The sequence below is a fragment of the Aphelocoma coerulescens genome, chromosome 5 (genome assembly GCF_041296385.1).
Source record: "Aphelocoma coerulescens isolate FSJ_1873_10779 chromosome 5, UR_Acoe_1.0, whole genome shotgun sequence".
NCBI classification, from domain to species: domain Eukaryota; kingdom Metazoa; phylum Chordata; class Aves; order Passeriformes; family Corvidae; genus Aphelocoma; species Aphelocoma coerulescens.
Window position 1 is genome coordinate 11,379,466 of NC_091019.1, and position 144,179 is coordinate 11,523,644.

At 41.4% G+C, this 144,179-nt stretch overlaps 2 protein-coding genes and 1 long non-coding RNA gene across 4 annotated transcripts; 2 read left to right on the forward strand and 1 right to left on the reverse strand.

Moving 5' to 3' along the window:
• Positions 1 to 19,108: 19,108 nt before the first annotated feature.
• KIAA1549L (KIAA1549 like) lies at positions 19,109 to 106,347 on the forward strand. 2 transcript variants are annotated; one of them, XM_069016533.1, is made up of 21 exons: positions 19,109 to 19,224; positions 38,078 to 38,410; positions 41,691 to 41,837; positions 43,174 to 43,286; positions 44,771 to 44,990; positions 45,964 to 46,097; positions 48,407 to 48,569; positions 51,285 to 51,344; positions 52,828 to 52,979; positions 54,355 to 54,526; positions 57,578 to 57,741; positions 63,403 to 63,593; positions 67,333 to 67,460; positions 76,117 to 76,295; positions 77,866 to 78,083; positions 82,696 to 82,825; positions 87,856 to 88,203; positions 95,219 to 95,316; positions 96,468 to 96,613; positions 100,392 to 100,540; positions 104,206 to 106,347. In XM_069016533.1, exons 1-21 carry the CDS (start codon positions 19,116 to 19,118, stop codon positions 104,485 to 104,487), a joined length of 3,636 nt encoding a protein of 1,211 aa, XP_068872634.1. In that variant the 5' UTR covers positions 19,109 to 19,115; the 3' UTR covers positions 104,488 to 106,347. The 2 variants fall into 2 exon arrangements, with proteins under 2 accessions (XP_068872634.1, XP_068872633.1); XM_069016532.1 differs by lacking the exons at positions 19,109 to 19,224; positions 38,078 to 38,410 and having other exon boundaries at positions 40,808 to 41,837.
• Positions 106,348 to 116,001: 9,654 nt separating this feature from the next.
• C5H11orf91 (chromosome 5 C11orf91 homolog) lies at positions 116,002 to 117,521 on the reverse strand. The gene is made up of 2 exons (XM_069016024.1): positions 117,167 to 117,521; positions 116,002 to 116,069 (listed from the first exon to the last, which is right to left on the reverse strand). Exons 1-2 carry the CDS (start codon positions 117,519 to 117,521, stop codon positions 116,002 to 116,004), a joined length of 423 nt encoding a protein of 140 aa, XP_068872125.1.
• Positions 117,522 to 125,600: 8,079 nt separating this feature from the next.
• On the forward strand, positions 125,601 to 140,152 carry LOC138110726 (uncharacterized). Its single transcript, XR_011151029.1, has 3 exons — positions 125,601 to 125,764; positions 138,280 to 138,397; positions 139,725 to 140,152. It is a non-coding gene; the product is annotated as an uncharacterized lncRNA (long non-coding RNA).
• The last annotated feature ends 4,027 nt before the right edge of the window (positions 140,153 to 144,179 follow it).

The following is a 144,179-nucleotide window of genomic DNA, read 5'->3' on the forward strand; positions in this document are numbered from 1 at the left end:
CACTCCAATTTGGTCCTAGCACTCAAATGGTGCATCGTGATTTACTAACTATTATCTTTACAGATTTAGCAGAATTCCCTGTTAGAGCAATTAAGTAAGTGAACTGTTATTGAACTATATATGTTGATAATTAAGTGATGAGGTGACTAGATTTCGAGTTGCAAGTGTAACCAGTAAAATTTACAGCTCCCACTAAACCTCACTAGTTATAGCCAAGGTAAGGAATTTTTAAGAGTTGCTTGGATAAGTCATCTTTTTTCTTGCTTGGGCAGTATTACCAGACAGCATTTCAGATTGTGGAGTAAAATCATTTAATGACCTGCCCCTTTATGGTCATATACTCGGAAAGAATCTTCACTTAATGAGCAGCACTCAGACCTGGGAAGCATTTGGTGGTGAGGGGAAGCTGTTGTTGCTGTTGGTTTTTATCAGTGTATAGCCAAAGTAAATGTACTGACACAGCAATGATGCTGCAAGGAGGGTGCAGAAGCCTGGAAACAGGGTAAGGTTGCTTTTGAATACTTACAGAATAGTCTTTCATTTCATAGTCTCTTTTCTCACTTATTTTTTAAGCCCTTGAAAGTTTTTATCTATTTCAGTAAATAACGGATCAAGAATTAGGAATGAACCAGGGCTGTGAAGCAAGGGCTGTTATCAGTGAGAGCACTGGCTCAGCTGTAGGATTTGGAAGATGATTTTTGCTGTGGAGAACAAATGCAGAAAGGGAAAGGTCTCTTGGGACAAGGCAGCTGCCATGGGCTCAGTGCTTTTGAATGCAAAGAGTGAGCACAAGAGGGTTTGTTCATGATGTTAATGCAAAATGTTTCAAATCAAATTTGAGTTTACCCTTTTTCTGAGTGTCTAGTTTGAGAAATCCAAGGCCCGATTTAGAATATGTGTTGAGAAGAGGGAGTTTTGACAATGCTGCCAAATTCTAACAGGTCTTTAGAATGAGTGAATTGTCATTTTTCAGAGGCTTGTAATGAGTAGATTTGGCTGGATAATCATAGGGACAGTAAATGACACATTTCTGCATTTCACGCTCCTGCTCAGAAGAATTTGTATGCTTGTATTTCTCAAAGAAAGAGCTGCAGTAATTTCTGAGAAGACAGAATAGCAAATTTCATCCTGAAATTTCTTTTCTAAAAAAACCCCCCGTAATCTCTTTTATTGAAAACCCACACCCCTTTATCTCCAGGTTTGATTTAAGGATCACCTCTGCATAAAACCTCCTCTTGAATATTCCAGTTTAGAAAACAGAAAAAAGTGAAAATAGGGCATTATGGAAAGAATTCAGCAGCCTCAGCTACAGGAGTCCCTGCCAGGGCTGCCTCTGATATGGCACCGCCTGTCGCATCGAGAGTGCCACGATCAAAGCTGCAGATGAGATCTGCGAACTGAACTCCTATGTACCAGTCCAGTACATCAGCACTGGGGGATTTCTTGCCTTTCCTTCTTTTTAAGTCTTCAGTGGGTTGTGATTCATGATGCTTTATTAAGAGGATTTCACAGCGTTAGCTCTCGTTTCAGAGAGAAATGTTCATTCCCCTCTAAAGGAGCTGCCAAGGCAGTTACCTGGTGGGATGCAGCGTGGCAAAAGTACTTCAATCTTGAAATGGTAATAAATATTTACAGCTATTTCTCCAGAGCTCCTTAGTATTGATAAAATGAACAAGTCTAATTAAGGAATATTTGTTGAGGCTGTGATGACTCAGCCACTGGTGCAATAAACAGAGGAACAGAGACATTGTCCTTCCCTGCTTGGAAGGTGCTCCTCCTGTGGTTTTGAGGCATGAGTTACTAGGCTTGGCACCGTTTGGGCTGCTCCTCACCTATGGACCTCCTGTTGCATCAAAAGCTTGCATCAGCCCTTTTTGAATGTTATTGATATGCAGCCAGAGTTAAGTAGCAGGTACTTTGATGAGTATTTTGAAAATATCTAGCTCATAGCGAACAATTCTCCAGTGGCAGTTTGCTAGCTCAGATTAGATCATTTTGGTTCATTATTGAAAGAAAAATGTGAATATCACTTGAATATCATGGCTTACAGGGGTGGCACTGAGGCTGATGGAGGCATCTGCCCACTGCAGAACATGCTGTGCAGTCCCTACCTCAGCTAGTCTGAGTTGTGGAGTGATGGTAGGTGAACACTGCCCTTGGCCTGGATTTCTGGGATAATGAACCCCAAGAGAATAGGCCTGTAGAATTTTAGATGGGTGTAATTGGTGGGTTTTATAGAAATGAAACTTCCTTTAAAAATCTCTACAGCAGCAGAGAGCACTCTGTGAATTCCTATAGGGTCATTCAAGACTTCCATAAAAAAAGAGATCATTCTTTGTTGAATTTCACAGTATTTCATCATTAAAAAAATAGTTTACAACCTCAGCTTACTCATTGTGTCATTCTCATTGGCAGAAAAACCTCTTCTACTGTGAGGGTGATCAAATGCTCCAGCTTTGCCCATAGAAGCTGTGGAGTCACCACACTTGGAGATGTTTGGAGCCTCAGTGGACATGGCCATGAGCCACCTGCTTTGATTGACCCTGCTGGTGTGGGTGATGCTGGATTTGGTGATCTCCAGAGGTTTCTGCCAGCCTCATCTATTCTGTGTGACCTTCCCTCAGGTGTTCCCTTCCAGTTAGCACACAGGAACACAACCAGAACCACAGCAAGGGAATAAAGTTCCAGGGTCTGTTCTATAGGGTCTGCAGAGACCTGTGGTCACTTTCAGACCCCAATGCCTTCATAATGCTTCTTTGAAAAGGCACCAAACCAAAACTGAGCTGTACTCTTTCCTTTTTCAATCCTATTGCCGTGGATGACAACCCAGCACTACAGCTCTGTGTGCAGCATTGCACAGAGGCTGAGGCAATAATTTACAAAAGCCCTTCAGGAAAGAGAAATTCTGTCATGCAAACAGTGGTGGTCTCAGCTGTGAACACCCTGCGTGGTACCAGGATCTCAGCCACAACAGCCTGGCTTCTGCTGCCTTGCTTGGAAGAAGGCAATAATGAAGAAACACCTCCAAAAGGGCTCAGCAAAACAGCAGATAGCAGAAGGTGGAGGTAGGAGGAGTAGGTAGCACATTGATAACAGAAATTTTTGTCTAAGATAGTGCCCTCTACAGAGGGTTGCTTCTGCCAGCAAGAAAGAATTGAACTAATTGTTCAGAAACATGGACCACCTACTCATTTTTCCTTGCCCTGCAAGGAGCTTGCCCCCTGTGTGACACAGGTGAACACTGTGCCTTCTCCAGCTGATGCATCAGCCACCACAGGTGCTGCTCTGCAGCAAAACCAAGTCCACCATTTTGTGAAGACTTGAAATTATCTAATACATTTTTCCCCCAAAGCAGGGGAAGATTCTCCAGGAAGATATGAGTCAAATAAAAAAACCAAGGTTTGCATTAAATGGATACAACTGTGGGAAATAGGCTTTGAAGATGTGACCAGATTGTGCAGAATTTTTTATAAAGAGCATTATAAATTACAGTTTGAGTTTAGATGTCTCTGTTGTAGCTGTGAGAAATCAGGAGCCTTTGGCACGAAAAAACTGAAGGACTAAGTTGTTCCATTAAACTCTATGGGCATCCTAAATTAAGCAGGTCAGCTCATTTCAGACTTAAATTTATAACAACACACCTGAAAGCCTTTGCAGAATTGGAGGTCACCCACAAAACGAAATGACACAATGTGTGGAACTTAAAAATCACAGAATTGCTGCAAAGGCAGAAATCCTTCCTTAGCAGTTTGTGAAATTAATGCCAAAATTATATTTGACATGTCTGTTTATGGTTTGCTTCATTCCCAGATGGCACTGTCCAGGCCCTACACCAGAGCAGAGAATTTAAGTTGTGCTGCTGTGGTGTACTTGTGCTGCACTGTGAGTTGTCATCAGTGCTGCCCCTGTGAGTGTTTGACCCCACCCTGCCACCACCCCCTTCCCCATGTGTGGGACAAAGGGAACAGTACAGGACCTGAGCTTCAAACCCAGGGTTCCATGATAGGAATTTTGAATATGGAGCAGGTTGGAGGTATGTTTTTAGAACTGCTAGAGTGGAACAGAGATCTGAAACCAGGCATATCTGATTTTGTTATTATAGACTCAGCTTTTATATGTGATTGGACCAAAGAAAGGCAGAGTGTTAGAGTGCAGCTCCAAACATAATCAGTGTTTGCATTCAAATTCATCCCTCCAACACCCCTCCTAATGGTTTAATTCAACTTACCTTGCATCCTATGCAGTTCCATGGAGGTAAAATTCGGCCTTGCAGCTTCATTTTCACCATCCATACACATATAGGAATTATTCCACAGGGTTTCTAATTTACACTGGAAGTATCCCTGTGTGATTTGGCTAAGACCATTAGAAAGAAATGTAGTGAAAAATTTAGTCTGAAATGAGCTGACCTGCTTAACTCTGAAAAGTTATATTTATAAGCTCTGACAATGGAACAGTTAAATAAGACACAGTTTATTGTGTCACTCATTAATGAACTGTTTCCTAATGACTTCAGCATGGGTCATTACATAGAGTGATCCAGCAGCACATAAAAACTACTATCAGCAAAACTGAGAGGGGAGGGAAGTAGATGTTACTGCTGCCTTGCAGCAAAATGCTTTGCAGCAAATTGGCTCAGCTCAGCTCAGGCATTTTGTGATGCTGCTCACAGGATTCTGCCCACAGCTCCTTCCAGCCCACTCTGAAAGGGCTCCAAAGTTTCAGTTTTAAGTACGATGCAGAATGCAGTGCTAATGTGATGGATTTTACTGGCAGCTAAAGCACCTGTATTTAGTGGTTTTTGTTGTACTGCAGTTTCCTGAAGCCAATATTTCCAGTGGTGGCAGCAAGTTTATGAGGTTTGTCAGTGGCCCAGACTCTGTCCTGCTCTGGTTGCTCTCCTCCACACAGAAGTGGTCTGCTTAATCAAAGTCTAGTCTTTACTGATACAGCACACTTGACCTGATTGAAGGTCTGCATTTTCATTGCCATTTTTCTTGGCTTCCATATCTCTTTCTGTCCCACTGTTGTCCTTTGGATGTCAAGTGGTATCAAGGATTTTTCACCCTGCAGGTCTCCCAGCCCCAGGGGCAGTGAAGTAACCTGCCTCTGGTATCTTGCTTCCCGGTTTGACTTTCTTCAAGAGCCAAATGCTCTTTGACAAGATAAAATATGTCAGTTGTAATTCTTAAATCAACTGAAACATTGAATCAGTTGGTATGCAGGAGCAAAATTATATCAATGGGCAGAAGAACTCCAGCAGATGACAGAGAAAATGTGAGATAATGTTGACCATCACATGCAATCTTGCAGCCTAATCAGGATGTCCTTTTCAAGCTGCACCAAGAACTTTTCCAGCTAGCCTTATTTTGAAAAGGCCTCATAATTCTGTGGTGGATAAGGCAACATAATACCTAGGATCCCTCAGGGTTTTTCACTGCGTACGTCTGAAAGGTTGCAATCTCACATTAGAAATAAAATTCAGCTGTTTGCCAGTGAGAGGTGATGGCATTATTACTGGCCAGGACTGATTACCCTGCAGCCAGGCACAGTGTGCATATCTTGCCACAGCCTTGTCATTCTCTATCTGTTGTAAACACATTCCTTGGCTGCCACAGCCCCACTGTGAATTAGACCTGGCTGTACCGGTCAGTCTGCTGACTGTGTCAATATCCCTTGGACTCCTAAGCTGAGACCATCACCATAACTCTCATTTCTTCCCATTTTTTCACCTGAATCTGTCAATAGTTACTGTGCTGCTTCAGTTTTAGTTAGAACTGGCTGAGTCACACCTGTCACTTGTTATTTACTTGTTCCAAACCGGAGTGTTCTCAGATGAACTGTGAGCAGCAGGAAAACTCGACTGGCACGGCTGTGGGAAGAAGCATCGAAACTTTCAGTACACTCAACAAATTGTTCTCTGAAAAGACTGGTCTAACTTGTTAACTGTTTCATGCAGCCCAAAATTACATTTTCCCCAGGTGATTTACACATTATTTCACAGTATTTGCTGACTTCAGTATGAGTGTGGAGATGAGGGACAATCACTTTATAGTTTATGTAGAGCTTAAGAAATCCTTGACTGTACTTGTCTGTCTTTCCCTAGTGGAGGAAAATCTTTTTAAACCAAGTTAAAATCTTTTTAACTCAAGTTGCATTTGAGTTGATATCTTCTGGGAGTAAATCAGTACAGAACATCAAACTTCCTTCTCCAGGGTATGAAAAGTGGTGATTGTTTCCAACTTTGTTTTTGTGAAATGTCCTATAGACTCTGTAGTCTGATTCAGTCTCAGTTACTCTCAGAGCTTTGTAGAGGATGTAGCAGATACTCCTTCCTGAAAAATGGAACCATTTGATATCACTCATAACACCCCTTCCTATTAGTAGATACCCTTACACACCGATGTCAACTGTTTTTAGATTTTATTATAAATAAAAAAAATTGCAAGGAAATCTGATGCATTTGAGTGAGAAATGGAAAAATATGGCATGAAAATTATAGTGTAGTTGTGGAAGAGCAAGGAACTACTAAGAAATTCTGTGCTGCAAATGCTTTATGTGAAACCTAAAAAATCCGGTGCTGGAAATGGGACAGGAAAAATGGATAAAACTTGGACTTTCAAAATGAAGCTGAATTGTGTTTAGTAATCCCACAAAACCAGACTATAAGAGCGTGTTATAATTTCCCCTTAGGCTATTGCTTCTATTTAAATACTTGTTGTACCATGGAATAGTTTAGCTGTTAAGTTTCTTGGCCTCATTTTGTATCTTATTTTATACATGTATGTATTTGTTTTCAGTGTGATCTTGCAAAGTGTGTCCCAGTGATTTGAGACACTTGCTGCATGCATACACAGCACTTTCTGAGTCCTAAGCTTTGTCTAGGTATGAAAAAAAAATTGCTGTGTCGTGTCTACTGCTTTTTATTTGGGAATTAGTCTTACTAAAAATCCTTGGCCATTGGAAGAATCTCCAACACTTGCTGTCCTCATACCTCACAAGCTGACAGGAGGAGTGCATCTTCTGGAGGTTAACTCAGAAGTTATTGGGAAACAGCATCTGATTGGGATAGGCACAGGCTGCTAAATCAGCCCTGAAAACACTCCACAGCATGACAAAAGTAGTGTGTGTGGAGAAAAAAATACAAAATAAATTTGGATGTGATAGAGAGGGAGCCAACAGAACTGGTGTAAGATCTGGGCTGTAAAGAAAAACATGGAGCTGCAGATACATTTCTGTTTGGATAGCCTGACAAATTCACTGGATTCTCTGGACAAAAACCCCAGAGCTTCTCCTGCTGCCAACACATGATGAGAAAGATGCATTATTATAATGTCTGAGAGGGTATTACCTAATGCTGCTTCTGCATTTGTTGCCTGTAATAGTAATTTTGATAATGTAGAGAGCTTAGAAGAATGAATCAGTGTTTGGTAACAGAACAAGCATTTTATTTATTGCTCCTAACTCTCGAGCCCTTTCACAGCTTGCTTTCATCTTACAGATGCATTTTCTGTGGTGTGACTAACAGGCTTCTCCATCCCACTGTGGATACATGCCAGTGCACCACAGAATGCAGATTTCTGACTGGATGGTGATTATGTGCTAGCCTGGGGACAGAAACGGAGCCATAAGTCCCTTGGGGAAGACTGACAAAATGTAACCAATATCTAATCTTTGCATTACACAGCTGCTGATGGAGCTCTAGTGACACATCTACCAACTCACTCCTGTTGCCTATTAGGCACTTCCCACTCACCAGCTGCCCTAGGTGTTAATCTGTGCTCCTGGGAAGCAGTAAGTCTATGTTAGCACAATTTTTTGCCTTTAATGCCTTCTAATGCCGTAGAATTTTTTTTTTCCTGCATAGAATAGATAAATACAAACTTAATCTACCTATTACTGTGGTATTGTTCCATGATGTACATACAGTTGGCAATTTTCAGGCAATATTTGCCAACAGGGAGGCCTTATGAGTAGAAGGGCAGCCAAAACCAGCTCAGTGGTGTCATAAAACTTCCATTAATTCATGGACTAGGATTCACTGGCTTTGCTTCCTTACTTAGCACTTTGAAATAATGCCTTGCTAGTGTTGTGGCAGAATGGCTGAAACTACAGGTGAATTAGGGTTCCTTCTCTGTCTGAACAGGAGAATCCTGCTGCACAACTGATCTTAGGGTTGTGGGGTCCAGACTCATTTCTTCTCATTGCCATCTGCAAAGCTGGCTTTTGCTGGAAGGGGTGCAAATTCAAAGCTCTTCCCCCAGAGTGGCTTACTCCATAAAAACATTTCCTTAGCCATGGGAAACAAACATGAAGATCTGCATCTTCTTGACAGGGATGTTGACTCCATCTCTGGGTAGTAGCAACTCTCATTCAGTAACAATTACATTACAACAACCCCCCCAAAATGGCCATTTAATGGTTGCTTTGAAAAGGAAATTTAAAAAGGGTTTGTTTCTTTACTTGCTCAATATTTATTTGTTTTAGGCCATAAAATAAATCGTTGCAGTGCTGCTTAGGTCCTGCATGCTGCAAAATGAATCCTTTTGTGTCTTCCAATACTAAATTATTACTCTCTTTTGTCCAGAGCAAGGAATATTGTTGCCTCAGTCACAGCATCATGGGTTCAACTAAAAACTGATTTTTACAATTTTGGTGTGTTGCAGTTTCTATACCCTTTGGTTAAAAACCAGTGAGGTTCATTATAGGAAGACCACTTCAAAGGCAAAATTTACATTTTTTGATGATAGAAATGTTCTGAGCACAGAGCTAGGCTGTTAATCCCATCAGGACAGACCTCCTATAACCTCCTGCAAATTTTAGATGCTTTGGGCAGATTCCTTTTTTGGCTGGTGGAAGCTTTGACTGTTTGCAGTGGATTTATAACAGCAGCTCTAAAACTTTGTGTGATGAGAGTGAATTTCCTATAAGATATGTTTACTTTGTGCCTTATTCATTACCATGAGCTATTTTCCAGGGAGCTGCATGGAAGTGTTTGCTATACTAACTGATCATCTGGGTCATTCTGGTAAATAGAAACCTTCTGGAATAAACAGATCACAAGCTGAGTTTTGTGCTGCTGAATTTTTACGCATCAGTGTTTCTACAGTAACTTTGAAAACTAATTATTTTACAGATTTAGGATTTTCTTTTTCTGCCTCTTTCTTGTTTGGTGTGTCTCCCTATCACAGCCCTGGTGGGTGAGGTCTCTAATCCACCAGGCAGTTAGCCTAGTTGGCAGATCCCTCTCCTAATAAACCCCCACTCCTCTCAGATTTGAAATACTTCACTCTTCTACCTGCTCAGGTAAAGGTTTGCTATGAGGATGTATGCCCAACCCCTTTATTCATCCCTGTAGTCAAGAATTTCATTGAACTTCTGTAAATATTAAAATAATTTGAATGAGACCACTGCCTCTCAAATGATCACTTTTTACACCTACTGCAAGTGGGGCACAAAAACATGAAGAGATTAAATACTGTCCAGAGGCTCACACAAGGAATTATTGTCCAAAGATGAGCCCTGGAGTCCAAAATCCATTTCAGATTTGCAGGAATCTCTCACGCTATTCCCTTGGGTGCTGAGTATACAGGATACACAGAATGAAAGTACCTTTGATCTCTGATTTAACTACTACATGCTTAATTAAAGCCTGTTTGTATTTTGTAGAAAAGGTATCAGAGTTTTGATTTATGAGTCTCAGATTTGTAGGAGCTGATATAACAGCAGGGCAAGGTTTTATGTTTGCAGAGGCTGTTGCAGTACTGAAGCCTTCTGTGACTTTGATGCACAAAAGTGAATTTCCAAGCCAGTGATTTCAAAACCAGCTTTTTAAGTGGAAAATAATTGCAGCACGTGCACTTTTAGCTGGTAACATACAGGTGAATATCTGCTTGCTCTGACTATCAGAATGCAAGCCAAGCTGCTGCCCTGAAAATCTTCTCACAGCCTGAGAGGAAAATCTGTCTCTTCACATTCTGATTTAGCTAGTATTTCTCTAATGAATATTTTAATAGCTTTATTATTATTATTTTTTTTTTGTATTATGTCTATGCATTTTGTGAAAATATCTTCTTCTCTCTGAGAAAGACAAGGAGTTTTTTTTAAGACTTTCTCATGTGCTCTGTCACCTGCTTTTTTAAGGTGCATTCATTCAATCCTCTCAGTTAATAATAAATCTATCATCCAGTGTCAGGGAGCACTCTAGTTCTTTTTCAGCTTGCCAATTTAAGTCTAAACCTTTCTTCTTACTTCACTGTTGTCCACCCAGTGAGATTGGTTTTAGGGCTTTACTGTCACAGTGCACACATGAAGCGTTACTTCAGCTTGTGCTCAGAAATGATTTGTATAAAATGTGTGGATGCATAATTTCTGATCCCACCACATCAGTTCTTTTCTCATGCTTTCCCTGCCTGCACACACCACCTACGAGCTCCCCATCTCCTTCTGGCCTGCCTGTCCCACCTGCTTTCCCCCCGCCCTGGCTCAGGAAAGCTCTCTTTGCCTGGGCACAGCCTCCTTCCCCAGGAATAGAAAAGGGAGCACAACCTCACTGGCCATGACATCAGTGCTGCTCAAGTGCTACAGTCAGGACTTACTCTTTGCTCTTTTTTAAGCATTTAAATAAATTCCAAAGAGAAATCACAAATCCTCTCTTAAAATTAGTACTTTCCAAGCAAGGTGATCGCAAGTAACAGCATCATTAAAGTGCTAAATAATCGCAACGGAGCTCAATGCACTTGCTGCCATGAAGAGTATGTACTTCTTTAAGTGATTATGAAACAATATTGAAGTGGACAGATCTTTCCTTGGCATGCTTTGACCATCAGTGGATTTACACTGATTTATGACAGATAAAGTCTGGCCACTTTTACCTAATGGAAGTCACTAACACAGCAGCTTTGACCCTGCTTTGATCCTTCCTCTCTTGATTTCAGTGTGCGGAGCAGAGGTAGCTCTGCATTTAAGTTAACAGTTCCAAATACACTCTTGGCTTGCATTATAAGCAAACTACATCACAAACACTTTGTGGTGATATTGAAATGAAAGCATTGCTTGGACATGTGAAAGTCTTTTGAAGAGAAGGATGCCAATCTTGCTTCCTGGTTTAGGGCTGACTGGTACGAGAAATGAAGCACACACATCAAGTCAAACTCCTCTAGGAAAGCACGGATTTCTGTAACTGGGGGCAAGCCAGAAATATGGCTATTTGGAGGCACATGAAAACCCACTCTGGAAATTAATAGCATTTCCTAAAAATACGCCATTTGTCTCACTTTCTTCTGCAAAGAAATAATCTCTTAGCCATGAATATTTCTGCTAAATGAGATATTTGTTGCATTCAACAGGAACAAAAGAAAATACAAATACTAATGATTTTTTAATCACTTGACTTAGCTATTTTTAACCCCTTGCAATCAATAGCTGACTTTTCCTTAATTCAGCAGAAATGTTTACACCTTCCCATGTAGCACCAGCTTCACTGGAAATAGCTGTGGAGCATATTGCTCTCCATATTTACAATTTTAAGGCTTTTTTTTAAAGGATGCAAAGCCTAGGGTCATTTGCAATGAGACTTTGATGTTTTGTAATTCACCGACCAAGTGTGACAATTATTTTCTTTGCCGTCTGTACAGATCTGGATAAGTGTGAGTTTTTACACCCCTCCCTGTGCCTTTGGCTTGTTAGGGGTTAGGGTTTGTGCATGTTCTGCTGATACTTTTGTCCATAAAACGTATGCAAGACCTCAGATGGGGATAAAAGGATGGAGGAAAAAAGATCATCTCACAGACTTTTCTTCTGTGTGATGATCTTTGAGCTTTTTAAACTGCCCTTGTTCGTGGCACTGCTGCAACTGGGATGGTGTAGGGTTGTAAGCTGGACAATGTTTACAGAGGAGGAGTTTTTTTAGGAACAACTTTCAGAGTTGACAGAATTCATGTTTTAGATGCACAAGCCTTTCTGCATCTTTCAGATCTGAAGGAAGAGCAGCAGCTTGCAAAGCTAAATGCATGGATACAGGTGCTCAGAGTATAGTTAGAGAGGTATGAATTAGAATACCTTTGAGGACTTTAACAGAGTGAGAAAGAGGTGGATTGCTTTGTAAGGACATGAGAAATGTACAGGGTTTGAGTCCTTTCAGTTTCCTGATACCATGTACTTACAGATATGTCAGTGATGTTTCTATTTACATTTTCCTGTCTTGCTTTTCTTTAAAAAACAGTATGGAAAATGAATAATTAGTGTCTGTTTGGGACTCTGACACCCCAAGAGCAACAGACCTGGAAAAATCAGATTCTTGGGATTCCAACTTTATATCCGAAAGCAGCAAGGATTGGATGAATATTGGCATTAATTTTCCTGTAGCTCAGATTCTTGTTGTGAAAATGCTTTTTATTATTATTATTATTATTATTATTATTATTATTATTATTATTATTATTATTTTATTTAGGGAATGGCTGAGACAAGTTTGTTAGGGACAGCATTCTCAGTGATAAACAGGAAACAGGAACTCATGACTGAAACATGGTGCATGCAGCAAATATGGCAAGTGTACGGTATGAAGGGATGATTAAAAAAACCATGAACTGACATCTTAATTCCTAATTGCTATCCAGTCCCTCTGCTGAACGAGGCAAGGATTTGGAGGAAAGGGTCTGCAATCAAAGGCTGTTGTAAGAGGAACATTTTCTAATTTTGGAACACTTGACTTTCCAATTTGAGTAACATTTATAACATCAGGTTCAGTTTTTGATTAAATGGGATATTCAGCACTGTTGTACAAAATCTTTATGTTATGTCAGTAGAAATTACAGAAAGCGAGAACGTGGAGTTGAGCTGCTCAGACTCAGGGCTCTGAGTGCAGACTCTGCCTTTGGTGTTGCATGTGTTGTCCTCTGACTTGTTGTGAGACCCTTGAGAAGTCACCCTGCCAGCTGTGTCAGATACGGCGTCTCAAATAACAGAACTTTGTAATGGTAGTTTATATTTTAAAATATCACTTTATGAAAGGATCAGCTTTGTCTTGCATGTAGAGGAATACTTTACTAGATTAACCTCTGCTTCATTTTGCACACAACATGATTATTGAATTCACCACTCCATGATTTTCTTTGTGAGTTATCATTACAGGATGTGTAAAAAATAAAGGAACTTTTACGTATGAATTATGGAACCATTTCTATTAGGATAGTGAAGCTTCATTCATTTTTTTACATACCTTAAATGTCACTGTTTTTATTTTTTATGAGGATCACAATATATTTTCACTGTATTTGTCAGTGAATTTTTTTTTAAATGTTGAAACTAAGTCTGTTGCTGCTGTGTTCTAAAGCTGGGATTACAAGTGTGGTGTTTGACTGGAGAGGTTGCTTTGCCACTGAGTGGTTTGCTCTCCTTCAGGCTTGTTATATTAAAATTATTACCAGATAACACCAGATGTATCTTTGTGAGAAACTATTCGGACTTGCTAATACTTTATATTTCCATTAATTTCACTTTAATCAAAGTACCCGTTTTCTTTGTTTATAATTGTCTTGAAGCCACCAGATGAGATTTAAAATCCTATTTTTATCAGTGAGGGGAATGCTGTTGTTGGCAATCCGTTGTGTCTCAGAGTCTCGGGAGGACAGCAGGACAGCAGCTGCCCCACTCTGTCCAGGAGTGCTCCAAGGCCATTCCCCAAGGCAGCATCCTTCCACAGAAAACCTGCCTTTGTGTGGCCTCTGACTCTGGCAGGCCATTAAATAAGTGATAATCGATGAAAATCTCTAAAGTTCATTTTGTTTTGACCTAATTGGCAGTCCATTTATAAGATTATTATCACGCCATCCTTCCCCAAATAGTTACTCACTTGACTTGCTCACTCATCATCAGTCTTCATGCTGATCCCACGGACTGTTGTAGGTGAAACACCTACTAGAAAGCTCCCGCTCGTTTGGCATTTCCTTGCCTTTTCAGGATTTGTGTTGGAAAAAGCATCGAGTGACCTCAAAGCAAAATGTGTCATGGAATATTGTGTAGTGGCTATCACAGTTAAAACTGTGGATCTGGAGAACATGTGTTCATGGTACTCTGTACAGGGAGGTCTGGTGAGATTGCTGTGAGAGTGAGGGTGTCTGGCTGCAGAAGGAATGGAAGGGATGGCAGAAAAAAGGTGCCAGAATGAAACACACCTCAGGACACGGCCAGGAGGAGGGACTTGCCCAGACTGAAACAAAGGACACAGTGCAAACAGGGAGTCCCTGCACTCTTCATCAAAAGGTAATTGCAGGAAGGTGAAGAGCAAGGCTGGAGTAGACGGAGAGGCAGAAATCTTAGCCCAGTGTCTGGTCCAAAAAGCACACCCGAGGCCTGGAAACGCTCCAGGGATGTGGTGGGGCTTTCCCCCAGTGCTGCTGTGGTGCAGGCAATGTGGCCATGGCTACGCACCTCGGTGCCTGGTGGCAGAGCAGAATTCCTGGGCACGCTCCTCTGGGAATGTGTGGGAGCGTGGGTCAGAGGAGGTGGGTGAGTGAAATGAGTTTTGTTTGGAAACAAAATCACCTTAAAGCCAGGCTACCCTGCAGCCTCGTGTCCAGCTGTGTCAGGCTGTGGTGGCTGCAGCGTGGTCCCTGTGTTGGCTGTGCTGCGACCTTGCAGCGTCCCCAAGGTGCAGGCGTAGCGCGGCTGGGAGAGCACAGCATTTGTCACACCTGGGGCTGCGTCCTGGAGAAAGAATTATTGGGTCAGATGTGTGAGGGAGTATTCCAAAGGTTTGGCAGGGGTTCAGCAGGGGGTGTGAGTCCCTGCTCCAGCATGGGGTGTATTTTTAGTGTTTACTCCTTATCTTTCCTTATTCTACAACAAAGAAATGCTCCTCGGTAGCGCCAGTTTTCCCTTTTGCCTTCAGCAGAGCTGTTGTGGAGAGGTGGGGTCTTGGGAATGGGACCTGTCTGATCTCTGTGTTTGGGAGAGGAGGGCAGGGATCACTTCTCAGCCCCACAGTTCCTCAGTTTCTCTGTCCTACTCAGAAAGCCCTTTGACATCTTTCCCACCTCTGCAACCATTACATGGAATCGGGAGATGCAACTGCTAAGGGACCAAGCTGTGATTCCTCCAGAATTCTTGGGAGTCAGGCCGGAGGAACGAGCTGATGTGCCTGAAAAGAGCTGGTGTGATCCATATGTGGCTCTTTTGAAGGAAGGAGAATCGGGGCAAACTCCAGGATCACAGAGTTTTTATGACTTCTAATCCTGTCCTCTCCAGATGGAGGGGAGAAGACCTGCTCTGGTGACGTGTAGTCCAGGAATAAAAGGGTTATAATAACTACCCAGGCTTATCCTGAAGTCAAATCACCATTCCACTTCACCTTACTTCTGAAGTTTTTGTATATTGATATAAGTACAAATTAAAAAAGGTAAAGAAATATTATTTAAAAGAATAAGCCATGTTTTTATATATTTAGCTCAATCAAGCATTAAATAGACCATTCCTGCCCACAAGGTGTGGTGTTTAATGCCATGACTGAGAGCTTCAGGCTGTCTGCCTGAAATGTGGGTGATACTGCTACACTTCAAACTTTCAGTGACATTTGAGCACCTCTGGGGTCGTTGGTCTAAGCACAGAAAATATTTGAATTTTCCATTTTTGTTTGAATTAGTAGCACAGTGAAAACTCTTCCTGGCATCATAAAAAACACCTGTGCCCTGCTGCAGAGTTGCTCCAGAGGCAAAAGGCAGAGGGGCTGCTCTTCTAATGCTGACAGTTCAGATTTGTATAACCCCTTCACCTCATGGTTTTCTGGGTTAGTTTGGCCTTAAGTTGCTGAGAAAAATGTAAAACATGGCCAAGATGCATTTGGGCTTCAGAGAGGAATGTTCTTAGGCCTTTGTGTGTGCACAACAGTCACTCACTGTGTCCAAAATGAAATCACTTCTCTCCAGAAAAGCAGTTTCTGAAGTATTTCCTACTTTCCTGTATTGTTTTGCCAATACAAGTAGCAGATGATTTTTTAAATTGCTTTTAATTTGCTAAAGAATTATGAAGATGTATTAATGATGATGGGAAAACAAGCTTACCTCTGCCTAATGAGTTGATGTGCATTATTCCTGGTAAACTGAAAAGAAAGAACAGAGTTTTAAAAATTTTCTTTTTAATTTTTCATATGCTTTACTTACTTTCCTCTTTGTTTTTGAGGAATTTGAGGTGTTTTTCTCAGGACCTATCAAAAAGTTGTCTGTGGATCCGCAGTAATGATATGTGCAAGAAATGTGTGCATTACAAATGCTTTTAAATAAGTTACAAAATTTTGTACTGCCAGTTAGGAGAAAATAAAGTATTGTAATTTGTATCACTTTGCTCTTTGACTGATACAAGCAACACCCAGTTTTTGGTGAGCAAGCAAGGAATGGGAGGTGATAAACATAAATGTACTTTACCTTCTCAGTACCTAGAGATTTGACCTGTGAATTTTCTTTGTCTTGGATTAGAGCAAAATTGGACTCCTGACTCTTACAGTTCCCTTTGATGTCATTTTGGTGTGCTTGTTCTGTAGCACTCTGCTGTGGGATGTTCTGCAGAGGCAGGTGTGTGAGCATAAATGAGTCATTTAATGCAGATTTTTATCATCCTGTGGCTACTTACGCAGTTTGAAAAATAAAATAATGGTTATTAACTAATTGGAAAAGTGTGTTTTCTCTGTGCTCTGGGACCGTGGATTATAAAGAAAATCCCTCACACAGAGAATCTTTTTAATAATAACCTACTAAACCTATTAGTGAGCTTCATGGAGGCAGGAAGGTGAGTTGCCCCCTGAGAAGGATTCACCTCCAGCTTATGCACTCCCATAACTAGCTGCCTTGTTGTAAATGTTTGCCATGGAAGAGTTGAGGGCAGGGCTGTTAATCAGGAGCAGCAGGCGCTGTGGATGCTCTTCCAAGGTTACAGCAGCGCTCCTCAGGGCTGCTGGGCTGGGAATGTCGCAGCCACAGTCGGGAAAGAAACTCCTCCCTGGGCCACAGTCCCCACTTCTGCCCCCAAAAGAAATGACCTATTTTTAGTAAGGGCTGAATTTTCTGCTAGATTGAAGACATCAGGTTGTGTAGACCAGATCTGAAATAAAGGTGAGGGTTTATTGGTGTGACCTGATTTTCCTCGCTTTTTTCACTCCAGGCTCCAGGCTGATTTACACCTGCTGAGGGTGTGGGACCCATAGCTTTTGGCCAGTCTGACAGCTCGCTGAAGGGCTTCTGCTGGTGCTTTAGGAACATATGTAGCATTTCGGGCTGGAAAAGTGTCTGTCCTAGAGGAGAAATTTGTTTTGCAGCATGAACTAGCAGGGAAAAATGGCCATTGCAGTGTGAAGCAGATGCTGTGGAGAGGCTGGGCTGCATTGCTGGGGACGGGGGAAAAGAACTCCAAAACGTTTCTCTCCAGAGCCATGTGAATTATCCAGCTGTGACTTCACTCATGACACAGTATTGGTTTTAATGTTAATCAAAACCTTCACTGGAGAACAGACAGATGAGAACACACACAGAAAACAAGCATAAACTCTCTTAAACCTGGCAGAATTAACAGAGCCAACTGCTGGAGGGATGCAGTGGTGTGTAAAGGTGTGTTTGGGCTCCTCTGGGTCTTTCAGGGGAACATTCCAGAGGACTGGACGTGCGTGCAGGGCTCTTTCCTTGTCATGTAAAGAAGACGGTATTTTTTTCCCATGTGGTCCTGGGTAAAATAATTATCTCATTAAGTTAGAAAACAAATTATTGTTTGGATAGGTAGGCAGGGAAATGGTCCCCCTTCCCCTGCCGAATGGTCAGCAAGCTTGGCCATGGCCACTTCAACCAGCTCAGGACCTGGCACAGGCTCCAAATTCAAGCTAAGGATCCAGGATGATGCAAGGTCATATGGGGTCAGCAGGGTGAAATAAAGCCTGTCCTGTTTGTGTTCCCATTGTAACTCCTTTTCTCTTGAGTGAGATCCTGCAAGGCATTTCTTCATCTGCTGGCATTTGAAGAATTTAGGAAAATGCGTATTTTATGCCCTCTCTGTTAGTGCTATGATATTTTAATGAGCAGCCCCTGGGAACTGGTACTGTGACATTAGTTCTGGGTGAACACTTTGTAAAATCTTGCCCCACTGTGTGTGGAAAAGGTTGCTCTTGGTCTCACTGGAAATGCAGCAAATTTTTTACAAAAGAAAATATTTATTTTCTCTCAACCTTTTTGAAGAATGATCTGCTTTTATTTCTGGTGTACAAACACGCCTGTTTTCATAGTTTGTGGTTTTTTAATAAAAGTGTATCTAGAATGAGCATCCCAGTCAGAGAATTTAGATATGTAAAGAAGTATTTGCCCTTCTGTGAGTGTATCCAGGTGTCAACAAGCTGCCTACAAACCCCATTTATAGCAGTGAGGTGATCTGCATTTATAGCAGTAAGGTTGTTTGGCAGATGCTGTTGCTGTGAGAGGCTCAAAGGTTGGGCTTGTTTGTGTTGTTAATTGTGGTTAATAAGCAGGGCCAGGACGGTGAGGACCTCTCAGAAGGAGGGCTGGGAGAGCACTTTGCATCAGTGCTTTCACCACCCCGGGGCTGGGGGGTCAGCAGTGGCTGCTGGGGAGGGCTTGGCTGTGGGGACCGCACTGCTGCTGGCAGGTGTGGGGGCTGGAAGTGGCTGGTCCCAAAACAGCTGCATTGAGTTTGCATGGCCTGGTTTTGGTAGTGGGGGGGCTGCAGGGGTGGGTTCTGTGAGGAGCTTCCTCCATGTCCAGCAGAGCTGGTTCCTGGCAGCTCCAGAGACAGATGTGCTGCTGGCCAAGGCCGGGCTGACTAGAAATGGTGGTAACACCTCTGTGGTAACAGATCTAAGGAGAAGGAAAAAAAGCCATTTTGCAGATGTAATTGCAGCCAGAGAAGAATGGGGTGAGAACATGTGAGAGGAACAGCCCTGCAGACACCCAGGTCGGTGCAGAAGGAGGGGCAGGAGGTGCTCCAGGTGCTGAAGCTGGGATTCCTCTGCAGCCCATGGTGCAGCCCATGGTGAGCCAGCTGCACCCCTGAGTGCAGGGAGGGCCACAGGGCTGCAGAGATCCACCTGCAGCCCCTGGAGGAGCCCACACCTGAGCAGGGGGATGCCTGAGAAGAGGCTAGGAAGCTGTGGGAGGCCCGTGCTGGAACAGGCTCCTGGCAGGGACCTGCAGACCCACGGAGAGAGGAGCCCATGCTGGAGCAGGTTTCCTGGTAGGACTTGTGATCCCCTGGGGGACTTACATGGGAGCAGGCTGTTCCTGAAGGACTGCACCCCGTGGAAGAGTGACCCACATTGCAGCAATTTGTGGGGAACCATTGCCCATGGGATGGACTCACACTGGAGAAGTTCATGGAGAACTGTCTCCTGTGGGAGGGACCCCTCGCCCTGGGCAGTGGCTGAAACAATGTGTGATGAACTGACCATTCCCATCTCCCTGCACTGCTCAGGGAGGAGGAAGATCTGGGAAGGAGGGAGAGGTGAAGGGAAGGTGTTTTTAAGATTTATTTTACCTCTCATTATCCCGCTCTGATTTCGTTACCTCTAATTTGAGCTTGTTTTGCCTGTGATGATATTTTGTGAGGGATCTCTCTCAGACCGTATCTCAACCCTTTGTTATAGTTTCTCTCCCCTATCCAGCTGCGGTAGAGAGGCTTTAGTGGGAGCCTGGCCACATGGCAGTCCCACAGCAGGAGGTTTGTCACCTCCCTTGGTGTCTGGGAATTTAATGGTGACCCCTGTGGTGGAAGCAGCTCTAGGCAGTGGTTTAAGCTGGGCCGAGGCATGTGGCTGTGCTTGGAAGAATAGTGCTCAAAGCCTTCCCATTTAACAGGGAGATAACCTAATGGTCTATTAGCTGCACATCCGGCCCCATTAGTGATGCTCAGCGCTTCTGCTTATCCCTGTTTCCAATTCACTGCCGTGCTGGGCATCTGGCGCTGCAACTTAAATTTACATGGAACGGGGATTTTTTTCTCCTGTGGGTTGACTTAAAACACCAATCTCAAGCCCTTATCTTCCCTCACACATCTTCTGGAGAAGCAGAACTACTTTGTAAGGCGTTGGAGGATAGAGAGTGCTTTAGGGGCCGGGCTCTCAGGGGAGTGGTGAATCCCCTCACTCCTGTCCTCAGCTGAGTTTTTTGGTTTTACTCCAGTCAAACAAAAAAGTATTCTGTTTCAGATCAATTTCATCCACATCTCCATTTTGAATCAATCAGCCTTCTCACAAGTGTTTCAGATCGGTGTGCAACTAAATATTTAACTTAATCTTCATTTTATTTACATTCAGATTACTTATTCTCTAAGCAGGTCTAAAAAGGAATGTTTTATTCGAAAATGAAAATTTGAAATACTCTATTTTCAGCAATCCTTCCTTGTAAGGTTTTTTTTTTTTTTTAATCAAAATGCTTTAATAGCTTAGATAATTTGCCTGCCTTTTATTTAATTTTAAATAGTTCCATTAAAAATTCTTTCCCATTGTTTTCACCTGAGCTGGAATAATTCTCTAGGGTTTTTTTCTGCTCTTATTTTAATTTTAGTACCATTTAGAGCAGCATATGCTTGGAAATCAAGTGTATTTATTCCCACAAACTGGCACTCAGTGTTAAATTTTACCTTTCTTAAAAATACTCAGTTATCTACTCAAAGTAGCAATGTACCCAGGACTTCTCTTGGCTTTTTTTTTCTTAAGGGTAAAAAACCCCATAAAACCACCTCGAAAAGAAGAGCACAATAGATAATTTTTTATTCCTACAATTTATTTTTAATTTACTTTTAATTTTTGAAAGGGCAGATCACAGAGGGCAGATGTCCAGGCTCTGCATGAAAATGTTGATTGCTGTGTGCCTGGCAGCTTGTAAATGCCAAGTGCTTATTAGATGTTTATGAAATTATTTTCAGGCACTTCAGCTGATGAGTAGCTTGCAAACTGAGCCTCTTTTTTGAGAAATATATATATATATGTGTATGTGCACGTAATTGCTCTTCCTACACTGTCAAAATCAATGAGCCAGGTTTCAAGACATCAAGATTGACTTGAGTGAGTTGGGGTAATCTAAAACCCAAATCTAAAATCTAAAATCTAAATTTTGGGGTAGCAAAACTTCAAAACTTTGTAGATGGTTTTTCTTTTTTTTTTTTTTCGTGGTGGTTTTGTGTTTTTCTCTTTTTAAAATGCTGTTCTCATTCTGCCAGGCACTGCCCTGGGCAGTTTGCCCTTCCTGTTGCTCATGGATGTGTGTTGCCTGATGTGCCCCATCCCCTGCTCACACCACTGGGTGCTCTCTTCCCTGTGCCATCTTGGTGCCTTCCGGCTGTTGTTTCCACAGACTCAGGAATATTTCAATATTTCTCACCTCTAATTGTGGTGTTTTTCATGGGAGTTTGGTTTCTCTCTCCCTCAGAAGTGCCAGAGGGTTTCAGCCCCCTTGTTAACAAGTGGGATTTGCAGCTCTTCATCTGGACTTTGTGGAGCTGGTAGGCGGAGGAAAAAAACCCAAAAAGAACTTCCAGAGCTCCTAGAACTGTGACAAATCTCTGAGGATCCTTCATATTGTGTTCAAGAGTTTATGTATTTCAGAAGCTGGAGACCAAACTACCATATAAATCTTTAATGCATAGAATTTTAAATTACTGTTTAGTGAACTCATTGTAGAGGGATGGTGAGAAGAAACCCCACAGGAATGCAATATTGTTAATTCTAGCCTCCTCTCTTCATATTTTCATTTTCTTAGAAATTAATGTGTCTCTGCTCAGCAAAAAATATACTTTTAGGCCAAATAGCTGAACTGCATGTATTTGGGGGTCTTAATTTGGGGACAGGATTCGCAAATTTAGCTATCTTTGTAAAAAAGGATTAAACTCTTTGGTCACTGCATAATAAACAGATGTTCATGGGGTATACAGCTCTGGAAAATAGGTTGCTCTGTTTTGGTGACTGAGTCTGGAATTTAGTCCACCAAGTTTGTAAATGTTGCTATAAATAACTAAATAAAACTGCTGATGGGGCGGGCTTTGGGCAGTTTCCCTTTGACATGTCACACAGCACTGTCCCTCTGTTTCCCAGCTTGGTCCCTACATGCCTTGGGAATATGGAAGGAAGGAAGGAAGGCTGTTTGGGCACAGAATTCAGTAAAGTTTTTGTATCACCTCCTCCTTCCCACGGAGAGAATAAATATCTTCATGGAAAATACTGCACAGACCTACACATCCTTTCTAGGGGAAGGTGTCCATGAGTCAGTAATTGTGGGTGAACATGGAGATGGAATTTGCCCCAGCAGGGGAATGATTTGCAGCAAGAGCATATTTGGTAAAGCGGTCCAAACCACCGCTCCAAACTTGTGCCTGGGTGAGGTTTGTGGTTCAGGGCAGGTTTCCTTGGATGCCTGGCAGGCAAAGCTGGATCTGAAACCCTTCTAAAGAGAGCAGAAAAGGTAAAAAGGGAAAATCTGGCCACAGAAGGTAATGTTTGGGTGCTGAGTTAAAGAAGATACTCGATATTTGGATAGGAGGTTCCGTGATGGTGCTTTCACTCACCTGGATGTTGATGAGGTTGCACTGCAGTTTACCTAAGCAACTATATCTATATTATTCAATCTATAATAAAACATCAAAAGAATCATTATTAATTATCTGCCTAAAAATGCAGTGGGGTTTTTTTCCCCAGTTTTTTGTAAAGAAATGGCTTGTCTGCAGAGAAGCCTGGTTGTTGAATTGAGAGGTAGTTTGTAGCCAAGCAGCAGGTCACTGATCACTGAACAGAGATTCCTTCTCTGCCTGTTTTTCCAAGGGTATTATATCAAGGATACTTGTATAAATGGTGTGCTTTTTTTTGGCATTATATCTTGCAACATTATTCTCAGCGTTGGTGCAAACCTTACCCCAAGATTTATTTGTCTCTGCTTAAAAAGACCACATTTTCCTGAAGAAACAGTGGGCCAGCAAAGACTAATTTTGTAGTTAAATCACTGGTGACTCTTCCTCGAAATCCCTCAGCAAACATGGTTTGGCTCAGGTCAGATCAGAGGCTGAATCAGTGCAGAATGCCTGAACTCTTACAGAAGACTAAATATATCGATTTGTTTTTAACCTTGGAGCCCTTTGCCACACTGAGGGAAACCACTGGAAGATATTTTTTTGCCTCCCAGGTGTTGTTTTCACTTAGCTGGCTGTGGTATTTCTTGGGTAACTGGAATGCAATACCTCGAGGCACGTTGTGTGATATCAAGTGCAGTGTGACAGCATGACTAATGTGCATCCACAATTAAATAAAGTTCCTGAAGATTTATTTTTTCATATGATAGTGCCAAGAGATTTCAGAGACTTTGATGTTGACAGTTACTGTAATTGCACTGCATCCATTCTGGTGTTCCTGGTAAATTCGATTTCCTGAATTTGCCTTAGCAGAGGTGCAGTCTCCCATTTTAACCTGTTGTCTGTAATCTACCCAGTTTTGATCTACTGACTATCAAATTTAAATTGGGGATTTTTTCCTAAGTAGATTACTTGCAAATACATAGTACACTTCATTACTGGTTCTTCACATATTTCATATGTACCTGAGAATGAAGGTGATTAACAGAATAGCTTACAAAAAAGGAAAGAAAAAAGCTACAGACAGGAATTTAAATGAAAATTAATGTATTTCTCATTGGAATTCAGAAAGTAAGACTTGCCTGTAGGAGTATCCATGTACTATTTCTGTTGCTTTTACACCTGTCCTGACTGGGCATGCTGCTGGGTGATTTCCCAGAAGTCTCATTTGTGCTTTCCTTTCCTCAATAGCCTTGAGTCCCTGGGAAAGATGGGGACCAAAAATAAGAATAAAAAAAAGAAAAAAAATGTAAATATAATGAAACAAAAAGAATTGATGATTTCTGGCATATTTTTGTGGGTTTTAAAAAATACCCCAAATTTTCCTGAGCTCACTGGATCTGACATCAGTGGAGTGCTGAAGCAGCAAGTGTGATCCATGCCTGCCCTGCTGCTCTTGCAGCTGTTTGCAGCTGTGAAAATCAGGATCAAAATGCTGCCAGGTCAACAGATGAGTCTTTATTCTTAGAAGGGATGTGTTTTAAAAACAGGAGCCAAGATATTTTAGCACTTCCAGTCCCTTCCTGACATGAGATGGTATTAAGTGACCAGAGTTAAGATGAGCTTTACTAAAACTCAAGTGGTAACAGTAGGTTCAGGGCAGTGGGGATTAGATTTACTATGTTTGCAGTAGGTTGGAATGTATTTATGTAAATAACTAAAGAAAAAAAAGTTGACTGAGAAGAAAGCAGGCTGTATTTCCATTTAAAGAGTTCTCCTAAGCAAATGGAACTGATGCTTGTGCAAATGCTGCTGTGCAAGGCCTTACTGAGAGGATAAGAGAGTAGTGCTTTCATGGTAGAACACAACAAGCTGCACACAGGGAGGCAGAGTTTAATCCCATCCTGGCTCACCCTGTAGTGTAGGCTCCCTTTCTAATCCACTGCTGTGCTCTAGCATTGTTTCTTTATGATGGGGATAAACGTGTGGTATTAATTTTTTAGCTTCCAGCTAAATTTTGCACCGCCAATGAACCATCTTATTTCATAACTGTGCAGCCTCATGGTGATAGCTGCAAACTGAGGTCCTGTGATTGATGCTATTAAGTTGTGTGATATACTGCCTTCTGTTGTCAAAATTTATTTTTGTTATTGTCAGCATTTTAATATTTCTAGGCAGAGTTTTAAATAACTGATGCAATAAAAGAAGCTTTTGGTTGAACAATATGGTGCCTCGTGGTTTGCAGGAAGGTGATGTGACTGAGACGTAATTATCACTTTGAAATTACAATATCTGAGATGAGAAATCTTTGCAGAAAATAGTTGTTATTTAGTTTTTTAATTGGAATTCTGGGAGCATTCCTCATACTCTTTTGAGCATCACCTGTTAATGAAAAAACAGTATCCAGTGAAGAATGAAATTAATTGTTAGGCTTAAGATTCAGATGGCTTTTGGTAAAACCATGAAAAAGGAATTAATGGGAAAGCCAACAAGACAAATCTCTAGACTATGACCAGAATTTACAATCTCATTTCTGCCCTTTCCTGCTAATAAAGCATTTGGCTTCAGCTTAAGGTAACTCAGAATAGCACCTGTCTTTGAGCCCAGACATTCGGGTAGGGGGTCTTGTGTGTCCCTCTCCTTAGGGGCCAGAGAAGTCTCCAGCAGGTGGAGGTTCAGTCACCAGCAGGGTGTTCACCGTGCTACATAGGTGCAAAGGTGCATTTTGGGCTTTCCTTCTGCTGCCTAGCTCTGATCTGTCATTGGTCATGGATAATTGTGAAACCAGAAGCTGTCTTGATTTTTCAGCGTTTTTTCCCCCCCACCCCTCAGCTGCTTTTCTTTGCTCTTTCAAGGCAGCCCCGTGGGCACTGTGCAAACAGACTTTGCCCCGGGGAATTCTCTATAAACTCTCCACCTCTGCAGGTGATCCACCCTCCTGCCTGGGACCCTTGGAGTGTTACAGGAGGATGGGAAAGCAGAGAGAGCTGCAATGGGTCTGGTATGAGAGCTGTTGGGGAGCAGGGCAGGTCCCACAGCTCAACTTGGTGTTCCTCTTGGGGCTTGCAGGGAAGGAAAGACCCTGGAGGAAAAGGTGGCAAAGAAGCACCCTCCACTGAGAGAATTTTAAAAATCATGACTTAGATGCACCCGAGGCAAAGAAATATTTGGAAAAAAAATTGAGACTTTTTTTCCTGCTTGTGAAATTGTCACAAGCATCTTCTGATCTTTCCACGTTCCTCATCCACACTGTAACTCTTTACTGTGCTCACAGCTTTAGTTCACCACTCACCCATGAAGTCACCAGCCTACTGTACCATTCTCCTGACTGATGAAAGGAAGGCAGCAACCTTGGAATGAAAATTACTTCTCATGAGTGTCGTGTGTCACCTCTGTGTTTGCACTCACAGTTCCTGAGATGTTTTCCTGACATCCAGGCCAGTAAATCTTGACAGTGAGGAAGAGCATGTGTTGAAAGAGTACCTGAAGTGGCATAAATCTGACTTAAGAAATTTGCTGATGTGCTGCCCTGGTTTGTGCAATATGTCACCTGTCAGGAAGGTTATGGGAAGAAGCTTTCACCTTCTGCTTCTGATCTTACCTGGAGCAAAGCCTTGGATGGTCAGGGTTTCTTTTTTGTAGCATCAGGTACTTGGATCTTAATGCTGATACTTTGACACCTGAGAAACTCTTAACTGAGTAAAAAGAGTAATAAATGACTGCATGACCTGAAAGTTTTAGCACCTTCTTCCTTCATGCTTTTTCTCTTCATATATCTTTATTTTATTTTTAAGAAAGATCCTGTATTCCTTAGTTTCCCCTGGTTATCCCTACCTCATTTGAATGATCTCATTTAAATAACAATACTAGCATAGAGAAGATTAATGGAAAACCTTCTTAAATACTATCTAGTCCATGTGTTTGACAGTGTAGCAGTAAAGCTCCTAAAATCCTGGTTAGGCTGAGGACTTTCAAATCCAGATATTCAGTTATACTGACATGAATGCAAAATGTTTCCACAGTGTGTGTACAAAGGAAAAGCCTGTCTGAGTATGGCATCGTCTTTCTCTTTTTGTTGGAAGTGACTACGCATGTCCCTAAAGATTAACTGAGTGGTTGGAAAGAAATTAGGGTCTGTCTTTGTTTGAGGCTGTTTTTAGAAATAGCTTCCAGAAATTTTTGGAGAACAGAATCTTATGAAACTTTAGCAAAAAGAGCAATCAAGTGACAAGAAATGTCGTGGCAGTACCCAATGTGGGTCACAGAGATGGGCTTTTTGGGAGATTTAGTTCTGAGTTCAATTAGAGGTTAGAAAGATGGGGTTCAGCTGGGGATCCAAGGGGGAAAATTTTCAGTTTCCGTCCTACCAGAGCAATGTTTGCCATTCTGTTAGGTGCAATGTGATGGAGCATGTGAGTTCCATCAGCAAACACAGCAGAAGGCAGCCAAGGAAATCATACTACTGTAGAGGAAAAAAATTCATCTTATTTGGCTTGTTTTAAACTTTTCAGAGGAAATCTTTTACTTACTATCAATTCAAGATAGTAAGTAAAATCCAAATCTTTCTCCTGTACCTTGGAGATTTAAATTAGGAGAACCACTGATTTGAGCAGTGCTGTCACCATCATCTTTTCTTTCTAATAATGCCCCTTCTTCCAGGCAGTGTCTTATTTTCCAGAAACCAGCTGCTCACTTGGTAATCGTTAACCATTTACAATTAAAAGTGACTTCAGCTATTACTAAAATATTATTGGCCCTGTAGCAGTGATCCTGCTTTTGGAAATGATTTTTTTTAGGACTCCTGTCATTTCACAGGGAAGATGCTGTCTCATGATTTGACAGAAAATGCTAATGCCTTTATCTTAGGGAAAACAATCAACTTTTTCACACCACATCACTGATTAGTAGTGACATTTTTTGTGTTTAGGCACTCAATGCAAACACAGAGCTACAGCCTTTGGGTGCATCTACCTGCTTTATCCCTATGTTTGGGTCTTCCTGAGCTTTGGGTTTGCTGCTTTGATACCTGGAGATTAAATTCCTGGATGATTCAGACAGATCCATCACTTTTGCAGGGGAATAGGTGAGGAGCAGTTGCAGGCACCTTGTCTTGGTGGTGGTTTGAGTGTATGTTGCTCCCAGGGAAGGCTGGAGCTGGGCTGGGAGCTAAGGTAATTCTCCAGCATTTTTGGGAACCCTACAGTTTGCCAATATTACTATTGATTTTTCGGGTTTAGAAGCAATTCTCATATATTTGCATCTGTATGACGTTTCTTCTGGATTTTAATTATGGACTGAAAAGTGAGATTTGACTGGGCAGTCTTTTAACCTTTTTGCTACCAGTACTGGGCTCCCCCTTGCTGCTTTTAGCCTCTTGTCTTCTGTCCATGAGTGTGGCTGATTTTTTGTTCTGGACAGTACAGATAAATATTTTCATTGGTTTCCAAGAGGTGAGAAAGGGAAATGAGACAACATATTGTTATAAACTCGAGCTATTGGCACTTCTATGCAGCAAAGACAAGACCCTGAAAATAAAGACCGGTGGGCTGTGCACAGGGAAGGTCACAGAAAATGGAAATAACTTTTAAACAGTTTCATGATACTTTCTCGCCTGAGCCAAGTCTTCATTTACTGTAGAACAGACAAAGAACTTAAGAATTAATTACCTAGTTGATATGCATAGTTCATTAATATGTAATGGATATTGCTCTTCATGTTGGATAGCCACAGCAGGTCATAGCAAAGTTGCAGGTTGGTTTGCTGTTCAGGAGAATTTAATTGCTGCCTGTCATCCTGACTTGATCTCAGGATGTTCTCTGATGGCTTCCTGGAAGCTGAATGTTTCCTCCAAAGGAAAGTGATTTTCCCCTCTTGGAGGCTGGGCCTTTGCTACATTTGTAAAAGGCAGGAATCAAAGGGCAATATTGAAGTAAAAAAGAAAACATCAGATTTTTTTTTTAAAAAGGATTGCCTTTAATTGATAATGCCTTCAGAAATTGATAATTTCTGAAGAGTCAATATGTAAGAAAGAACAAGGTGTTTTATAAAAGGCTTTTTCCCTAGTTTCTGTCCTTTTTAAGTGGGGAGAGAGGAAAATCCCAAAGCCTTGTAAAGAAGCTTTCTGTGCTGTTCCTTACCTTCAGTGCTGTCAATCCTGCTCCAGAATATAGTTTTTCGAATCTCAGAAAAACCATGCATTTTATGTGGACTCTTTCTTAGCAACACTTTATGTTTGTAGTGTCATTCATGGACATAAGGAGGATTCCCCTCCAAAGAAGAATGTCCCAAAATTGCAACTCAATATTTTTCTATTGGCTCATTCATGTACTCAGTATTTTAACGTTTTTGCATTCTGGGGCCGGCCATGTAATAGACTTCACTTTTTTGGGTTCAGAAATTGCATTGTATACCAGCATGGATATACTAGTTATTTGAGGCAAATCTTGAAGAGAGAGTAGAATTTGGATTTGATTATTTTGCTGCATTTAAAAAAAAGGTACGTTATTTTCTCTTTTCACACCCTCTCTTCAGTGTGACCTGAAACCTTTCTAATCTAAAAATCAATATAATTTTTATTTTTTTAAGAGCAGACCCTTTTGTACTTTGAAAGCATTATGAGTGGGGCAATATTGAACACTGTGCAGACAGAGAAGCAGGATACTTCCGTGTGTGACCTACATTTCTTTCCTGGTCTTCACCTCTTTATCCTTCATCACAGGCAGTGGAAAGAGCTTGAAAGCAGCAACAGACATAGTGGAAACCTTGGTCCTTGTATTGATCCTCTGCACTTGGCACCTCTGAGATCATATCTCTCCTTAACCAGGAGGGAAGTTAATCCTCCCTATCTTGCTGGAACAGACCCCAAATAGGATCTGCCTCCATGTCCTCCAGGACAAGCACAGGGGTGCCCAGGGCACAGCCTCCCCATCTGCTCTTTGTGTCTTGGCCCGAAAAAGTCACTGAAAAGCAGAGAGAGCTTGTCCTCTCCCAGCTTTCTGTGTGTGTGTGTGTGTGTTATCTCCAGAAAATGAAACTCCAAAGCTCTGACATAAGTTGAAATTAATAAGTATTAGGGTGGTAACATCTGAGCTCAATTACCAGCAGCAGTGGCTGAAGATGCTGGTGCTGCCAGCCTGTTGGTTACCTCCTCTCTGCTGAGGTGTGGCACCCCAGGCACATGAGGAACATCCTTGTTTGGGTGTCCTGCTTTAGCCTTCTGCTGCAGCCCCAATTTGGGTCTCCCCTCTGGAGGGGAGTGGGTTCTGAGCTGCCTTCCCAGCACATGGTCCAGAGGGTCTTCTCTGCTCGTGGGCTGTGGCCTCAAATGTTCCCTTGAAGATGTGCTTGGGTTGGTGAGCAGAAAGCTTTTTGGCTCAAGGGAACATTCACAATTGCTCGACAAGCATGTCAGAATATATTGCATTATGTAATTTGGCCCACAGTTCAACCTTTTGAAAGCACTATTGCTTCTTTAGGAAAGTTTTGCAAACAATAGGTTTTTTGCTTTGCAGAATAATGTAAATGGCTTTTAGCAGGAGCTCTCTGCAGTCTCCTCTTGTGTTTGATTTTGCTGGGGAGTTTAAACTCTGAAAGCTTTATTAAAGGAATAGCTTCTAGTTAAGAAAATACATATTTTGTTGCATATATAATAATAAAGCTGTACTACTATTACTATTATTGACTGCTTAGTTACTGACAATAGCAAAACTGCTACATTTTCCCCTCTACTTTGCTGCCTAACTCCAGAGTCTAAGAAGACCAGAGTTTGCAACCCAAACTCTTCTCATGCTTTTTGAGAATTTGGTGCCACCCTTACAGTCTGTCCTAGCTCTGCAAATTTAAAATAAATAAATAAATGAATTTAACCAGTCCTGTAAAAATGTGATACGCTTAAAACCCATGTCATTTAAAAATAGTTTTCTTTTCCCCCCCCACAACCTCAAGAATTCAGAATTTTCATGTAAAGAATGAAAATCCAAGTAGTAATACAGTCTGTTTTACTTAAGATTTTTTTTGGGGGGCTGTTCCTTTTGTTTGTCCCATAAAAAAGCTTCTTAAATATTGTAAAACTCAAGGTTAAAGCAGGAGAACTGGCAGCTTTGCTGTTGTATGTTCCCAAATGACCTTGAAATTTTTTGCTACATTGTTCATTAAATCATTTATGCTGATGCTAGAAGTGTCTACAGAAACTTTCCTGAATAAACACAATTCCTTTGCAAAGGTTTGTGTAAATGTCTGCTTACAAATAAATAGACAAGCAGCGTGCTAAAGCAGGCACAGGTATTGATCCTAAGAGTGTTGCTGAAAAAGCCCTAAAAATTAATTAAAATAATAACAAATAAATAAATATAGATGTAATTTATTCACTTAAATTCTGTGAATAGCCAGATGGACTCAAGCAGAAATGGTAACGGGGACATTCAGCAGGCTCAAGGGCAGGAGCCCCCGGAGCAGGTTCTGGTTGCTGTGTGATTATGTGCAATTATCCCGCGGCACGGCGTGGTGATGAATCCTCCTCTGCCGCGCTCTTCCCTGCATTTCCTAATGATCCAGCCGAGCATCTGCTCTCTGAATACAGCATGCAGATGATGCAGCTGGAATCGCCGCTGGCAGATTGTTTCCCCCGCCACCGGAGCGCGGCTTTCTCGCCCCGGCTGCTCCATTGTCTCTTGCACTGCTCCTCACCTCCCTCGCCGCTGCTGGACCCGATTAAAGCCTCCCAGCAGCGCCGCTTGGGTGGCAGAGGAGACACTTTGGAGCCCCAGGCAAGGCTGGCACTGGGTACAAGTCACACCAGCCTGTCGCTCCCCGGAGCAGGATGGGTGACAGCGCGAAGCCGCTGCAGCCTGGGCTCCGCTCTCCCGAATCCCGGCCAGCTGACATTTGGGCAGGGCAAGCAAGGAGGGCAGGCCGTGCCAAAAGCGGGACAGAAGTGCATTTGCACTGCAGCCCTGTGTTTTAATTGGTAACCAAAAGGTTATCCCTGATGCAAAACTCTGCTGGAGCATTGGGACCCAAAGGGAGAAGGAAAATTCACCAGCATTCCAAAGAGGAGAGATTGCTGCTTTGATTTTCATGTGAGAAAACTCATGGCAGTGCCTTTGAAATTACCAAATATTGTGTCCAAACGTTTTTCTGTTATTTATTATAAAGGCCAAACTCTTGTTTGTTGAGAAGGAAACCTTATGCAGAGCGGTATCTCATACAGATTTTCCCTCACTGTAAAACTGTTTAATTTCAACAGAATTCTGATGGTATCAGGACAAGATATTTTTCCTGGTTGTCAAAAATAGTAATAGTTTTCAGCTATAATTTTTGAAGATGATTGATAGAAGAGCTTTTTTTGGATGGTAATGGTGTTTTTTTATAACTGGCTCTTGTAGACACAGGTAAATAGAGGCTAGCATGTAAACAACCTCAGGTGCTGGTAAAATAATCTGAGTTAAAATCCACCAGGACAGAATTTGGGGTTTGAAAGGTCAAGATCTAGTCTGGAAAAGTTACAGCTGAAACAAGTGTGAGAAGCTGTCTGTTGAACCACTTAATTTTTCCTAGAATCTGCCTGAAAAAATGGATATTAATGAGATATCTGTGAAGAAGAGGATTTAGTTTTCTGCTTTCTTTACCTTCACTCTTTTGCAGTTTTCTCTGGCTTTCCACCATCCATCCCTGTTGTAGTAGCTGTGGGTTTGGCAGCTGCCAAAAATCCCTGTGTTCTCCCTTCCAGTGCGTTGCTGAGCCTGGTAATCCCTCCAGACAGGTTCCTCTGAAGGTGAACACAAAGCACACTGACCTGAAAACCAGGCGTGGCTCAGGGTGTGTGAACCAGGGTTTAGGGCAGGTGTCTATAGGCTGGCTTTTGTCAGGGCTAGAAAACACTTACAGGTTAGCTGTTTTGCAAAAGGTGTGTAATTAAGCTGCAGATGCCTGTGGAATGATACCAAAAGTGAGATGTGTGGGGTACATAGGTGGTGATGTAGTGATCTCATCAATGTATGATTGGGATAACATATGATGAAGGCGTAATTTTTCCCATTCTGTGTGAGTGAGCAAAATTTTGATATGCTACACAGCTATTTTTATAAATGTTTGCTGAGTATTTGTATTTTCATTCGTAGTGTGTTTCACATCCTTTGACTCACGAGATCTGTATTTTTGTGCCATTTCTCCAACTGTAAACTCTTAATGAATAATGAAAAAAAAAATGATAGTATTACGAAAACTCTGAAGTGGTGCTATCACCATACAGTGTAGGCTTAATGCTCTTCAATGGAAGTAAATTGCATAACCCTGTGATTAGGATGTACATTTTCTCACTGGTGTAACAGAGATTCTTTTTCTGTTAGTTTTCTTACTGTATCCCCTACCAGTCATATCTGACCTTTGGTCACTCAGTCTCTAGTGGCATAACAATAGTAAGTGGGAAGTATCATACTTTTGAGAAGGAAAAAGCATTTTTTGCTATGTTAGTGGCATTGCTTTAGAGAGGAGATGCAGCCCTAGGATAGCCCTGTCTAGTACTGGACAGAGTGGGGTAAAGTGCTTAAAGGTCTCTCAGCAATACTTGTAAGCAGGTTGTTGCTTTTCTAGAATCCCAGAATCATTAAGGTTGGAAAAGACCTCCAAGGTCATCGAGTCCAGCCTTTGGCCAAACATCACCATGCCAACTAAACCACAGCACTAAGTGCCACATCTAGTCACTTCTTGAACACTTTCAGGGATGGTGACTCTGCCCTTTAGACCCTTTCCCAGCTCTGCTGCCCTTCTCTGGACACGCTCCAGCCCCTCAATGCCCTTCCTGAACTGAGGGGCCCAGAACTGGACACAGCACTCGAGGTGTGGCCTCACCAGTGCTGAGTGCAGGGGGACAGTCACTGCCCTGCTCCTGCTGGCCACACTGTTCCTGATACAGGCCAGGTGCCCTTGGCCTTCTTGCCCACCTGGGCTCACTGGTGGCTCATATTCAGTTGCTGTTGACCCACACCCCCAGGTCCTTTTTCCTGGGCCACTTTCCAGCCACTCCTCCCCCAGCCTGTAGCGCTGCATGGGGTTGTTGTGACCCAAGGGCAGGAGCCAGCACTCCACCTTTTTGAACCTCATCCTGTTGGCCTTATCTCATCCCTCCAGCCTGTTCAGATCCCTCTGCAGTGGCCTCCTACCCTCCAGCAGTTCAATACTCCAGCCCAACTTAGTGCTGCCTGTGAACTTCTTGAGGATACCCTGGATCCCCTCATCCAGATCATCAATAAAGATATTAAACAGCGTTGGCCTTCACACTGGTCCCTAATGACTGTCCCCAGCTGGATGTGGCACCATCCCCACCACTCTCTGGGCCCAGCCATCCAGCCATCTTAAGCAGCAGAGAGTGTACATGTCCAAGCCATGGGCTGCCAGCTTTTCCAGGAGAAAGCTTGGGAGATGTTACCAAAGCTTTGCTGAAGTGTATGTTTGCAAGCAATTGTATTTCTCACAATCTGATTTTTTTGTATGGTATCTTTGAAGTTACTCTCCCTTAGGACTGATTGGTTTAGACGTGTATAAAATCCAGATTGCTTATGTAATATAGTGTTTGGATTTCTGCTGTGCTTTATATGGCTACAACTACTCTTATATAGGTATTATTGTATTCTTAAAATGTAGCCTTTACAGTACGTAATAGCAACTGGGGATTTTTTTGGTCATAGTTTTTCATCTCAGAAATGAATAATTAAAACAACTTGATTGGAAAATTGAAATTCTGTCTTCAATATGCTGAAGATTATGAAAAGATACATACTTGACTTATAATGGGGAAGGTGTCTTTGTCAGTCATGCAATAAAATTTCTGAATGTCCTTTTTCTCAGCTTCACTTTTAAATGTTATTAATCCAGGTGATTTGTAAATAATGCAACCGAAGTCAAGACAGCAAAAATCTTCTATTGTTGAAGATGCCTTTGAGTTGATATTTTGTATTGGCTCAGAAGTTGCAGAAGGATATTATTAGTGTGTCTGGGGTAGAGTGATTGAAGGTGATGAAAGACCTTGAGGGCAGGATGTGGAAGAAGTGACTGAGGTCACTTGGAGAAGAGAAGGTGAGGGGTGCCCTCATGGTAGCCTACACCTTCCTCATGGGGACCCTCCCTTTATTAAAGAAGAGGAGTGAGGGCCCTTATCACTCCTTTGGGTGTGCACAAAAGTGCCCAGATGTGTAAAAACCCGTGGTTCTCTCCAAACTGGACTAATTTTTAACTTCCTCCTGTGGCATATTGGAAATGTTTCTCATTATTGCTAGTGGAAAGGTCCCTCCTCAGTGATGGCTGTTGTAATGAGGTTACTGCTAAATGGATTTTAGGATTGTTGGAGGTGGTGGTTTGTCAATAGGCTGAAGCATGAAAAAATAACAGGTAATCTAGAGGCAGGAGGAGCAGCTCCTGGTGTGTGCAAGCAGTGACTCAGTGCACAATACACGCTGTGGGGAGTTCTCATTGTGGCTTTCCTGTTGATTTGAATTGGTTGTCTCCTCCTTCATCAAGTGTGTTCAGCTGTTGATAGATGTAGAAGTGAAATGTTTTCCTGCCGGCCCTTTTTTGCATGATACAGTCTTGGTTTGCACCTATCCCACTTGATAGGGAGCTGTAGTGGCTGATACCATCCTAACAATTCCCAAGCAAAGAGTATGTCCTTCAGTTTAAACTCCATGTATTGTGTCTGGCTGGGTACTACTAACAGGATGTTGAATTTATGGCAGTTTGCAACAGATACTGATAGTCAGTATCTTTGCATAGGCATAGAAGAAAAGAAAACCTGCTGCAGTGGAATGCTAACATCATACATAGGTTGCAGAATATTGTATAATTTTCTTAAAGCTTCAATAACTCAGGAGCTTTCCTTCATCAATGGGCATAAACAGAGAAATTTGCAGTTGGTAGGAATGGAAGGAACAAGAACTGAAGGACTGGAATTAAGCAGTGGTTAGAGGATATTTTTATTCAGTGTTTTATCTTCTTTGGAATATTTGAACTTTTCTTCCCTTCTTGTCAATATGCAGTAACATCAATGCTTTTTCCAGGTTTATGTTGTCTCTCTGCTCATAATCATTCTCATTAAACCAAGGTGTGAAGAAATGTATGGAGAATGGTGCGGTCTGTGAGAGGCTTGATGCTGACAGGTTTTGCTGTTTTAGAAAACAAGAAAACATTGGCTTGCTTAATTCCCCTTTAGGACTTGTGCTAGACTAGTTCTAGGACTAAGTGCTGGCAGAAATCCCACACAAAGGCTTTGCAGTCACTTTTCAGTTCTGAGGTGAAACAAGACAGTTAGAGGTATAACAGGTTGGGTAATGATGACTTCACCAGCAGAGATATTTAAGCTGCAGGTTGCCTAAATCTTGATTTTACAAAGCACATCAGCTACTTCTTAATTTCAAGCACATGTTTGGATCCATTCTAGTGGAGCAAAATTCATGTTGTCTTCTTTCCTACCTTCTGTTAAAAGGCTGCCAGATTCACAAGGAGGGAAAAGCCACCAAAACACAGTCTAGAGCACAATGTGCCTTCCAGCATAGGGTGGAGCAGGTAGAATATTGGAAACCAGGCCACACCAGTCTCCAATTCCCCGACGACACATCTGCAGCCATGCCCCAAATACAAAAGCGTCTCTTCTGTGCTGCAAACCTCTCCTGCTGGGTCAAGTTCCCTGGTGGACTCTACAGCCTCCTGTTCAGCCTGCTGACCTTCCGGAGCAGATCCATAAAAGTGGGCTGGGCTCTCCCTTCACCTGCTTGTCTCTTATTGCCATAGGTAGCCCTGTGTCTGCCTCCCTTTGCTTTTCTCCAGATCACTAGTGTGCAAGCTAGCCTGTGTCAGGTGAAAGGTCTGGGGACTTCTTTGGTTGCTTGGAGGGCAGAGCTCTGTTCTGTTGCCCATCCTGGAGCTGCTTCCTTAAACCAAATTGCTTCTGGAGACTATATCTATTCTTGCATTTCAGTGAAGAAGATAATAATGGCCATTTTTCACCATGGCTTAGTAAAGGTCTTAAGTACAGGGATAAAATGGAAGATCTCTCATTGGTTTGTGTTTTCTTTTTTGGTTTTCTTGTTTTTCGTTTTGTTTTTTTGTTTGTGTGTTTTTGGTTTTTTTTGTGTGTGTGTTTGTGTATTTATTTTTTTTTTTTTAGAGAGAGAGAATGCTGAACATAATTCCAGCACATTCCCACTGAATGCACATGGGAGCCCGAAAGGAGCTGGTCTAATCATCTCCTTTGGCCTGTTCATATAGATGACAGGTGGTGTAGAAACTTAGGAGCAAAGAAAATTGTAGAAAGAGAGAAACTTAGCTTTACATAGGTGCAACGTGAGCCATTTCCCTGCCTTGTGCTGTAAGGTCTCCTGCTGCTGGCTCCTGTCCGTGTGGGCTGATCCCAGTTGGTGCTGTTGGCTCCGCTGACCCTTGGGTTCGTGGGTGGCTGGAGCCAATGTCCAGCCCATTATATGTCTCAAGATCTGCTCTGCTTGCTCGTCCACACCGTTATGCTGAGTTATTCACAGGGTTATGGAGGAGGTTAGCATCCTCTGTGTCTGATCCAGATGTGCTGCAGCTGGAGGGCAGGATTTAGCTCCATGTTTTTCCTCTGCTTAGCTGTGTAAGGGGACGCAGCTTGGCATGGTACCAAGTGCCGGGGCTGAGTTTTGATCTATTGTCTTGACATGGGGAAGGGAAAAAACCAAAAAAATCCCACCACCTTAAATTTTACTCTTGAGTGAATCTTAATCTTCAAATTAGTACAAATGTGAGAGTTCCAATGCTGTGATTTTAGAATAACTGTAATCATTTCCAGAAAACAAAGCCTAGGAACATTATGGTGTTGAATGCAGAGGAAACTGGTGTTTGAAATGATGTGTTGTGCATCTGCACATGTCAAAAAAAGAGTTTAATGTCCTAATTTGTTTTGGATCTTGCCCCCCTCTCCCCTTGTTCATCCCTGTTTTATTTTCTTCCTTTTGTGCCTATAATTGCACGCGTTATTAGAACTGGCAGGATGAGCACCTCCAGATGCATCCTACAGGAACGCAGCCAGTGCTGACTCTATTCCCATGTCAGACTGCATGCCAAGTCAGTGAAGCTTGCTTGTCAAAACCTATACCCTTTCTACACTGCTTCTAAACCCATCTTCTCACATAATGTTTTGACACAGGGTGACTCATGATAACCTCAAGAATTGTCCCAAGCTTAAGAATGTGTCTTTTAGTATGTTGAGACATCCCTGGTAAAAGTAGGATTTTGGAATAGTATGGCCTAGGCAGCTTGCCTTATTCTTCTGTCAGATGAAATGAATTGAGGGGTTTAAAATCTGTTGTGTTGAACCTTTCACTGGGTTTCATGTTTTAGTTTTATTTTGTAAATCTCTGAATTTTTATGCACTTTGAAAACATCAACAAAAAATTCACTTACTTTACTAAACATAATGCATTTTGTGTTGTGATTTGTAGCAACAGGACAACAACTCCTCTTCCTTTTGGGGAAGAATATACTAATTTTACTTATTATTTTACAGGTATCAAGCAACAGCATATCAATGATGCTCCTTCTGCAGGATCTTTTCCTAATTGGAGATCTATACTATCACCAACACAGCCTTCCACAGAAACTAAGACTCCCTCAGTAGCTGATATTTCTCTGGGACAGACTTTGGAGAATGCAGACTTGCTTCAGATGATAAAAACAACGCTGACTGGCGCACGTACCAGGACTTTGGATCAAATGCACCTGTCACCCTCCCTTTATCAAGGCAGTGGGAACAGTGCACCCCAGGAACCCGCTGAGGTTTCGGCCGAGTCACCTCTGAGGTCGTCGCCCCAAGATGCAGATGACACAGCTGCTCTAACAGGTTTGCCTCAGCTTGGTATGTTTGCCACATTGTCCACTACACCACCAGTGACACATTCGAGTATGGCTCGTGTGCCATCCCAGCCAGTGCCATTAGAAACACCCTCCATTTCCAAAGAAAGCACGTCAGGATCAGACATGCTTGCTGCTGTTCCATCACCATCATTCTCCTCATTGGTAATTCAGTCATCTCATGCCATTAACTTTTCTAAACCAGCTGTACTGCCCATCCAAGTGCCTTTGTCTGCAGATGCTGAAGGTTTCTCCAGCACAGATTCAGCTAGCTGACAGGTTAGTGAAAGCAGGAATAGTCCTCTAAGCATGGTGCATTCCAGTGTGGTGAATCACAGAAGGAGTCCCAGCTTGTTTAGGGGAGCCATGCTTTTCATTGGATCGACAACAGTGCATTTCACAGAATTAGTGGGAAAAGGGTTTCCTTTGGAAAGGACCTCTTTTTCATCTGTGTACTCTGATATTTCTGGGTCAAAAATGCATCAGTCTCCCCTGACAGTAACTTCCAAAATTTGTCGTGGTTCCCTAATGAGAGTATGTATAATGTCTCTTCTACTGGAGCCATTTAGGTCTACTGGAGCCATTAGCACTGACTGACAGAATTAGGGGTATCACTCTTCTGTCATCATCAGTTTTTCAGGATAAAGCAGAGTTTCCTACATCAGTCTTCCATACTGTGGGTACTCCACATCTAATACTGCCAATGAGTCATCCTCAGTCTTCCACAGCACTAATTGCAGTACAAGCTCTAACCCTGCACCTTGCTTGTCATCAGCCTCCAAGAGCCCGCCTGAGGTCTCCAGCTCAGCACAGAGCACGTCCTCTGTTTCATTGCCAGTACCACTTACTCCAGATGCAAAACACGCTCGCAGTGCAGTGCTGCCAGCACGAGAATTTAGAAGCAAAACAGATTTTTCTCTTTAGAAATGCAACACACTCCTCTCCGACAAGCCAAGGTCTCCCTTGCTAACTGAGACAAACGAGGTGTTTACTGGGGCAGCACGCACAGACAGTCCCAGAGCGGCAGCAGCCAGCCAGGATAGGCTGCAAATCCCTGCCACTGCTGCCTCTCAGAGCTCGCTGGTGCCTCTGAATGGGAATTTTGCAGAAGACCTGACTGATGGAACTTACCAGGCAAACAGCATGAGACTCCAGCTGCTTCTGCCCTGCTCTTCCAAATCCTGGTGGCCTTCCTGTGGCAAGGACAGCTCAACAGCTTTTCACAAGAGGAGTGACAGCAAAGATGTCCATGAACTTTAATGCTAATGATGTTCTGCATTATGGAACTCAGCTTTCCAAAGTTTCTCCAGGTATCCAAACCTGTACAGTTGCCATAGGATCAAGGATACTAGGCACTGTTTTGGAGATGGCCATGACTACTCTTGATCTAGCTCCAGTACCATTAATTACTTCCACTATAGATTTTTCAAAACCTGAACCTGCTACCACAAATACTTCTGCCACTTCTGTTTTTGTGACTGCATATCTTCCACCTGGAGATGCAGAAAGTTCAGATGTAACTGTAAATGAAGACAGAAAGATGAGAGTACCCGCTCTTGTGACCCCACATGCAGAATATTCATCTCCAAGAGCTTTAAATCGTTTAACCTCTGGTCAGACTTTGCATTCAGTTGATAAAAAACCACTCACCTCTGTCATGCCTCCAACGTGGGGTATGCTGCCCCCATCACTTGTTTTCATGACAACAGTGATGGACAGCCACAGTTCTGGCTCTTCCAGGATTTTGAATGCAGACTCTGAAAGCAATTTAGATCCTGTCAGCACTCCTGAAGTTGTAACTTCAGCTTCTACATGGACCAATAAAGCATTGCTGTCTGCAGCTGGCATTAGTATTCCTTCGGTAAAAACTTCAGTCCAAATGGAAATAAGGGAAGTTGCTCCAAGTACTTTTCCACTGGAAAAGGAGAACCGTGCACCTTACTCAGTAGTGTCAAATCTGCAAAACAAAATTCATACAAATAAGCAACCACTCTCCTCCACCCCTTCAGCAAACTATACATATGCATCCTATAGTCAAAACATTTCAAATTTACCCTTTGCTGAAAAGAATAACTTTTCAGAACTTGATGTAGATGCATTTGTGCTGAAAACATCTCCTGTTCAGTATTCATCCCTTGCTACTGCACTGACAATGTCTGACCCCCTGCAAAAAGAGCATGGAAGCATGGCTGAAAACATTGCTGATTTCTTTACTGTTGGAGATGTTCCTATCAATATACACAATAAAGCACCTCTCCATTTACATGTGCCTCCTGTTAGTGCTGCAGGTGTGCTCCCTAGCTCTCTAGAATCCCAAACAAGTGATGCTGGAAATGACTGGAATGTAAGGCACAGCACAGTGTTGGCTTTTCAGCTCACTGACAACTTGACTACTTCAGCCCCCAACAGAAGCAGTGCCACCCTTAGCACACTGCCAGCCCAGTCCCCCTGTCCTGTAACCAAGCCTTCTGGCTTGACTCTCTTGAATAGTTTTATCTCAGAAGACACTTGTTCTGGAAATTTTCCAGAATTTGCAGACAACCAGTTGGAATCCTCTGGTTATTTAGTTACGGCTGATGAAAATCCAGCCATGTTCAGTGAGGAGGAGTGGGACACAAGTGCTACAAGTCATAGTCTAGCTCCCAGTACCATATCTAATAAAGCTCCCAAGGGCACCCCATTGCAAACCCCTACCACCAGTGCTCTGCAGTCAGTCATCATAACTTCTGTCCATGCATCACCAACGCAGATAGAGTCTCCTTCTTTGTCAACAACCAACTTTACCCATTCTGTTCTTACAGTGTTATCTGGAGTATCTTCTGGTGCAATACCTACAGTAGAAACTTCAGAAGCAAAACCACTAACAAGAAAATCATCTCCAGCTTCACCAGTGCCAGCTTCTTCCTTCTTTTCTCTAGGCACTGAAAACACACCTTTGCCATCTGTGATGGCTTTAAGCACACCGATACTGACACTAACAAAAAATAACACTGCCACAAAACTGACATCGGATCTAAGCTCGGTAGGAACACAGGCAGATTTTCCTTTTGCAACAAAGAACATGACTGCCTCACCTGTGGACGTGCCAGTTATGCTCATAACCCCCAAGAGCAGCACGGCCACAGCTTCCACACTTGCACCCACAGCCCATGTGCCAAGGCAGATAGAAACAACAGTAACTGACACCCAGAAGTTCCCGAGCTCAGACATCACCAAAGCACCAACCCCATACCCACTGACAATGACAGCAGCTTTGACATCTATTACAGCATCAGCGAAAACAACTAGGCTTCCCCCTTCTCCAGTGGAACTCACCCCTGCTCCTCCCGAAACCACGGCAGCAGCCGCTTTCGCTAACATGACAGCAGCTCCCTCCCTGGACTGCCGCCTCTCTGCCAACACCATGGTGAAAACAGGTACGTGCAGCCACTGCAATTGCTGAAGGGACCTTGTGTGTCTGGGAGGGGCAGCTAGTGAGCAGTGAGAAACAGCCCAGTGTCAAAGAATGTGGGGCAGTGCTGATTAACCTGCTGCCCTGACAAACTGGATGGATACAAGCAGGGTTCTTGGACATGCTACTGGATTTTAACATGAACACATCAAAGGAAGTGTGTTCTAAAGTTCAGGGAGTCACTGCAGGACTACCTGTGTGGAGGGACAAACCTGAAAGCTGACATGGTTTGGTGCCTGCTTTGCAGTAAGGAGTCTGTGTTGCTGAAGAGGACAGTGCAGTAACCTGCCTTGGTCCTCAGCTCTGTTGACACACAAAAACCTTATTCTGTTCTAATATGAGCACCTAATTCTATCATTACAGATTCATTTGAAAGTAATGTTTAGCATTTAGAGTTGCACACTTCAAAATGGGAGGATTTTGAGTTTTCTGTGTGAACAGTGCCACTTCTGGCTCTGGCTGTTCTTTCACGGACAGCTTCTCTTTAGCTGTAAGAACTCTATAAACTGAAGGGGCCTGGAGAGCTACCTTGCCCTTGTGGACTCCTTGTGGCAGCACAGCACAGCATAGCACCAGAAGGTGTGTGTGTCTTGGAGATCCCAGCAAAGGATAGGTACAGAAAAGAGTTTATGACCTTGCAAAATATGCTACTTATGACTACAGCAAAATAAGCAGTTTTTGGACCTAATATGTGTTTGTTAGCTGCTAAATACCTCCATCAGTAGTGTGATGAGTGCAACAGCTATTTCTAAAGGTAGAAGTAGCTTGTATACAGTGTATGATAGAAAGTACTCAAGCACAGCTATAAAACTCTCTCTGCAAATTTTAAGAGAAAAAGAAGAAGATAGTGATAAGTTTATTAAAGAGAGCATGCAGATGCTTCCTAAATAGAACATAATTGTAGCAGTGGAGCAGCACATTTCTTTTATGTAACTCTGGCCAAGAGATGTGAAGCCTGCCTGTGCAGCTCTGGCTCAGTCCCCTGGGAATGCTGTGCCAGTCTGTCCTCAGGCAGTGAGTGGCCTCATGCCTCCTTGGAAAGGCAGTGTGGCAAAGACTCGTTGTTGCTGCTAAAGAAATTGCATTTGTTAGACCTTGCTCTGGAAACACGGAAACAATGGGCTATTGCCATGGGATGAATGGGGAACTCAGGAGCTGCTGCAGTTCTGTCTTTGGAGCTGCTGCTAATCCAAGCTGCTCTGATGATCCCTGCACAGCCAGCCCGATGTAAAACAATTAAAGAAAGCAAACAGGATCACGGTGATGTCTCAAACCACCCTGTGGCTTTTGTTGCTCCACAGTTCTGTTTCTGAACACAAGGAGGATGATGATTAGCAATGCCTTCAGGGAGAACGTGAGAAAAGGACTCAACCAAGTGCTGAGACAAGCTTTCCACCAGAACGTCAGTGCTCAGGTAAGCATGCTTGTCCTTACCTGCGTGATTTCACCAAAACAGCTCTCCCACCAAGGAACCCCAGCTGGCTGCAGCTCCAGTGGTGTCTCTGGATGCAGGAAGCCTCTTGGAGGGGAGCACTGAGCTTTTCTTATGGAGAGCAGGCATAGGTGGCACTCACTCTGGTCTCTAAAAATATAAGGAATACTCCAAAGCTTTTACCATTTTATTTGATGAAGAAGAAAAGAGAAATGCAAACTTCTTTTAGTGTGTTCTGGGAAATGACTACTGACAGCAGTTTCCTCTTCCCCCTGCAGCTCAGGAGCGACTTCTGCTCAGGGGCAGCTGAGTGCTGCTGTGCTCAGCCTGGATCAATGGCAAGAGCACGGCTGGTAAATGGGATGTCACTGCTGTCAGTCCACTCCCTGCTTTGAAAACCCAGTACCTGACAGGTGCAATTCCACAGGGACAAAAATCCCGAGCAGGGAGAAAGCACATTTTATTGAAAATAAATGGAGGTGATGTGTTCATCACTTTGCAGCTAAATTGCATGAACCTCTGCACTGCTGTGTGTGAGAGCAGGCTTGGGTGGGCTGCCAGGGCACTTTTTCCTGGGACGCAGCTTCCTGTGCTCTCAGACTGGGGTTTGTGTGGAGTCCAAAGCTGTTAGGAGTTACACTCACCAAGCCTCTGGGAAGGAAAAAAGTAATTTTTCTCAAAACAGAGGGCATCAAGTTGACTTTGGCCCTCACGCTTTATTGCTGCAAGCGTGGAGGATGTTAGTTGGTTTGGGAATTGTGTATTCCTTGGCAGCAGCAATAAAAACTGCCAGGTTTAGTCCCCTACCTTTTTGCAAACTTGAGAGGAGCTGCCTTCTTCTAACAGAGGAAACCAGCTAAAACTTAGTGTGGAGGACCAGTTCCAGGGGTAAAACTTTTTGGAAAATACAGAATTTTGAGGTAAAACTCAGCTCGTGTTTTGACTAACAGTGTGTCCATTCTTGTGGTTTGGCATTTCCACTCGTACAGGCCCACTCATAGACTTAACCACCTGGGACAGTACAGGAGAACAGGATATAAGAGACAGCCCAATCAAATATTGGAAATGTCTGTCTTTCAAAAATCTGTGCAAACCTGCAATGACACAAACATGCATGAAGTCCGCAAACTTCAGGCATGAAAGCTGGAAGCTCCCTGTGTTTTTCCATGCAGATGTAAAATGTTGCAGTGTCTGTGCATGAATGAAGGCCCAGCCTAACCTGGAAGTTTGCAGCTGCGGTTGAAGTACTGCACTCCTTCAGTTCAGAGCCCATGCTGCGTGGGCTGAGCCTAAAACTCTCTGAGCAGTTTTGCTTATACCATGTCTGATGTGACACTAACTGATCCCATGGGGATTACATGATAAAAACCCTGCAAGTGACACATATTCAGGGTGAGAAGCCCCATCAAATAGTGGTTGAACTGTGAACAAAACAATAAAAAAATACACTTCCCTGCGTGTTTTAGGTTGAAATCCTGGAGCAATCGAGTAACCTCACAGTTGGTTACTACGTCACACGGGGGAGACTGGTTTTCATGCCAGCTGCTGTCATTGAAAAGCTGCTTGCCTACGGCGTCAGCAATGCCACGTTGGACATGAAGCAGCACGTGCCACATCTGCAGGCTGTGGTGGCCCTGGCCCTGCCCTGGCAGCCCCCTCCTGCGTACCACTTCCAGCTGAAGACGGGTGAGTGAGCGATGCCCTGCCTGGGGTGGCTGTGTGTTCATGGTTCAGTGCTCAGGGACCCTCTGAGGCAGTGGTGTGGCAGCAGGACAGGCTCTGCTTTGGTTCCAGGTGTTGCTTTCCTGGCACAAGCAGGACAGACAGTGTGGGCACCCCGTCCTTCCCGGTGCTCTGCTGCCAGGGCCATTGGCACTGCTGTCAGGGGAGGCAGCACCGCAGCAGGGACGAGTCACACCAATGTGCCTGACTAAGGCTTGGCACTTGGTTAAATGGGTTTCAGTGAATGGATTGTGCAGTAACTTGTGTGTTTCTTCTGGGGTAATCAGATGAGAAACATGGCTGTATGTTATAAAAATAGGTATATAGATATATAGATATGTACACACAGGTTGTTCTGTCTGGACCTATCTGACCCAAGTCTCAGCTTTCTGACCCAGGGTCACTGTTTAAACCCCTCTGTGCAGAGTAATGGCAGGGCAGTATAAGAGGGCAGAGTGCTCTGGAAGGATGTATTAAATGATAAAAAATATTTCTTACATGTGTGCTTGCATATTTATAGACACTCACTTACAGCAGTTAAAGTTAAGTGCATTTTTCCTAGAGTGAAAATAAAACAAAATGAGAATCACTATTATGGTTGATTATGTTTTGCAGGACTAAATGGCCTGCAAGATTTAAGATTGTAACTTGTCTTTTGGAATGACTTCACTTACTGCCTGGCTCTGAGCAAGTGCATGCACAGTGAACTGGCCCTACCATCTTATAGATCATTGCAGAAGCAATCTCCATTTGTTTGTGGAGATTATCAGCTCTAATAATGCAATTTATTTCTTACATTTTGTCTTAATTAAGGCTAATTTAGTGCAGTTCCTGAAGTGGCATTATTTTCACCTGCTTAATGTGTAAATGGATCATTTTGCTCTTGGTGCTGCAGCTGAGAATACTTTGTCCACATGCTAACACCTTCCTTTTCCAGAGCTGCAGTTTGTGGGTCAAGCAGACAATATTCAGTCATGCAAATTTGTTCAGACCATGGAACAGCGGCTCCAGAGAGCATTTCAGGATGCTGAAAGAAAGGTCCTAAACACCAGCAACAACTTAACTGTTCAGGTACAGTTCTGGGTGCTTTGCCAGTGCCTATTGCCAAACTCTCCTGCTTATTCTTTGCCATGTGTGTGTTTGTATTCCAACACAGTGCCTTTGCTAGCCACTGTGGAAGGAAGTTTATGTTTTCATCTGAAATAAGACTGTTTTATGCATTGCGGGAAAACTTAGAAATGTATGATTTATAGAAGGCTGTTGCTTTTCATGAATTGGAGTTTTACTGTTTGCAGTTCAGTCATATAAATGAAATTCATAAAGCCAAGTTTAAAAACACGGTCTTCCAAATTTATATTTTTACTGAACATATAATTCTGACATATTAGTTGCTTTCAGTGAGGCTATTCAGGTATAAAGATAGTGCTAGGCATAGCTGTTTTTAAGATCTGAAATAATGGAATAGATTTCTTTCTCTTGGTATGCATTTCAGTTTCATACTCATGGGCACAAATTCACCACTAAGGGCCTGATTTTTACATGCCCTTATATGTATAGTGGGCCAAGGCCCCTATGCTCTATGCCATACTTCAGCACTAAAGAAATGATCCTCTGGGCTATATTATGATATGTTTTTGACTTATGATAAAACTCTGTGTATGGACTTGTGCTCCTCAGAAGGAGAAAATTTGCCAACAGAGCTCTGCTTAGTTACTTTGGTGCTGTTTCTTGTGAGCTTGTGTTCAAATTGGAGGAGCTCAGAGAGGCAGAAAAGAACAGGGCAGGAGAGGGCCTACCACAGTAGGTAAAGTGATTATCCAGCTTTTCAATAGCTGGGCCTGTGGCATTGAGGGGAACTTCATGGGGGCTAATTTGCTTGTGGTAGAAGTGGCAGATCTCACAAAGCACCTAAGCAATTTTGGAAAGAGCCCTAGAAGAGGTAGTGGCTGCTTTTGCAGGTATTGCCAATTTAAGGAGAGATAGGATGGAGGTCCTGGAGGCAACATATAAGCTGGGAAGTAAAAGGCTCAAGGGTGTGATTGTCATGATAAATTTTTCTGAAGTTATTCCAGTATCGTGCAAAAGACTAAGTCGGTGCAACAGAACACTGAATGAGGCTTTTAGATTAATTGAAAAGTGAGGAACAGTTCTGGAGCAGACAGAGCCTGTTCAGAAAAGGCAGTGCTGCACTAGAAGAGTAGAGGGAAGGATAGCAAGGTGGGTAAAAGGCATGAAATGTCTTCTGTGCAAGGAGAGATGAAATTGGCCATGGCTCTGCAGCCATGAGTGCTGTAGTGAATCAGGAGTGGTCACTTGGAGTTTCCCATAACAGAGCTACTCAAGTTTAAATGAAAGGAAGCATCCTTTCAGACACTGTGTGATAAAGATGTTCAGATCTAACTGGAGAAAAAAATCTGGAAATTACAAAAACCTTTTGGCCAAAGATACAGAATAAAAAGTCATCAACCCTTTTTAAACCCAAGCATATGATTTATGGCTCTGACCATAACTGTGGGATAATCTTACACTGTTGAAAGCCACTTACACCTCTTGTCCTGTGCTAACTCTCCAACCCTCTGCTCCAGCCCTTTGAAAGTGGACATTGGCTAGGCAGACTTTTGGTCTCACCTTGGACTCTTCTGATTGTTTTTTTTATACCATGGTTTTTCTTTTAATTTAGTGATCCAAACCATAAAAATGGGGTATTTAAATAACATTCATGAATGCTGTTGGGCCTACCTATCAGTAGCCAAAAAACTCCATCCCTCTTGCCCTAGGTCATAAGTTTTCCAAGAAAGCATATGGGTTTTGTTCCTGTTTTTTGAGGATTTCATCCAGTGCTCACTAAATAGAATTGGTCCTTAAAATGCAGTCATCAGATTTGGGCTCAGGAAGACACTGGCACAGAGCTAGAGTGCGGAGGAGAGCAGGTATTCATATGACATTAGAAACAGAAAGACATGATACCCCTTAATCTCAGATGGAAAAGGTGTGGGTCTAGAGAATTACTGCAGGAATGCAGCAAAGATAAACAGGACAATTTCTCTGCATCAAGCACTGGATGATTTTTCTGATAAACATCCTTTCCCTAATTCCACATTTCCTGGTAAAACAAGGGGAAAACATTTTCAATCCTGACTGCACCTCTTCTGCCTGCTGCTGTCCTCCAGCAATCCTGCAAGTGCTAAAGTAGGGATTTAAGTATCACACAAGTGAAGTTGAATGAGATGTAGCTAATCCATTGTTCAAGTTAACATTTCCCCAGTTTCTTTGCACTGCCTTGGTGGTTTTTTTTGGTTGTTTATTTATTTATTTATTTATTTTTTAATTTTAAATTGAGCTGAACCACAGCAACACATTATTTTTTGCCTCTGTTTCAGATTTTGAACACCTCCAATGTCTCCCAAGCTGTCACTCTGTTTTACGTAGTGAAAAATCAAAGCACAACTCTAAATGGCACTATTTCCAGCAACCTTCTTAATCAGCTGTCAGCTGAGCTGGTGGGTTTCTACCTCACCTACCCACCTCTCACCATTGCTGAATGTAAGTATGTGTTTCCCAGCATCAAGATTAGCCAGCACTGGAATTTTGCTTTGTTGTCAAGCTCAGGGATTGTAGGTAGTTCTTCTGACTTCTTTTTAAACTGTTTTCTGTTAAAAAAAAGGGGGGGGGATTAGGTAGTTGTTTTTTTCTGTTTGGGGTTCAGTGTTTATTCTGGTTGCTAGCAACACTGGCAAGTAACTAAGAAAAACATATATATATATACTGTCATTAATAAGAAAAACTTCCTGTGCCAGGTTTCAAACAAAATAAAATTGTATTGTTATGAAAAGCAAAGTACAAAAGGTCCCAGATTCTTAATTTCAGGAAAGCTTAGTACAACACTGGATGAACTTTAGCTTCTGCATAACCCTTTCCTTTAGTGGTCGCTCCAGGGGTTGGGCTGGGATCAGGCTGTGAGAGTGTGTTTGGGTGGTGGGGTGAGCTCCATCTATGCTGCTATTTTAAAAGGTTGTTGGTGTATTTGCTGAACTGCATCCTCAGTTTACACGTGGCCTGAGCACTTTGGCATCAATAGTTTCCTTGCTTTACAGTTGCTGTGAAAACTCAGAGGCACAGAGAGCGGGAGACAGTTGTGGTGTGTGTGCTCTCTGACTCTGTGTGCTAATTTCTTTAAAATGGTTAAAGGGACAAGACACTTGATTATGGGGATTTCTGTTTAATCTCCTTGCTAATGCAATGTGTGAAATTAAGCTCACTGCAGACAGGTTATCCCTTCACTGGGGCCCTGTGTTCACTGGGAGTGACAAGAGACAGGGACGTGCTGGGTACATCAGTGCAGAAGCAGGCTGTTGGAAAGTGAGCACTGAGGGAAACACAAATTATCTTTGTTTTTCTCACTCCATTTTGTTTGCAAACCACCCAACAGCAGAGAAATTATATGGTGCAGTTCTTCATCAGTCACTTGCACTGTGAGCTTGCTGTGGGATAAGTGGTTTCTCTCTGCTGTGAGGCAGTCAGGAACCACAGCTAACTTAGGTGACTGTACAACTATTTGGGAAAGGAGGTTTTTACGTTGTTCTTGAGGCATTACCTATCAAATTATGATATTTGGAAACAAACAGGTGAAACTGCCTGATGATAAATTCTTGCACTGCGTTGGTGCACTTTTGAATTAGAGTTTCCATCGTGGGGTAAGAGACACATCTCAGCATGGGCTTGTGTTCTCATAAAGTCTTTCCACAGGCAAGGGGAGGTGGAGAGAGGCTGTTGACAAGGGTATGCTCAGGGACCTAGGAAGAGGTGTGGCCCATTCCCCATCAGACAGGCTCCTTCTTTTTCATGGCTGGTGGGTGCTCTGTGTGCAGGACATGTTCTTAATGGGCCATCCAGGAGAAAGCTCAAGGAAGTTGTGATGCTGGCTGTGCTCAGTTCAAGTGTTTGGCCTCCAAAATAGGCCTGTTGCATAGGAAGAGGATTGTGGTTCTTCTCACAAAGGCAATACAGGCATATGCTTGGTAGTCAGGAGCTGCAAAAGCCATTTGTCACACAGCAAGTCTCATGTGGTACTGCAGCTCTCTGCTGACCCCCACACATGATGAACAGACCTGATAAAGTCTTTAGCTAGTGTTTCTTTAACAACTAATGGCTTATATTTCATTTTGGAGTTCTTGGTTTTATTCCCAGTGCAGCAGCTGCACTGCAAACTCATGAACTTAATGCACGCGCAGTGTTTACGTCTCCAGACTGATAGTGTGTCTGGAAAATGTTTCCTTTGAAGAGTGTTTGATGCTTATTCATGTGGCAATGTAGTTGTCTCAGTTTATCAAACAAATATTGAGGTTGTTCTCCGAGCATGTTATTTCCCAATAGGCTCCAGTGGCTCCTCCAGAGCCTTCGCAGTCTGTCGTGGAAATGCACAGCTCAGGGCATGCTGTGAAACCCTCCTCAAAAGCAGCTACTGTGTGTAATCAAATCCTTTACAATGTTTACTATTCCGAGCCACTTTGGGGTTTTAAAATCAAGGTGACTCAATAGCAGCCTATCAACGTGCAGAGCATGGATATTTTCTGAATTCAGTTCCCAGTATTAATCCATTGAACAAATGCTGAGCTGCGTAATGAATTAGCAGCATATTGAGCTTTACAGCCTAGTGCACTTTGGAGATGGAGGAGCTAACAAAAGGCATCGAAAGAGCAAATATCAGTTTCTCACAGATGCAGACACATATGGCAGTAATGCCTTAAACTGTGCACAGTGAGAAAGCACCACACTCCAAGGTATGCTCACAGTTTTGTTTTAATCTCATTTGCAATCCACGTGGAATCTGATCCTGGTATATTTTCATATTCGTTTAGGCTAAAACTGTGGTCTGGGTTATATGAGGATTAATCACAGAATTGTCATGAAATCTCATCTGGTTTTCTGCAGGGGAGAAAGCAGCAGAAATGTGTACAACACCTATAACCTATCCTTCTTGGTTGTGGGCAGTCCTGGGCTTCGTCCCAGACTCTGTACCAGCCAGTATTTTGGCAACAGGAGATAGATGTTGTACTTTGTATGGCAGTGCTTCTTCTGTTTACACTTGATGTTCTTTTTCAGACTGAAAAGAAATTGTAACCCTGAAAATTATGCTCTAGATCTCCTCTTGGGCCACAGTTAAATTTTATTTATTGCAGTCTGGTTAGCCAGTTTTGGGACACATAATGTGTAGGACACTGGAATATTATGACGTAATTTAATCTTTTATTTTTAAAGCTTTGGAGTATCCAAACCTTGATGTCTCGGAATCAACTAGAGACTACTGGGTGATAACAGGTACTTTTTAATGTCCTTCCCTCCTCTGTGCACTCCAGGTAGTAATTTTTAGTGCTCATTTATATGAACACAGTGGTCCAGTAATTTTACACAAAAATGAGTGGCTGAACCTGCCTTCGACTGGGCAAATGTACTTACAGTCACTCTGGGGCATAAGTGATTCATCATCTTGAGCAGTGACATCTGCAGTGACCAACACCCACCTCAGAATTTATAGCACTTTGGTTGAAACAATTGCGAGAGCAGCATTATCTTCTGAGAGTTTTTTTGTTTTTTTAATACCTTGGGACTTTGATTTAAATTTGAAATCAAAGGAGACTTGTAGACATAGCCCAGGAACAAAGGTGAAGCTGTTATGCCAAGGAACTTTGTTATGATTTACTGACTATCTAGGTGCAGGGATTTTTGCATCTTTCACTTGAAGCTCTTAGGCTTCAAAATACTTCTTTTATCAAGTCATTTCACAGGTGCCACACTCCCATTCACAATTATTTTGACTTCAGAAATGACAACTGGGCAAGAAAGAGACCCTTTCCCCTAGACATCTTTGAGTGCTACCAAAGCCTTTCTAGTTGGTGTGTCTGTACCTGGAATTATTTAATGCTCAGGAGAGTAAGAGCAAAGGGCTCTGACATGACATAGACTTGGTACCACTTCTATCTTTTCATAAATTTGAAATAAAACATAAGTTTATGCAGAGACTATGATCCTCTGAAAGGAGTGGTACAACTCCTCTCAGAATGGACTCTATGAACTTGATACTCCATTTCTTGCCTCTGTGCACTTGCTGCAGTGGAGTATTATTGATATTTCAATGGAAACTCTGTCTTCAAAAAGATCCTGGTGGTTCCAGAATACTTTTTTGAAATAATACTGAAAAAACCATACATATGTATGAATTGAATCAGCATGTCATATCACTTTTTTGAACTTTAGAATCCAGTGTCTGTTAAATCTTACATTCATTTATATTTCAGATGCCTTCATTTATACTTCAGAAATGTTTATTCAGGTTTCAGTGCTCTCAAACAGGATATTTTGTTTGAGATTGTACAAAATCCAAACTTCAGAGTTCAAATCCTCAGGATGCAAAACTGGTTCAGTTAACTGGAGCATCTGGCAATAAGCATAAAACCAGCAGCTCTCAAATGGGTTTGAACTTAATTTTTATATTGAAGATCATAGAGTAGATGCTCCCCTGAGCTATTTTGGTAAACTGAGGGCCTAAAAATGGTATTTTAAGATTTTTACTCTCTGAAAAATCATTGTTCTTCTCATCATATCTGAGAAGAACAGTGCAGGGACTGAAACAGAAGTGTGTTATATCCCCACAGGGATTTACTGAGAGGGGATAACAGCATCCAGGTATTTTTCTTCTGAGTCAGTCTGTGCCTCCCTGTCCCAAACTGTCCCACAGACCATGGGTTAGTTTACCTGTCCATGCATGATGTGCTGATTTGTGGTTTTTTCTCCATTCCCACAGTCATTCAAGGGGTTGATATTGCTTTACTGGGGCTGAACAACCAGAGCTTTGCCAGGCTGATGGAGCAGCGCTTGGCCCCGCTGTTCATGATGTCCCACCAGCAGGGAAGGCGCTTCAGACGTGCCACTACTGTGGGCAGCTACACTGTGCAGGTGCTCAATGGACGTGTGTTAAAAGAAGTGCTTTGCTTGCATGTGTCCCACTTCAGTTCCTGTAAAAGACGTGCCTAACTAGGCTGAAATTTCCTCTATTGCTCATGGATATCCAAGCAGTGAGGGCAGAATGCATGGCACATTGCTAATCGTGTCTTTTTCTGCAGCCAGCCATGTTGGCATGCCTGTCATCCTCGAGAAATCATCGTTAGTTAATCAGTGTTCATAAATATTTTCTCTCTGGTTGCTATGAGGATTGGTACAAAGTACATATTTTAGCGTATTCAGCATAATGACGAGTTCCAAGTTTTATTTTTTTCATGATAAAAGTTTCCTAGGTAACTCAAAGCTAGAATTTCTGGGTTTTTTCTTTCTGTTGGAAAAAAGTAAGAAGCAGCCTTTATTTATACAGGGTTAGTCATCAAATCATGTGGCCCCAGACCATGTTATGAAGTAGAGATTTCAGACCTGAGTAATTTATTAATCATCTTTCTCTTATTTATAGCATTTCACATTCAGTATTTTGAACTGATCATATTTTGTTTTCTCACCAACTAAGCCAACTGATGCTATGGGCAATTAAAAGATTTCTTCTTCAATCTTCAAAAATTAGTTATTTAAAAAAAATTAAATTATATTTTTCAAGAATTGTTTGTTGTAAGATATAAACCCAAGTTATGACCGTTCCCATTTGCCCACACAATTATTTGTATTTTTCCACTGAAAGAATTTAAAAGAAAGAACACACTTTACTTGCCAAAAGTGTGAACTTTGTAAAATTTTTGTCCATAACATAATGGAGAAGAATCACAAAACTCCTTTTTCTTCTCGTCATAAGAAGTGTTTGACACTTTCTCTACTCTCAGGAAAGGTAGAGATACAATGGAAAAATTCTGCCAGTGTTCTGCAGAAAAGCATGATTCCTTTGTTATCAGCCTGGGATGAAAAATAATGAGTATAGAAGTGAACTGTGAGGCTGGTTTTGAACTGCAATATGCCAGTAAATACAGTTTTCAGTATTAGGACAGATTACAAGAATTCCCCCTTTATGGAGGACTGTAATGGCCAAACATTTGATCCTTTCCTCTTTACTGCCTGCTTTTCTTAGTGTCGGGTTTTACCTTAAGATTATGTTTCAGATTTTTTTAAGACATCAGTCATTCTCCAACTGACTGACTTAATAGCCTGGGCTCTGAAGGAGAGAAGGTCTGATCCCATGAGAATATTTGCATGCAGCTTATGCTTGTAGGAGGTTTCCAAGGGCCTGTGGGCACTGCCTTCAAATAGTTCCTGGCAGATTTTGCAGTGGTGTAATGCAAACACAGTTTATTTCTCCTGCTCTCCTTATTTATTTATTTATTTATTTCCCTTAAAGATGGTAAAAATCCAACGTATTCCAGGACCCAAGGAGCCAGCTGAACTGACATACTACACTTTATACAATGGGAAGCCTTTGCTGGGCACTGCAGCTGCCAAAATTTTGAGTACGGTTGACTCCCAGCGGATGGCGTTGACACTGGGCTATGTCATCCAAGTTCAAGCTGATCGTAAGAGTCCTTTTAAAAATTCCATACTTAAATCATTCTTTTATTATATGTTTTCTCTTTCTTTGTGAAAAAACTGGAGGGAGATGTGGGGAGCCTCTCCTTATCACGCAGAGCAACATCCATTAACTGAACATTATGGAACTGTAGTAATAATTTTCGCCAAGAAAACGACATGGTTGTTACAGATATTTAGACACAAATCAGAAAATTGACGTTGAAAAGAGCTACTTGTGCATATGGACAATTTTCAGATTCAAGATATGCTGTAGTATCATTCAGAATAACGTTGGCAAAAAGCAACCCATTCTTGAAAAATAAAGTGTTTTCAAATTTCTCTTTCAAGACCTTCATCAGTTACTGAGTGATTGTGGACACAGTTTTCTTTAATTATTTTTTTTTAATATCGCTATATAGTTGACCCATAGTCATAAACCTGTGGTGAAGCTTGGAGTTTTTTCGTGCAGTTAACAGCTCAAGGTACAAATCCATGCCTTTTGCTAACTGGATCTCTCCACTTTGCCAAAGTATTTCTTTAGAAGGAATCAAAAGTATGTAATGGACTTCTGCACTGGATCTCCTTACTGGTGAAACAGCACATAAAATGAGTGCCCCTGGTGCAATTATATCTGCCTGGAGGAGCGGTGATACTGAAATAATTACATGAAATGGTGACAGGAATAGAAGAGACCACTGTAATAAGTAATCTATGTATCATCCATAAACATAAGATTGATTTAGAAGACTGAAATACGATATAATTTCCAGATAATGCACCATGTACCATATCTGATCCTTGATTTGATCATGGTCTGCTACTGACTTTAATTCAGCTGAACTTGGAGATCTCCATTCCATAAATTCCGGTATTTAAATTCTAAGTAATTTTGTTTTCCATGAGAATATTTCTTTAATGTATTTTTTTTACTAAAGAAGATATAGATATAGCACTTTCTTAGCTCTTTGTGCACTGATGTGATTTACATTTATGTGGGTATTTAGGCAATTATGGAATCTACCGCTCATCATCTGACTTTGTATTTCCACGGTCTGATAAGGCATTATTCATCTGTAGATTTTCATAGAACACTGTAAGAAGAGAATATACAGAAATTGAAATTGTGACCTGAGGTAACTGAGATTCTGAAGGCAGAATATTTGAAGTGTAGGAGGTAATTCCATCTTTATACCTTATTATGGAAAAAATCCCAATTTCTTTCCTTTTGGACATGGTTATTTGCAGTCTGTCTTTGTATTGCCACAGAAAATACTTCATGTGGATTTCATTTTTGCTCATTATAATTTCTGTTCCAGCAGAATGAAAAGTTCTGTCCCAAAACACTGTAAGAAGACATGTACCCTCAGAAGCTCGTAGCTGGGTTAGACAAGACAGACGAATAATAACACAAAATATGGATGTCCCTGTGTTATGAGCCAGAGACTGAGTTACAACAGAATGAAAGGCTCGTTTCAAATTCCACTGAAGTCATACTGAGTTGAATGAAACATGGGTTGACTTTAGGTCACATTGGAGTCTGGTAACTGAATTAAAGATGTAAATCAGGACTCCTGAATGTCTATCCTATTAGCCATAAGGTCATAATTTCCTCTGCATTCCCCTAGAAGGAATAAATATAATTTTTCAACAATTGTTTGCTGCTTCCACAGCAGCAGTCTATAATTAAAATTACTGTTATTTGTTAAAATTCAGATTCTGTTTCCTTCCCCACAGCCCTTTCATCCCCACACTAAATGTCAAAGTCAATAATTAGGAATCATGCAAGTCTGTGGAAAAGTGAACCTTTCAGGGTTCCAGCCTGCTCTTTTGGACAATCTTGTGCTCAAGCTCTGAATCTAATGGTGCTGTTCCTACGTCACCCAACAAACTTCCCCGGCTTGGCAAAAAGTTGCAAATCTACAGAGAAAACAGGCTCAGGCTCTAGCCAGGCTTTCAGCTGGAGAACTGGAAGTTCCTAATAACTGCTGCAGAACAAGTGGTTTGCATTTGAAGTCTGATCCTGAGAGATGCTGAGTGCCTTTGACAGCTCATAAGCTCACTGACATTTGAAAGCGCCGGTCCCCTAGGAAATGGGAACGGCTGCTTTGTGCTGGTGTTCTGACAATTGCCTGCCCACGCCAGCAAACAGTGCTACAGCAAAATAAACAGGGATATCGTGGGCAAGTCCACTAAATATTTCACTACAGCAAAATTCAGCATTATAAGGAGGTTGTCTGATTGTTTTTTTAGAAAGAAAAGAAGTGAGAGAACTGTGAGTGTGTCATAGGAGGATCTCTTATGTGTGAATAAGTTGAAGGTTCGTATTAAGAGAGATTATTCTGATGAAATGCAATCTAAAATGTTTTTGCATCACTGCCTTTCTGAAATGTACCTTTTCCTGGTGCCATTATTAATGTATATTCAAGTAGCTCTTTCCAACCTCATTATTTCCACTCCTTCAGAAATGACGAATTCATTTTGACCTTAACTGTGATAAATTATTTCTAGAGCACAAGAGAAGCATCTTCTTATTGCCTTATTGATATTGATGATAACTATTCGAGTTAGCTTCACTGTTTCTTAAAAAGCTCTGCCAGTTTACTCCTGCTGAGCCAGTCAGTCTTTGACACCAGGTATGGACTCCATGTGTGTTCTTGTAACACACATGCTACCTTGCTCTAAGATGAATTTATGTTTGAAAAATACTTAAGGGTGCATTACTTGCACCTTTTTTTGTTTGTTTATTGTGTTAATGAACCATTTGCTTGATATCTAATATGGCATCTATCTTGATTTTGGAGTGGATGTCTGCTTTTGCATGTAATCAGGTAACATATAACTAAGAGAAGAGAGCCCAGGGATTTGTGAATTGGAATGTGTTGATGATTTTTCCTTTTTTTTTCCTAGTGAAGTAATACAAAGGTATTCCTTTGCATAGAAAGCTTCATTACTTACAGTGCTTTTAAACTAATTTTTTGTGGAGGCAGTTGAAGGCCGGAAGCAACTGGAACCTTGCCCAGTGAAGCTTACTGGTGTTGGTTTGCCATTTTCTGCAGCTGTGGTGAAGAACCCCCCAAACAACCTGTGGATCATTGCAGCAGTGCTGGCTCCCATCGCTGTGGTCACCGTCATCATCATCATCATCACCGCGGTGCTGTGCAGGAAGAACAAGAACGACTTCAAACCAGACACCATGATGAACCTGCCTCAGAGAGCCAAGGTGAGTGACCCAGCTCTAGATCCAAAAGCCTGTTTGCTTACTGAGGCTGTGACTCTTTGATAGATGCAGTTGAAGGATGTTTGGAATTGAAAGGGTTGTTACTGACAGCTTGGACCAGCACATCTCCTGTAGGACCTCGAAACCCGTGGCCTGAGCTGTTCCTGCCTGCTGAAGGTGAGAATGTCTGAAGCCTTGGATTTGGCAGCAGTTCAGACCTGGCCCTAACCAAAGTTCTCCCCCCAAACTGATAATCCAAAATAGACATTCTTTGAATTTTTTTTTCTCCTACTGCTATTTTTCTTTTAGGTGTTTTGAACTCTCTAATTTATTTATGTATGTTGCTGATTGGGTTAAAACAATTATGTTTTTCTTAAAGTTACTAATCCATATCAGTTACAAGAATTTTTTATCCCAAATCAAATGCAGTTCCAGTTGGATCCTCTGGCAGAAAAACATCACAGAATACTGTTTTCTCTCCATGGTGAAAAAGTCTGCCCTCTCAATGCTGCTATTCAATGGCTCTTGATCAGGTCCACCCAAAGATAGGAATTTTTATCCTACAGAGCCTGTGTGTAAGTCAGACTGTTCCTTTGCCCTTTTAGGTGGCTTTGTTCTTCTCCACTGGCATGGGATTGAGATGATGAATTTTTTCTTTGGTTTCTTAATACTACAGACAGCAGGATTATTGAGATTTCAGCTCTGTTGCTTCTGCTGAAAAATGTAGATTGGAAGAAGAGTTGAAGGAAGTCATGATGCATTTCACAGCTCTTTTCTCCTTATCTTAGGTTCACTGCAGATGGGTACAGCTGGTGCCAGTTGGAAACCAGACATTTGTATCAAAAATGATGCAAAAAAGACGTTTCCATTTTGGTTCCAGTGTGCTCGCCTATTTATCCACTATTATCCATCCAGTGTTAGGACTAGATCTGCAAAAGTGAAACACACAATATCACAAACACAGACAAGAATTAATATCACTGCAGTGGCATTTGACACCGCATTGAAGCCCCTAAAATGCAAATTATGCTTTCTTAGGGGCTGTTGCAAGTGCTATGCACCACTTGATTCTTTTTATGTGTAATCTTGGTCCCAGCTAAAGGAAAAAAGTAAGACAAAACTTGTACATTGTTTTGAACTGCCCATCATTATGGGATGCTTTCCAGCTGAAGAAATTTGCTATTTAGAAAAAACCAGAACAACCTACTGCTGGTTGAAATTACAGCACAGGAAAAACTTGAAAGTATTTTCATATTTTAATCCATTGTTTTCATTCCAAAAAGAAAGGCAAAATTGGATTTTTACTGTTCCTGAGAAACCAGATTTAATCAGGCTGTAAGGTACGTGCTCAGGTTAAAACCTATTCAGTCAGGTTACGTTTGCATCAGCCATCAATGTCATCAGATGGGAGCTGGATCTGCAATTGCTGGAAAAAAACCAATTGGTGGTGAGCTCCCAGGACCCACACCACAGTCATTTCAGGAGCTTTTCCTGCAGGTTTGTTCACATTGCAGCCAGAGTGCAGAAGGTCCACTTCCAGAGTGCATTTCCCCTTTCCGGTTTATTTTGAGACTCCCTAAAATTTAATTTAATTCATTATCTGAAAAGTGATGCATTTACAAATGAAAGGTAAATTGCTTTCCATTTAGTTTCACAATGATGGCTCCGTCAGAAAGGTTCTGCCAGGTCTAGTTTAGAGTTTATCATATCTGGTATATGGACTGTGGAAGATAAATCCTGCAGTGGGGCTGGCAATGGACTGGTTTGGTCATTCCTGATTTCAGCACCTTTAATTAAAATAAGGCTAAGAAACATATTTTAAGAAGATAATGAAAGAAGGTCATTTTGAAAAGAAGAGTTTTATTTTAATTTTTAATTCCACCGTTAGGGATAATGGTAATTGCCACAATTCATGCAGTTTGGGAATACAAATAGCTGATGAGCACATATCCATGTCACATTTAAAATGAGTCTGTTGTATTTCATGGCTGTGCAAAGTGCCTGAGACTGCTGATTAATGCTGACTCTGCTCGAAGTGGAGTCACAGTGGAGTGATTTGTAGTTTAAGCAGCCGTTTCAGTATTTTGCTTCTGTGCATCCGAGATGTGGTGTTGAATCGCCGGAGCAATTTTGCGATAGCTTTTGAACATCCAGCAAACTGCGTAGGGAGGAAGGAGAATACGATGGGATGCCTGCACCCTGGGATCTCAGGTGTGTTTGTTTTGTGGCGGTGCTGTTTCCTGCGCTAGGGCTCCAGAAGCCCTGTTCCAAGGGGACTGGCAGGGCAGAGCCGCTGGGTGCTGCAGTCCTGCAGGAGGCTGCGGGTCCTGCCGGAGCAGAGCTGCCACATCCCACAGCCAGGAGGCACGGACACAGCGCCAGGGTAATGACACGTTTAGCATTAAATATCCGTGTGCAGCAGGGGGAGGTGATGGAGCAGAGCAGCAGGGCTGCTGCCTGTGCCTGGTAATTAAGGCGTGACTTTTGTGTTGTAGCAGACTGAAGGGTAAATAAATGAAGTTTGCAAAATGACCTCTCACGTGTAGCGTAGTTTATAGGATCTCTCTTGGGAATGGTATTGCTGTTCTGAATTGCCTCAGCAGCCAGAGACATCTGGATGCAGTTGCAGGGAAAAGGGACTGTTACCATTTTTTTCAATTTTCTCTCTAGATGGAAAATAAAAAGAAGTATAAATTCAAATTGGTGAAATTCTGATGGGATTTTATTTTAATGTTGTTTCAATGCTGTTTTTATTTTAAGCAACTGTTTCTGCTTTGAGGTTTTGGATGGATGTTAACTTTTCCCTCCCTTGTTTTCTAATTCACAGCATGCTTTTTTAAAGTCTAGAATCTCATTTGCCCCCTCACCTTGTTTTTCTTTTTTAGACCATGAAAGAATAAGTTTGCAGGTAAAGAGAGATAAGATCTGTAGTGTAAGACCCACAAGCAAAAGCAAGTACTGCAGATCATGGGAAAACAAGCTTTATCAGTTTGATAAAGGGCACAGAGAAAAAATGAGTGAGACTGTACCTGGGTATACAAATAGACAGGAGGGGCTGAGCATCCATTTCCCTCCCTTCCTTCCTTCCTTCCTTCCTTCCTTCCTTCCTTCCTTCCTTCCTTCCTTCCTTCCTTCCTTCCTTCCTTCCTTCCTTCCTTCCTTCCTTCCTTCCTTCCTTCCTTCCTTCCTTCCTTCCTTCCTTCCTTCCTTCCTTCCTTCCTTCCTTCCTTCCTTCCTTCCTTCCTTCCTTCCTTCCTTCCTTCCTTCCTTCCTTCCTTCCTTCCTTCCTTCCTTCCTTCCTTCCTTCCTTCCTTCCTTCCTTCCTTCCTTCCTTCCTTCCTTCCTTCCTTCCTTCCTTCCTTCCTTCCTTCCTTCCTTCCTTCCTTCCTTCCTTCCTTCCTTCCTGTCTTTTTTTCTCTTTAGTGTATTTTTCATGATCATTACAAGGAAAAAGAGTCCCAGAAACAACTCTCCAAATTCAGTCTGCTCTTTGCCAGGCAGTGTAATCTAGTAGTCTCATTATCTATTAATTATTTCAAAAGCAATATTAGCATCTCAGTCCTTCAGTCTTTGTCAGTATTTTGGATGTATTGGACATCTCCGCTTGCAGTGCCTGATCGTGATTTAGCCTTGCCAGTTCCCTTCAGGGGTGGCAGAGCCATCTGCTCTTGTGGGCTTTTACAGAGCAGGCATCCAAGAGCAAATTTTATTTAATGCAATATGTCTGCTGATGAGGATGACTTTCTCAGCTCTCCTTTTATTGCAGTTTGTTACTGGACATGGTGGTAAGTAGAACTCTGATTAAAATAATCCGTAATTTTCTTCATTTGGCAGATCTGAGCTGGGACGCTGAAGAATTTTTTAGTAAATCTCATGTCCTGCTGTTTCTGGTTTGGTTTGTTTTTTGTTTGGAGGATTTTTTTGGTTTTTTTTTTTTTTTTTTTTAATAAGAGATGAAGTATAAGTTGAAACTTATTTTACTTTTCAAAGGCATGGAGGGAGAAATAACTGATTTAATTGCCTCGTCTCTCTTGTTACCTTTTTTGCAGAATATCTAGAGGGAGTCTTAACTGACAGTTAATATTTATAATGAGGTTGAAAAACATTATTTTGATTAACAATATTATTATGCAGAATGTTGTGCAGTATTTCTTCTTAGCTGTCCTTCACACAGCTTCTGCTTCCCTTCCTTCATTTGCTGCCTCTGTAGCTCATTTGGTGGATGCTTTGTGATACCCTGCCTGCCATGGAGGGGTGATGGTGAATTAGCATTTCTCTGATATGTTGCAAGTTCCATGGGGGTGATTTGTGGAGTTGTCTGCTCTCCCATATCAGCATTCCACTCCTTAATGCACTGAAGCTCCTTATCAGAGGAATGCTGAAGTATGGAAACACATTAGGAACCTCAGTCTGAACAGGAGACTGGGAATGCTGTGCAGATCCACATGTATTATATTTCAAAAAGCAAAAAGCCCCATTCTTTTCAGACTGAGATCACCTGTGAAGTGTATCTGAATTCAGAGCTGCAGCCCAGATTTAGTAAGGGACACAACAAGAGAAAATGCTTTTCAGAGCTCAATCTTTTTCTGTGCCAACAGCAAGATTTTTCCCCTGCTGATTTTCTTCAGGAACTAAAATATTCAGACATGACAGGAACCTGGAGAGACTAATCAGTCATGAACTAATTCCAAAGTATTTCCCAAAGTGTGTGTGAGGTTTAAAACCACCACTTCTCAACTTTGAGGTGTTTTGTGGTCCTTTTTTAGCATTTTGTCAATTGTCTTTTTGCTTCAGGAAAAGCAGCCTTCCAGTTTCTGGTAAATTCCTTTCATTTAGTGTAGCAAGAGCATATTTTCCAGAGGTGGTCAGAAATTTCTTTGAGTAATTTTTTTGTCATATTTTTTTTTCCAACAGATAATGTGAGTTGGTTTGGGGTTTTTTCCCTTCTCTTTTCCTTCCAATTGAAAATGCAGTTTGGAAAGTCAAGTTTTGTCTAAATGTTTAATTTTTCCATGGAGAGAATCCACCTTTCCTTGGCTGCTTTGCCCGGAAGGCATGTGTTAGTTCTGCTGGGTGAGAACTGCCCTGCTGCAAGGCTCTTCACTTCCCAAGAGAAACAAGTGAAGTCAATAATATCCTTCCCAGTAGGCAACTGACAAGCCAGAGGAAATATAATTTCACTGATCTGAAAAAGATTCTTTCCTGGAAAATGTTGCCCATGAAACTTTCTGATGTGTGGCTTTTTTACTTTGGCTCGACTGGGACTAAATTACTCCCACCCTCTTTGGAAACACAAGGGTTTTGTCAGAGAAAGTTTTCTGTGTGGTTTTATTTTTTTTTTTTACTCTTAATTTTTTCTTCTTCCACATCCTCATTCTTCCATTGTCTGTCAAAGTAATTTCTGGGGGTGTTACAGCAGGGTAAGAAAGGTTAGCCAAGATCAATTTTATACTAACTAATCATGTTTAAAAAGTGTGGAATGGAGATCTCATCAGAAAATTGGATTCTTGTTGGCCATTCACATGGTAATCTACATATTTTTACCTGTCACTTACATAATTTAAAAAGTTAAGGAGTAGTGAAAAATTCTACATTGAATTTGAAAATTTATATTGAATCTAATACATGCTGGAAATTTCTGTTATTTCTCCTATTTTTCTGCAGCCAGTACAAGGCTTTGACTATGCCAAGCAACACTTGGGTCAGCAGGGAGCAGAGGACGAGGTTTTACCTGTGACTCAGGAGACTGTCATACTTCCACTTCCAGTCAGAGATGCTCCTGCCTCCCAGGAGAGAGAAACCACCCAGGATGGGAGCACCATCAAAACTGCCAAATCCAACGAAACAAGGAAAAGGTATGGACTGGCATCTGGGATCTTTCCACAGAGGGGTTTAATAGGATATGTGCTGATGGCTGCTGTAAGGTTTGGCAGCCAGGCTCTGTGTGTGGCAGATGGCTCCTCTGTCATGTATCCTTGGCATAATGCTGGTCTGTGCTGGATGTGTAAGATTGCTGCAAAATAGGAGCTAAAGCCAAGTGAAGTCTTCACAGAGGAGGTGACGTGGCTTTTATATGGATGTTGGTGCTGCACAAGAGATGAGCCCAAATGGAACATGGGACCTGTAGCATGAACACTGATAATTTCTCAAGGAACCAAAAGACAGGTCCTTAGCCACTGTCAGTTGCTGGAACTCCACTGGCAGGCTCTGTCATTCCAGAATTGGACCCAATGCCTTCATTAGCAGAAGGGAAAACCCTGAATACCTGCTAAATTATGGAAGACCTCTAGATCCAAAGCATCTACAGCAGGACAAAACTTCTGAAGTGTAAGAATAGACTAGATAATGTCAATGTCTAGGGTAAAGTGTCCCAGGTTTGCACTCTCTTCATGTGGAGTCTCTAGGGTTGTAGGATCATGGATTCAAGATCCCCAGGAAGCTATATGGCTCCTCTGCTGCAGGGTCCAACACCCCCCTAACTCAACTTTATCTGCCTTATTTTAAAGTCTTCCACTGGTGGGATGATCACAGCCTCGTCCACCAATCTGTTCTCTTCTGCCTTTCCTATCAGGAAGTTTTACCTCATGTCTGCCCTCAACCATCCACAGTATAGCTGAATAGAAGGTCATTATTTCTTGTCTTGGTCCTTGCAGGCAAGGAGAGCAGATTATCTCTTTATCCCAGCTGTTTTGCATGCTTTGAGGCCATTTTTTCCTTGACCCACTCTCCTTGGTATTAAATTAGAGTGGAGCTGAGGAATGGTACTGAAGGGAAGAGAGGAAAATAAACCTGTTAGGTAAACAGCCTGAATGGAGGTAACAGTTGTTGTGTGTTCACAGGAATTACACAGGCCTGGCCTCTTGAAGGGATTTGATAACATATGAGAAAAGCAGCTGACTAGTGCAGAGAAATTCTAGAGAAAATCAAGCCTTCCTAGCTGGGTCACCTCATCTCATCCAATATTTCCCCCTTTGGAATAATGGGAAAGCTTGGAAAACTCAGCACAGTGTTGCTGCACACTGTGACACGCTGGAAGGGGAAGGTGTCAGCTGGCATGGTGGGGGGCTGGAGAACTCACCATGCTGCTCTTCTGGGGGTAGGCATCCCCAGCAGTCATCAGCTAAGGTTTTCCCTGCAGAAAAATGGAGACAGAAGGATCCTGAGCTGGTGTCTGGTTTGTCATACTTCTTCTGCTGTGTAGGAAATCACCTGGAATGTGGAAAGGGCTGTCTGCAGGGAGTACAGTAGAGAAGAGTGAGCCAGCTGCATTTGGATGTAAACTGTTCTGCCATTTAAATTCTGCCATTTAATGCCAGTGAGGAGGTGTTCATGCTATAAATCACTGAAATGTGAGGGTTAGGTTCTACAGTCCATGTGAAACAAACAGCACTTGTCCTTTTCAAAGCCTTCCATCCTCTGAAGAAGTGACAAATGGAAGATGACCCTGACACCGGCAGTGTGTGTGGTTGCTGGTGCTGGGCAGGTTAAGTCTTTGCAGGAATTGTTCTTTAAAATGTTTTGAAGCCTCTCCAAAGCCATGTGTAAGTACACATAAAAAATGTAAACCAGCTCTATTAATTAATCCTCTAACCAACGTGATTAAGCACTTCACTCAGTCCTTTGAGTGAGTGCAGAAATCCCCCACTTAATCTGCACCATTTTAAACAAATGCTGATAAGCAAAATTGATCCAGGAAAGTTATTCTCATAAAATGTGTTGAACCTTGGTGCCCTTCTAAGCAAATAACTAAGAGTTAGTTTTCCCTCCTTCAGGGTGATTACTTGAGTAAGTGAGAACATGTAGAATTTCAGTATTTTTCATTCCCAGGAGCTGTGTCTGGAAATGGAATTTAATGGTTGCTGAAGATGAAGAAATATTTCTTGACCTTTATGTGTTTGCTCTTTCATTCAGGATACTTTACAGCCTGGAAAGGTCAATTCAAACCAGACAGCCATGAAGTGGCTGGTAGCTGATCAGAGTATCTTCTCTGCTATCACCACTGAAGGAGACTTCTCAGTTAATAATATGAGGGCCACTTAAAAAGGATGAATGTTTAGATTAGCCTCACCACAAAAATAGTTGTGCAAGCTATCCATGCTCACTTCTTTTCTGTGTTCCCACGCTGAGCAGATTTTCTTCAGGTGTTGGTATGTCCCTGGATGAATTTTTTTACTGGGCTGGGATTATTCATTTAGCAGAGACAGACAGGTTTATAGGTGAGGAATCCCTCTTCTCAAGAATATTTATTTTCAGTAGAATTTCACAAGGAAACCCTCAGGCTGGACTGAGCTGGGTTGCATGCTGAGTTCTCCTAGAGCCCTGTAGCTGGAAAGGGCCTGTCTCAAATTATACATATTTCCACCTAGGCGATTTTCGAAAGGGAATCCCCAAGAATTGCTTTTCTCATATTTGTCCCTTGCTGTTCTGACCACAGTAAATATTTTCTACTTACAGCAGACAGGGTGGCCAGACCCGAGGGTTTCAAGCAGATGATACAGTATTGGCACTGATTTACAGGATAGTTTCGACAGTTGTTTTGTTTTAGTACCATTTTCTGGTTATAAAACCATTGTGACAGCAATAGAATTTGATTTGATTCTTTTTCTCTGTAAATGGAAGCCTCTGTGACTAGGTCCATTTTTTTTTCTCTAATGTAACCTCTTTACATCACCCTGTCACTAGCCATGACAATTCAGTGGTGGATTGCAGATATAATAACTACACAGGTTCTGTGGAGAGTTTTCATTCCCTTTGTGGCAAGTTTCACATGAACAAAAAATATGACTGTGTCTGGATGTGGACTAGCACCAAATGTACTATTTTCTACTTTGGCCTCTTTTCCCAACTGTACATTAGGATTTGAGTAACTTGTCCACCCCAAAAAGCAGAGAAGCTCTGGTGGGAGCAGCCCGGACCACGCTGCTCATTTCTGTCCCTGCTCCTCGCTGGGACTGAACACGCAGTGGTTCTGCCCTGGCCTCCCTCCTCACCCTGGGCAGGGACCAGTTTCAGGACAAGGATATGCAATGGCTGATTAAAACAAGCATTTTCTCAGGGGTTTCAGCCAACAATTGTTCCAGTTAAACCAGGTTATGTGCCAAAAGGAGAAAAGGAGGATTAATCTTATCATGCTGTGTGTGCATACGTGCAAAGTGAGTGAGTGAATTTTACATTGTAGCTGACAACGGTTGACTGTAAATGCAGGCTAAATAATAAAGGAATTGGTTTAGCCATACATCCAAAAACAAAGATCTACTTTACTTTGTCTGGATTAATGACACTGAATTGACAATGGGACTTTTTGTCCTCTGTGGTGGCACTTTTATCATTGTGGGGATTGTGCATGAGGAGCAGTTGAATTCCAAGCCACCAAGATGCCCATCAGCCCTGAACTAATTGAGAAAGTCATGTTCACCTCCCATCACTCTGCTCCTACCTTTACTGTGTTGCTGTGTGCTGTTTGTATTCTGTCTCCTTTTGGTACCAAATCAGACTTGAAAACTCAGTGATGCAAACTGTGCAAATGAAATAACCTTGAAATGAGGTTTAGCAGGAAGAACTGATGTCCTGCCTTGTTGCTATGGTTACTTGCAGCCAGTCCCCGAGTCAGAACGGCTCCATCCTCAGCAATGGGTCGGGAAAGCCCAGCTCCGGCCGGAGCTCCCTGCAGAAAGTGATGGCACCCCAAAAAGTGGCGAAGGACGAAGGAAGGAAAAGGAACGGTGAGAAGTGTTTGTTGTGGTCACTCCCACAGCCATACCCACACAGGCACCAGGGATGCTGAAACCAATTTCTGGTACCTTCAGCCGTCACTGGGCATTTTGTGTGTGTGTGGCTCATTTTTTGGGTTTTCTCCTTCCCCTTTACTGCGGTAGCTGTTTCTCCAGATCCCATGAAACATTGTGTTGTTTGCTCTTTGTGTGGGCCCTTGCAAGTTTTCTTGGTTTTTTGGTTTTTTTCCCCTTTTTCTTTTTACTTGAAATGCCAGTAAACTAATGAAGACGTGATGCTGCTTAGTAGGTGGACAGGGTTTACAGCTTTTTTTGTTGTGTAGATCCCTAAGATATTAATTTCCTCTGCTGCTAAGCTGGCCCAGATCTGATGAAGTTGAATTAATTAGATAAACATTAATTTGAGAAAGTGTGAAACATCCAGTGCTTTATCTTTCCTCACATCCTTGGCACACCTGTTTGTCATTAACACTTACTGGCAGCTTTTCCTGATGCACCTGGGATGTCATGCAGGATGTTTCTTACGAGACCTTGGTTGATGATGGTGACCTTGTGACTCGAGGTGGACCAGGAACATCTGATGAAAGTAGTGTTGGATCCACTTTCTTCCTTGCTCTTCTTCTCTCTGCTTATATTTCCTGAGTTATAGCTTTGTTCCCATAGCTGTGTTTTCTTTACAAATAGAAAACAGTGGCTAACAGGTTCGAAGTTTCAAGGGGGTTAATTATTTTTTCACTGTGTCAAATGTATCTCACTTTACAAGATAATAACGTTTATGTTTTCCACAGTTAAAAGCTATAATTTCTGATGTCTTTTTTCTTACCCACTCAGGAAAGCCAATATTCCAAACCAGTGCCAGGTGCTGTTTACATAGGTAGGCAAAATAATCTAGTGAAGGTATTTTTTGTTTTGTTAGGTTTTACATCTTCAAAGAAAATTGGTAATAACTCAAGTTTTTTTGTTTTTCTTTAAAGAATTGACTAGCATCTAACATCCTTTCTTCTGATCTGGACTGTAGTGCATTTCTAGAACATACACATGCTACTTAAATAAACCTCAGAATGTAGTGTAAGGAAACAGTGACCCTTTATTTAGTTTTATTAGAATTCAGGAGGAACCTGTGCATGAGACACCTTATCTGCAGAGCCCTCCTGGTAGAGACTTCAGCTCCTTGTGGGGGAAATCTCTTCCCTCGACTGCCATGGCCCTAAAAAGGATCACCTGGTCATCTGGCACAGATATGAGGGGGAATAAATACCTTATTCCATGGTAAAGAGGTGGGAACTTTTCAGCTGTAGGCATATCTTTTAAGGTATGTTTAAGAGAGTTTCCTCAAACAGGCCTTTCAAAACAGCTTCTGAGAAGGAGGATGTGGTCATGAGAGATTAAATGACCTCCTCTTATCAGAATTAATGGAGTTCAACTTGGAGCTGTGTGATCCCAAATGCCTATTGAGGTTGAAATTAAAAAACAAAGCCTCAATGCACTCATTACTTCTCATCGCAGACCCTGCGCTTTGCTCCCCCGTGCTGTGATTATGAACACTGTTGTCATCTCTGACACTTTGTTCTTTCTGCAGGGTTTTACCTTTACCCAGTGTGATCAGCATCTGCAGAAAGTTGTCTGTTTTAAAGTTGTCCAGTTTAAGAAGGAAGCTGCTTTTCTCACAGCTGTTTGCCTGAGCCTGCTCCAGCTCCGCAGCCTGCCTGTCGGCTGGTGGCTCTCACACGCACGTCGGCAAAAGCAGCAGCAGATTTTCTTCTCTGACAAGCAGCATCTTCAAACTGGAATGAATCCCTTGATGGTCACATGTTGGATTTGGGGACTCCAAGTCAGAATGGCTCATTAGTTGCCATAGTTACACACCAATTTTAGATTCTATTTCTTGCTGACATTTAGTTACAGGGAGAAATGACAGCACTGGATGTTACCTCAGTACGCAAATTCTATATGGCTTGTATCAAAATTGACTCCAAATGGAGTGTGTCAGGGCTGTGAGTGAACAATGTGAAACCAGCACAGTGACAGGCTTGGCTTCAGGACTTGATGCTTTGGAGGATCAGGAGAATTCTTCAGCTGAGCGTTATTTCTACACAAAACACAAAGTATCTACTTGAATCAAACAGTGATAAGCTTTTGTAAGATAACAGCATGTTTTTTCTTGAAGAACATTTATTATTATATTAATAGAAACTTTTCATTCTAATTGATTGTTGATGAATTCTACATTCATTTACTTTTGACACTTAAAAAAAATGAAAACATTTTTTTTAAAGTGCCAACTTATGTATGTTAGAGGACTGTAATATGGATGAATCAGCCAACAGAGGTACTGGCAATTTCTAAGATGGGTTTGAAAGAGACTGTGGAAGAGAGCAACAGGATATTAGCAGTTCTACCTATCATTTATCAGGCCAAACGTCATTCAGGGAGAAGCAAATGGCTGAACCCAACTCAGACCTAGAGAACTAAAGCAGCCCACAGTACAACCTTTCCTTTCACCAGCTCCTCACCAGATGAAGCCAATGAAATTGATATAGGTTGTTTTTCAACCTTTAAGTGTCTTTGGAAGAGTGTGAGTGCTCGTTTCTTTTTTTAGAGAAAAACAAAAGTTTTGATTCGCTATCAATTCTCAATGAAGCTTATGACTCCCCAACTTTTGGGCTAAGAAACTTGTGTAGTTGAGCTCAGATTTGTACTTAAACCTCATCATCACAGGTGGAGATGGACAAGCAGCATTCCCAAAGAGTCAAACTTCCTTGTGGAAGAAACTGGACCAACTTCTCATTTTCCAATCATTTGGACATTGTCTTTGAAAACAAATGTACCTTTTCAGAAGTTATTCAGTCAAGGGACTCACTCCTTTTAAAAATATCAGTCTCTAAGAGTATAATTTCCTTTGTCCAGGCAAGAGCTGTCTGCAGGAGCGAAGTAGCAGGCGGAAAAACTTGTCTGTATTATTGGCTTAGCTAAAATCAAAGGGATTTTTGGATGTCACTCAGCCAAGCTATGATACACTGCCTCCTTTATTCTACAGAAGCGTGGGCCACTAGTTTTCAGTCTGTCTGATGTGGCAGCTCAGCATCAGAGCCTTTTTTTCTGAATTTCTGAGCAGTTGTCTGTGGTGACTCAAAATGAAATATGGCAACAGCAATGTTGTCCAGTGGCAGGGATGTAGCAGCTTGGACACAGAGTTAGCTGGGGGAGCTGGTGGATCCCAGCAGACATCCAGCACCTTTCTGCTGCCTTTTCTGTGCTGGGCAGACTGCAAATCAGAGTGGGAAAGGCTGCTTCCAGAGGGTCATGGCCAACTGGGACAGATCTCTGGAGGTAAGGCCCAGCCAGAAAGGAGCCCTGACAACTGCATTGGAGCACCTGTGCAGATTGGAAGTGGGATGATTCCCTTTCATGATGCCTGTGTCTTTGAAAGGCTAAGAAATCAGACTGCTGGGAAGAATTCATGGTGTAGAGAAATCATCATCTATTTCACCATCCATTCCCTCATCCTGAAGCATTAGCTTCATTTGGCCCAGAGAGGGTGTTAAGTAGGGACTTCATCTGACTCTTCACCTCCTCACAGTGAACTCCTAGGCCTTTTGGAGTCATTTACTACATTTAACCACAGGGGGGTAAAAAACCCAACACAAAATCCACCTATTTAGCTGAAATCTTGTGCACTGGCACCAGTTGCTATTGAACCTCCCAGAAGCTTTACACATTGATTCCCTTTTTTCTTCTTCCAAGATTTCAGCTTGAGTGATGCAGACTAATCCTTCCCCTTACTGTTTCCATTTCTTCCACTGCCCTTTTTTTGTTGTTTATTTGCTTTAAATAGTGAGAGCCCTGTGACCCTGCTAGCATCCTGCTTCAGACTTACTCAATACCTTTTTTTTTTTTTTTGACCCTGTCTTTTTGGTTGCTTTTCTCATGGCAGGAAAATACTGCATGCTGTGTTGCTAAGGTGCCTATTTATTTTAGCAGATCTCTGAGGGATCTGGGATCTGGAAATGGTCACACAAATAAATATTTCTTCATTCATGTTTGCCTTCCCCTCTGGACGACCTTTGCTCTGCTACTAATTGAGCCTGACAGGAGTTTTCATCCAAGCAATAGAGTAAAGAGCATGTAGATGTTGATGCCATCAGATTCAGGGGCAGTCTGGATGGCTGAGGTTTTTCACTAATAGTCAGCACTGAAGAAGACAAATGTACAGTTTTGTTGTGCAAACAGAAAACTATTTCTGCAAAGGTTTTTAGAACTCCTAGGGCACCACTTCCTTAAAGAAGCTTCTATTATGGGATCTCATGCCTTCCCTATCTTTTGTATGTTCATTATCCCTATCAGTTAAATAATTTAAATTATTGAATATATCTACTTATTACAGAAGTGTCAGCCAAGAAAAGGGGTGATGGATTCACTGCAAATGTTATGAAATATGTGGTCTCTTTTTGAAAGACTTTGATGTTTAGAAGTGAGGCAGATGTGGTTGGAGGAGAAGACATAGCCACAGAGAGAGAACCTTCTGCTTGTAAGGAGAGGAAACTTTCCTGGAAAGGGAACAAAACAAGCAGCTAAGAGCAAGTGCTCACCCTGTGTACACAGTTTCATAGGAAACCTGCAAATACCAGTTTAGACATCTCAAATGACCTCCTCAGGTGGCTTCTGCTTCAGGATCCCAACCCAGCCCAGGACTCCAACACCCCAGGCACATCACTGTGCTTTTAGCAGACTTTACACCTAAGGAAATACTGTCCAGGAGGAATCATGAGCTGCTTCCATTAGTCTGTAAGCTGGCTGATTCTGAAAAGATAATATTTGTGCTGTTTGTGAGAGGTTTGGCATTGCACTGTCCCAGAGCTGGGTGCACTTTTGAAAGGGTGTGTGTGTACACAAGTGTGTTTTCTGTTACCTGCAGTATCTTCCAGAGAGGTACTTCTGTCCTGGATAGGTTCAGATACTAATGTTAGGAAACTTTTATTTTACTTATAGGCCCATAAACTCCTTCAGAAACAGATGTTTCTTTATTGATAAGTGCTCTTGTTTGTAACTTTCTGTAGGTAGTCATCTGATCAATAGAATGACTTGGATAATATAGAAAAATGTCCATTTTTTTTTTCTATATATGGAGATTTTCTCTAAAATGAAAATTACTTCCCCGTTATTAAATCACATTCAGAAGTCAGGATTTCTGTTTGAAATACTGATACCTGGACTTCTTCCTAAGGAGCTATTTTAGACATGTGACATTATTTGCTCTTTGTCAAACTGTAGGTATATTCTGTAGGTATGGTTACAATGTTTGGCTTCCCTTCATGTAGAAAGGAATCTTCAAAAATACTTTGTTGAGTGATGTAAGACAAGGCAGAGCATGTCCACCTGCTTGCAGGTGTTTCCCAGGTTTTAGCTTTCTGTGTTTTTCTCTATTGCTGTCAGTTTTTTCACTGAGGACTTCCAAAATCTTTCAAATGGTTGCTTCTCATCAGGACAGCACAAATCTTTGTTTCAGATGTTTGGATGGAAGGTTACCTGATTCACAGGCAATTTAATTGTTCTTAATTTTATTTATTTATTTTTTTTATGTGTAAGCATTTCAGTCCTTTTTTTCTCTCCCTTCCAGCATATTTTGATGGGGTAGAGCGGAGGAAAGACAAGGTAGAGGGAAAGAGAGAGGAGACAAGGAATCTTCTGCGGCCCTCATTGAACTCTTTGGCTGACAAAAGTATCACTTTTTTTTTTTTTTTTTACTCTAAATCATTAACTAGGTAAAAATAGAATACTTTACCTGTCTAATTGTTTGTTTAACCGTTCAGAGCTGCAGTTCCACTGCCCTTTTCCATGGGACCAGCTGGTCACGAGTGGGTAGCACCACCTGCTGGCATTGCCGGCTGGAAGTAGTGCAGAGCTGCACGGAAATGGGAGGACAGCATCCCTGGGGAAGATCTTGGGTACTGAGAGCTGCGGTGGTGTGGAGACAGAGCTTCAGGGATGGTCCTGCTCCTCAAGGACCCAGTGCCACGCTGCTCTTCACTGCAATTGGCACTCCACCCGAATAAATGATTGCTCTGGATAGATCTTCATGTGCTGAAGTCACAGAAAGATTAGGAGGAGTAATTCAATCTCAGTGGGTCATGTGGCATGAGCTATCTAGCACGAAATATTTCAGAGATGGGAAATTGCTGTTAAGTAATGATTAAGTTGGGTTTTGCCCTCTTCTGCCACTGAGCTTTTAAGTCTCACTCTGTGCTCACACAGAGGCACGAGTGGAACGACTCCACAATAATGCTGGAATGCATCTGTTTGAAAACAGAAATTCAAAACATTGCTTTTAAACCATGTTGCTAACTATAATAAGCAAGGGTGCTTACCATGAGTGACTATAAAGAATAAGTGGGCAGTTCTCTGAAGTTTGCCGTGCTGGCCAGTTGCTCACCCAGCTGAGATGCTGGGATGGGTGGACTGGCCCAGAGCAGGGATACACAGCAAAAAACCACTCCAGGGGTCCTCCCATGTTTCTCTGAACTTCCTTTGGTTTGTTCCTCGAAGTTTGGAGCTTGCTGTGGTTCAGTCATGTTATAAATGGTTGCTGTAAATTCTCTTGGGCAATGGATAGAAACAAATAATGAAATTACCAGTGCTTGCTGTGGTTCAGTGCCAACACACGTTATAGCAGTGTGCCAATGACTGCAGATCACAGGCTCTCTTTATCACCTACCAGTGGAAAAGGGGCAATGGGAAAAACCCCTACTTTTAGATTTTAAATGCCAATTAATGAAGAAACTCAAAGCTAAAGTGGAATAAAATTCCAGTTTCTAGTCCCATTTGGCTCTCATGTCCATCCTGGTAGCACTGCAGTAGGTGCTGGATATGTGCTCACCTTTGAGAGGGCTGAAACTGAGGGTGCTCTGTGCTGTTAGTGCTCCACATGAGAATTAGTTATCATCTGTGATTTCTGATTCTCTTTACTCTTTAACTTTGTCTTTTCTTTAATGAGTCCTAGAGGAATTCTGTTTCATTAAGAAAAGCTCTTGGTTTCTGATCCTGAAACGAGGTCTGAGGGGACACCCCATGCCTCTGCAGCAAGCTGAGCTCTCTGTGGGTGCTGGGTTTCAAAATCCCCCCAGAGAAGAGCATCCATGCTTCACTTTTATACTCGTTGTAACGTGACTGCCTCCCTGCTCACGTGTGGTCAGTGCCAGGCGAGGATCCCCTCATTCTCTGGTCCTGCTGCTGTGGTGTCCTGGTGGTCCCTGGCAGTCCGGGGTCCTGTCACTGAGCCGGGCTCATGAGCTGCTTGCTCTGCTGAGCACACACATCTGGAGTGTTTGAACAGCCCCAGGAGGGACAAGGGGATTCCAGACCCACTAAAGGCTCTATTGTGTTTGGACAGTTCTGTGGAGCTGCAGGGACAATATTTAATGGCAGAGTGACTTAACCCATCTATTGCTCAAAAGCTCAAGTGGTGCCAGCTCCAGTCACACTGAGCACAGACAGAGATAATGAGCTTACTCAGAGGGTTCATCTTTTATGTTACTGCTGTCAAATATTTTCTTACCAAAATCATTGGCTGTCTAAACTGCTGAGTTTATACAAGTCCATTGTAATTTGTGCAGTGATTAAATATTAAAGCAGAGTGTATTTTCAGAGGAAATAAATTTAGAGCAGACCACTTTGTTCTTTAGCAGAGGATCTCTGCTCCTGTCAGTGAGGAGATGGAGCAAGCATTCTTCCCTCTAATAGCATAATTATTCAAACATGTTTGCAAGGATCTCTTTGTAGAATTTCTGCTCATGCTTTAGTGTCATTCTTTCACTTCAAAATGTGGGTAAGAGGTTTCAGATTCAACGTCTGACAAGGTGATGCAGGTTTGCAAAGATAATTTGGAGGAGAAAGGGCCCAATTGCATGTGAAAGAGTTATCCATTTCTATAGAAATCTGAAACTAAAGATGCTTTGCCATGCCATTTAATTTTAAAGATTTACAGAAGCCTTTTTCTGGCTCTTAAGAAATTTTAACAGTTTAACTTTACAGAGACCTGAGGTACTGCTTGCAAAGCAAAAAATTAACATAAGATTAGATACCATCAGTTTCTTAAGCATTTTTAACACACAGGAGAAAATGCTTTTATTTTAATAAGTGGCACTTTTAGCATTAATAAGTTTTGAAAATAAACCTACTTATTTTAGCAAATTTTGAGTACGCTCTTGCTCTTGCAGTATAAGACAGAAAAAAAGCTGCATGCTTGGATTGGATCAGGTGTAGCTACTGATGCCTTGGCACATGGGCACTTGTGTGTGTGTGTTTCCATGTGAAACCTAGGAAAACATTAACTTTTCATGTGAAACCTAGGTACTTTAATTTTCACTGGCATTTTCATACAATTTCCTGTTTCATTCTTCTCCTTTTTTCTATCTTATTAGTGCAGATTGGAAATCAACCTTTTTTTGGGGAAGTGACAGAGAATCCTTTGCATACATAACATTTTCTGTGATCTAATGGGATGTTTTTCCTGGTATAAAGGTCTCCCAGGCCTGCACCTCGAGTGCACCGAGCACATCATTAATCCAAAGCGTGTGCTTGCTGAACTTCCCCTTGAGCATGCAGCAGAAATGTCTGTGTCTTTATGCTGAGTGAGTTTGATGTGCTCTAGTGGCAGTGAGTGATGACGAGGAAGGAGGGATTCTCTTTGATAACATGGCCAAGTCTGCCATCGACCCCTTCGACACCTCCTCGGGATCGGTGCAGCTCATCGCCATCAAACCCGTGGCCCTCCCTGCTGTCCATGCTGCTTCAGAGAGGAGCCAGGAGTCTGCCATCATCAATGGGGAGGTAAGGACTGTCTGATAGTGTCTCCAGGTGTTTCCTTGGCCACAGCCACCAGTGGAACGATCTTAAGCCTGTTAGAGTGGAGGGCTGCTAGGAGCTTCTCACCTTTATGCTATATAAAGTTCCATTAGCATTGTGGGGTCAGAGATCTGAGAATTATATAAGATCTGCTCTTTCACAATGCACCTGTGAATGCCTGCAACCTTGGAAGAGGCAATTTTCTATATTCCTACCTTCCTAATGTCCTTCTCTGCTGTGAGTCATGAAGGCAGAAAGCAGAATAAGATCTTTTCCTACATGAATTTTGTGGCTGGGTATGAAAATATGCATAGATCATCTGGGTGCCCAGCTGATCTTTCTGTACTGAGCAATACATCTCATTCGGAGTGAGAAGGGGTGCAGTGGGACCATGGACTTGCTCTGTGCTCCAGCCTGTGCACAGAGGGTGCAGTTGTTTTGAAAGAAAAAAGTGGGATGGCGCAAGTGTCTGATCCAGATGCTGGCCAAAAACATGCTTTGACTGCAACACTTATATTCATGTTTTGATGTAGATTTAATCAAGAGCTGCCCATTTACAAAGCACTGAGGCTTTTATGAAGTTGTTGAACATAATGGGAACAAGCCACAGAGGTGCCTTGTTTACAAACTCACACTGCAACAGCCATTTAAACAGCTAAAAACAGTTTAAAAGCAGCGGGGAGGGCTGCTGCCAGGGACACTGTAAAAGACAGCATCATCAGAGCTCCCATGTGGGCCTGGATTACTGCAGCCTGTTGTGCTCCACTTTGTACTTGTATTTTAAGTCCTGACATGCCATGTACCTTCCAAACTCAGAGAAAGACTTATTTAGCTTTCAGCATCTCCTTTCTGTAAGGCAGCAGGATGACACTCCTGGTGCTGCGTGCCCCCTTGCACACGCACTTCCTGTAATTTTTGAGAAGACTGTAGAATTTGACCCTTCAAGCACCAAGCCCAAGTAAATTCCTGATTTCCAAGTAACTTGCAGTTTGAAGCAGGAGGGAAATTTTCTCAATACTTAGGAGACCATGGGACTAAGCTGTACCAGGATAGACCAAACACCCCCTTTTTTAAGGTCCCTCTCTGACAGGAGCCCTTAAGAGATTTGCAAGAAATAATATAAATAAAAGAAACATTTGTTGTCATTTCACTGGAGTTCTTCCCCAGCCATCAGTGGTGACTTATTTAAGGTTTTGTGTAATCAGGGGTGATGTCTCTGTACCCCAGCAGAGTTTTGATGGGTGAGTTGTGCCTGTGGTGCCCTGAAGCACGGTGTTGGGTCACACCAATTGGCTGACACCACCAGTGTTTTTCCTCAGTGGGTGTCTCTGAGTCACTGTTGTAATGGTATACGGTTTTTTAGGCTAAAATTATTTAACCATCTGCCAAGCCATAAAAATGCAGTGACTCTGTTCACTTGCAGTTCCTTGCTGCTTGCAGATGGCACGGTGTGGTACAGAGAGATGACACATGCAGCGCATCAAACACGCGCCGACAATATGCTTTGGAGGTAGCCAGCCCACCACCAGCCCTGAAACATCTTCTTGCCTTTTAGGTGAACAAGGCTTTGAAGCAGAAGTCTGACATAGAGCACTACCGCAACAAGCTGCGCCTGAAAGCCAAGAGGAAGGGGTACTATGATTTCCCACAGGTTGATAATAGCAAGGGGCTGACAGACAGAAAAAGGATGTATGAGAAAAACCAGAAAGAACTTGACCACATTTTGGATCCAGATGCAGATGTCTCATCTCCGTTTGCTGAGCCTAAGAACAGGTGAGACTTTTTGTATGCAGTTCATCTGGGAGGAGAGTTGATGTCCTGGGAGTCAGAGGGGCTGTTTTAATGAGCCAGCTGTTTGTTGTAGGGTCACTCGTCCCTTCTGCTTTATGAAGAAAATTCCTATAGCCCATGGAAAGCATGTCCTCTAGTGAAGCTGCAGTGTGGTTAAAAACAAACAAATGGAAAGGGAAAAAATAAGGGAAGGGACTGTTGCAAGTTCTTGTGAGTCATTCTCAAAGGTAAACAGAAAAAGTGGTAGTAATGTTATTGGTGATACTCAGAGCAGACTTTAGGCAGGAAGTTAGCATCTGAATTGGTTCTTTTTCAAAATACAGTGATATTGCTATTTTGTCATTATTTTAATCTAAATGTAACTACTGCAGTAGGCATGAGATAGCAGAACCAGCACGTTGTCCATGAAGTCCTGCATGGATAGTATCTGTAAGGTGTTGTGTGTGCCTATTATTGGTGATTTTCCTGTGCCTTTAACAGAAAAATTCATAACTTGCTCATCTGTCATGTGAAGCTGGCATGTTGTATAACATTACTAATGTTTGATTAACACTTCACTGTCTCCTGAGGATGGCACCAGTAGCATTCATCTCCCCATTTTTGGAAATGTAGGGGGAGTGCAGGTGCTGATTGTGCCTGAGCTGCTGCTGTGGGTGGGTGCTCTGTTGCTGGTGCTCTCTGGAACACAAACTGGCACATTGGAAAGAGGAGATCACACCAGTCCTGCCCCAGGCACAGCCCAATGTGCAGATTCCTCTTTCTTGGAAGTTCTGGGGGTGTGAAGGATTGTAAAAGAGTGTGTTTGCCATTGCACCTTGCACAGGAGGGCTCTGGTTCTTCCTGTGATCAGGGACAAGCATCAGTTGATCCATGAGAGAAAAAGAGCTACTGAAGCACCTTTCCTCTGGAAATGGCCCTCATGCCTGGAGGTGCAATCTTGCAGCCCATCTCCTGGAAAGTTCAGACCAAAATTTTCTTATGAGCTTAAATTGACTGCAATCAAAGCATCGCTGGTGACACAGGCATTGCACACAGTGCAACTTCAGCAATTACCCTCGGGGCACAGAGATGAAAAAGGCTGTAATGGGAATTACAAATGCACTGTTGGCTCAGAATATGGGAAAAAGTTGTGATCAGATGAATTTCTATAGGTCTAGAGTTCAGTGGCTGAGGGATACGGCCCTGGAAGAGCTCTTTCCCAGGGCTGCACTGGTCAATGAAAAGATGCTGACTCAGCCCTGTGTTATGTTCTTGCTGGAGGTCCTGGGGCACCATTTCCTTGTGCAGTTTTCCAATTCATTGTGCACTGAAAAGGAGAGAAATGGAGCCTTCCCTGCATGGGAGCCCTGCTCTGCCAGGAGGTCCAGGAGGTACAGACAGAGCACTGGGAATACTTGTTGAGGAGTACATTTAGTCCAGGGGGCTGGAAAGGTCCCTCAACACTTTGGTGTGGCTGTGTGCTGTACGTACAGTGACTGATTGAGGCATTAATTTGGACGTTCATTATGTGTCACATGGCTCACAGGAAATGTTTAAAACATTAAACTGAAGCTTTAACACAGCCATGTGCTTTTTGGTGAATACAATGCTGATTGTTTGTGCCAGTGTGTGAGAAGATCCCATACATTTTTCCTGCGTGTTTTCCGGTGTGTTGTGCAAAAACCTGTCACAGTCTATTTGAGACAGTGATCCCTGGCTGGGATGTAAACTGCTGGGAGGCAGGTAAACTGCTGTGGAGGAATGATCCCAATGTGTAGCTGCACCATAAAAGGCTGGCTGCTGGACTAACTTGTTAAATCTATTTTCTGTATGCCTACATGGGAAGAGAGAACCATTTCTGTTGCACTTTCTGTGAAGACACAGAGCACTTAATGAACTTTACAGATGCTGCAGATGTTTACAAACAAACAAACCAGTTCTGAATTCTGTGCTAGAATTCCCATACTATGACCTGGAGCTGAACTTGATATGCTGCAACACACATGACAATTATTGGTCTTATTTTTCTAACAAAAATAAGATAGCTAAAATGTCACACTGCTGGAGGAAAACCAAGTACTACAAGGTAATGTGGAGTTTGGTAATTGGTAAATGAATCAATACAATTGTACTTTCGTAATGAAATAAAATTGCTTTAAAAGCAAACTAGGTAAGCATACAATTGAAAAAAATTATTTCTAACCTTTTCTGTTTTGAATCATTGTTACAGCAATTAAAACTTGAAAAATTGCAATTTTTAAAATGATATTGCTAAAAACTAAGCCAAAGATTTCAAAGTTTCTAGGGGAAAGGTCTACTCTACTCTTTTCTGTTTTGTATATATTCCTTTAACTTAAGTCACATTATTACAGCACTTCCAAAACGTATCAGAAAATAGAGATGCAGTTGATTACTCAGGGTTACCTTTATATTTTGGATTAATTTTAAATTGTATTTAAAAGTGATTTACAAAGCATTGCTGCTAAATGTTTTGATTTTTTCCAGAACAAAGAGCTTTGTGTTCTAGGTACCTTTCAGTCATCAGTACCATAATACTCATGTTTTAAAACATTCCAGCTGTGGTCCCAGAAGGCACTTCCTAACCCAGTTGAATGCCTGTTGTTCCTGTTCATACCTCCTTTCTCATTAGTAAAACTCGCTTAAATGAGGTAATTGGCAATCTCAAGGTAATTTTTAAGAGCCTACTGATGATACACACTATTCTTGGATTTTCTTTAATAGTTTGTAATCAGGTCAAGAATCTGCATGTTTTACAGAGCTGTATATTTGAATCCCTTAGAAAATATATCACAATTGCCTCAACTAAGTATTTATGGACCTATTGTAAAACATATGAAATTTTAGAGACCTTTGGTGTAAGAAGATGAAGATTGTCAGGTCTGATTGACCTGTGCATAACCCTGTTTTTGGTAATACCAACAGTATAGTCAGAGAAAGACTATATAGGAAGAAAGAATTCATCCAATATTATTTTTATAGGGGAAACTTATTCCAAAAGCTCTGCTTGTCTTCTGCTTTGGCAGTGCATTTGGGACTTGGAAACATGAGCGTGGTGATTTGTGATCAAAGGTCACACAGAAGTTTTTGAAAGTTGCCTTAAAACTAAGTACACGCCTGAGTAATTTATTTAATCAGAAACATGAAATTGCTATTTTGTTGTCCTACCTTTCATCCTGTCTGATCATGTAAATGTCCTACTTTCTGGATTTCTGCAAACCAGTTTCTGCTGCTCTAATCTGTCAAGGCAAAAAGTGCTGTTAACAAGAATTATTTATCAGTGAATTAATTTGGACTGTCTTGTCAGTTCATTTCATTGATGGTTCTTGAGACATTAAACCATGAAGTGACTTGAAAGTATGACTTCAGACATAACAGTGCAACTTGTCTTACTTCACTACGAGCACTGCCAGGTCCCCTGTGTAAAATAAGCAGCACAGGGACGTGTTAGATGACCTGATCTAATTTTAATATTCTGAATGGAGTAATTGCACCAGGCAGAAAAATAGCATGGCTAGGCAAAGATAACTTTGTATCAGGCTCTAGCAGTGTAATTACTGTGTTAATAAATGAAGCTGGCATGCCATTCTTTCTTCTGTTACTGATCTACTTCAGGACCAGTGCTTCTCTGGAGTGTGCAAAAAAATGAGTAATGGCCAGACACAGTATGAAAACAGCTCATAAACTCTGCTGGTATAGAAGTAGCCTTCTTAAAAGATGCAACTTGATGAAGCATAAAGTTCCTGTATCACCATTTAGCAAACCCTCCTGCAGATATGTACAGATATATTCTGCATTTCACAGAGGGATGCTGCAGTTGTTTTTGTATGACCAGCAACCAAGGCAGAAATGGTTTTGTTGACGAAATTACTGGGTGTTTTGGATATTCATTTTTATTCTGCCTTTCTATTGCATTTGCTTTCCCTTGGTTTGGAGCACCCAGCAGTGGAAGCTCAATGCCCAGGGATGAGCAGCACTTTGTCCCAGTGCTGCTCAGAGCTGTGCTGGAAGCAGCTGAATCCCAGGGAGCACAGCTCTCTGAGAAAGCTGTGGCCAGTTACCAAACTGGCTATTTAAAAACAGCATCTTGCAAGCAGTTTCCTCCCACTACTCTGTCTCTTCCTGTTCCCTTTGCTGGGTGTTTGTTTCAGTGGAGTGTTTTTCTGCTTCTCTCTCATTGCTCAGGATCAGCAACCAAAATCTCTGCTCCCCATCTGTGTGTGTGGGAGATCCTGTTATTTTTCTATATGGTTTTGTTTTGTTTTTTTTTTTTAATGAATTTGAATCATATCAGCTGAAAGTAAAGGGGTCCTGATATCTTCTTTGATATCTTCTTGGGACATATTTCATCTGATAAGCTCCCACATACGGTCCACGTCTTTTATATAACTTTATTTTCCTTAAACCATAAAAAACAATTAATCATCTCTCAATAAGGTTACTGATTTCTAGCACTTCATATGTGTAGAAAGAATATCCTGTAACAAAGTGGTATTTTTATGAACGTCATCATTTAAGAACAAAGGTGAGTATTGAAAACTGCTGCCTGTCATTAATTTATTTTTCATTTTACTGTTTTCTCGTTTCATGTTTTTAGGCAGCCATTGAAGAACTCAGTGTACAGAAGCAGGCAGTCTCTGAACAGTCCCAGCCCAGGGGAAACTGAGATGGATCTTCTGGTGACTCGAGAAAGGCCTAGACGTGGGATCCGGAACAGTGGATATGATGTAAGTTCATTGGCTATAGGCAGTGAAATCTGCTCAGCAAAGTCTTAATTTGCCCCTAAACCCAGGGAACTATTGATAAGCCACAAGCCAGAGTGCCATGAGATGTTTAATGTTACAGGAGTTTCTGTGCACTGAGCATCCTGAAAAGAGCTCAAACTCTTTCATGTGCTTTATCAGTCTACATCATTTTACAGTGTGAAATGCAAACAAAATGTTTGCCCAAACCCCATTATTTGCCAAAGTATTAAATCTTGAATTTAGATAGTTCTTGTAAGCGTGTGGCTACTTGACAGTGAGCTTTTTTCATTGTGATTAAAATCCTCTGTTTGTTCTGAAAAACAGCCTGAAGCTGCCTTCTTGATTCAGAAGAATGAACAACCAAATTCTGGGATTTTCACCTAAGTCCCAATGTCAGTGTTTTGTGGAAACCCCCTAGGGACAGGTATCGTCCTCTTGCTCCCATCAGAACTGGGAGACTTTTGTGTAGGTAAATGTCAAACCCAGCCAGAGGAGATGCTGCTTTATGGTCCAAGGAGCTCATGCAGGCAGCACAAGGCAGAGGAGTTGTCTTGTGCAGTCTGAACAAACACTGGGTGCCAGCTGACTCTGTGTGAACCCAGAACGAGGATTAAAAATAGCCCCCACACTGGGGCAATGTCGAGTTTTTCAATCCTTTGTCATGTGTACAAAATGCTGTAGCTCAGCCAGCCCTGAAGATCAGTCCCTAGAGAAGGTCTAAACCATTCTGGAAAACAAGGAAGTTCACCTGTGGTTGCCCATCCTCTAAACACTGTAGATGGAAAATATTTTTTGGGGAGGGTTTGACTGTCAACCCTCTCTCTGCCAGGAATGTGCTTTTAGCAAGGTGAAAGAAAGTACCAAGGTTGGGGGGATGTGTTCAGTAAAATGTAAACCTTTTACAAAATTCTTCAGGGCATGTTGTAGTTGTCAGATTCCTGAAATGATTCCCTGCATTTGGACACTTCCCGTCAGACTGCAGGAGTCATGTGGGGCCATGTGAGTGGGCTGGCTGGTACACTGCTTTCTGAGGAATTAGGATACCAGTACTATGCTAATAAAAACTAGTTTTTCACAGGGAAAAACTGGTTTTCCTGGAAATCAATGTTGAAAACATTCTGGGAGCAGGCATGACAGTAGATTTTAAAAATATCTTTAAATAGATTGTGTATACTGTATATAAAATACATTTTAAAGAAAATTTGTTAAAACCTTAAAAGCAGATTAAAGAGTTTATGCAGATTCTGGAGTGTCCTCAGAGTAATTATAAACTCTGAGATGTGTGCACATCACAGAAAAAATTGCTTTTGCCTTGCCTTTGATGCAGCAGTTGGGCGACCTGTCCCTGGCACAGTGTTTTCCTGTAAGTTACATAAAATCCCTTTGCCCGATGCACTGCAGAGTCACTGCAGCGCACCTCTTCCAGCTCCGAATGCATTTCCCATCTGAAAGCACAGAAATGCCACCGGGAAAATGGGACAGGATATTGAAATTTAGCTGCCAAGCCTCAGCCTGCAGCGTGGGCTGGTCCCTCGCTCCTGTTTGAGGCTCCTCGGAGCTGTGCCGAGTGTCTGACAGGCTTCGTCTCCCAGGATACCCATGGGTGGGCACTGATGTTTCATCCATGGAATTCATGGATCTCACCAACTAAACACCTCTGTAAGTCTGACCTCTGAAAATGGGTGAGAAAGGGCTGGTTTGAGTGCTGACTCTTGTGCCCTTTCTGTTTCACACAGTAACACCTGGTACCCATTTTTGACATCCAATCTGTCATATTAAATGTTCCAGCCTTCTCAGACTGCTGCTAACCTCTTCCTCCCAGCGTGTTTTTAGCACCAAGTCCTGCCAAAGGATAGTGAAATTTGCATTTTATAAGCAGTGCCAAATAATTAAATTTATGAATCAAATAATTCTTATTGCCTTCATGTCATGAGACTTTTTTCCAGCATAAAAAATAAAAGTGTGTGTGTGTTCATGTGTGTGTGAGCTGTTACCAGTACACCCAGGTTATGTGTTGATGTTTTTCTTCCCAACAATAATAATGTTTTTATTTTTAAAGAAAAGAGATTGGGATGTCCCAGATTCTTTAAGAAAACTCCTTAAGAATTCCTCACTCGTGCCCAACCATAAGGTTTCCCTTCAACAAAAAATTTCTAAATTCTAATTTCTAAATTTCATTCATACTTTTCTAAAAATACTTCATTCTCTATAATTAATTTTTGTGATATTTCTCTGAATCATGGTTCTGTTTCTCAGACCTAAAAACTGGTAAGGATATTAGGATAAAGATATTTGTCCATACAGAATATGTAGCTTTTAGTATTATTTTGGAGTGTACATTCTACTGTTTGATGTTCTCAGTGCATTATTTTCCTTTATAGTGTCTTTTATAAATGAATTATTATTGACCAGTACCTAGCTTTCCATTTTAAAGATTCCCAACAGGGTTTACTATCATCACCTTCACCTAGGAATTAGATTAAGGAGACTTTATTAACATGTTTATTATTTTCAGCAAGTTCATGAACATCTGTGTGTAGAGTAAATGCCATAACAAAAGACTCTAGAACCTCTAGACTGCTCTATGAGCTTTATACCAGAGCAGAAAATATTTAGGCTGTTTTTTGTATAAAAGGAAGAAAATGACCTTATTATACATGTTTAAGAGATCAGTATAGAAAAGAATTCACTGGCATAATTTTGTTGATATGGCTAAATTAATGCAATGCATCCAAACTCCTACAGATTAATGTTCACATAAAGGATTTCACTGATAAAGTTGCAGCAGCAGAATTATTCAAGAGGTGTATAAAGTCTGTCTCTCACTGCAGCGTTTTGTTTGCCTTCTTCATGTACCTCTAGTTCCTTCTATTGTACAGTAACTGTGTATGATTTTTTTTAATGGTTGCATTAATGTATAGTGGCCTCTATTTATGATAGCTACGTGTTTCATTTGATAGGATGGCAAATGGCATACCTCAGAAAATGATAGCATGAATTGAAATAAATTTTAAAATATGAGAAAAAGAAATGATTATTAATCTCCTCCAAAATCTTCATGTCAGCTTTTATATTGATAAACCAAAGCTGCCTTAATGTTGGCTGCTAATATATATTTTTGTATACATATGATATATCTTAAACATTCCGTAGAGGTCTAATGGCTTCACCAGTGAGTTGTAGTAGAAAACATGATTTATTTCAGCATTGGGTACTAATAGGTCTGTGTGGGATTCCACTCACATTTTTACAGGCATGAGCAAATAGAAGAACCATGGTTATTAATCATCCAGTCAGGACATTATGATTTCAGAGGCTCTTTGGCTGCACTTAAACAAACAACCATTGCATTTTATAGTCAGGCTTCTAAATGTGCCTTATTTTTATTTATTGTAGCAACACAAACAACAATGGAATCAAAATGCATGAAGAGAATTAAGGGAAAGTATTTAGCTGAAGATTTCCTACAAAGTTTTTCCATTTAAGATCATTTGGTGCAGTCGCATTCTCCCTCCCCCAATCTGATGTGTGTACCACTTGGGAAGTCTGAATTTGAGTTTGTGGTTTTGAATTTAGATAATATACTGTATAACCATAAGTGTATAAATTATGGTTAAATTCTAATGTGCAAATGTTTAATTTTTATATTAATTTTTCTCTTTTTTTTCCTGCTCTATTTTCATTAAATACAAAAGATAGCTATACTTAAAGCAGAGAAAGCAAATTAATATTTTACTTAGATTTATTATCAGTTTTCAGTAGCAATGTAATTCTTTTCTGAGTGGCTGATAACAGAAGATGAAAACCAGTTTGATATTTCCCTCCCTGGAAAGGAAGAAATATGTATTATGGTTGTCCTATGGCTTGCAAAAGCTTGGGAGCACAGTGGCTTATCTATTCAGGTGTAGAAAAAGCACTATTACAGGGGAAAAAAGTATGTCACACTAGGAGCTACAGAACATTGAAATGATCAGGATAGTGCTGGAATTTTGAACAAGAACATCCTGTTGTATTCTTTTATTTATGGCTATTTTAAGCACTAGCACGGTTCTAACCACATGCTATATATAGAAGGAGGCACATATCCTATTGCTCATCCCAGTTATCCTGGCATAGTCAATGCATTTTACAGATGTTTAAAGAATTATAAGGAATCAGTTGCTGGTTTAACACATAGGTTTTTAGAACTCTGGGCTGTAAAACTGATCTTACAAAATACAGACAAAGTGTGGTATTTCACTGCCAACTCCTTGCAATGTGATGATTGTTTTCTGTCATGGAGTTACAGCCAAAAAAATATCAGGGAGGTGATTTCTGTTTGTACTTATCCATACAGAAGGAATCACCCTGGGAGTAACCTACCAGGTTAAGCTGCCCAAGCACTATCTGCTCATTGAAGTATGTGCCTCATTCCCTGCTCCCACGTTAACTTCGCATCAGTACCTCTGTAACTCCTGTTTGGGGCTGGGTAGGACCCCTGAGCTGGGCCAGGGTGTTCTCTGCAAGGGGCAGGACTTCATTTGTGGTGTCATTGTTAGGAAGTTCAGGAAAACTCCTAACCTTTAGTTCTTCAGAAATCTTCATGTGAGAGCATGAACAAAGGAATTTCATTCTCTCTAGCTGTAATAAGCTGTCCCTTGTAAGGGGTCCTTCATAGTGATGGCACTACTTAGGGAACCATACTCTTCCTGGCACAGTTGCACTCCCCTTGATAGCACAACTAAGACAAGAATTCAGACATGAATCCTATTTGTTTTTAAGTGAGTCATTGACAGTTTAATCTGCTACAGACTGTTCCTGCTACTTTTGCCAGCAAACAGTGTAGAACATAAAAGGCTCTTATACTCCCCTGCATCATACAATTTCTTTCCAGTATTTGTCGTGCATCTACATTGTCACAATTCCTGGTTTGTATGAGTTACATCTCAAACATATCTCTGTTTGAGAATGGTGAAGCAGCACAAATGCTGTCTTGTCCAGCTTTACACATATACTTTTATTGCTCCCACCAGACCGAGCCTGAGATTATAGAAGAAACAAACGTTGACCGGATCAACGAGCCCCGGAATTACAGCAGGTCCCGCCAGGCCAAGGGCCACTCGGAGACGTCGACGCTGAGCTCGCAGCCCTCCATTGATGAAGTCCGGCAGCAGATGCACATGCTGCTGGAGGAGGCCTTCAGCCTGGCCTCGGCCGGCCACGGGGGCCAGCCCCGGCAGGACGCCTACGGCTCGGCCCCACACCTGCCCTACTCCGAGGTGGTGACCAGTGCCCCGGGCACCATGACCCGGCCCCGGGCGGGCGTGCAGTGGGTGCCCACCTACAGGCCAGAAATGTACCAGTACAGCTTGCCAAGGCCCGTAAGTGGAGCTTCTCTTTACTACACTGTAATGTCAGAAAGGTGATTCGACTCTGAGCCATGTTTTTTTTAAAGTAGTCCCTGTAGTGGGTTGGGTTTGTAACCGGGCAGAAACACCAATTCAGTGTAGTGGTTTGGTCCAAAATACTCATTACTGTTTATCTTCTGTGAGATAAGAATTAGGAGAAATGCAAAGCAGGCACCAAACTTGAAAGAATATAAAGAAGTTTATTAGCAGACCTAAAAGAGGTAAAAAAAAAATTATACCACACCTTCAGAACTCTCCTCCTCCCCCCACCTTCCTCCCTTCTCCCACTGACAATGTAAAAAGACAACCCTTAAGTTGTTCAGTCTGTTTACCACTTCCATAATAACCTTGTTCAGTCCATTTAGGAAGAGAAGTCTCTTCTTGCTCGTGCTATGAAAACAGTATCACAACGAGACAGCCGCCCACTTCCAAATATTGTTCAGTCCATTTAGGAAGAGGAGTCTCTCTGCTCACATGTGAGTCCCTTCCTTCGACTTGCAGCTTTTCCCACAACTGCTTTCAAGGGTCCACTCTTGAAGTTTTTTGGGGTACAATTTTAAGGTTTGTTCAGGAACAAAAGTTCTCTTCACCCATCTCTGGGAGCATTTCATCTCTAAGAACAGAGGCCCCTTCTCCTTCCCTGGGAGCAAAGTGTCTTCCTCATCTTCATCTTTAGGACTATCTCTGGGAGCATCTCTAGGAACTGAGGTTTTCTCCTTTCCCATTTGGAGCAAAAGTCCTCATCACTTCCATCTCTCCCTGTCCAAACTTCTCATGAAATTACAGCTGTGTCAGCATCTGCCTATCTCAGCGCAGGTGCTTTTGCTCACAAGTACAAGTTGAATGCTCCACCCCCCATGCCTTCATGAAATTACAATGGGTACTCTGATATATCATAGCTTTACAACAGAATTTCAGCTGTAAGGAAGCTGTAAGAAGAGTATAACTTCTGAGACTTAGCTTGCTAACCTATGACAGTCCCATTTACATGCTTAAAACCAGATGCTTACGGAAGATAGGTATGTGTAGGGTGGTGTGTATATATATATATATATATATATATATATATATATACATACACGTATGTGCTTGCCTAGACACCAACCTAGCCTCTTGCAGTTGGGAGGATGGGTGAGCCACACACATACACCATGAAAGACTCAGGATCTATTTTAGCAGCAAGGTTGTCTTGTCTAAATTGCACTAAGAATTGAAAGAATAGACTGTTCAACAGATCCAAAACTTGTTTGCACATCTTCTTCTATTCAGTGAATGCATATTAGGAAGCAATGTGGTTTTATGGAATAACTATGGTGGCATCTGGGTAGGGAACATCAACACTTCTACATCAGTAGAGAGGTTCACCACCGAAGAGCAACCTGAAATGTGGTCTGTTGTTGGCAGTCTTGCACATACAACTGTTGGCTTGGGACTCCAGAGAAGATTTAATTCTCTTAGTTGACCTTATAACTCACTTTACCCTTCATTTTCTGGCCTCAAGCATTAGCTAACACCTCCTTACCTCACAGAAGTAATACATGAATTTAGGAACTTAAAGCCATGGGTGGAAGTTGTTAATGGAATTTTGTAGCAGTCACACTAGCACTGTGCACACCCTCATGAGTGAAACTGCCCCTGAATTCCCACATACGTTAATGTGAAACTCAACAAGATATTTTCTTATATGTCAGACACAAATCTCAACCAGAGGTGATTGTTTTCAGATAAGAAATAGCCCATCTAACAATACCAGTGTGAAAAGTTGTTCATTTTAAGCCTTATTTTTGGTCAGATTTTTTTTTTTTTTTTAAAGAATGTATTTAAAATTGAGTCTCTTACTCTGGCTAGAATAAGAGGATAATGCAGAAAAATATCCTCAGTTCAAAATAACCATTACCATGGCTTCCTTCCATGATAATAAAAAATACATTAAGGGATGCTGCTTCTGAACTATTCTGAACATATTTGAAAGCCAGTGGCACTGCCTGCAAAGGTACAAGTTGGTGCTATTTAAATCATGCTAAAGGTTATTTCTGGCACTTTGAAATTGGTCTGATGAAATTCATACAGCATATAATCATATTTTATGGTTAGAATTCGATTAAAAGCTTAAGAGACAGCTAATGGGGAGTCAAATTACCTCGACACCTCAAAGAATCTTTCTAAATGAAATTAAAGTTATTATATGGTGAGAGGTTTTTAAAAAATGTAATAGCCATACTTTTTTTTGGTGAATGATTCACTGTTTTCTTTCTAAGACTTATTACTCTCCTAAATCATCTGCATATTTGGGACCTTCAAGCATTTGCTTATCTTTCTGCCATTCTGAAGACAGCATTCCCTGAAGATAGTTGATTGCCACAGATTAGGATAGGCACAGACTGCTGGGCTTTAGATAAGGGCTGGTAATTCATGGTTTTCTGCATTTCAGTTTCATGAATATGCACTGTGCTTTAACCACATCCATTTCTGGTTTGTTCTCACAGGGATGGAGGGTCGGAATTGAAAATATCCCCGACTTTGGGGATGAGAGGTACCTGTGCACTGGGATGTTTGTTACCTCTGTAAATGAAGAATTAGTTAATTTTGCCCTTTCTTAAAATTCAATTCTTAGTGGAAATTAAAAGTCAACATCAACAGTGCTGTTACAATTCAAAATACTGACCATTTTGGAAATGAAAATTTCATCTTTGAAAATTCAAAAGCATTTTGCCTGCTTAGATGGAACAAGTGCAGAGGTGTCCAGAACCACTCTTCAGATCTGTGTTTCTTCAGGTGTCCTCCAAATTGTGGATCTTTAATTTCTTGTAGTCAACTTCTTGGCTAGTCCCACCACCAAACATTTGTGTATCTCTCCAGAGACTTCTTTTTTTTCCTTTTCCATTTTCGTCTCCCCTTTGAGGCCTTCTGTGTGTTTTTTCTTTGGTTGGGTTTTTCTGTACATGCTGACATTAATACTGAAATTATCTGTAGTTCTTGTGAGGGAATTCCTGTTTGCCAACCTGCCCGTTGGGTGACCTGTGAAAACAGGATTCCTCCACATGGGGCTCACGCCTTCTCCTGGCAGAGAAAAGCCAGTGAAAGGCAAACTCTCCCTGTTGTTCTGGAGCCTCCAGAAACATGATGAGTAACACTTGGCTGAGTCCTTGGCATCCAGCTAGTGTGCTGTGACTGGAGGATGGAGTTAGAGTTGAAAGTGTGACACCAGCCCGACCGCCAGCTCTGTGCCTTGGTTGATCGTGTTACAGCTTTGGAAATTTGCTCAGCTGAGTCAAGCAGAGAGCTGAGACCAGGGAAGAAAATCCTCTCCATTACAAGGCTGGACCAGTTTCCATCTCTCCTCTTCAGTGCTCTGGAAAGAGGAGTGACAGTGACAGAGCTCTGGGTCCCAAGGTGAGACCCAGCATCATAAACAGGCACTGACGACCAGCACATACAGCCTGAGTGACTGGTAAAGTGTCCACATGCTCAGAGCTCCCTTTAACAGAGGTAAAGTGGGAGTATTTTACCAAAATTCAGCCACTTTCAAAAACAGCTGCTTAGTATAAAAACAGGATGGCTACCAAGGCAAAGCCAAATCAATAAATATGCATTATTCCTGGACTGCAATTCAATAATTAAATAAGTTAAATCATTCAATGAGTAAACAAAGACACTGGCCTTTTAATTCCTATAGTGAGATGTAAGGAGATGGATGTTTCTGTAATTAGAAGGCAAATAGAATATTTTCACCCAAGACCAATCTGTAAGTGGGAGGTGGTAAAAATATTTCAATATTGCAACTCGGGAAATGTAGCCTTTAACTGCAAAGTTTCTGCTTTAGCCTGTAGTTATTGTGTGCTGGCCTAAGGACACAGGCTGAGAGAGGTGGGATTGTTCAGCCTGGAGAAGAGATGGCTCCAGAGAGACCTTAATGCACCTTCTAGTACTTAAAGGAGCTACAAGAGAGCTGGAGAGGACAAATTCCCTGAGAGAAAGAAACAAAAGGAAAAATCCTAAACCCCAGTAAGGATTTATTGTCTGGCGTCCAATGGCTGAAGTTTCTCTGCTAAACTGCTCTAGCTACTTTTTGAAACTCTTCATTGGTTTGCCTGTTAATTGTCAGTGTTCTAGCCACAACAGACTCCTTCACTGGTATTTCTTCCTGAAAGGGTGGCATGGGGTCTCTGGTCTGGTACCTGTGCAGTCTGTCCTGGATCTCAAGTGTGGTTACTTCTGCCAGTGATTGTTATATCCTTTGTATTATACAAGTCCTCATTTTTCAAAAAATAGAGTTTGGAACCTATGTTTTTCCTTCTTAAGTTTTTTTGGCTTTGGTTCTTTTTGGGTTTTTTGGTTTTGTTTGGTTAGTTTCTTTTTTGTTTTGCTAAAAACCAAGAGATCCTTTTAAAAGAATAAATACATTTTGAAGAGTAAAATTAGGCAAATCTGTGAAATCAGCTGGGTTGTGGTTTTTGTTTGTTTTTTTCTTCCCTGACTGGATTCACAATGTGAAGTGACTTTAATTATGCAATCTTGCCAGTGAGCCAAGAGCCTAAGGGCTCATGAAAATCTGTAACAGGCCTCTGTAGTAAAACTTTGGTATCATTTAGCTTCTGAATGCTTTTTTCCCATTTATATGTGGCATGCAGGAAAACACTGATGCCCCAACTCATTGGAGAAAGTCTAGAAATTTCACTGGATTTCCCTCCCGTAACCATGTTGGTGTGGCAGCTCAGGACAACGAGGACTGACTCCTGTCCCCTCTGGACAGACTGTTCCTCAGTGTGGTGTAGCAGATCTTTTTACAGGATTTCTCACTTTAACAGGATTCTCTCTGTCCAGCCATTAGCAAAATATTGACACTCACTCAAGATTGTTCATCTCCTGTGTAAGCAGCAAAATAAAGGCTTAGATTTTCTATTTTACTTTTTTCCAGTGCAAGTCACAGCATATTTGTGCATGGTGATCCCTTAAAATACCTCCACTGATGTCCATATTCCAAAGCACAACACACAAGAGAAAACCCAGATCTACCTCTGAGTCTCTGGCTACCCTGCTAAACAGTGTCTGGAGTCACTTTCCACTCCGAAACATTATCTCATGTGCTGTTCCTTTAAAATAAAGGGAATAAAAAGGATTTCATACTTGGCACAAATGCATGCTGAGAGCAAGATGTGGGATGAAAGGCTTGTGGAGCCAGAAGGGAGTGTTCAGGCAGCCTGTGAGAGCACTGCCAGCGTTTGAGATGCAGAAGAGGCATTGCAGCCCATTTCGCATCCAGCACTATTAGGAGAAATATAATTGAGGTTTTCTTAGATGCGAATAACTTTTTTTTTTTTTTTACTTGCAGTTCTTTCATTAAAAATCAGTATTTCTGACCCCTGGCTAAGAAATGTACCAGTGTCTTTTTAGATTTTTTTTTCCCCACTTAAATGTAGAAATTCTTTAAATATCATAGTAAATATCATGGTGAAAGCAAATATTAGGAGACTTTGTAGGTGGCATGAAAGAAAAAATTATTTTCAGAGACATGCCTTTGAGGGTTTCTAACCTGCTTTAAAAGGGGTGGCAGTGAGAGGGCAGAGAAAGATGCTTGGTCTGTATTGCTTTTCCCTTGGAGACACATCAAAAGTCAGTTTGAGAAATTACCTTTCCTCTTTGTTAACCTAGTTTTGCAGGTATTTGAGAATGGAAGTATTTAGAATATGGTCTAAATGTGTAATTTAAAAAGATGATTACTGAAAGACAGTGTTTTCTGATACATAGTGTGGGATTTATATTGCCAAATTCAAACCTAAAAGTAGGTGGTAAGTCTGAAATAATCATGTAAATCCTGTAGGCTCTTTCTCTGGGTGGGAGATAGAGAGTGACTCATCCCATGGTAATGTGTTTTTAACTTTCTCTGCTCTTTGTGGAGGAGCTTTTCTGGCTAAGCCAGATACTTCTTGTTTAGAGGGCCAAAGTCCCACCATTGGACTCCATTTTTTGGTCAAAATGCCAGTGTCTTGAGAGTGGTCAGCCTTCCCAAAATTTGTTATTTTTTATAGCTCTGATTTTATCTTAAATCCCGTGCATTGCTCTGAAGCATCGTCATGAAAACCACAACTTAAAAAAAAATCACAACCAAACAATAAGACAAAAACCATTAGGAAAACAAAACCTTCACCCATAGTATGTTAAAGAAAAGTGTTAGTGAAGCATCTAGTGAGATATCATTCCTCTGTCTCTAAGTATATTTGGAAAAAATATGGCCTCTGATCTGTAGCATTGAAAAGGGCTTAGAAGGAAAGTTTTCTCCTACATGTCATTTCTTGGATGCCATGGGTTTCATGCACCTAATTACTCCTCCTTCACATGTATTGGTGATTAAATTCAGAATTACTGTGGGCAAATTGCTTAATTTTGTGACTTCATGGCTTGGGCCTGGTGTTCCTCTGGATCAGGCTGCCTTTTCAGAACTGTTTGAGGCCTTTGTTGCTGTGTTGGAAAGTTACAGAACTTGGGGGTTTTGTGGAAAATTTTCTTTTCATGTCTTGAAGGCTGACAGGAAGAGGTTGAAATATGAATTGCTCACAGGCGGCTTCACCACAGTGCATACTGCTCTGAGCATGCTTTCTGAATCTTTAAAATACTTATTTTTCTGGAGAAAGTGGAAATACTCAGGTCTTTTTCCCATGATCCAAAGCAGCTATTGAGTCTCACATAATCACAACAGATCTGCTTTGCCAGCAGGTTACAAATGTCACAGAGACAGTGTTTAATACATTTTATTTTAATTAGACTTCATCTTGTCTCTGAGCTCATTTGTTCAGGTTTTCTCCCACATTCTAAAATCACCAAAGCACGGTAAATTCTCAAATAAATGCAATTACTATTGATGCCACAAAAAGTTAGCTTCCTGTTGACTGGCACATGGAGCAGGTATTTAATTTCTGATTTTCTTTTGTTTTTCCATTTGACTGAGATCTACTGGTGTTTCAGAAAATATTTATTTTTCTATTTACAGGCTTACAGATTTTCTCAGCTTCCTGAGATGGTAATGGGTTCTCCTCCCCCTCCCGTCCCTCCCAGAACGGGTCCTGTGGCTGTTGCCTCTCTCAGGAGGTATTTATGTTATTTTGGTGGGTGGGTCTCTAAAACCCACTGTTGTAATAAGAACTGGGGCAAACCCTGAAGGGGCACTTACAAGGTACTTAAAAAGATACATTCATGAAATTAGAAACATGTTAGTTTTATTTCATTTTAACACAAAACGAAATAACAATGAATTTTCTGTTAGCTAGTCTGCGTCAATAAAATTAGGAACTGTAGGCTCTTCTTTCTTTTTAAGCACTCTTGGCCTCAGCTTGCATAATGGGATTGAGGCAGGTAATTCACACCATCATTCTCCTGCTTTCCTGTGTTGTAAGAACTTGCAGCAGGAGAGGGATGGATTGTAAGATGCTTCTTAGCCGGCCCTGGTCTGGGGATATCAGCCCAGCCCTCAGCTATCTGGTGCCTACAAATCTGAGGCCAAACACACACAGAGGCCTGCCTGTCTTAGCTCAGCATGTGCATTTTACCTCCTCCTCGCAGGAAGGCACTCGATAAAATGCATTTCAAAGAATTTCTGCACTTCTGTGGTGGGGGAGCTCATTCAGCCCTCAGTGCTGGGTTAGGGACTGCCCAGTGCAATCTGAGGCACCGCAGGCCTGTGGAGAACTCTGGAGCACCCAGGCCAAGGGAAACATTTCCAAGTGGCTGCTTATCATATTGTAACTGCCTTGAAATATTCAGGATAGGGGCATGTTGAATGTTGATATATTCTTGTTCATCCATTATATTTTAACTCTAGAGCAACTGGGATGCACCATTTCCAAAGTGCAGTGTATGTTATTTACCACAGTAGGATCCTACTGTATGATACCATGCCATACACACTGTAGTGACTGTCTGTACACTGTGTTGGTGAATTATGGTAAAGCTCTGGTTTTTGTGTTGTATTTTACAGGCAATTTTTGGAAGCAGCAAGCAAAGGCCCTTTACAATTGCAGTAACATGCTTTAGTACAATAGCAACCAGGCTAAAGGGCTTGTTGGCAAACTTCAGACTTCCTGTTCTCCAGTTGTTCTCCAGACTTGTGTCATGCCAGAGCAAAGTTGGACAGCTTGCTCCTAGCTGGCTTGTCTTGCCGTAGCTGATAGGTGTGTATGTGGCTACAAATCTCATCTGCAGGTCAGAATGACAATTTTTTTTTTTTCTTTCTTAATGCACAGGTCTACATCAGATATTGGCAGCAAAGTGAGAATACCTGAGTCCAGTGGAACAGATCAGGCCCAACATCATGATCAGACACCTTTTGCACCAGGTTCGAGAGCTCCGATGTCTGTTGGTCCACTCGATCAATCAGCTTTTCACTCAGGTGAAAAAATGATGCGGATTCAACTTGGAGCTTTGAGAGCCTTATAAATTATTTTGGATAGAAATGAATGTATGGGGTATAGCAAATAAGGATGATTATTTGGAGAAAGATGGGGTTTTTCCTGGTGCAGCTGAAGGAGACCTCCAAAGGATGGCCTGTCACTTTGTAGATGCGGCATCAGCTGCATCATAAAATACTCATCCTGCAGAAGCACCAGGAAATGGCCTTTTCTGAAGGTAGGATCCAGCAGTAATATCCCAGATGTTCTCTATGTTCAAGTATGCCATTCTGCTGGCACACTAATCAGGACTCTGAATTAATAAAACCCAGTAAAACTGTTCAGCTGTATCACAAAATGCAGTAGAATTTTTAGGGAGGGTTTAGAGGGTGTTGGTGACAAAATAAGTTGCAGTATTGGGACTGCTGCATGACTTGTTTGTGTTGCACTTTGTACAAGCCAAGCAAAATGGGAGAGACAGGTAATGGGGTTCTGAGGGAAGAAATGAGCTGGATCCTTCCAATATTTTATCAGTCAAGAATATTGATCCAAGGGCTTGAAAACTTTTTTAAGGCTCCCCTAAAGGCTCTTGAGAAACTTTACCCCTAGTCTTGTCACAACAGTGGGCTCCCGAGGAGGGCAAACCGAAGGTACGTGGCCCCTTCCCTTCAAAATATAAGGCAGTGGTGCTCTTGCACAATCAAAGGTAATCTGTTAGCTCTTCACCCCTCCTGTTCTGGAGAATATAGTTTCTGCCCAGGTGCAGCACTTGTTTTGGGTCTAAAAGTCACAGTTTTAAAGGCCTACTCAGTTCCTGTTCCTTTTGATGTGAGTTGTATTTATAAATTAATTGATTTCATCATGAGATCAAGCTGCTACACTGTTTGATAGTATCTGGATAACATTTAGCTGGAAATATATTTGAAATAGCTTCTTATTGGCAAAATATGTTTTCTTGAAGAGTTATGGAAAAGAGCTTATAATATTCAAAATAATTTTACATTGTTGGTTCGAAGCTTTGAAATTAGTAGGTTTGTTAGACATAGCTCTGTTAATCTGCCAGAAAAAAATTCTTTCTTAGCTTCCTCAGAAGTAATAGTTATCTGCATTGTCTTTGACATCATCTACTGAGAATGATAATGTGACTATGCAAATGTGCTGTCAATTAATTAAATACAGTAGGTTTGAAGGATCCATTCTACTCTCACTTACTGTCATACTTTCTGCAAATGGTGCAGTACCTGAAAAGGGCAGATGCTCACCCTCCCATTTCAAAAGATTTTAAGCTATAGAATATGCCACACTACCAAGACCTCTTTTTTATGTGTGCAGTATGGGATCTGTGGGATATATTTTTTTATTAGATTCAGTGATAGGGAGATTTTATTGCTGTGTGTTGCTGAAGGGTGGCTGCAGTTCAGAAGAGACAAAGTGACCTTCCTGTATATTGTGGAGTTTGCCAGAATAATTCTGGAAGTAGTTGAAGGAAAATTTCATATATGGCAGGTGCTACAAAAGGCTGTAATACAGGCAAGGAAAGACAAGGACAATTATGAGAAATGCACAATTGTAATACAAGGTTTCTAATGTTCTGATATGAAAATAAGTTTTATTGCCTCAATACATGAAGAAACATTGCTGCAGGTGCTGATTGTGAATGTTAAGGCCTAATGTCAGCCTCCTGCAGGCTAACATCACCTCTAAGATAAGGATGTTGCAATAATAATTTATGATAAGGTGTTGCATCAGTCAATTGAATATTCATTTTGAATAGTAGCTCCTTTTGCTGTGGTTAAATTAAAAGAGTGTTTTGGTGTAGCAGCCATGTGTCATGTACAGGAGCAGCACTTCCTTCTCTGCACATATCTGAAGAATGCTCTTTTCCAGCCTTCCTAACTCATTTTAAATAGCAACCCTTGTGCTGCTTTTGACCTGGAAGGACAAAGGATTGACCACACCTCTCAGCCCACCTCCTTCCAAACCATGGGGCTGGAGGAATTGGGATAGAGGTGATGTGTTTCTGCTCTGGAGAAGAATGTGCTACAAACCATATCTTTCTCCTCTTCTCATGCCCTGATTGCATCCATAGCACTTCTGGCCTGGGACTGCATGGGAGGTCATTGAGAAACTGTAAATGTCTGGGTTTGTGGAGACTGCTTTGGGGATGGATGCCACTGGTGGAGTCTTTCTATCTCTGTGCATGTGCCATGCAGCGTCCCAGCATTTGTCAGAGTAGGCAGCATAGCCCTCCTGTAGATTGCTCAGGAGCAAAAATGTGCCAGGGCTGTAAATGACATTCTGGGGGACGGATATTTGAAGCAGCCAGTAATTGATGCTAATTCAATTATACTCTGTATGATTTCAGGGGAAGGCCTGTGTCTTGAGATTTTGTCACCATGGTGGTATCATAGGTACTGAGAGCAATTAGCAGCAGTATTCAGGTGATGTGCAGTTGGAAGGGGGAGAAATTTTATTTTCTCTGCATTGATTCTTGTACAGAGAGTCTGCCCACCTGTGTAATGTTACTGTGCTTCCATTCCTCAGTCAAAATGTTTGAGTTGTACTTTGCTGTGTTTTTAAAGGGTTTACTGCCCTTCTGCGTTCATGTAGGTGATGTTATTTTTTGCTGTATTCTGTGAATCTGAGAAGTAAAATACATGTCCATGTAGTATAACTGAATAAACAAAAAACCTAATAACTAATAAAGATGATATGCAGCTGTCCTAACCAGGATTTAGGGATGAGGATTTCATGCTCTTAGTGTGATGTTGGTGATTCACAGCTGGAGTCTGTCTTTGCATGTAAATAGACACTAGAGGAAGGAAGACTTATCTGAGCAAAAAGTTTGTATTCTATTCTAAACTTGGCAAATACCTGGAGTGATGATAGCAAATCTCAAGGGAAATATGCACATTAGGATGCTGGTCTTCCAGACAGCCCAGTTATAGCTTGTGGATAATGTCTGTACCACATTGTTCTCTGCATCTTGGTGGGCCACAGCAATAAACCCTCCCTGAAAGCAGATGTGACCATATCTAGAGATTTGGCTGGAACTTAAGCGTGGATGGCTGGCTCCTTCCACACAAATTGGAGTGTGATAGTGGGATTTTAATAGGAGGCTTCCTGGGTATTCCTATGCATGCATATTAATCAAGACATGATAAACCAGATTTGGAATCAACAAATAATTATTTAAGTTGTGGCTGCATAATTTATGGTAGTCATAGACTGTTCCTGGGAAAGGAACTGAGCAAGTGGAACCTTGGTATTTTTTGCAGAAGCATTGAAGTTTTGTGATGAAATTGTTAAGAGTACAGCCTGTTAAACATATCATTCACTCGTTTTTGTAGGTTTTTTGCCTAGAGATATTAAGAAAGACTGGGTAAACTGTGAAAAGAGAGGTGCATTACGCTGAAACCCATGGTAACAACTGCTAAAAACTGAATACAAGGAAGCAAACATAAGGGGGAAAAAAGCCTTTTCTCTAATGAGTCAAAGTTTTGACGAAGATCATTTGTTACAAGGATCAAGTCCTAGGGAGTCTTTACCTGAAGGCTGTACATGTTTGTGAGGACAACTGCAAATCTTGCCTTCTCCAGTATTTCCCAGCATGATAAAGATGCTCTTGTCAGATGATGGGACAAAAAAAACCCCCCAAAGCCCCCAAAACTCCCCGCAATAAACAACCATCGAGTCCATATTTCATAAGCACTATCTTCTGGTTTATAAGTGAAAATCTCAGCTATTAATGATGTCTGCTCTTTTTTTTTTATTTGACAGGAAATACGGTACCAGCAGTGTTTGCCATTCCAGCAAACCGACCTGGCTTCACGGGCTATTTTATCCCGACTCCACCCACCGCCTACAGGAACCAAGCCTGGATGCCCTATGCTGGAGAGAATGAGTTGTCAGGGCAGTGGGCAGACTCTGTAAGCACCCTTGCTTTTCTAACCACCTGTGTTTTCTGTGGTTTGCACAGGAAGGGTTTTCAGCAATTCTTCACTGCTCTGCAAAGAATCTGATAAGGATAATTTTTTCAGGAGTGGAAATAATCTCCAGTAGTGAAAAGCCATAAGAGAGGGAATAGATACTTGAGCTGTTCATGACATGAGCTGTAAGCAAGGTCTTTAGAGGGTGGAATCATTCACTAGGTTAGGGCCTGGCACCTGTTTAAAGTTGGTGGGTTAGATGTCATTTTTCTTTCCCAAGAAAGGTTAAGTATTTGGATAGACATGTGTCAGGAGAACGTGATGATGCCTCCCAAGGTGGCCTTGTGCTGTTTGAAAGCTGGGGAAGCATCTTTCCCTCCTGGAGGGTTCTCTCAAGACAGCCTGGCTCCCAAATCTTACCTCCCAGCACTGCTGCAGCCCTACTGTGCAGTTTCAAATCCTCCTGAAGGCTGGAATGACAGATCATAAATTAAAGAATTAATTGCACAATCCTAGACTGAAACAGATGTAATTTTTAGCTCAAAGTAAACCTACATTTCAAAGAATTGAAGTTGAAACATCCTGAAATGAATTACAGTAGTTTATCATGTTTGAAACAATTTCTCAAATGTAGGGCTTTTTTTCCACTAGGGAAAAAAAGATCAATTCTTCTGCTTGAGCTCACATCTGGTATTTATGCAGAACCGCTCTGGCTAAAAAACCTGGGAGATAGATTCTATTTCCTTGTGCAAATCGTCAACAGGACATTTTAATGAATTGCAGTTGAAATCTAAGTTGGCTTTGAGCAGCTAAGCAAGAGACAGCACAATCATATAAATGTTCCTGGGGGCAGCTATTTGTTGTTCGCTCTTTATTACTGTTCCTGATGCCTGTGAGGAAAAGAATTCAGTATGACTTTGAGATGCAAGTCTGAATTTGAAGGCTGAACTGTCAGAAAAAAAGCTGTTCATTTGTAAGCTGAGCACACCTGCTGATGTGCCCCTGACACCTGAAGGCTTGTGATGCTGTGGTATAAATTTTCTTCTCAGAGCTGCCTTTTAAAGCATGAAAAACTTTATTTTCCTTTGTTGTTGTTGTTTTGGTGCTTGTTTGTTTATTTGGTGTGTGTGTGTTTTTAACCCTTCTGACATTTTAAATCCAGGGGGCCCGTTGTATCTCAGCAATGATTTTAAACTTTTTCTCTAAGAAGGAAAAAAGCCACAAAACAAATAAGGAAATTTTACTTGTCTTCCACTCATTTTCCCTTTTTTATCTCTACTCTTGACTGCAGTCCCATGGAAACAGAGTCAGGTATCACTTGTCAAAAGTGGAGACTGAAACAAATGGTTCAAAACTGCAAACCAAGTCTCCAGCCCCCACCTCCTTCCTCTAGAAGGAGAAGAGTATAACCCTGTTGTGGCTTTCCTTTTCTTCAGGGAAAGAGGAATGGAGAGAGATGTAAGAATCTGTCTGAAAAATAACCATGGCAATATGGAATTCAAAGGACACAAATGTCCCTTTTAACTTCACTTACCCACGACAGAGCTTTAACAACTCCTTTATACTCAGATTTTCAGCCCTCTGGTGGCTTTGTAGAAGAGGTAAATATGTAGAAACCACTGCAGTTTCTGTAATGAATTTGCAAATCTGTCAAGAAATCGTCTTTATTTTAAAATCATTACTAGAGGAACTAGTAATAGCATTAGCAACATAACACAGTGAGAAAGCCTGAACAAAAGTGAAAAGCATATAAAGGTCTGAAGTAATACTCAGGTTTTCTCAGTAATACTCAGGGTTTGAATTTCTGGACGTGTCCTGGTTTCTGAGCCTCTAGATTATAGCTTGATCACACTTCCTAGATTTTCTTACAATTACTAAGAATAGAGGCTTAATTATAAGATTTTTTGTTTTTCGTGCATTTCTGCTAGCCTAGACTGCAAACAAGGGAGTACAGGAAACGGGAGATTTGACAACAAGGAACTATTCTATAAGCTCAATTACTCTAATATATTATTCTCTGAGACAAATGGTAAGTATTGAGACATTAAGTTTTGTGGGACAAGGCAATTGTATCTGACAAAGCACTTCTTTTCCAAACTGCCTGATGCTGCTTAGTGGAAACAGTAACCTGGTGTCCTCTAGTGGCATGTTCGCAGGTTGTACTACCAAAATCATCTTTTGAAGAGCCTATTGTAAACTAAACAGAGGTGCTTGCATCTAATGACCCCTTTCATATCACACCTGCTTCCTGTATTTGTCTCATCATACCATAGTGAACATGCTTGATATTCTCTTCAGCATTTGATGGATGCCCAAGGCTGTGTAGAGGATGTGTAAATCTGGTCAGGCTTCTGACATAAAGCCTTCTTCAAAATTAAGGCCTGTAGATTCCTGTTTCATAGACTTTTGGACATCATAAATAATATTTTTATTTGATGCATTAAAGTCTTCTGAGTGCTATAAAGACTGGTATTGTAGTCCATGGATTTGTGAAAGAAATTTCATCTCTCATAGTGACTAAAGGGCCTACATTATTATTTTAGTTTTAGCTGGTATAACAATGTTGCTGAAATCTGTGAAGGTACAAAAATTATGAATTCCACATGTAATTCTGTTAAACATGGCAGAAATCCTGACACTTCTGAGCAGTCAAACATCCCCTTCAGTCTTGAGCTTCCAGCTGGCACACCTAAGCTTATCCCTGTTTTCTGGATCTAATGAGTTTCTGTTAGGAGCAGTGAGACCAGACACTTGGCTGGCTTGGATTAGACAGTAGCTGCAAATCAGAAAACTCTGCTTTTCTCTTCTAGGATTTTTGGTGTATTAAAATCATGCTGTCTATTGAAAATTGAAGTGTTTGCTAAGCAGAGAGCACACTTTCAGAAAAACCTCTACCGCTGGACTTTTTGAGGTGACGATAAATGAGGACACACAGAGTTTTCCCTGTTTTTGCAGCCACAGATGGGACATTGACACGTGCATAAACGGCACATGCCAGGACAGGCATTTGTAGGCAGAAGCTGGGAATTCTGAGGTTTGCATTCCCTTCATTTGGTCCTCTCTGTCACGTCTGACTGTGGCCTGGGGAGGTGTTGCAAATGATCGATGACTTCGGTGAGGAGAGACATTGCAGGCAACCGATACGATTGATATAAGCAAGCTCCGTTTATGAGCAATACAAAGGCACTTATATAGTGTATTGAATACAAGCTTATCAGTTCTTTAATTAGTTGAAACTTACAAAAGTGCATTCTGACTTCTACATAATTGGGTTAGATAAAAGACTACATTTGGCAAGCTTCTTATTATATATGTTTTGTCTTGAGAGATCAAAGATCTTCCTCCCTTCTTAGGGATAGTCCATCTTATCAGCACAGCTGCACCTTCTCAAAAACTCCCTTCTGGTTCCCAGCCTGGTTTCTCACACAGGGATTTGTCTCATGTAGAATTTTTCTCACACAGGCCTTTTTACTTGTACAGTTGGATTATTGATCCAATAATTCTATCAATGAGCCATGTCCCTGTTCCTCTAACCATTCTCCAACAATTCCCCCTTTTTCTTTTTGTACAAGCGATATTCCCAACAGGGAGGTTTGTGGTACCTGGCAGGTGGCACCGCGGATGGATTGTTCTGTATAATTGTGTGTAATTGCCACTCTCCACAGGTCCCGCTCCCTGGCTACATCGAGGCTTACCCGAGGCCCCGCTACCAGCACAACTCTCCCTCCCGCCTGCCTCGGCAGTACAGCCAGCAGGGCAGCCTGCACCCCAGCCTGGAGCAGGCCCCGCTGGCCTCCACCGCCGCTTCCCAGCAGAGCCTGACCGACAACGACCCCTCCGACGCGCCGCTCACCAACATCTCCACGGCTGCCCTCGTCAAGGCGATCAGAGAAGAAGTGGCCAAACTGGCCAAGAAGCAAACAGATATGTTTGAGTTCCAGGTCTAGTATCTTCTGTGCACAGTATTTGTAACTTGCAACCTGGGGTAGCCAAGAAAGCAACTCCTTTAATTTTCAGCTACAAACTTCCTGTGAATTGTGCCAAAGCGATGGCATTTTAATCTGTCTGAAAAGTCAACACCATGAAATGACTTACAGCAGAGCAACAGGACTCTGAAGACATGAAATTCTGCTTTCCAGCTAAGGAAAAGCTGCCAGGAAACTGTTTCATACTGGTGAGATCAACCATATGCAATTGTTGGTCACTTAGCTCTCGTACTATGACCTATCATCACTAAAGATGCTGCTGAACATGCAGGTGCCACGAGAAGTTTCATTTGCAGGCCCAGAGTTAGAGCTGCTGAAAATAACTTCTCCATGCTGAAACTTTGATTCAAGGAGAAAAAACCTGCAGAACATGGTTTGCTGAAGGCCATGGTCGGCGTGGCTGTGGCCACGTGAATTGTTTGCTGTGGGACATTGTATAAGGGGCACTGATTCCAGCAATGCAGAGTCATTTCAGCCTTTTCATTCCAGACACTGTATTCAAACCAAAAGAATTCAACATGATTAAATTATACAAATGAGAGTCCTGTAAATAGCTCCGAGTCTCTTCATCCTGTTAACAGTACAAAGAAGTGAAAGAAGAGAGGACTGTGAAGAAGGTGAATGACATTTCGATAATTGGTGGCTACCTTGTCCCTCAATGCCACCGATGAGTTAAGCAGCAGATTTTTTTTCAGCGTGAGAGAATACAATGCATGAAGAGCCAGCAAAGGATATTGGTGCTAAAAGCTTCCAAGAGAAATGAAAAAAGGTTATTCGTGTTTGCTCTATAATCAGGCTTTTCACTCTGAATGCATGTGAAGCTGGTAAACCTGAGACCTTTAAATCCTTTCAACCTGGAAAAATGGATATGCCTGCTTGGACAAGAAAACCTCTGTCCAACACAGTGCTTTTTTCTCTTTCTTTAACAATGCTATCTACTAAAGTGATGCCAGAAAGTGCTACCTGAAGCTGCAGTTGATTTTGATGACGCTGGCACGGTGAATGCGCACCCAGGAAGTTCTGAATGTAGAGGACGTAATTACTATATTAACATGTAAATAAGTTAACAGTTACATGAATTAACAAAAATACTAATGTTCTGTGAAAAAGAGAGCAGTGCCAGAAATTATGTTGACTTTATATTGTGCAAGATAACGGTCACTGATTGTTACACTGCGTTGTGGTAAGAATCCAATCCCAAAAGAAAGTCAAACCACTTGGATGGGAGAGTAGTTAATATTTTGCAGTTGTACAAACTAGTTGGAGATCATGAACAATTGTTTTCAGTTCCTTCAGCAATGAGCTTCAGGAGCTGAAGTTGTTGCAAAATTTGTTGTGTTGGGTGTGTTTGATGTCAACTGGAGTTAAAGGTAATGTCCTTCATTTCAGTAGGTTATTTAGTTATCCTCAATTACTATTTTGTCTGATCATATCATTTCCCTGAGTTTCTTTGGTCTTAACTGATGTGAGAACGGGAACTTGGTTTAGCTTTTCGGCCATCAGTAAATTGAGAGGAGAGAGAAGACTAGAATAGGGGATAGAAGGAGAAATTGATGAAGCACAAACTTCTAAAGCAGAGCTATTTTTCCCCCTAATAATTATATTATAAACCCTGACTGAGACTGTGATGCATAATTATCCTAGAATATACAGACATCTTCTGCTCCAATACCTTGGATATTGCAGAAGCGTTTGGAATGCTAGTTAATCTTTCAATAAATGTGAAATTTCATTTTTTATTATTTAAAATCAGATATAAATAAAATGTATTTTTGTAATTTCTATGTATATATGTGCTGTATATTTATATAAGTGACTAGTCTGCTATAGTCAGAAAATTTCCATAAACTAAGTGGAAAGAAAGAAAGAAAGAAAGAAAGAAAGAAAGAAAGAAAGAAAGAAAGAAAGAAAGAAAGAAAGAAAGAAAGAAAGAAAGAAAGAAAGAAAGAAAGAAAGAAAGAAAGAAAGAAAGAAAGAAAGAAAGAAAGAAAGAAAGAAAGAAAGAAAGAAAGAAAGAAAGAAAGAAAGAAAGAAAGAAAGAAAGAAAGAAAGAAAGAAAGAAAGAAAGAAAGAAAGAAAGAAAGAAAGAAAGAAAGAAAGAAAGAGAAAGAAAGAAACCCTGATAATTTTAATGATCAATATAAACATGCTATGTCTGAAGTACAAAAATACACATTTGGGTGACTTGGATACTAAACAACCAAAGAAACTCAATCTTTCATATAAATACAAGTCTAGTAAAGACTGACTGCTGTCTCAGTTACCTGTCAGCCAGATAATACTGATCTTATCAGTGTAATACAACACAGCCAAATTGTGTCGAATCAATAGCTGGCTAAGGGCATCACACTTTAGAATAACTGAAAAATACTGGGCCAAACTCAGTGTGCCACAGAAAAGACTTGTTCTGGTTGGCTTCAGTAGGAATTTCACTCACTGAGAGCAAGGCTGAGTTTCTCTATTTGGCTTCATCTATAAAAGCAAATTTCACTAGACCCCCTTGAAGAGCTTTCTGCTTATTTTTCAGTCATTTGGATCACTGTAACAGAAGTGCAGATATAATGGAAGAGCAGCTGACTTTTATTTAGCCTAAGCTGGTTCACAGCTGGCTTGATGTAACCTGGGAAGCGAAACCTACGCTAAGTTGGGTCAGCCACATTTTGCATCAGCTTTATTATGTCAGTTTTGGAATGATTTTTCTATGTAGCCCAGCGAAATTTTGCAAGTAAATGGGCCCTTCTATGCAATGGGAGTGAAGATGTGCTGTGTAATAAATTTCTCTATCTTAGACTCCGGTTTTGCAGAGTTATTCTGAGGCTGAAAGTGCGGAAGCAACTGCGATCCCATGGATGGGCACGCTGAAGCCATAGAGCTGGGAAGGGTAATGTAACGATGTATTCCCAAAAAAGTCACAGGAAGCAGGACATTCCAGTTTTAAACAGCATCTTTTGGACACTTAGCTCTGTTTGTAAGCCTGTTCCCATTCTTCAATTTTAGCAATTTAAAAGTTCTATTAAAAAATATGTGAGGGTAAAGTCTCATATACCTTACATGATGAATCTTGTAGCTTGCTTGGCAACAAAAATTTTGGAAAATACAGAGATGTCCAGGGTTTGGATGTCTGTAGAAAACAGAAAAACCCCAAACAAAAGCATTTAAATGGCCTTCTAGAAAGAAAAGAACATTTCAGTAAAGTTAAACAAAGTACTCTTCATACTTCTGAGGAAGACCTGTTAGAGTTTCGAAATTAATTTTGTTTGGTGTTTTTATGGACTGTGTGCAGTCTACTGAATATTTCCTGAACCATCACTCTGAAACCATTGTGGTGCACTTTATTCGGAAAACCATCTTACATTCTTCGTTCATAATGCCTTTTTATCCTGTTTGTAATATGTTTCTGTATTTTTTTTAAGTATAAAGTAAGATTATGTCAAGACAGTAAGGACATTCCTGGGAAAGAAAAATCATGCTGTAATATTTATACTGTCTGAGCACAAAGCAATGATAAAGTGAAAATATAGTGTATAAATAATTTGTAATATAATAAACATTTTGTATGGCTACAATTACAATATAGTTTTTCAATACTGATTTCAAAGAAGAAAGTATTTGTGTTTAAAGTTATAACCTTGTCCAGATATATCCATGCCATTTTTACTGAGAAAAAAGCAGTAATTCAGCTTTTTCTATTTAATGCCCCAATTTTCTTTAAAGATATGTTGAATGTTTAGGTGAAGGTACTGTATTCTGTGTACAGAAAATGTTGATGTTCTGACCACTATTTGTCTTGAGATTTGTAAATCACCAGTAGAAACAGTTGCAAATGAAACAACATAAAATTCCTTCTTGGCATGTGTGTATTGACCACTTTCAGCTGGTAAACTACATGTGACATTTATTAGCATCAGTAGATCAGTAGAATAGTAACTTTAAAAGGACAAGAGGGCACCTGTTGACAGTCATTTCTTGACTTGTTGGCAGTCATTTCTTGACATGTTATCTGGATTGGAGAGAAGCTCTAGCACTCAGTCTAGAAATATGAGTAATATTTGTGTGTCATAATATTATGGGTAGAACTTGATAGAAGTGCATGCAAATCCTATATGTAGAAATGAGGATTTTGAGTAGTCATCATTTTTTTCAGATGCTCTCTCTGAAAAGATGAAACACATAAGAAATGTAAGATAAAAAGGAGAAGCAGGTAGAAAAAGTGAAATTGGGTTGAGTGGCAGAATGATTTTGTTTAAGGCTGATACATACCAAGCTGACCACAGTTTCCATTGCATTTCAAGATGTGTGACTGTTAAAGAATGAACCACATTTTAATGCATGTTCTTTAGCCCTGCATTGCCCATATAAGAGCTGACTGCCAGTTTCTAGAAGTCTGAGGGAGCTTGAAAGCAGCAAGTTTTCTGAGCTTGCAGAAGTCACTTCATTTTGCTGGCCCTGTTCATCCTGCAGCTCCAAACACTGTGTCCAACCAGTTACTGTCCTGGTCTTGCATTTTGTGCACATTAACAAATCCCAGTGGCTTCCCATCCCTCACTGATGTGAAATGGCATAGGGAGAGGGATCTTGCATGTCACTCATACCTACTAGAAAATGGTTGTGTTTGGCAGCTTTCCCTTCATGGGTTAATTTTTAACTCCAGGACTGAGCAACAGATTTCTTTTTTGTTTATCAGAATAATTCTAAGGTTTGTTTTTAATTTTTTTTTCCATTTTTAAGGATAAGAGTACTCTTTAAGAATGCTCTTTTTGAACTTTTGCCTTTCTCTCATAAATAAATAATGCAAAACTCAACTTGTGGAGGTGAGATTTATATAGGTCAGTAAATATATTGCATACTGACCTATCCTTTAAAGGAAACTTTCAGGATGGCCAAGTCATAAAGGCAAAGCTGGTTAATACTGCAGAATCTCTACTGAGAATAACTGCACTGCCCATCCTTGATCAAAATTGTTTTGCTGTGCCTCAAAAGTGAAAAGCAATCAGACAACTCCTCATCTGATGATTCCTGTCATTCAGGAAACTTTGTGCTTGGGCTATGTATAAGACATGGGAGATAAGACAGAGATTTCTGTGGGGTTCTGAGATGGATAAACTACCCTGTGTAACACAGCTGCCCTTTGGGTGACCCTTAACACCAACAGATATAAAAACTCCAGCCACCAAAGCAATGTGGCAGAAAGGTGATTTAGGTCCTGATTTTAAAAAAATGACATTTCATGCTTTCAAAATCCCCTTAAGACCATACTCTTAGGAGTATTGTATCATACTCATGTGTATATATATTTGTGTGTGTCAAAAAATATTTTTTCAAAACTGGTTCTATTTGTCTATCAATTTGTCCCCGTTCATTTCAGGTTCCTTAAGGTGTACGGAGGCAAGTGAAGAGAAAAATCTCAGAGCTGTTCTGTTATGAAGCTCATGAAAGATGAGAAATGGGCTTTAAATAGTTAGGTGGTCAAATGTATAGTAGATGTCTTGAAAATAATTACAAGTATCATGAAGAGGTGTTTCAGGAATTTGATGGTTTTTTTTGCACTTGTTAAAAATAATTCTTGTTTTAAGAAGTGCCTGACTTCATGAATTTTCCACACTTGATTCATACCCAAGGAGTAGGTTGAAGCTATATTGCATTCTGTAAATAATTTTGTAACTTTATAAATGCACATTTACCTACTGGGCAATAACGGGTGCAAAGGATTGTAAATCACAAAGAAAGGTGATTCCACTGAGTACGATATTTAGAGAGCGGGTGAATTTATCTTCCAAAGTATTCCCTCTTCACTGCAGCCCTGTGCATTTCTGTGCTGTGTAAAGCAGTGTCTAAACACCATAACACACTGGTATCAGTTAAGGTCTTGTGTATCTGGCAGGGAAATCTGGATGTAAGTAAACTTGAACTTTATCTCTGTCTTTATCTAATACTCTCCACACTGCAATAAGGAAAAAAAACCCAAACACTTTATCCTACACCAAACAACTTTTAATATTTCTTTCTATGACAAAGAGACTGGGAAGACTTTTATTTCATCTTGGTGTTGACTTCTGCAAGCTGTATTCAAGGTCATACTTGATAGAAAAAAAATGAGAGTGAAGCCCAAATTTTTGGAAAATATGATAGAACCCATCTTACCGAGGCTTAAATTCTTATGCAGGATTTAACAACCCAACAGAAACAGCTCAGGCCCAACAAAAGGGTCAGTTCTGGGCAGTTCTTTGGATCTCATTAGAAAGCATGTTTGTCCAGCACAGATGTTCCTATGCTTTTTGACTTTTTGTCTTCATTTAATGTCTTTCCTGCCATTGCCATGCATTCTGAATTTGAGTTTTACATTGCGTACACAAAGAAGTGCACTCTTTACCTTGCTGATAGGCTGCTGGTGTGACAGAAGTAGTCACCAACACGTGACAGAATTTTTAAATAGCCATGGCATTGCATGGCTTCAGCCCACGTTGTGCTTTGTATGTTCTCCTATTAGTGTTCAGGAAAAAACACAGCTGTAGGTAACATTTTCCACTGAAATTACTGGCAAAACACCTGCTCCCTTCAAGGAGAAAAGTGCTGAGCCAGTAATCCCCCAGTAAATGAGCCATTACAAGTATCTTAAAACTGTGCCAAGAGAGGAAGGATGCTATCTGGTCATGGGTGGCTGGAAATTGGGACATAGAAGGTCGGTTTGCTCTTCTTCAGGATTTTGGATTGGTCCAAAATGTGATTGTGCCTCAGTGTCCCATCTGTAGGGCAGGGTGAAGGGACTGCCTCTCTTCATTGCCCTGCTGAAACGCTGGAACCCTGGACTGTGATGGATGTAAGAAGCACTATTTATTACTTCATGGAGCTTTGGTAATTGTTCAGGACTATAAATTACCTGTTCCTATGGTAGCATTTAAATGTCAATTTACAAGGAAAAAAACCCCACCTCTTGACAATATTTCAGTGTGTTCTAGGAAGCCTTTCCAATAACAGCCTCTACACTTTTTTACAGAGATTTACAGAATTTATATCAATAAATTCTCTCACTTCCTGGGCAACAGATCTCACTTTCCAAGGAAATGAACTTTTCTTACGTCTTTGAATTGTGGAAAGGACTAGCTCTGCATGATTACAAATATCCATGTTATCTTTGGTGTTCACAGCTCGATTCAACTGAATTGTAATGGCTGTGTCTGTGAAACTTGCTCAAAATTTATGAGTGTTTCAGCTGTAAGTGGGAAAATTAATTTTCTGAAGCTGCAAAACTGAGAGCAAATTTAAAGCTGAGTCTAGGGATTAAATCGAAAGAATAAGAAAATAAATAATTAAAATTTTATACTATGCAATCAGAAGGAAAATCTCCAAGAACTGGTATGTAAAACCATGCTGATTGGTAGAATTTTACATATGACTGAAAAGGAGGCATTTAAAATGTTCTGGGTCATTACCAAATTACTGTTTTTACTCTGAGCCATAGGGTGATTCTAGAAGTAAAGCTTACGAGTACATAGAATAGTTCCTTTCATGTTAGTGGCTATAGCTTAGCTGAAGTTGTACATGTGTTTTCCTTGGCAATTTTGCACATGAAATAAAATATGTCTTAAAATCTGAGTTGCTGCTTATTGGTTGTTCCTGCCGTGTCCTCTTCTTTAGAGCAGCTGAGCCCTGTTTTCCTTGGAGCTGCCAGGCTTTGTAGGGGTCCTGTTGCTCATGCAAAGGACAGGAAAGGGGTTTTAAGAACTCCACAAGTCTACCCCCTGTATTCCAGCTGTGGCATTCCCTCTGTGGAAAGGTGTTTTCCTCCCTTGCAGAGGTGAGCAGGGCAGTACCCAGCAGGCCTCTGAGCTTGGAGGACATCTTGTGATTCTGTGTTTCCTTTGTGAATTTTTGTTCTCACCTTAACATCCTCTCTGCCTTCCCCTATAATTCAGTCAGTTATTGTGGTTTTTTATATCATTTACTCAGGCCTAAGTTTTGTGCTGTCTGTCTGAAGTAAAAGGAAGAGGAAAATGCAGCTATGTGCTTTTGACAGGACTGCTTTTGTGTAATTTGTGATGCAAGAAATTTGGAATAAAAATTTCCTTTTACTACTACTTTGTAGTTTCAGAGGAAAAAAGAGGCAGGAAAGGATCTTCCAAAAACAGAGGGTACATAGTGTACCTAGTGTACATAGCACTACTAAGATTCTACACGGATGGCATAGTTAAGATATAATTTTTTTAATGTATATATGTATTTATATATTTTATATTTATGCTGTGACTTAATATGCCTCAAGGGGTTGTTCTGGCTTTTCTGAAGATGCACCAAAATCTGAGCCTATTTCACAAATGTATGTTTTTGCTGTGTAACAGAAAACAACTGACTCGTGTTATCAATAATTATATGTTTCCTTGGGAAAGACAAATGCACCACCTATGGAATGCATCCTGATTGGCAGCTCCTTGATCCAGTATCTAGATGTCAGCGACCTTAAGAAACTCTACCTGCCAAACAAAAAAAAGAGGACAAGTTTCCCAGAGTTAAGTGCCGTTCAATTACCCTACTTCACATTGAGATATTAGCTCTGAATTTTCAGGGCAGGAGAATCTAAAATGCAGCACATGCTGCTGAAAACAGAGAAATCATTTTATGATGGCTTACTGCTTTTGGATTTTCTTTGTAATCTGTCCCTGAGCTAATTAAGGCAGCTTGACTTGAAGATTAATTTAAGTTCTAATGATCCATTGTAATAAGGCTGAATATCTATTTGGAGAATTTCAACGTGGCAAACTCAAACACAGCAGTCTGAAATTTAATGGGCCCAACTGTTTGGTATAAAATAATTTAAAGTTTAAATGCATTCTGGTTTTTGAATGGCTTTATATCTCATTTTTCCCATCAGAAAGCAGCCAAGGCCATTTGAGGTTTCAGAAGTGGGACCCGAGGGCACTCCTTGGGGGAGCACCTGGGTATCACTGCAGGTGCAGATGTGGCTTTTTCATTGCTCAGCCCTCAGGCTGGCTGTGGAGGTGTGACACTCTGCTTTTTGAGAAGCTTGCTTTGTTTAGGATTGGAAATGGGAGCAACCTACTGATGTTCTGAGATCTCTGCCTATGAATCAAATGTGTAGCCTAAGATTTCTTTCTTAAATGCAATAGGGGTATATTTGTTGAGTCACAAGGCAGCTACATGAAAGAGATCTGAACTGTGCCAGCATCTAAATGTCAGGTTTAGCCTCCCTTGAGCAATCCAAGAGAAGAGAAACAATTAAAAAAATGAATGACACATTCTTTTTGAATATAAGAAAATGCAGTAAGAATGCTGTTCTATTTTGTCTTAATGGCTTCATTTTTACAAAAGAAACTATAAACAGATCAGCTTTGAGATGAAACCATAAGTGCTCAGATGAGAGCAAATTACTGGATTTAACAAGGTCAGAGCAGAAAAGTAAAGGTAAATAAAATGTTTAGGGGCAAATGAAAATCAACATATGTGCCATTATGTATTAACAGCCTGTTTTTTCTAGAGAAAGGGTTTTGACCAAAGCATCCTGATGGAGGAGTGCTGTGGGTGACACTGGCCAAGGGTAACCATTCTGCAAAATTCCATGATCCAGATGACTTTTTTCGGTAGATGTGTGTCCCCAGGCACCTCTAACTGAGATTACACATTAACTGACGTTATTCCTTGCATTATCACCCCATAATTAAACAAGTGTTGTTTCAACATAAAGCCCATATGAAAAACAGAACAACAGATGGAAAATATTTAAACTGTGTGCCATGAAAAGCAGTTCTGTTTAAGCCAAGAAAACCTGAATGAATAATGGATGATGAGAGCTGGATGTCAAGTGAAAGACTTAGTAAAATCTGAGAAGTAATTTTTAGGAAGCAGCAATTCCATGTAATGGCAACCTTTCTAGGCCCTTGCAATAACCTTGGAGAATTTAGGGTGGTTTAGGAACGAAATTGATCTGGAGATTGAGAAAATGAAGATAGTTCCTCTGCTACCTAACTTGATTTTAAAGCTCTCGCTTCTGCACAAAGCCTTTGAGGGCCTCTGTGTATTGGCCCTTTTTGTCCAATCCAAATTTGTTTTCTGGCATTTAGTTTGGGCACTAACAAAATTCTCATTTTCATAGAAATCAACAATTTCTGTTTAACCATCCACATTTTCACAGCAATTAACCATTTCTGCTTTAGCCTCAAAACACTTTGAGAGACTTTTCATCCTCTTTCTGCAGAGGGAGCAGTGAAACACTGCAGCCCCGATTTCCAAAGTGTTCTGTTCTGCTGTTCATTTGTAATCACATTAAAATGTGATTACTATAGTTTGATGATGGAAAAATGGGAGTTATAAACTAGATTTTTAAAATATAAGCTCTGTGTACAGTAGATCAGAATATGGCTGGAAAGATTGAGGCAGTATAAGGATGAGTGCTGCAGTAAGCAGTAAGAGGAAATAAAATTTTGATATCATATTGTGTTAAAATATTTCAGAGCTGAGCAACTTGAACACAGTTAAAAAACCAGAGATTAAAATATTACTCTTAAAAATAAAGCTGTTTGCCAAAATACTGCAGCTTCAGGGTCAGTTGCTTTATTATTTTATGCTGCCACCTACTGCTCTGGAAGTGGAATAGAAAAAAGTAGTTGGTATCTTTTTATCAGTCTATTTACGAGCCTATTTACTACTTTGTGGTGTTATTCTTCATGCCATGTGTGGCATTACTTTTTGAATGCTAAATGCTCTCCAGATCTTCAACCTGTCATCCCTGCCTCTGTCCATTTTCCCTCGTGAAAGGAAGTGCCTTCCAAACATAAGGATGTTGTCACTTCAAAAACTGCCACAGGCTTTAGCCTAAGCACTGTTACTCCTAAAGTAATAGTAGAATGTCAATTGACAGTCAGTGTCATATGACTGCTCTGTTAAAACCCAGCTCAAGCCACAACTTCTGTAATTTTGTGGTACACTAAAGACAATAAAGGAATACACTGTGATTGTTACACACATTTTTATGTTAACATGAAAGTAGATTTTTTAAGCTGGTTTAGAGGCTTAGGACTTCTGACCATATCTATCTACTCAATATTGCACTTAATATACTTGGAACTAAAACGAAACAAAACAAAGCTCAGCCATATTTTGTACTGTCATTTCTATGTTTCTCAGCTACAGATATGGACTGCTGGGAATCCTGACAACAGCACTGTTAATTTCTTAGTGTTTCTAAAGAAAACACTTCCTGCATAAAGTAATTGGAGAAATTATATACTTCCTGCATAAAGCAATTGGAGAAAAAAACAAAGTTAAAATACACAGTAGTGTTATCAGGAATTAGTACCAGACAAATAATAGACAAAAAAAGTCAACAATATGCTACACTTTTAATTTGGTAGGAGAACAGCACACAGTGAGTAGAAACCCAATATTGAAGACCCATTAAAACACCGGATAGTGATACAGTGACAGAATATCCAGCTGAAATAATCCTAAGTATGCTGGTGGCCATTACTTCAGGTTCTGCATTGCTTTCATGCTTTGTATCTTCTTTTCTTCCAGTGCCTTCAGAATTTTATCTAAACAGGAATGAAATATAGTTTGTCATTAGTGATGTCACTAATAATTTACAATACTTTTAAGTAAAACAAATAATAATAAGCAAACTAATAATCCTTACAATGCCTTGGCTAGCAAATATCTGAAAACTAGAATTTCTCAAAATAACAGGTATTAAAAATGGTAAGAGGTGTGTATTGCTATAATGAAGAGAAAAGTATATGCAAACTACCAATCAGAATTTCTTTAGAGATCTTCCTTTGAATTCACATTTCTGATGGACATTTTTCCTGGGTTCTTGTAACCTTTGCACTCTTGAAAGTTTCCTGACTGGCAGCCTGTGGCCTTGCAGGAAATGATGAGCATCGTGTCCTTACAGTTGTTGGCCTTACCACTGGGACTCTGAGTACCATTATCATCTGCTGAACTATTTTATTTCCTGCATTTTCTTCATGGCCAGCAGGTTGTAAAATCAGAATGCCCAGCTCATTTATAATTTAACTGGAGATTTTTTGATTGGTTGGTGGTTTCTTTTGGTGTGGGTTGTTTGGGTTTTTTTGGGAGGCAGGTGTCTTTTGGTTTGGGGTTTTTTCACACCTCCAACTAACTGCGGCCTTTACATCAAAGCTGACGTGCAACCGTAGGGGCTCATTACGAGTCGATACATTTTGCATGTACAAACTCCCTCTCGCTTGACCGGTGCCTGGGTTGGGTTTTTTGTTGACACTTTATGACTTTGGGGCTTTTGTTGCTTTGTGCAACAGTGACTACACCCGTACTTCTTGCGACTCCTCTAAAATTCGTGCCCTCAGCCGGCTACCCATGAGCAGCGGTAGCTGACTCGGGACAATGGCTTTTCTCCCTGCGCCCCCGTGCTCCCGCACGCACCTGCGCTGCCCCTGCCGTGTGCCCGGGCTGGCTCTACGGCGCTGCGGGGCGGAGATACCCAAAACCCGCCCCACGCGCATCCCGTTTAGGGGTCACTGCCGGGGGGACCTGCTGCGCCCGCGGCCGGGCTGTGCCGGGCGGTGGCGGTGCCGTGTGCCCGCACCGCCACCGCCCCGCGCAGCGCTGGGGCGGGCAGCGCTGGCGGCTCCGCGGCGGGACGCGCACGCACACTGCCTGGCGTCGAAGCCGTCGCCGATGAGCGCCGCCAGCTCCAGCTCCTTAAGGCGGATGCCCAGCTCGCATATCTCCTCCTGTAGCTGCAGCTGGGCCAGCTCCGGGGGCCGCCGCGCCACATCCCCGGCCCGCGGCTCGCCCGGCGGGCAGCAGAGGCGCGGCGGCTCCGGCACCACGGGAGCGGGCAGCGCGGCATAGCGGGGTGGGCCGGCCGCGGCCGGCAGCGGCTGCCACGGCCAGCACAGCGCGGCCAGCGGGGCCCAGGCACCGCCGGCCGGCCGCGGCACAGGCTCGGTGCCGTGGAAGTGCAGGAAGTGCAGCGGCGGCCACGACGGGCGTTGCACGGTCATGGCGCACGGTCAGCGCGGCCGCTGCCGGCCGTTGTCCCCGCGGCGCCCCGGGACGGCCCGGCCGAGGCCGGCGGTTGTCCCCGAGGCTCCCCGGGACAGCCCCGCGGTTGTCCCCGAGGCTCCCCGGGACAGCCCCGCGGATGTCCCCGAGGCGTCCCGGGACAGCCCCCGCGGATGTCCCCGAGGCGTCCCGGGACAGCCCCCGCGGATGTCCCCGAGGCTCCCCGGGACAGCCCCCGCGGTTGTCCCCGAGGCTCCCCGGGACAGCCCCCGCGGATGTCCCCGAGGCTCCCCGGGACAGCCCCCGCGGATGTCCCCGAGGCTCCCCGGGACAGCCCCCGCGGTTGTCCCCGAGGCTCCCCGGGACAGCCCCCGCGGATGTCCCCGAGGCTCCCCGGGACAGCCCCCGCGGTTGTCCCCGAGGCTCCCCGGGACAGCCCCCGCGGTTGTCCCCGCGGCGCCCCGGCCGCGAGAGCTGCCCGGGCTGGGCTCGGCACCGTCCGCTCCGGCCGGAGGCTGCCCCGTTTCTTTTCTTCCCTTGTTGTCTCTCCCCCGCGCCCTCTCCCAGCGTCTTCCCAGTTTTCCTGCGGAAAGGTGTTTTCACCCAGCGGTTTTATTTCTGGGCCGGGAACGTGGTGTTTCAAAGGGTGCGCCGGGCTCTGGAAACAGCATTGGTTAAAAGAAGTGAAGAAGGCGCTGTCCTAAAAATCTTAACTTTTAGAGGTTTGTCTTCAGGCCGTGTGTGAAATAAGCCAGATACTGATGAGGGAAGGATGTTGGTGATGAAAATAGGGAAAAATTCATGTTCAGGTGGTTGCTCATGGATAGCTAAAGCTCTGCATATCTGGTGTTCAGGATTAGGAGGTTGTGGAGATTTTGACAGGACAGGTGTTTCCCTACTCCCCTTTTTTTTTTTTTTTTTTTTTTTTGTTTGTATTTGAGGATAAGACCTGTCACTAATACTGATTGGTTTCTATTTCTTTAGCCTTATCTCCTTCCATTAAATATGATACACCTCCTCTGGCCCTAGGCAACAAGTGAGGGCATTGCTCATTGCTTCTGTGGAGCTCAGAACAGGCCAAAAAGACCCTCTTGGGCTTCCAGCAGGAAGACTTTTTGGATAGATTTAAGCCGATTTGAGGTATTCTAGACAACCCTAGTAAGAGAGGTGCTGTACCAGTGCTGTTGATAGAGGATTGATGACTGCAGGGGCTGTGGAGGTTAGTCAGGATCAATAAATTCACTTAAAACAATGTGAAAAGCCCACTGTACTACTAATGCAGCCTTGAGCGGACTTCAACAGTACACAGCCCTTAAGGGACTGCTGTGTTCTGTGGAGTAAAGTCCATTTTTAAAGCCTTCCCTTGAATAAAAAGAAAAGATTTTCTAGAAGCAGAACTTCTGTGTACTTTTAACTGCAGTGCTCTGTGCTGTGAGCCGATACTGATGTGAATGTTTTGAAACGTAGCAGATCTACAGATGCTAGCTGTCACTAGAGGGACAGTCAGTGTCCTGAAAAGTGGTAGGGACAGTAAAATAGTGGAAGGAGTCACTCAGTATTTTATTTTAATGTGCACTGTTAAGGGAGTGTGCTCTGACTTAGAGTCAATGCATGTTGTGTTACATGCAGTGTGCTTATGTAATTAAAATTCTAGTGCCAGTACAGTCCTGGTACAGGTTCCACATTTTATAAATGGAACACACATATTTGAAATAAACACTGATCAGATGAGAAGTCTGATAACAAGGTTCTCTCTGGGCAGCCTGTTCCAGGGCTTGGTCACTGCACAGTAAAGAAGTTTTTCCTCATGTCCAGGTGGAGTTTCCTGTGCATCAATTTCTGCCCGTTGCCTCGTGTGCTATTGCTTGGCACCATGGAAAAGAGCCTGGTCCATCTTCTGACCCCTCCCTGCAGACTCTGACAGACATTGACAGGGTCCCCTCTCAGACATCTCTCCTGGAGGCTGAACAGGCCCAGCTCCCTCAGTCCATCCTCATAGGAGATGCTCCAGTCCCTTTATCATCTTTGTTACCCTCCACTGGACCCGCTCCAGGAGCTCCTCATCTCTCTTTGTCCTGAGGAGCCCAGGGCTGGACACAGCACTCCAGATGTGCTTCACAGGGCTGAGCAGAGGGGCCAACCTTGACCTGCTGGGAATGCTCTCCCTAATGCACCCCAGAATACCATTGACCTTCTTGCCCCCAGGGCACACTGCTGGCTCAGGGGCAGTTTTTGTCCACCAGGACCCCCAGGTCCTTTTCCACAGAGCTGCTTTCCAGCAGGTTGGCCCCCAGCCTGTACTGGTGCATGGGGTTATTTCCTCCCCAGGTGCAGGACCTTTTGGCCTTTGCTGAATTTCAGACAATTCTTTTCTGACCATCAAGACTGTCGTGCTATGAGATGCGAGAAAACCTCTGCTTTTAGCAAAGATGTATTTGCCTTATGCAGTGTTACACACACATCAAACACCTGCCTTCGCCTTTGGCATTGAAAATCTGCTACCAAAACTGGGTTCTGCATATAGACAGGCTGACCATAAATGATACAAAGATCAGAGTTTTGAGAAAAAAGGTGTCCATGTGTGGTTTTTGGCCAGCAGTTGCAGTAGGGCCACTAGCTACACAGGTGTGATCCGGTAGAGGGAGGCAAACACACACTTGTTGGTGTGTCGCAGTTTGTCACATTTCTCACGTTCATCTCTGTGTATTTAAGTGCTGATATTTGAAGAGCTTATGAGAGTGTTCGTTTTGGAGAAGCAAATCTTTTGCTTACCTAGCCAGCAAAGTCTGTAGTGACAGTATTCCAGCCACTACTTCTCTACATATATACATAAAAGCTCTTTGAAAGACTTTTTTTTTGTTGAGAAAAGTTAAGGATAGTGACTTGAGATGATGAAGTCTGAGGGAAGCTAAATGATTCTCATATTATTGGCAGTAGTAGTTAGACTGCAGTGTTAATGACAATAACTACTGATACTCAGAAGTGCTGTGTGTGTGTGTGTGTGTGAATTTATGTTTTCACACAGATTGCTCCAAGTATCTGTAAAAGCCACAAAACCTACAGCTCTTCCCCTTTACTGATAAATTTTTATGTCAATTTAAAAAAACCTTCAGATTTTCGTCACTGATGTATCATGAAAAGTTATAGCAAAAAGTTGTATTTAACATCTAATGTGTTATTTAAAGTGTATACTAATAAATCATATTGTTGCACTCAGTTGAGAATTGTGTTGGTGTTTGAGCATGGATATTCTGCCATCTCTTCTTTTTCAGCTTTTTTCAGCTGAGTTGTCTTTTTTCCTGTCCTTTATAGTTGATTTCATTATATTGGAGTTCCTGGTTGGTCCAACAATGTATTTTATACCAACTTCTGGCTTTCAGCTCCCAAATTCCCAGCCTTTTTTGCCTGTCATTTGGATTCTTCAGCAAAAAATGCTGTATTCTCTCCTTTTTTAGGGGAAGAGCTTCTAAAAACCTCTGCGGGAACTGGTGTGCTGTACTCCCAAAGCCTGTGTTTGCAGGCAGTGAGCTTTGACCTTCCTACTCCCCTTGTTCCTTTTTGCTCCTTGTGCTTGTTGTCTCTCACATTTGTGACATTTTCTTAATGAGAAGCAGAAGAGCCCCGCTATGTGTCTGAACTATTGTCCTGCCTCTGATTTGTCCCTTGTTTCTGTTTGAAAATGTGTTGGTGCTGTTCGATGCAATCCCGATCTAGACACGTGACTTCTACACAGCGTATAATAGAAGTGGTAGTAATTGTAATAAATGCATTAGGTTTATGTGGCTAGGTTTTGGTAGCTGGAAAGAAGAGAAGCTACTGGCAGAAGCTGCTAGAAGCTTCTCCCATCTCTGATGGAGCCAATGCCATTAGCTTCAAGATGGATCTGCTGCTGGCCAAGGCTGAGCCAAGGATGAGTGGCATTATTTTTCTCCAGTCGAGTCAGTTTTGCCCATGACACTCACTGGTGTGGCATTTCTCCCTGCCCTTATCTCCATCTATGAGCCTTTTATCATATTTTCTCTCCCCCACCCAGCTGAGGAGGGCAATGGTAGAGTGGCTTTGGTGGGCACCTGGTGTCCAGCCAGGGCCAACCCACCACAATAATCTACATTATTTGCTATGAATAATGTATAATTATTTTTCCTGAGTACATCCTGGTTTCAGTTCATAACCTGCAGGATTTCTCAGTGAAATTGATTTCAGAAGGATGCCACTCCCTTCCCTGATGTGTGTCTGGCCTGCCACAAGTGTCACATTACGGTACTGCAAACCAGTAAGAAGTGGGCTATTTATAAAGTCTCAGAGCACTTTGCCAGCAAACTTAAAATTAACAGAGAGCAACTAATTAACAATTATACAACTTGAAAGAAGTGCTAATTAAAAAGTTTTTAAGAGATGAATTTTCAATTGAAATGCAAAATTAACCGGAGACTTAGTGCCTGAAATAGAAATTTGGACTGATTAACAGAAATGCAAAAGAGAGCTAGCTGTGTAAGAAATGAATTTTAAATTTTTTCGTCAGGTAAGTCTGTGCCATGTTTAGGATCTGAAGAAGATGTGCTGTTTTGGTTAGAAGGTATAAATCAAACTACTTTTCAGTGCTGTAGTTTCAGTCTTAACAGTGTTTGTGGCGTGTTCAATCACACGAATCGGAGGAGCCATGACTCTGCCTCTCTCTGATGATTTCTGTGCCACTGAGTTCAAAACGCCTGCCTTATTTGAAGAACACAATAGGAGGTAAGAAACAAGAAGTTTTCTTGAAGACAGGAGTTGCTTAAAGGCATTCAAGTCTGGTAACTGGGGAACCTTTTCATGTTTTGAGGTTTTTTTCCTCTTTGTCATTATGTCTCGTTCTTCTACGCAGAGTTGGGATTGGGAATCTGGTGGCTTCAGGAGTGGCTTAGATATAACATTTTTACCAGACAAAGGGGAGCAGGGTGCATAAATAGAATAAAAGCAGCATTAAAAACTGATCTACCTGCAGGCTCTCTGAGAATTTCTCTTGAAATTCCTTGGGTTTATGCATTTTATCTTCTGCACAAGTATGTGTAGGGTGATGGAGAAGAAATGAGATTATTTTGGAGCAGTGTAACGTCTGCATGTTAAATGAGCAGGTAAATACTTTGATTAGCTGTGTTTCTAACTCAAACTCAGTTTGTGCATCTGAGTTAATGATGGGTGCTTTTTCTTTAAATGTGAATCTTTGTCAAACCCTGATGGTTGTCTCCAAATATATCTCTAGGATGACCTTGTTTCTGAAATGTAATTCTTCATAGTCTGTCTCTTTCCAGGAGACTACATTGTTTTAGTTGTGTACTTGGCAATTTAAAGGAAATAATGAGACATCCTGTGAAATGAGAAAGCTGAATTCCACTGAGCATCAGGCAAGAGGTCTGGGTTCAGTGCTACTGAAATGAGTCATCTCAGCAGGTGAGGTTGCTCAAAAAAGGCTCAGTTCACCACATTAAAAAGTAAAGAGATCCCAATCCATGCTATGAATAGTCCTGAAGGCAGACTCACATCTTGCTCCTGGCTGTTATTATGCCACACTCCCAAACACCTTCTGAAATTCCTATTTTAGAACCATTTAATCTTGGCTCAAGTAAGCACTACTAGAATTGACAATAATAAAGTTTACTTAATAGTATTCAAATGAGTTGCGTATTTTGTTTTTTCCTGTTTTGAATTGAATTGTCACCCAATTATTTTTCTTTGTGTGTTGGGAGTTGACACTGTCATAAATCTGTGCATTTTCGGATGGTGGTGTGATCTATAAGTCTCCAAATTTATTTGGGAGGCTTTATGCCTATAAAATTCATATGGGTTTCACAGTGAATATGCATATGCTCATAACTTAATTCAAATAGGCATTAACAAAAAAGCCTTTTCATGGGTCTGTAAGATTTGTTCTTTAATAGTTTTACACTATAATTAGGGACTAAGCATTGTTCTAAAAGCTTATCACATCTTTAAGGGTCAGCACTGTGTAATGTTTTTTCAGAACTGTGTAAGTATTATTGGCATGTAAAGTTGTAAAGTGAGGTTTTTTCCACACTTTGCAATAGTTACTGTAAAATATATTTTATCCTGGTTATCCTCAGGATTAGAAGTGCTGCAGTTTGGAGACGTAGATGGTTTCTAATTATAGGAGCAGTGAAATGTGAGTGGTCTCTGATTTACTGGTGAGTCTCTTCAGAGCTGCAGCCTGTCCTATCGAGGAATGTGAAATCATGTCAGCAAGTGCAATCTTTGCTACTTACATTAACTAAGAATAATGGAGACTGCCTCGTGCCAAACATAAAAGCGCAGTGATTGCAGTGGAAAGTGTATTATAATAGTACAAGGAGTTTCATTAAGAGTCGTTTTCATCACACAGTGTAGCTGAATCAGAGCAGAAACGTCATTCAAGTGTTTCAGTGCAATGCCCTTGCTCACTCTTACTGGTGCCATGCACTGATGAAGAGAAATTATGAGAAAAGTAGCATTTTCTTTGAAGCCTGCTAAGGCTGCCTTATTAAAGTGTACAAACAAGATGTGTAGTTCATAAGCAGGAATAGCAGCTGGTGTATGCTGACTGTTTAACTTTATGCTGTTATTAGCTTAACTTTGCTTGAAATATATTTTCCCTGAAGCATTAGTATTTCTAGGGCTTTTTACTCTTTAGGCAGGTGTGTTACTGTAGATTTTCTGCTGCCTTTGGAAAATTGTTTTCCTATCACTACAGCTAACTAATCTGGACAACGGTGCCCTAATAAATGAAAGATGAACTTTCAATTAATTCTGGGGCACCTCTGCTGTTTTCTTGCTTTAAGGACTAAATAGTAGCAAAAATGTGAACAGGTTGTCTAATTTAGGCCCATGTTTGGGGGTAAAGGGAGGGAAAATATGGTGAAGACTTGCTGGCTATTGCCACACACACAAATATAAAAGGAGGCAATTGTCTGTGAAAATGACCTAGAGGGATAAATAAGAGCAGGGAGGGCACAAGGAGGACCTTGTGAATAGATGTCCTGTCAGGAGCATAAGGCACCCCTCCAGAGTGTTGCTTTCTAAAGATCAGGTATTATGTGCAATCTGGTGTATTCCAAAAGAAAATGGGAAATCTGATCACAAGAGTTTTCCTAAGACCTAAGGCTAAGTCCTGGAGAGGGAACAGCATCTGTTACTTACGGATGCCATCTCCTGCCTTGCAGGGGATGGTGGAACAATGGGCTCCTCCCTGAGCAGGGCTGAAAGGCATTGCTTGAGAGCTGGGAAAAGAGGCTGGAACATTTAAAAAGTGGGTGGAATCAAATGTGAGGCAGCTGCATCAGCAGCATTGCACTGGCAGCAGGTTATGGTGTGCCTCCCTGTTTATTTGAAATGTCCTGCTGGACGCCTGCGGCACTTTTTCCTCCTTGGCTCTTGATAAAGTTCAAAATATGAACATTAAGCCACAGGCCAAACCAAACCAAGCTAACAAGGCTGTGGCTAAGTGTCACTTTAAGGCATTGTCTAAGAAGGCTTTTCCTTTCATAGCTCACATGAGAGTTGTCTAAAAATAATCTTTGTCCCGATTAGTGAAATAGCTCCCACGCTGGAAGGCTGGCTGGATTCTCATCCCCCTGGAGCTGTGCCAATGATCACACTTCCTCTGGTGCCACTGCCATTGCTGTGGGTGGTGTTAAGGTACCATCAAAGCTTGATAGTTTACAATTAATTGCTATGTACTAATTAGTTAATGGATGGCATCCTCTCATTCATTTGCTAAAATTATAGGACTCATATTTATAAACTACCTTGCACTCAGAGCAAAGCTTTGAACAAGATGTGCAATCCTTTTAGTAAATAAACACCTCTTGTATTCAGCTGCAGCCATCCCACTGACCAAATTTGTGAAGCAGCATAAAGCAGCAAAGGAGATCCAACAAAACCAGAGGAAATACATCACAAACGAAACAGGATGCACCTGGGAGAGGGTGTAATGAAAGCAAATGTGTGATTTCAGCCGACTGGGTATTTCTAATTAGCCCTGAACGGTTCATTTTCGTGGATAAGTGTATATCCACATAGTTAAATGTGTAGTGCTCTGATGGTGGTTCATGATGGCTGCCCTTTGCTTTTATTGCCAGCAGATGTCTCTCTTGATTATTGCACAGCACTGAATTGAAATCTGATTTACTGCCCATGGACAGCAGGGAAGTGCCTTATTCCAGCCTTTCCCAGTGAACTGCAATCCTGCTCTGTGCAGGAATGTATCGAGGTAAGGTGCCCGAGGGTGAATATGCGCAAATGTCACCCACATGCGTGTCAGTGCCACGAAAAAAAATAATGGAATGATGTGCTCCCGGAAAGACAATTTGAGAAATACCTCGTTTGATTTGTCTGCTGAAGATTATGACAAAAAAAAGTGAGGGCTCACACAAAGCTTGAATAATCAAGCTGAATGAAAGATCTCTTACCTAAAGATGAGAGAAAACATCTCTGGTATAATCATGAAATTACTCAAGTGCCATTTTAGATAATTTTCCCCAATTCATATTCTGAGCTGAAATAAGAATCTAATCTAAGTAGGGGTGACAAATAGATATTATAACCTTTTATATTTTTGCCCTTTGCTAATACTGAAATAAGTTTTTGAATGAGCAAATGGAATTTGAGGAGATGTTTGAGCAAAGTGGGATTTGACTGAGTCTGGTATACAGTATGGGAAAGCCTTTCAGGGGATGGCTGCTGAGATGCTGAGAAGGTGAAGGCAAGGCTCATGTTGTCTTTTATTGGTAGAGGGACAGGCCAACGATGTAATGTGGTTGAAATTCCAGCTGCTCTGATGGGTGGCAGAAATTTTGACATGCTGAAAAGAGTGCCAGAGAGAAAGGGAGAGAAGCCACAGTGGAGGTTGTCTTGTTATGGCATAGAGTTTGGCAAGTTAAAGTGGAAATTAATTAATTAGTATGTGTTGCAGAAGAAGTGGTCTGAAAATAAAGATTAAACCAGACAAGGATTCACTAGGGACTTTCTCCTTATTAGCAGAGGCTGGTGCTTCAGCCTGCTGCTGAGATAAAGGTTCACAGGAAGGATAAGGAACTTTGGAAATAGAAGGGATTATTTCGTGGTGAAAACAGGGCAATGGAAAGGGTCCAGTTTTACTGTACTGAATGAAAATGGGGGTGGTGTGTCCAAGCAAGCGTGTGCAGCATTAGCAGGCTCTTAAAAATCCATCTTACTGAAATGCAAATGCATTTTACACCCAGCTCCCTCAATAATGGTCGAGATGGGGGTGTGGTGAGGGCAGAGATTCATTTGTCTAGTGGTGGAGCAAGGAATTCTCCCCAGTGGATACTCTTCAGGTGCAACATGAGTATAGTGCTAGAGTGGAGGATCTCATCTGACATCAGTGTTTAGTGTAGCAGGATTTTTCCTTTTCACATATACACTTCTGGAGAATCAGTTAGAAATGAAGCCTGATAGAATCCCTAAAGACAACCTGCTGTGTATTTTTGAAGTGTTTTTTAATACAAACCCTTTAGGAAATGGTGACACATCTCCAAAAAGAGAGATACTTCAGAAAAGCACTGCTAGCAATAAATTCTTTTATTGTGTTTTGTATTACTTTTCAAGTTCTTTTAGTTTCTTTTATGAAAAGCTATTTCTCTTTCACTGTGAGAGTGTTTCTGAGGGAAATATGTATCTGATATCAACAGATTCCACATAGGGTTGTTTCAGGGATATGTGTAGTTTCTGAAGGCACAACTTCCATTATAAGGAAAATGAAAGCTCTCCTTTTTTAATGAACCACACAATATAAGAACAAAGGGGCCCTTGATAACTTTGCAACAAAGAAAAGGGAAGAGAGTCTTACTTCCAAGCCTGTAAGCAGAGATTTTAGGAGGGTAGAATTCCAGCTATGCAGAAGGAAGACAAATCCTGGATGGAAATTAACTTTAAGATGGAGGCAAAATGAGTGTCCATTTTCCTAGGTGGCTTTGAAAAGGTCAGTCACGGAGTTTTCCTTGCAAATCTAACCTTTAAGCTGCTGCCCTGCTGCATCCTGTAGCTCTGCATACCCCAGGAAATAGTGGAACATCTCTCTCCAAACACAAATCGATTTGTTGGAAGCTGTGTTTCTGCACAGCTGCTCAGACCTTATTCCACTTGTGTGTATGCTTGTATAGAGTGAATACTGCATAACATCACGGCTGTGGGTTTTGCTGATAGGAAAGGATAAACAATTGCTGATAAATAATTTGGTTAAATTGCCGATCACGACATTAACATTGATTTACTGAATTGCCATGCTTTGCTGGGAAGGGAGAAATGTCTTGCTTTCACCATGTTCTGTGGAAATCCAAGTCATTTGGCTTTAAGTAGCAATCTGCCTCTGGAATTAGGGCAAGAGAATAAGGACACTTTAATCATAGCATTCCTGTTTTGTCAGCCTTGCCTGGATCTCATATTGTTTTACCCTCTCTGAATAGAAGTAATATGGATCAGCACATGTTGATGCTGTGGATTTTTTGACATGGGAAGTGATGTCTGGGCTTTAAAAAATGGATGGCCAATTAATTTATGGCTGTTAACAGCACTGCAGTTTGCAGAGATGGAGAAAATGTTACTCAAATAATGCTCAGAATCTCTGCTGGTTGCATCTAATTGGCAAAATCAGGATTATTTTAGCTTTTCCCTAGTGTTGCACAGCAGGTACCACACATAAATCTTCTGTTTCATCTTGTGGTGCCATCAGTGTTGAAAGGTTTGATCTGCACTGGTCACTCCATGCACCCTACTCTGAGCAGGCAGGAGGATGAGGGGGCCTCTGGTGGTCTCATCCCACCTAAATCATTCTGGGAGTCTTTTCTGTGATAAGAAACAACTTTCTGTCCCATTTCTAGGGATGACAACTATGCAAACAAGTTCTGCAACATTGGTGGTCCTTTGCTACTTTTTTTGTTAGTAAATTAAACTTAAAACCAATTTAGATGGTCTAAATATTCCATTACATTTGAAGTGAGTGAGAATATTTTTGTTGGCAGCAAGAAGGTTTAGGTCAGACTTTCTAAACATAAATTTTCACTTATTGTAAACATAATAAAAATCTCTTAATTTTTATGTAATTGCACTTTTTAAAAAGATATCCTTTTCTAAAATTATCTTTTTCTAGGGGGGTGGAAACCCTGCTGGAAAATAGTATAAAACCCACATTTAATGTGAAATGTCTAATAAAATCAGCTTTAAAATCTTCTTAGATGGTTTAAGTCATTTATGCTGCTTGATATTAGAAATCAGTATATTTTTCACCATATGAGATTTTGTTTATGTTTTATATTTAATTTGTGAAATTAAAGTAGATATGCATCTGGATATAGACACATTTATATTATTTTAGGACCCCAATATATTTTTTTTGTTTCAGCAATGCAGAAAAATATCAAGTTTAAATAAGCCTGATTTAGAAAGCCTTGCAGTCTTATTTATACAGTGTCCTTTGAAAGATAATTTCTGTAATGTTTTGTCAAATCTTTTATGTAGTATCTAAAATTTACTTTTGAATTATTTGATGATTCCTAAATGGTACCAGAAGTGTGATACAGAGCAAGACACAAGAAATGCTAAACTAAGGATGCCATTGTTCAAGGCTTCATTCACATTAAGTTGTATCAAAGTGACTGTTATTTCTTTGACCTTCATCATTCTGTGTTCTACTGCTCATATATGATTTTAATATGATTTTTATCAGTGTATATGAACTTCATGTGATGCTATATTCCAGTCACTTTTGCCTTAATAGTTCTGCAAAATTTAATAATTGTATACTGCATTCACAGTTTATCCTGCTTTGTAATTATCCATCTGAACTCTCTTTGTCATTTTAGGCTAAAGTACCCAAAGCTCCTTGTTATAAACCTTTTTTTTTAAAGGGACTATGAAAATTGGTTGGGTAATTGAAAAAAGATTGAAATACACACAACTGCACACGGTGTCTGCCTATACAATTAATGCACTATTTAGGATTTACAGCTGTTGTGAAGATCAGAGCAAACAGGCTGGTTATTTCTGTAGTTGTAATGAGATACACTACGGGGAAATGTATTTTAAGGTTGTTGCTTCTCATAGGAAAGAACATAGCACTTGTAATGAAGTCTTTCCAGGAAAAAAAGAGATTTGCATAGTTAATGTTGTGTTTTCCTTTCTGGGAATATCCAGTCCACAGCAAGTCATGGATGTGTTTGAAAACATTAAAGGAAAGCTGAGGAGGCAGTGGGAGCTGTGTGATTTGAAGGTATGAGGATGGAAGAGGGCCCTGTCTGTTCCTTCAGGCAGGGGCTGGATGAGGAAGACCTGCCCAGGAAAAAGCAAGAAGTCATCTTGCTTTTTAAACAGCAATATGATGGGAATAGCCCTGGAATTTGGGAATTTTGATTCAGATTTGGAGCATATTGCTGAGCTTTTTAGTAAGATGCTCTTGAACATCTAGAGACGTGCAGTGCTCTGGTTTTCCCAGCCATGGTTTGGCTGTTTGAGGCTTCTTGGAGCAGTTCTGCTGCAGTTACCCTTTGTCATGGCAAACTTTTACTTCTGTTGTGCTTGGGAATACGACACTTAGAGATGGATTTGATTCTGCAGGTATAATCAAAATGAGTTTCTGTGTTCTTTACTGCTTCATACACGCTGCAGTTACTTTGTAGTGCTTGTGCTGACTCCCAGGTTGTTGCATTTTAAGCAGTTACCTTTTTTTTGTTGCTTTTTGAGTATTTTTAAAGTGAGAAGCCAATTGTCTTTTTCTTCTAATGCAATTAGGATCAAATGAGGCAACTGAATTCAGCAGCACCAAGCACGGAGGAAACCTAATACTGCTCTGTTTTGATGTGACGTAGCATGCATGTTTCATTTGAAAATCAATTGTTAAAATGCGTTAAATTTTCAAGAGCAGAGCTGAGGCCCATCCCTCTCACAATGCAGTTACCTTGGCTTCTTGCCTGGCTAGAGCTGGAATCTATAGTCATTTCACAGTACGCCGAGTTACTAAATCAGAATTCAACCCAAAAGGAATTTACATGAATCAAAAGCAAAAGATGGGATGGCATCAGCTACCAGCTCCCATCTGAAAAACACTATCTGTAAACCTGCAGAAAAAGATGAAAAATAGGAAAGAGACAAAATTCCTGCCCTGTGCTACATATTTCACTCTACTGCAGCCTTTGCACACACAGCCTTTGCTGTTGTTTCAGCTGAATGGGAATAATGTACGTGAAAACAGAGAATACAGCCACTGTCATCCTCCTTTCCTTCCAGCATGGCTCCCTTCTTCCTGAGGAGAACTGAGCTCCAATTGACATCCTGAGGAGCATTGTATCCACTGCCTTGTGGGCCACAGATGCCTTTTGTGAGCATTCCTGGGCTGTGACCTCCAGGGTCACAGGGTCCCTGCATGTCTGGTAGTGGCTCTGTCTGTGGCACTGGGAGCTGAAATGCTGTCCAAGTGTTGGGAATGAACCACAACCTTCCTTGGTCTGACTTCCTTCCCAAGCAGTGTTTCTAGACTCGCTGGGACCCGAGGCCACTCTATGTGAGTATTGTGAGGATCACCCTGCATTAAAGGAGGATGCATGCCTTTATTTCCCAGTTAATTTCCAGGAGGGGGCTGCTGGAGTGTTGCTGTGATGGGAGACCACTTTTCCATTTCCAGCCTGCTCTGGCTGGATTCACCCCTTGCACTGGGAGTGTCCTTGATTCACAGTGGAAGGCTCTGGTGAGCCTGGAGAGTGACCCCATCTCATCCCTGTGCAGATCTTGCCTCCATCCAGCAGCACTATCCTGGTGCACTATCTCCTATCCAAACATTGTCATTGCCTGGAGAGGTTGTGGGTGCCAGGGAAGCTCCTTAAAAAACTGACTCAGGCTTAGTGCAATAAGATTTATGGGCAGTGCTGGAACCATGGAGTTATACACCTTCCTTAATTTATGTTCCAACTTTCCATGTGTGATGTACAACAGCAATGTCATAGTAGTGTGTCCCTGGCCTCTAGAAATCCTGTGTGTTTTGGAGCAGGCAGCTCTGCACAGCCCAGCAGACAAACTGGTTCCCAACCAGGAGTGATGCCTTCTCCTGGTCTTAAAATCAAGAGTCAAACATGGTTAGAAGGGGAAAAGGGGTTTTACCTTGGTATTTATTTTAAGGATCCTTAGGTGCACACGTCCAGGTCGAATGCACCCCAATGCCCACTGCAATGCACACCCTGCAAAAGCTCTGGGATAACATTATAGGTTTTACTAATTAGCAGATCTATCAAAGATTCCCCAGTGAGAGGTTCAAGTGAGCCCCCCTCCCCAAGGAACCTTCCCCTGGATGGTTCTATCTCAGTTTACAGAATGTGTTCTGGAGAGGACCTTGGGGTCTGGGGCACACTGATCCCTAGCTATGAAGCTTCTAAAAGGTTTAGTCTCTCAGCTTGACAAACAAGTCCAAGAATGTAGGCAAAAAGCACTGAGAATACAGAAGTTGTAAAAAGGTATAACAGGGGTATAAAAGAGAAGGCAAGAAATCATCATGGCATCAGGAGATCCAGTGCCCCTGCCATGGCCCAATGTTCTGTGTAGATCCACCCAAAGTGGTGGAATTGTTTGTTCTAATATTTAATTTTTCTCTGTTTTTGAGATTTTTTTTTTCCCCTGTGGTTTTTTTAGATCTGTGTTCCCTTGAATTATGTATAGATTACACTCCTGTACTGTAAGAGGTTCCCCCAAGTTCGTGTATTAATTTATAAGCTACCTCCCACTGAGAGTGTTTCCTGCAGAGTCAGAACTCTTTTTTTTCAATACAAAAGAGTCTAAAAACTTTAAATGAAGCGTTGGTAAAAGGAGAGCTATAAAATAAGTATTATATTTAAAGAGAAGAATTATTTTCCCTGTCTTCTTCTATGAGAATGCTCAATGCCTGATTTCCAAAACACAGGGAGTTTGCAATCTCTAGTACTTCACAACAACTGCAGGTCCCAAAAGATCAATAATAAACAAACATTTATAGTCAAATCTGACAGTTTCATTTTTAGAAGGAACTCTTTGAGCGTAGAGAATGAATCTCTGCTGTTTAATTTAGCATTTGTTGTCTGACCGCCTGTCTCCCTCTGCCTTAGAGATGCCAAGAACGCTGAGGTTTACTGATATTCTTGTCTTTTCCTCTGCTTCCTGATGCTTTGAAAATAATAAAATACGAAAGGTTGGGCACTGGGCTGTGTTACAGATGTGTTGGTTGTTACTGTCAGGTTTATTTTCAGTAGCCTGAACACAAATGACACTGTATTCCACCAGATCAAGGAAGCTACAGGCTTTGATAATGATAATAATGATAATTATACAGGGGAGAAATCACCCCACACGTTTCCCTCTCCATGTGCTAATTTGCCTGTGCACATTGGCAGCTCTTGTAGTCTCTGTGTTTGTGCAGTGCCTGGCACACCTTGACTTTGATATCTCAGTATTTATTATTGATAACTACAATACCATGTTCAAGAATGTATAACGTGTAAGAATCAAATCAATTTTTAACTCCTCTTTAAAGATCCTGGTTTATTTCCTCTCTGATATGGAAAAATTTCAAGGCACTTAATATTACGTGTTATTAAAAATTCCAGGGAACAGAGTTACCTTCATCCTCTCTAGATTTATCTAAAAATAAGTGAATTCTGAAAAAAAAAAAAGAAGAAAAAGAAATGGATGTGTGTTGAAGCATAAATTGAGTAAAGAACGGACCTTTGCAATACTGATGATGTAGTTCTAATGCACAATCCTTAGGACTTTATCAAAAGGTACAGTTTATGTGGATTCTTTCTGTTTAATGGAGATAATAAATTATTAATTTTTCAGCAGGTCTCTGCAGAATTAAAAGATGAAACAGCAATTTTGTTTGGTGACAAAATTCATTACTTAAAGCAGTTCTGAACATGTTTCCACAACTTTAGCAGGTCGAAGCCATTGCTAGAAAAGTACTCTACATGTTAAAGTCCCAAGAGATTATTGGTTGTTTTGGGTGGGTACTGTGCTCATGCATATTAAGAGCTACATTTGAATATTTTGGCATGCTCTAAAGCATGTATGACAGATGTTGCCCTGTGTATAAATGACCCAGGGGAATAATGGTTGTCTGTGAAGACTTTCGATTTTAGAATCTAGCCTCTTCACAGATACTATGGTGAATGATGCTGTAGAAATGCTTAAAAATAGAGTCAAGAGCTAAAAATTCTTTTCTTTCTAGTTGTCTTTATGGAATCTGTGAGTCACCTTTGCTGTCATGTGGTCATAGACACTGAGGCCCCAGTAACCAGTAATTATTGCACCTCTTCTAGCAGGTGCCACCTAGAAAACCCAAGGGTCATGGGGTTTATAGTGTTTTATTACCTAGATTTCTTCCTTATTTCTCAAGCACAGTGATAGAGCTGTACCAAAAAGTGGGATGAAATGCTTTGTTCTGCCATTTACTTTACTGGAGGCAGGATTTGAACCTTTTAAGGGAGGTATTATATATTATTTATATAAGCATTGGTTTTGCTCAGATTCTGCCATAAACTCCTCTTTGTACTCCTTCATTTGTAGTTCATGCTCGTGTCTTGTAACGTTAAGCTTAGAAAGTATTAAGAGATATTTCCAAAGGCAACAGCAGAGGACAATCAAACAATTAACAGACAGTTGGTGGCAGGAGCGATGCAGAAAGTGGAATAGTCACCCCAGGTATCTTTGAAAAGATCAGAGAATCCTCTCATCCTTTCAGGCTGCTATTTATAGACTTTGCCTCTTGACTTAGTACACAGGGGTTTTTCTTCCTTCTTTCAGTTCATCTGAAATCCTTTTTTTTCCAGGAAAGAATAAAGTTCAAGTAAAACATGACTTTATACTTGACCCTTTCACTACAGAGAATTGCCAGGTTTGGTGGATTGCTGGTATTGTCCCTGGGAGATAAGCCTAGGTCACACAGAGATTTTTTGAGTGAGCTTTTGAATCTGCTGGACAAGAAGGTCCATGAAATTTTAAATATGACAGAATGGCCTCAGCCAGGACAGTACCTTCAAAAACCTTTTATTGTCCTGCATCACACTGATGCTTGCAATTAGTTTTTATGGGGGAGCATAAAAGTGGCTTGAACAGAATGCCAAATCCAAAAATGCATTGCATTGGAAACAAAGTTAATAATTTTATTGAATATTGATTCAGAAATCTTCATTCTGATTATTCAGTTATTAATTTTTTTCTGTTAAGATGGTCAGAAAAGAAGAAGAAGAGGTGTACGTGTAGCAAACCTTTTCCCCTACTATATGAATACTGCTCAACTTTTTGTCTTTCTGTATTGGAGAAAAGGTTTTTATATGTCTCAAATTTTGTATTTATGTTTTGTTTATTTTCTTTTGTCTAAAATTTGTTTGGATCACAACAGTATGTAGCAGGCTGGATTATGGACAGTGCTAAATCCTGTACAAACATTCATGAAAAAGCCAGTTCTTTCCTAAAAACCCCTTTGTCCAAGTGCTTATCGCTTGTGTGACAATTATTACTTTATTACACATACTCTGCCAGTAGTTATTTTTTTTTCTGTTGTGTTAGAGCTCACTGCTCTGCACCAGAATAATTTTGTGTATTACACATAATTTATTCCTACCCCAGCACATTATTAATAATTATCATAATCTGCATTACAGTAATGCCAAGAATTATCAGTTGTAGGCCAGAAAGCTGTTGTGCTCAGTGCTGTTAAAACACATCACAACAGCAGTCCCAGGCAAGGCAAGGTTTGCATGGAAAATCATCATGGCTGAATGGATAATAGGTAGAATTGGAAGCCAGTAATTCTTGTTTTCTAATTCTGCTTCTGCCACGGATTCACTGTGTGGTTGGTGCCATCAGAGCTACTGCAGATGTCTGGGTGTGTGTGTTTTCCTTGACATAGAATGGGATTAATTCCCTGCCACGTTTGGATGGAGAAGAAGAGCAGATAAATGTATGTGTAAGATGGCTTTGCTGTGAGCCTGTAGGAAGGGAGAACAATACAGAAATTTAGGCTGGGGGTTCAAGTGAGGGGTCAATACTCATCCATCAGGACCCTGAGATTATTTTCTGCAGAGCTGCTGCCCAGCCAAGTCCCCTCCCTGGGGGGAATCATAGGACTGGTCCAGCCACATTCTGGGCTTTATACCTGTCTTTTTTTGGACTTCATGAGGTTTTTGATGGTTTTACCTCCATCTTGTTGAGTTTCCACTGAATGATTGCCTTGCCTTCAAGCTCCCCCCTCTTTGGTGTCACCTGCAGGTTTGTAGAGAGCACAGTCCATCCTCCTCATGACCTGTAGGTGTGAGCCCAGCTCCTCTGCCAGTGTGGGTAAGGCTCTTTTCCAGCAGTTACACAAACATGTTACTCCAAACACTTAGAAATTATGAAAACTGATAAAAACCCTCCGCACATTTGTCCAGATTCCACATGGGCATTGTTTTTATTCCAGCATTTTGGAGCTGGCAGGTGTAATTGAAGGATGGGAGACAGCCCAAGCCCACAGGTCTGGATTGGAGCTGGGCTGCAGCATTTCTGTTTGGGCATCCAGTCTGTTTAAAGCTGACAGAACTCTGAGAGAGCTTAAGTGACAGCAAAACCTGTGACAGCAAAACCTGTGAAAGCAGGTAACAGGAACTTGAGGGCTACAAAGTGGCCCCACAGGACAAATTTCATGTGAGAAATGCAGCTACCAGCCATAGCATTGGGGGATGCCCGTGGTGTGCATGGCCACAGACTGCTGCAATTTGTGTCTGCATGAGGGGAAGGGTGATTTTAGAGAGGGGCAGCAGCTTCCTTCACCATGCCAGCAGCCTGTCTACACCAGTCCAAAGGTGATTTATCCAAGGCTGAAGAGTGAGAAGCACCAGAACTCTCAGTGCTAGCACTTTGCTCTGTTAGCCATGCTAAAATGAAGTAAAAGCTTGATTATACCAACACAAGTAAAGGAAATGCACAATCATATATAGCAAGCCTGATCCTCCCTCCCTCCTTTGTGCTCAAAGGTGATTCTTTAGAAAAAAAAGTGTTTGACGGGGAGAAGGGAAAGAGGGACATTGTGAGGGTTCCTGTCTGCACACAATGGGGAGATTTAGAAATCAGGTTGCTGCCTTAACTCTGCCAGTTTAAGCCAAAGCCACAGGGATATTATTTTCGACACTGCACAGTGGATTATAACTTCAGCTCCCATTACCTCTAATGGGATCTTTGCTTGCAGTCTGCCACTGCTACAGCAATGAAAATTTGTCGCTTAATGCTATTTTGCTATTCCAGGGTTTTTTGTTTAATTATATTATATAATAATTTGTTGCAGCATCTACACGATTCCTTTAGGAGTGCACTTGAAATGCTTATGAATTTTTATAAACACAAGCTGTGTATCACTTTAGGTCTCTCACTGCTTTTGTAAACTACTCTGCCTTAATACAGCAACATTTTTTCTCCCTTGCTGCGTGAGCACCATCTTTTACAGTGTGGCCATTTTGAAAAGCACGAGGATACTAATGCTGAGAAGCCCAAACCCCTTGTTATTACATTTATGTCTTGTAAAAAAACCACTCAGGTGTTACAGCTGGCTCCCATCTGAGTCAAATGCAGAAAAAAAAAAAAAGGCAAGACATAGTAGGTAGAACATTTATCTTTAGTGTTGAAATGCATTATAGTTGTTATAAAATTATTGACATGAGAAAATAGATATAGATATATATATATATTGCCACATACATTTGTTTTCATGGATGTGCATTCAAACTTTTACCTGAATTGGTTTACATTTTGCTGCTTTTTTCTCGGACATGCAAGTACAGTTAACTGATCTGCACAGTTCCAAAGTTGTGAGATATATCTAAAAATTACTGTGTCTGAATTATTCACCAAACTCTGTCCTTGTGCAGGCTGTCATCAGCTCTACAGCCCTGCAAAGCTAATTTCTCAGAGAGATAAAAAATGAACATGGTGGCTGTTGCTGTTTTCCTCCTGCCACTTTATTTTTTTATCTTCTCTCTCTCCCTACATGTGTACGTATTGGGTGTAGAGAGAGAATTGTATGTCTGGAGGAAAAAAAAGCAAGATTTATTATGCTTATTTCAATTTGCTCAGGAGGCATTGCTTACTGGGGACACAGTATGTACTGAACAGAGTGTTCTAATTAAGTAGCAGAAGGCAGATCAGCTCAGTTACTTGAGACATTGCCACAGATGCATTAATTGTTTACACATCACTTTTTTTTTCCCCCTCCCCCTTCATTTTTGAACCAACTATGCCCTATATTTATATATGTACATGTATATATGCTGCCAGCCAGCAAGCTGGTCAGCACTGCTCTCCCACCTTGTCAAAGACAGGAAACATTTCTACTTCTCCTGGCCAAGGAATTATTTTTCCAGCTGCTTGTGTTTTTGGCAGTGGCTGCAGCCCTGGGTTGCTGGTTTGCCCTCGGTGTTGCTTGTGCTCTGAGTACATTGTGTGGTCACTCTGTGGGGCCAGCAAGAAGTTTTCTCCATGCTACTGTTAGGGAAAGAATTCTAATTTGAGCACTGCTCCAAGGAGCTCATACTCAAATGTGTGATTTTAACCAGGGAAGGGGATGTGGGAATCTTCCTCCCCAGCTGTGTCCTGGGAGGTGGGGTGGGCTGGGGTCCACTTCTGCTTTGGGCCCCCAGGGTTATTACACACATGGGGTGATGGGCACTGGAATCTCCTGATAGCTGCACATGGAATAACACTGTGATTATCTGCTGAAAGCAGGAGCTGTGTGGCAAACTCTCATCCTTTGCCTCCCACTGGTGTCCCCAGCTAAGACCTCCTGAGGAAAGATGTGTGATGTGCTTAACTTTCTCCCCAGCCTTGAGCACAACACACAGAGGTGTGTGTATATTAACATGGAAATGCCACAGCCCTGCCTATGTGATCTGGAATAAACCAAATGATGCTTTTTTATGATCTGAGTTGCTTTTTTAACTCCTTCAGATCAACATTTACATGCATGTTTTAAAGAACTATTGAAATATTGGATAAAAAGGTCTTCTAAAAGCAATGCGTCTGGCAAGCAGAAAGGAGCAAATTTCTCGTGAAAGAATCTATATTTGGTATGATTTCTATCTCAGCTTGACAGAATGGAAAGGTTTAGAGAGGGTCCATCCTTGTCCATCCTTGCTCTGTTTTAACTAGAAATATTTCTAATTATTAGTGGAGCACTAACTCAACAGGGCTACAGTGAACTGGGACTTTGACAGTTTGGGAGTGTTCTCAAAATTAATAAAAGGCTTAACTCTGGTGTCTGGTGCCAAGTCATTAATTTCTTCCAGGGAAAGAAACAAAATAGTAAACCACTGTACCATGTGAGCAAGTATGGTATGATTTGTTCTTAGATTTTAAAGTTTGATAGATTTTTTTCATATGTCTGCCTTCAAAGAGCATGGTAATTGTATTTAAATGACTGAGGTAGAAAAAGTTTTGGGAGAATTCAAGAAAGAGAACACTTTAATCCTTGCTTTAAATTTATTAGTTGGAAATTTATAACAATGACAGTATTTTTCTGTAGTTTATGTATTTGTGTACGACAGAACCCACTGCATGCCCACATTTAAACACTTATTAAAGAAATTCTGTAAAATACTGTGCTGACACATAATGGCAACTTGTTTCAACCATAGTCTCCTCTGAAATGCTAATGACTAAAGTGCATTTCCACAGTGTCTATATATTATTTAAAGGTAATGCTGTTGCACAGGCAGATGCCTGCACTGCATCAAAACCTCTTTATCTCTGCTTTGCTTTGCAAGTTACTACTCTCCTTTTTCAGCAACCAACATTTCTGTGTATTACTTGCATATCAAATTTTGAAGATTTGCTTTAAAAGTTATATATGATATTAATAAATCTCTGTCTTCAGAAGGCTGATATTTTCTTAGTGGCACTCCTTTTCAATGGCTTCTCTTTTGGATATTAATCTTAATTGCAAATTAAAGATTAAAGATATTTCAGGATTTGGCAAGAATTCTGAATCATATTTTATTGTGTGTGACATGATTTGACTTGATCACAGGCCCTGATATTTTCCGTGCTCTAAGGAATCCATAAATAATTGAAAGAAAACAAAGCACAGGAAAATTCTAGCCACTAAAACTCAGGAAGGTAAGCAGATTAATGAGTATCACAGCTCAAGGAAAGCATTTTTAATTCCCTTACAGATGACTGAAGGACTCATTTTCTGGTCTTACCTCATCACTGTGGCCACAGTAATGACTATGTCTGGGATAAGCTACTAAGGCTGTCTGTTAAAATGATGATTTGTTATTCAGCTCTGGAATTATTGAAGCTATGAGGAACTAGAAGGCAAGATTTTTACTGAGTGGATCCACCCATTTGGAATTCCACCAGTCTCAAGAATAAAAGTAGTTGTATGCAAGCACTGGAGAATAAAAATTGTTAAATTTAAATAACAGAGAAAAATGCCATTAATAATTTAAATAGTTGTTGTTTAAAAGTGAAAAAACAGGAGTAAGCACTTTTCCGGTAGAACACAGTTTCTGGGCTGCAGGAGGTGAAATGCCAACCACAACTCTTGGAGTTCCTCTTCAGCACTAAAAAAACATGTTTGAAGATCTGCAAGAAGATGTTTCTTTCATAAAATGTGCAATATGAAAAGAAGCATTGTTAAAAGACCCCAAACCAACAGGTAAGGGAAGTATATTTTAATACAGCTGTTTCTTGACAATAAGGCATTGGACAGAATAGCAGATAATTTATTAGGTCTGTTCCAACTCACATGCCCCTGCCACTGGAGTTTCACAGTGTGTTAGAACAAAACAACAAGTGGATGAATTAATCTGAATTGGATTTTTAGTCTTTTGGATGGTTTCTGTTTTGCCTCTTTTCTCCAATTTAAGACATCTAAAGGAAGAAAAAGAAACACAATTCTAGGAATGGCCAACTGCTTTGAAGGGAACTTGAAACAATAATTCATGTAAAGTCATTGTAAAGGACTTCATGATTCAGTCCATTGTCTGTGAGCTTAATACATCTATGCCCTGCATCATAAGACATTCTTATTGATAACAATGCATGGTAATTACTTATTAATCATAGAGAAATGTTTTATGTGGGAGTTTTTCAGATAAAAATTAGTCATTCAACCAGATTAAAGAATTTTGTACTGAAGACCTTTCCTCTACAGTTAATGGTTTTTATTTTCCTGTCTATTGTCAAAAAACTGAACTTAGGGAATCTCAACAACTGAGTTGGATTTAACATTTGCAAATTTTCCTTTCTCAGATTTTTTTCAAATTTTGTAGTCTGCAGTTCTTTGCCAACCACTTTATTGCTCTTTAAACGATAGCTCTAAATCCCGGGGGAGATTTAGATACATGGAATTAAAATAGAACGGTGTAATTTTCAGTGTCTGGATGGGAGACAAAGATCATGCCTCCTTTGGGATTTCAGTCCCTGGGGTAGCTTCAATTATGCAAATAAGTGATGTAGCTGTGACTGACATTAATGGCAATTGCACCAGACTCATGCTGGATTTATTCCATGCAGTTGGAGCACTGTAAGGGATACCTGAGTGATGGGATTTGATCTTGCCTGTGCTGGGCTGGCTTTGGAGCACAGCTAGGAAGGTGCTGTGGATGAGAGACACTGAGGGGCAGTGCAGGTGGGGACAAAAAATACCCCAATTTTCAACACTGGGAATATATTTTGGCTTTTGCTGTGGAGAGTGTGTTGAAAATGGATGCCTTGTCTTCCCTATAAACAGGAACCATGCATGTTTTGGCTGTTGAGTGGTAAAAAGTGAAGTGTGGGATAGCTGTGGCTCCCAGAGGTAGCAGTCCTACCATGCTAGCTTGGGAGCACACACACAGCATCCTGCTGGAGCCAGGAACAGCCAGAGCAGACGTGCCCTCAGGTTCTCCCTGCCTGCTTATCACAAATTGATTCACAAGTGTTGAGCAAAACAGGTAATTTGAAAGGCATATACATCGTGTGATAAAGCAGAATTTCTGAAATGCCAGAAATTGTTTAAATTGCTGTTTCTGAGAAGGGTAATGCTTTTTTTCCTAGCACTGAAAATGTGATTTAAACACTTACTGTGTGTCTAGGTAAGGAAATATCATTAATTGTGAATAAAACCAGGATGTGCAAGATATCCACTCCTGCTTTTTGTGTGCTAATGACATCTTTGAATAATGGCTTCTGCTGAAAATCTTCTTCTTAGCAGTGTTTGTTCACACTGTATGCCCCAGGATTAGCTGATATTTCTCCTCTCTTCCCAGATTTTCTGTATGTGTACTTGTATTTGGTGGCAAAAAATGAGAATTTAGGGACTATGAGTTTTTTCGCTGTTTATTCCAATTCAAAATCTGGACAGCCTTAAAGGGAAAAGACTTTGTTTCTTTAATGGGCAGAAATGCAGATTCCAGCCAGAGTCTGAAAGTCGAGCTGCATTTTTTAGCATCCCTAATAACAGAGATCTGGCAGGTCAGATTCTGCCCTGATTTACACATCTGTTCAACTCAGTTATCATCAGATTTAATGTGATGGCAGGTACAGACAAGTGGGCAGGGTTTTGGTTCTGTGGAGAGCTCCTCCATTGTTTCCCCGAGCTGTTTGTGACTCTGCAGAACTGAGAACAGCAAAATTTTTGAGAAACAGTTTTCACTAGAGCCCACTAGTCACAGCATAGGAGTGTGAGTGAGGAGTAGCAGAGAAAAGAATTTCATTCCTTCCATTGGTGAGAAGCAGTCTGCCTAGCCCTGAGCTCCTGAGGAATTTATGTACCTGTTCAGAACTTCTGAATCTCTGATTCCCAAAGATGCTGTGGCCTGTTTCTGCCAATCTATTGTAGGGCATTGTGTCTTTGTACCATGGGACTGGGTTATTTTGTGTGGCAATGATGTGCTATCTGTCCTGGGGGCCACGCTGGCATCAAACTAGGAGAATCCAGGAGGTACAGAAATTATTTTTCCTTTTTTGGGGGGCCATCTTAAGCATACCTCAAGGCTCTGGGTTCATCCCACTGAAGCTTTACAAGCCTTATTGCCTGTGCCTGTTACCTTTTAAAGAAGAATAAAAGGCATCTGGCTGAAACTTTTTGGCACCTGAAGTTAGACAAAATGGATTTGGTGGTATTTTATGACACTTGGACTTTTAATATTTGGTGTTCTTCATGAGCATGTACATAAGCAGCTTTTGGCACATAAAGAAGAGGCAAAGTCATTGGTTCCAAAAGTAGAGAAGACTGGAACTGCTGGCCAGTCTTGCTGTGGGAAACAGGATGCTGTAAAGACCTTGTAAACCAAAATCATCACAACAGTGCATTCGAGAGTCATCTCACCAAACCTTTTGTGTCCAATAGTTGTAAAGAAATGAGCTTGGAGTTTATGCTCCAAGTGGCTCATCCATTAAGGCTGCATTGGATCCCAGTGTGTATTTTATCTGCTTGATTGGCTCAAAAAGGTGAAACCTGCTGCACTGTATTAACTGTGTCTGTGTTACTGCTGCTGAGTCCAGCCTCGTTCCACCAAGCAAGGAAGTATTCAGCACCCACCACAAGGTTCCAAGTACAGGTGGAGGCTAAATTGCACTAAACAGAACCTTTTCAGACAGTAATTTGCTAGTATTGACCACCACTTCTTTGTGTCATTTTGTCTAAATGACTCACCTGTCTGTGTTCTCAGGACATAAGGCTCTGAATGAGGTGAATGTTCTGTTTGAGCAACGGATACAGTGTGAGTTTTCAAATTAACACCACGTTTTGTAAAAGGGCATTTGGTTCTATTAACTGTCATTTCTTGAAATGAAATTAACTATCACCAGAGCACACCACTGGGTTTGCTGAAGGTTCAAAAAGAAGTTCAAATGGGAAAATGAAATGTTGAATGGTTCCTTGCGCCACTGATGAAGAGGTGGCAAAGCAGGATCAAGTGTTTCTCTCCCACTGAGCTGCTGGGCTTGTTTTGACCTCTGTGAAATTTGGAGGGGAATCAAGACCACTCCAGTTCATGCCTGGCCCCAGCACTTCTGCCTGTGCCATTCTTGTACTGAATAAATATATCTTTCTACTATTACAAAGATGAAGTTAAAATTCATGCGCTATTTTCTGTACTTCAGAGAAGATTCTGTGTGCAGAAAAAGGGGAAAAATGAGAAAGAAATGCTGCAGAACTCTGCTTCTCACTCCTGTCCTACAGAACGTTATGGTGTGGGAGAACCAGCAGTGCTTGATGGAGCTCACTGGACTTCCTGAGCCTCAGAGCTGGGATAGAGCTGGGAGTGGAATGATGCTGTGAGCAGAGATGTCCTCTGCTGGTTTGTCACCCCTGCACAGCAGTGAACACAATATGATTTGGGCATTTTTAAAATTATCTGTTTCTGTCATAGACAAATGAGAGACAAAAATGGTTGGACTTGATCATCTTAAAGGTCTTTTGCAACCTAAAGGATTCTGTGATTCCATAAAAAGGCTCCATTTCTGACAATGATCACACAGAGGCCTAAAAAAGAAATGCATAAGGTAGAAAGTGGGGTGTGGGAAGGCAAAGTGATGGGCTAGTATTCTTCACCTGATTAAATTGGAAATTACATGAAAATTCCCACCCTATTGAAAAAAAATAAACCGCAAAACCCCCATACCCCAGCAAGTTCAGG

Excerpts from the sequence above, each read along its gene's own strand:
- KIAA1549L (XM_069016532.1), top strand. The coding sequence starts at position 41,012 with ATGTTCAGTGAGGAGGAGTGGGACACAAGTGCTACAAGTCATAGTCTA. Across the intron at positions 54,527-57,577 it reads CATCCAAGTTCAAGCTGATC|CTGTGGTGAAGAACCCCCCA; the intron begins GTAAGAGTCCTT and ends CATTTTCTGCAG. Across the intron at positions 67,461-76,116 it reads CGAAGGAAGGAAAAGGAACG|TGGCAGTGAGTGATGACGAG; the intron begins GTGAGAAGTGTT and ends GATGTGCTCTAG.
- C5H11orf91 (XM_069016024.1), bottom strand. The coding sequence starts at position 117,521 with ATGACCGTGCAACGCCCGTCGTGGCCGCCGCTGCACTTCCTGCACTTC. Across the intron at positions 116,070-117,166 it reads CGGCTTCGACGCCAGGCAGT|ATAAAATTCTGAAGGCACTG; the intron begins GTGCGTGCGCGT and ends ATTCCTGTTTAG.